Below are 144,179 nucleotides of genomic sequence, written 5' to 3'. Positions count from 1 at the left end.
ACTATACATTTACTTTACATTCGATGGATAAACGCATTTAAATCGAAGAATTTATGTTGCGTAAAAAAACTTCAAACTATTGATAGTTTTCACAAACTTTTATTTCGAGGAAATCGCGGTTTTATGTTTCCCTGTGCCATATGTGTGTGTGTAATATTCAGATTTGAATTGCATATTTAGTAGACTTATAATTTGAAATTCTGAATAAAAATAATTTCATATCAAAGATAATCAAAAATATGATGATAATCCGTCAAAATATCAAAATGCGTGATTTTCGACAGTCTTTCAGATTTTACGCTAAAAATGACACTTTCACGCAAAGTTGCGCTTGGCATCCGCCCGTACGCTATTCCTGGGTATTTTTGCAAGACTATTAGCTGGGATGCCAAGCATTAACAAATTTTGCCGTCGAATCCTTATCTAGAGCACTTTTTGAGGTTTGGCCGGTCTACTATTTATGGTATCCGCAATCAATGCAGAAAACAATATTTTGCACGCAATCACATGGGGATCTCAGTCAAATTGTGCTATGCCCGTCGTTAAGGGGCGGGTCAGAGTGCAACGGGTAGAAATCTTGTTAACTATGCCCGTTGCGCTTGGTTACCACCTTAGATTGTTGTTTTGCAGGCATGGAGGATTACGTGACCCCACATTTGACCAATCAGAGGAACGAATTATTTGACATTAAAGAGAGGTTTATAAACGTTTTTTTCGATGCCCCCCCCCCTCGATTCCCGAGCTGTGCGACGCGACGCACAAGCCGAACTAGTCATGGCCATCATAACCGGTACGGTACACGCTGCATGCATGCATGCTATGCCACGTACGGCAAAGATTCGGCAAGCTCCGCTGGGATGGTATCTGGACGGTATACACCAATCAAATGTGCTTGCATTTACAGAAAATGCCATCTTTTGATCATCGATTTATTAAAAGATGGATCGATTATTCTGCAACTTCATAACGGTTCAGGACAATTAAATTGTGAAAAAGCATAACAAGGTGAGTCAATTAAGATCCGATAAAACTAACGCTAACCAGCCAGCACGTTGCAATTTGACTCGAGTGAAAAAGCAGCAGGAGTGCAGCGGACCTCTCATTAACCGGAGTCTGGTAGAAGCCGCACGCAGCATATCCTTTTCGGGTATTCATGAAGGTTTTAGATTTTTAATTGAATCTTGCAAATGTGGGCAGACCGCCGACCGCATTTCATGTCCTTCCAATCAACCACTGCGCTCATCCTTGGACTCCTTAAGATTGTCATGAGTACACAGGAAATACCTCCAGTATTCCACTTATCATGCTTATCTGGGTGGTTTTTAGCCCAAGCGGTGAAATTGACTGACGTCCCATCGGACCAAATAAATGGTCCATCTTTATCGGTTCTGAACAGACCGATCCAGGGCTCGCAGATCATCCGACCAATTAACTGTTTAATAAAACAAAATAATATCGCCGGATTACTGAAAATTTCAATAGCCGTAAGATTCACGAGATGGCAAGGAATTTTGTTTTACCATTAGTCGTCTAAACAGCTGTAGACTTATTAAAACTGTAAATAGATATGAGACTTATGTTGCCATGTTGACTTCTAAAAAAACATTCATATGGCATGATGATAACTTAAGGACCCTTCCCAAGTCAGATTCTAAATGAATGTTTAGTTACCATGGCAACATTAATTATTTTCCCAAGTTGATTTTCCATGACATTATTTCGATTTGTCGGACTTGGTGTGATTTAACATTAGAAAGTCGCCGCGCAAGAAACCTTATGTCTCCGTGCTCCGTAACGACATAGTCATTGAACTTACCAGGTCTGCAGACGACAGTACTGTTTTTTCACAAAGATTCAATCATGACGTACAATCGCACTTAAATGCCTAGAATTACAAAATACATGGCCGTATTGGTGAGATCATGCCAATTGTATCGCGTATTGTTCAATAAGATTACACATTTCATATCGTGTACGCGTCAACATTTCAGTGTGACTCTAAGGGGGTGTTGCAAGGAAATATTTGCAATTAATCGCAAATATTCTGTTGCAATTTTACTGTTGATTGATAACTTTTAACCATAGCAAATCAGAATTAAATTGTTTCAAAAAGCAGACCAGCAATCAATCACAAATTTACAATTAATTGCAAGATAAATGAATGATCTAGGGACTAAACATAGACTTGCCATTGACCGCAAGTTTCTTGCGACACCCCATAAGTCTCCCCCCCCCCAGAAGCCAGCGGTGTTTGCCTAGCTAAAGGCCCCCTCACACCTAACCGAATTACCTAAATTATGCCTTGCGATGGCTAGCGAAAGGCATTATTTTTAAAAATCGTTTTCAATGGTAACAGAAAGTAAATCATATTTACCCTTCGTGTTTGGGTTCGTACACCTTCTGAACGAACTGCTGCGATTATTCAAATTTGCGCGGAATTTTGAACATGTTTGAAATTTCCTGACGAATTGAAAATCGTTGTTCATCTATTCGAATTCGTATCTCTTATTTAATCGTTCGTTTACCGTTCGGGTGTTATTTTGGCGTGTACTCCCTCATCGCACTTTTGCCAAAGTGGACCGATCTCGAAAGAACCCTTAACAAAGCAACATGATGACACAAACGTGCATAAACGCCCGATCTATTCCCTCGTCTTCGTTTCTAATCGCACGCCATATCAAACCATTGCTCACTGTTCGTTCGTCTTATTTGGTTATATCAACCCTTCGCTCGCCTTCGGCTGCAATTTACTCAAAGAGGTGAATCGAAAAATCGATATATTGCGCATGTCATATTTATCCTTCGCTTACTGTTCGTTGATAAAATTTGACAATAATTACTGATCGCATGATTTGACGGAAATTTTATTGGAATTCGCGTACATTTCGTGCAGTTTTCCCATTGATCACCCTTCGTCCACCTACGTTCGGTCAGATGTGAGGGGGCATTAACAGGTTATTAATTTCATCTTCATTGCAATGTAGTATGGATACCCCGTAGTAAGGAAATGCACGTCTGGCTGGTCGTAAGTGGTGGATGTGGTCAGGGGGCCTTGAAAAGGACCCCATTATTAGAATGGCCTTGCTGCAAAAGAAACATCATGAACTCGCTGGGATATCGCTGTTGTCTTGCTTAATATCAGGGTCATTAAAATATGAGGCTAGGCATTTTGGTGGTGGGGAGTACCCTCCACATGCAACCAAAAAAAAAATTCTCAATATTAAGGGGTCTGAACTTTATTTTTAGCGGAATGCATTAGTCAAATAGCAATGTATTGGGTCAGATGCATGAAAAGTAGCAATTGCTTTATTTCATATGCATAACCCCTTGCTAGTGCTTGAACCTTTTTCTTGCCTTCAGAAAGCAATTGCTAGCGAATAATGACATCCCGCTGGCGCGAACACGGCTCACAGAAAAGGCAGGACTCGGACACAAAGGTGTGGCAGTGCAAATTACTGTTTCTTTCCTTTAACATCTTTTCCTCAGACGTGGTGCCAAACTAACTCGTTTCTTTTTGATAAATTTATTCATGTGCATGGCATTTGGTTTGACCTTATTAAGAAGAAAACAAGGACATATACGATACGGTACACCTTCGGGTTCTCTCTCAAGCGTATAAACATGATTCTTTTTAAAAATGAAAATACCCTGATCAAGTAAACGCTCAAGCTGCTCCGACAGAGCTTTAAAAACAGTGAGTGCTTAAACGCACAAGCGAAATGCTGGCTTTGTGCATGCGCTTTTTAGCAATTGCTTAACGTCAGGAAAATTGATAGCAGTCAGTCAGTGATTGGGTTGAACTTACTCTAGCAAAATCGTTTGTCGCTCAATTTTATACAGAATCAAGCAAAAGCCAAGCAAGAGCTTAGCAAAAGCAATTTCTACTTTCTATGCATCTGACAAGTTATCTCCAACATAGGCGGCGGAAGCGGGGGGGGGGGACGGGTCCCCCCCACCTAAATTTGAGGAGGGAGGGACGGTCCCCCCTAAATTTGTTGTTGATGCCTTCTTTTTTTTTTTTGCTTTTAAAAATTTTTTGGGTTGTCCCCTCCTAAAATTTTGGGCTTCCGCCGCCAATGATCTTTAAGTGTTTAGTGTCAAGACCCTTCATATTCTGTTTGTGCCGAAACCCTGAAGCACACAAACGTCGTGCAGTTGCAGAAATGGGCTAATGGTTGGTGGTTGGGTGGAGTTAGTGCGGAGGTGTTGGAGGGGGTGATTGAGGGAGAAGGGTCGGGGAGGAAAAACACAGGGGAAATGGTGTATCTAGCTTGGGGTTCCTTAAAAATGATCAAAGGAATGCCCTATATACCCACTTCCTCCCAAAAAGGGAGAAAAGCCTGAAAGACCGTCACATCTAGTAAAAAATAAATCCCCTAAAAGGTGCATAGCCTTAAGCGTGGTTCTAGACTAGAATTTGTAGGTGGGTGGGGGGATTCTGCCGGGGCTTCAGATTTCGGATTGGGGTTAGGGTTAATCTACACTGGTCATATCAATACAATGAAAATGGCCTATATCTTGGGCAGCAGGAGGGTACTATACTGACCATGCAGCTGATCTGTTTTGTCATCCCGTTTCCACTGTCCCCTGCAAAATATTTTCAATATTATGCGAATGATCGTTGCGACCGTAGCAAAAAACAAAAAATGTGCAAATTAATAGTAGGGGAGATCGGGGTAAGTTGTAAATTGTAATTTTCTTTAACTCCTGTAAAATGAATTTATGCAATACTGCCTTCAATTTAATGCTATTGATAGTACATTAATGTTGTATTATCAATATCATTAATAGGCTAGCCTAATTTTTTTTTTTTGGGGGGGGGTCTTTTCCTGACCACACCCACCAATAACGACCAGCCAGACGTGCATTTCCTTAATAAGGCTATGCATACTTTATTACTATATGAAGATGAAAATTTGCTCCCGGACTAATGGTGTTTCTAATAGCAATGAAAATTATAATGGTTGTGATACTAATGATAAATTCATATCATGTAAAGAATATCGGGGGGGGGGTTCCCCACCTTGAAACATGGGAGATGATTGCACACCGCATCCCCTCTCAGAAAATTGGGGATGCACTCCCACCCCCGCTGTCTTCGATATGGGTCATGTTTAAAAACTATCCTTAATCCTGTTAATTGTCCCCTTTTCAGGTCAGTATAAATGATTTCAGCTTGCTTTTAGCACTTGCATCAATCGAAGTACCGTGGCAGAGGTCTTAGGCGCCTGACTACATCATGAAAATCCCGGGTTCGATTCCATGTATTGCCCTTCACTGAGGCATTGTCTCCCCAATCACTCTTTTATCTTGCATCAAATAAGGTAAAATGCTTTATGCGTTATTGATACCAAGATTTTTCAGGTCACTTTACATAAAAATTTCGGCTGACGTTGATGGATAAGCACCATGCTCGAGATTACAAAAAAAGGAATGTTCCCCCTTTTCAGGTCTAATAGTGCTTTGCACTTGTACCATCTTTTAGTCCTTATGAAATACATAGTTTTGTATGCATAAGCTAACAGCTCTTCTTCGAACAGCCGATCGCGGAGAGTGTTGAGGAAATGCTTCTCTTTCCCTCCACCTAATGGACCATGCTTGCAAGATCTGCACCCGAGTTATGAAACTTTCTAGTAGACGACTCGGCATAATATCGTATGCCACCATGACGACAAAGTCATTGTACTTCTAAGAAGTGGACATAAACATGGGTTTTTGGATCATATTCCGGGGGGGGACTTGCATTGACGAGTGGATACCATGCGCTACAAAAAAAAACGTAAAAAGGGATTTCCTTTTCAGGACAGGGCACGTTACGTACGTAACGTGGTGTCAAAAACATTAAATAATGAAAAGGGGCGTCTATGTACACTGTTAAAAAAAACGTGATTTTACAGAAAATAAACAGAAGATTTTGCAGAAAGCAATAACAGAATCATTCTGTAAATTCATAAAACAGGAATTTTTCTGTAATTTAACAGAACAGGTCTGTTTAAAAAGGGGAAAATGATGTTTTATTCAAGGAAATTTGTAAGATTCCATACTCCAAATACCAATTTCTTGTAAGATTACGCAAATCGGTAAGATTACAGGTGTTCTCGAGACTCTGCTGCAGGAACTTCTTTTATTTTGAGGATAAATTTTCTAACAGTGTAGCTCGGAAAGCTACTAGTCTTGTTTATGGTCAAATTTTGCGAGGGTATGAAAAGTACTAGAACGTTTTAGTAAAGGTCAAGTCCACCACTGCAAAATGTTGATTTGAATCAATAGAGAAAAATCAGACAAGCTCAATGCTAAAAATTTCATCAAAATCGGATGTAAAATAAGAAAGTTATGACATTTCAAAGTTTCGCTTATTTTTAACAAAATAGTTATATGAACGAGCCAGTTACATCCAAATGAGAGAGTCGATGATGTCACTCACTATTTCTTTTGTTTTTATTGTTTGAATTATACAATATTTCAATTTTTACGAATTTGACGATTAGGACCTCCTTGCCTGAAGCACAAAATGTTAAAATAACGGAATTCCACGTGTTCAGGGAGGAATGAAACTTCATTTCACATGACAATGACAAGAAAATGAAAAATATTTCATATAATAAAATACAAAAGAAATATTGAGTGAGTGATGTCATCAGTTCCTCATTTGCATACCGACCGAGATGTGCATATAACTGTTTTGTGAAATGAAGCGAAACTTTAAAATGCCATTACTTTCTTATTTTACCTCCGATTTTGATGAAATTTTCAGTGTTATGCTTGTTGAATTTTTCTCTTTTTATTCAAATAGAGTTTTTGTTGGTGTGGACTTGTATTTTTGCCAAATCAGTCAACACTAATTGTACGAAGTCCGATTTGCACGAGGTATGGGAGGTGGAGCCGTACTAAACCTAATGATGTAGCTAAAGGTAAAACCAACGACCTAAGTCCGTGACATGTAACAATTGAAATATTGATGTACTTGTTTAGGGATTCAATTCAGAGAATACTTGCCAAGGGTATCGTTTTGCCTCTAAAACTTGTTAAGGGTAGGGTTTCATACGCCAATACTTGTTAAGGGGTGCATTTTCAGTAATTCCAGAATATGGAAAATACTTGTTTAGGGTGCTTTTCTAGACACCATGGTCGCGCATGGTTCCACTCGTCAATGGAACCCCCCCCCCCCCTCCCCGGGATCATGTAAAGTTACCTTTGTACAGAGACTGGCAACGAACTTCATTTCCTCGTCGCTATGGATAGATACGAGATCAGGTTGGCCTTTGAACTTGTCAGTGTTCCTGCAATTCGTCATGGCTTGAGTAAAGTTGACCAACTCCCCATAATAACGATAACAATTACCCTGGAAAAACACCCAAGGCCTAGGACATAGGAAGGTTATCTTGCAAGCGTAAGGCATAGTAGCGCGACAGTTGTTATCGTTCCACTTTCCTGGTCCTATATATTGCTTCGTGAAGTTTGCAGCGGAGTCGTTCAAGGATTTGGGCTCACTAGAAGAAGTTAGATACATCTTCTTCCAAATATGAGCACAGTCTTCTGAAGAATTTGGGCGATGAGGGATGTTATTATCCGGTTGCAATGGAAACCATGCAGTGTAGTTCACATGCGTTCCATCCGACCATTCAAAGGCACCTTCTGGGGTTGGTTGATATAATCCTATCCATTGATTCTGCTTTCGACAAGCCTATATATATATATATATATATATATATATATATGTTCTCTTCATCCATTTCTTTACAATATATATATATATATATATATATATATATTGTAAAGAAATGGATGAAGAGAACAATGGTAGACGTAGCTTAAATCAAGGTTCCCCAGAGCTATCTATCTACCCTTTGGAAAAATTGGTGATGCCGAAAAAATGTCTCTGCCGGGAATCGAACCCGGGCCCCCAGCTTTGAACGCCGGTGCCTTAACCACTAGACCACAGAGACGGTTAGTAGCTAGGGCGAGCCCGATCCGATTGACCGTCAGATAGACAGATTTTCGACACTATACCAATTCCTTTGTCGGGTGAAGGTGAGTTTTGAACAATGACAAGCCGCCATGCCTCAGCTGGATCAAAGCTATTGCTTCGATACAGTACACATATGGGAGAAGAAATACAAATGTGTAAAGGCAACGGCGTTCAAAGCTGGGGGCCCGGGTTCGATTCCCGGCAGAGACATTTTTTCGGCATCACCAATTTTTCCAAAGGGTAGATAGCTCTGGGGAACCTTGATTTAAGCTACGCCTACCATTGTTCTCTTCATCCGTTTCTTTACAATATTTAAATAAAAAAGAGTTGCCAAAAACTTTACACATTTATATATATATATATATATATATATATATATATATATATATATATATATATGTATATATATATGTATATATATAAATGAAATTTGCATTGATGTAGGCCTACATAATGTCGTATTCGAGACTGCTTAGAAAAGGCGGCCAACAGACTGACAAACTTATTCTTCAAACAGGACTCCCATTACACCTAACCTTTCTTCAAACAAATTCAGATGAGCGAAAAAAAGATTAACGCAACTCTTTTCTTGTGCTATTTTGATTTTTGATCCCTTTTCTGAGCAGAGAAATGCCTCATAACAGAACATCTATAATTTTACATTAGAACAAACGCAATGGGATATCATTCCGATTTTGCATACTCTGTATACCCTAGACATCTGTTTTGTGTTTCATAAAGGTGATCGTAAGTAATTACTAGCGAATTTACGACGACTGGGTGTCCTTTCTTGTGGTAAGTGATACGACACAAGATTTTCCTTTATCACTCGTTGTTAGTAAAGTCGCTCGAAACTTAAAGGTAAAGTCCACCTCAGAAAGATGTTGATTTGAATCCATAGAGACAAATCAGACAAGCACAATGCTAAAAATTTCATCAAAATCGGATGTAAAATAAGAAATTTATGACATTTCAAAGTTTTGCTTATTTTTAACAAAATAGTTATATGAACGAGCCAGTTACATCCAAATGAGAGAGTCTATGATGTCACTCACTCACTATTTCTTTGGTTTTATTGTTTGAATTATACAATATTTTAATTTTTACGAATTTGACGATTAGGACCTCCTTGCCTGAATCACAAAATGTTGAAATAATGGAATTCCACGTGTTCAGGGAGGAATGAAACTTCATTTCACATGACAATGACTAGAAAATAAAAACATTTCATATTTTATGTAATAAAATACGAAAGAAATAGTGAGTGAGTGAGTGATGTCATTAGTTCCTCATTTGCATACCGACCGAGATGTGCACATAACTGTTTTGTAAAATGAAGCGAAACTTTAGAATGCCATAACTTTCTTATTTTACATCCGATTTTGATGAAATATTCAGTGTCATGCTTGTTGATTTTTGTATCGCCCACCAGAGGTGAAGGCGAGACTTAGGGATCCAAATGTCGTCCGTCCGCCCGTCGCAATGTGGGCCGGGGCGAAACAAAAGTGCGCCAAAAGTCATTTTGCGCAATTTCAGATTTTTAATTTTTGTCATGCCCAGCTGAAAGACAATACTTTGAAGAATATTTCAGCAAAATATTTCATTCCGGAATTTGCATAAAGGTTGTTAATTTCCTACCTCAAATCGTAAAATGTGACATTTTGCGAAATGTCGCGTACTCTTAGTTTGACATCCTAGTTGAAAAACAGGCCATGGGGGTACATTGCCGTTCGCTTTTGCACGGCGAGGACGATTCCCCTTCCATTCCATGAAAGTGACATGAATTCCGGGCTTAATTTAAACAAAATAAATGTTGCTAAAGCAAATAAGGCCTATACCCACAACTCTTCCAGGGAAAAAACTTACTTGTATAATAATTTCATCCCAAAACTATCGTAATAGTGATACATTCGTGGTGTTATATACTCTCCGTTTTACACAAGTCAACACAGCTTGATAAAGCACGGTTGATATTTTTCAGATTTTAAAGTTTTTTTGTTTATAAATGTAATTAATAATCATTTTGATGCAGTAAAAATTATTTTCGGCATCTCTTAAAACACTTTTTAGGCATAAACTAACATTCACTCTGGCCAACTTTAAAGTAACACATAACACAAAGTTTATATACTGCACTATGTAATTTGTGTTTTTACAGATATTTCAAGTAGCCAATAAATTTTTTTATCAAGGCGACGTCATATTGGCTTTAAATTATGTTCAGTCGATTCTACGCCCAAAATTACTCATAATCAACATGTTGAAGTAAAAATCTAACACGGAATATAATTTTGGCGCACTTTCAACCCATTCTGGCCCACTGTGCGTCGTCTGTCGTCCGTCCGTCACAAACCTAATGACACATAACTCCACAACCGTCAGTCGCTTTTCAACCAAACTTGGATGGTAGATGTACTTGGGGGACCTGCATCTTATGCTGCAGTTGGAGGTCACATGGTAAGGTCAAAGGTCATTTTCAGGTCAATGTTAAAGTTTACATGAAAGACTCTATATTATGACACCTAATTCTGCAACTGTAAGTCGCTTTTCAACCAAACTTCGATGGTAGATGGACTTGGGGGACCTGCATGTTATGCTGCAGTCGGAGGTCACATGGTAAGGTCAAAGGTCATTTTCAGGTTAACATTAAAGTTTATGTGCCAGGCTCTTATGACAAGTGTTATCATCCTAGTCATTTCATAATGAAGTTTTGATACAATTCTGTTGCATGCCCTCGCAAATTACGATATTTCTGGTCATTTTGACAATTGGCGAGACACAAAATCGCTCTTGCCTTGTTTTATTTTTATTCAAATCAAGTTTTTGTTGGGGTGGACTTGTCCTTTAAATCTTTTGCGTCCGAATGGTGCTACGGGATTGGTTGATGGTCCATGCTAATCATGCACATTTGTAACTTTGTTTTGGGGTGTGTCAAACGCAATTGCTTCCAAATAGTCCAGGATAGAATATTTTTTGATGGTTTCTTGTCAATTCGAGGGTGCTGATTACGAATCTGAATGATGCCACTCGTGTAACCTTGAGCATTTTCCGCAAATTGGCAAAATCCAATATGGCCGCCAAAATATGCAAATTACCCATATAAATCCTAAAATTGTCCGCATATTAGCTACGAAATGCATGAAATTGTGTGGCAGGAGTGAGATACTCTCTGAAAAATAATTTTTGACAAAATATTTATTTTCCTCATATTCAAAATGGCCGCCATAGTCCATTATATACTCTAGTATGTACAATATGAATAGGAAAAACTAGCTTTCACAAAAGTGAGCACTAAACTGCAAAAAAATCGCGATGTATTATGAACGAAGTGATATATGCAAATCATTATTACTAACGAGATATATCATTTATTATGTCATAAATGGGAAGATTTCTGTATTTTGATATCAAATGGCCGCCACTGGCCCAAACAGTATTGCGTACAATGGCAATGGGGGCCAAAAAATTCACAAGAGTGATCACTGAAATGCATATCATTAAGATGAAACGAGTGGAATACTGACTAAAACATAATTGTTAACGAAATATATTATTAATATGCCATGTATGTGATGAATGTTGTATTTTGATATTCAAAATGGCTGCCAAAGACCCTAAAGTATTATCCACAAACGGTGGGGCAAAGTAATCACAAGAGTGATCACTAAAATGCATATATTAATGGGATACTGTTTAAAAACATATTTTCTAACGAAATATATCATTCAGGTTAAAGTTTGTGTTAAATACTGTATTTTTACTTTCAAAATTTGCCGCCAGAGACATTAACAGTATAATGCACAATGCAAAGTGGGAAACCAATATTCACAGGAGTGAGCACCATAAATGCAGGTATTAGTGATCTATGGGTAAAATATTGTCTGAAAGCATAATTTCTATTAAAAGATATCATTTATTCTGCCAGTTAGGTGATAAATACTGTTATTTTGCTTGGCCAAATGGTGATTTATGAGTGAAATATCGTCTGAAAACATGATTTATAGCAAAATATATCATATCCAATGTAATTTAGGTGATAAAAATTGTATTTCAACATTCAAAATGGCCACCAGTGGCATATATTACTTCGTTCATACATCTCGATTTTTTGCGGTTTAGTGCTCATTTTTGTGAAACTTAGTTTTCGCTATTCATATTGTTCATAATAGAGTATACAATAGACTATGGCGGCCATTTTGAATATGAGGAAAATAAATATTTTGTCAAAAATTATTTTTTCAGAGTGTATTTTACTCCTGCCACACGCTTTCATGCATTCCATAGCCAATGTGCTGACAATTTTAGGATTTTCATGGGTAATTTGCATATTTTGGCGGCCATATTGGATTTTGCCAATTTGCGGAAAATGCTCAAGGTTACACGAGTGGCATCATCCAGATTCGTAATCAGCACCCTCGAATTGACAAGAAACCATCAAAAATATTGTATATATAAAAAACAAGGTTAGGTCAAGTTTCTATGGGGCCTATCCTGGACTAAAAGGGTGATAAGGGATAGGTTGATGGTCAATGCACACCACACGCATTCTTTATTTGCGTTTGTTTGTTGTTGTTTTGGGGTGCGTCAAACGCACTTGCTTCCAAAGGACGATAATGGATTGGTTGATGGTCAATGCACACCATGCTCATTTGTAAATTGCGTTTGTTTGCTTGTTGTTTTAGGGGTGCGTCAGGCGCAACTGCTTCCGATGGGTGCTACGTGATTGATTGGTTGGATTGATAGATAGATTGATTGATTGATTAATTGATTGATTGATTGATTGATTGATTGATTGATTGATGGTCAATGCACACCATGCACACTTGTAACTTGCGTTTGTTCGTTGTTGTTTTAGGGATGCGTCAAACGCAATTGCTTCCGAAGGGTGTTACGGGATTGGTTGATGGTCAATGCACACCACAAATTTTGAACTTTGTATAAAAATACAAATGGAAATCTAATGAATTTATTTCTAATTTTGCTATCAATATGATTAGACGTCACGACTCCCGGATACAGATGACATCGACAGTAAATACATACAAATATGATAATAACAATAATAATAATGATAATAGGCATTTGTATAGCGCCATCTATCTAGAAACAATCTATTCTTACTATCATTGTTACTACTATTGTTACTATTAGTATTATACCGGCTTTAGTTCGAACCGCCTTAATTAATTGAATGCTCATGCATTCAATTAATTAATCCTGCCGGAGACCCATTCACCTCGCAAGGGTCGATTGGAGCATAGTGTCTTGCTGAAGGAAAACACGCCATGGCTATAGAATTCGAACCCACGACCCTCTGTTTAAAAGGCTAGAGTCAGAACCACTCGACCACGGCGAGCCCACAAGTCAAATCATCTTGAAAATGAGCCTAGCAATTAAAGGGATTTCAGGGGCGTGCTGTACTTACTTTACACAAGTCCAAAATAATGTCCGTCTCTCCATCACTGTGAATGGACACTAGATCGGAAAAACCAGGAGAATCACCTTCTTCATGATTTTTCCAGTTGATGTTCCGACACTTCGTCAGTGCTCGAGAAAAGTTTACTTTCTCATCAAAGTAACAATAAAGATTGCCTTCAAACCATCCGAAACTATCTTGACAGCTCGAATTATCTGTTGTACCTGCATGGGAAAAGAAATCGAAGGAAACCCTCACATAAATTCTTGTCCATGGGTGTCGATCACGGGGGGATGGGGGGGATATATCCCCCCAATATTTCAAGTGGGGGGATGGCCTGTATTATCATCCCCCCAATAATTTAGGGTAGAAAAATTATAATAATGATGATGAAAAAATGAAAAGTTTGATCATGATGATTATAGTATGCCATCAATCAGTTTGTTTCCCTCGCAATTTGTGTATATTGTTATTAAATAAAAACATTCTTTTTCAGGACTATTAAACAGATGGGTGGAGGTTCAAGATGAAAAAGAATGAAATGTTTATGTATCTGATATTTTTCAACACATGACATAAAAGGACCCCAACGAAAATCAACTTTTGTTGATAGGGTGTTCCATCCCACCAGTGGTGAATAAATTAATTTGAATAAATCATTAACTCAAAAGGGTGGAAAAATAAACGGGAGTAAAAGGGTGCATGGCAAGATAAATAAAGGAATGACGGTAAGCCCGATGGCGCACGAGAAGCCACACAGGTTGTAATTTGTGCTAGTCTTAATTGGTCCGAATCTGCATTTTATCATCATGCATTAAGAGAAGAATAAAGATATTGCCAGTCAGGTTAGATTTAAGAGAGAAGTTGTTTACACAGAGGCGTCGATCCTGGGTTGGGGGGGCAGGGGGCGATCGCCCATCGATTAAAATATTGGGGGGCAAACATATCGTTTTGCCCCCCCCCCCAATAATTCCGCATGTGCAACTAAAAAATGAAATAAGATTGTAATGCTACACTGAAATCAGGAAGCGAGATTGAGATACCAACTCGATTTTGATTTAAAATCGTGCTCTAAATGTCTGCTTTTCAGATTGGAATATAAAAATTTTCAGCTCGCGCTTCGCGCTCGCATCATGTACCAAAAACCCATACTTTTCATGATTATATAGGTGAATATAATGTCCCGTTTTCAATTCTAAACCTCAAAATAACTTTGATTTTGCAATAATCTTTTGTTGGATATATATCTTCCATTAAAGTGTCCTTTTTTCCAGATCAAAATATCAAAATTTTCAGCTCGCGCTCGCATCTATTGTTCTAGATACCCATCTTAATCATTGGTACCAAAAAATGCTTAGAATATCAAGGTTTCAGGTCAGAATATAAAGAAATTTCAGCTCGCTCTCTAGTGAGATACATGTATCGACCCTCCTCATGAGTTACTACAAACAAACCTAAACAGGTACATTTTTCCTGTTTTCATGACATACTAAAAAAATTTAGCTCGCGCTTCGCGCTCGCATTGTTGGTGAAGGTAAGATATGTGTCTCCTTCTCATGAGTTTATATATATATATATATATTTATTGTGATCGAGCGCCTTTGGAACGTTGATTCATAATTTTGCCCCCCCCCCCATCTGAAAAAAGGATCGACGCCCCTGTGTATACATCATGCTCAATAACCAAATCACTATGTACATGGTCCAGTCAATTTTTGTCATTTTTTTTCTCGGTATGAGTTTAGAATAGGCTTACTTGTAACACAAATTGAATTTTCAAAAAAAATTATAGAAGTATAGAAGGAATTTCCAAGGACACCATGCATATCAACCACTCCCAAATGTCCTAACTTGTGATTTCAGTGGGGGTAATGTTGTAATATCCCATCCACAAGAACATTTGTGTCAATCATCCCCCCCAACCAAGAATACCGATCGACACCCATGTTCATGTCACCAAATGTTTCGGTCACTAACGGATCCAGTGGGGCGCATCCGCCTCGTGCCCCCCCCCCCCATTGAAAGTCACAGCATATATTTTTAAATGCAATATGTCTTTCATACACAAGTGGGACCTGGTTCGGAAAATCCTGGACTCCGCCCCTGGTTCCTTGGTTATGGTTACCAGCCATCTTGATAGATCAGTAATCATGGTAATAGGCCTACATTACATAAACTCTTATATTGGCCACACCCACTCTCATGTCCACTGGCTCACGCTTAAAATTGCAAGAATGTTTGTACTGCATGTGTAAGTGCGTTTGTCTGTGAGGGTGTGTTGGTGGGTGAGAATGGGAGTGTGTGTTTTGCCTACGCGTTTGTTGGGTCGATCATGTGGCTGTGTGTGTGTCTTGATGATTCGTTTTCATGAGAACCCCAGGAATCATGCAAAATTAGAAGACATTGATTTTTTTTAACACATGCTGAACTAGTAATGCATTAATTTGATATAGGTCTTTCAATTTCAATTAACGTAAATGTCTCTAAAACACTGAAACCCTGGTAAAAAGTTCAACCAATCAGAGAATCTTTGCTTATCTAAATTTTGAGGAATTGTGGGAATGGATCATATTGACATTGTTGTCAGCTTAAATGTTTTAAACCTATTCAAATACGGGTACGGATATTTAATTTTCCTGATTTTTTGTGATTAGCAATGCAACTTGGAGTTATTACTAGGGGTGTTTCATATACTGAAGAAAATACCGTGAAGTTTTCTTGCTTGCATTGTTATTGTTTTGCGAGCCAACGTAATACGGCAAGCATTAATCTCTGGTGCGGAGTGATTCGTACTTTGTAGATTCGTGTTGCTACTTTGTCATAAATACCTGTTGTACTATTTGATCATGCATATTCATCATGTATCATGATGTAATGATGATGTAATAAATGTCCATTATTATTATTATTCTTCTACTTCTTAATGTTCGCCTCTATAGCTCTTTTCTTCTCCTCTCTTCTAAGCTTACCTTCTATGTATTAGCCCTTTCTTTTGGTATTTGTTGTTTAGTTGTATAATCCTACAGTCTTAGGCCTATCCCGGCACATGTACATAGAAACTAGATTGCGTAGACTTCGTAATGTCAATCGGAAAAAAAGAAATGTTTAATTTAGACTGTGGGATGGTCGCTAAAATTGTGACTTTCCTTGGGGAAGCAAATACAACCACGGTACTTGGACAAGATAATATGTAAAATATTGTGAGTGAATACATGCAACATGTTGCCATCGGTAAATTTTGCTCCTAACCTCAAAATTAAAATAATAACATGCAAAACCGTACAATTGATTCGACTGGAAATTCCGCCGTTCACCCCGTGTGTTAAGGACTTCCGTGAACGCGCACGAGCGTGTACAATGTATGTAACCTCGTTCGCGTTTATATTTTTTATTCGTTGTACATGATATACGTTATAATACAGAATGTACGATGGCGGATAAGATGTCGTCGTCTTCGTCGTGTTTTGACAGCGAAAATGACGATTTATCACTAGCAAATATATGCTACATACACGTCTTACCCAAGGAAAGAGGGCCAGTAAATTCCTTTCAAGTAAAGAGCTAGAACAAATTTAAGCCTTTGCTGCATTCGTTGATGTAGACTACCTGGGACTTCAGAATAAAAATAGTTATTCGTGCAGCAGAGAAGTTTGCGATTGACTTGCATGCAGCCCGGCCCCGGGAGACCAGCCCGACGTCCGACCAGCATTTCAGCAAGATCCGCATGGATCAAAATAAATATAGATGTACCGCGTTTACATCTTGCCCAGAGCCAGGTCAAAAATCGTTCGTATCACCAGCATTGAGCAATCAAGCGATCGAAGGTCATTTGTTTTCACTTTGTGCTCTTGCATTTCACTCTCTGCAAAAGTGAAGCGGTGCAAACTTTGATGATTTTTGTGTAGTTCTACATCTAGATTTCCTAATTGAGTCGATGAATAATGTGACTCATGGCTTACTTCGTCTTCTATTCATAGGCTTGTAAATGTTGTTGTTTGTTGAAAATTAATGGCGACCAGTCATATTTGACTATTACCGCCAACTCGTTAGGCCAACTATTATTTTCTCTTTTTTTCGACGTGTCTTTAAAAAATCGTTCCTCTCCTTTTTTTCTTTTTTTAAAATTATTATTGTTATCATAAAGACCATCGTATCTTACAGTTGACCGCATGATCCCGTCCTTTCTAACGACACCGTCCAGACATCGTCCTGTCTCTCCGGTGTAGACAGGGGGCTCCCTTTGGGATACTCTATAGTCTTTAAACTCGAAAAAGAAATAGAAAAATAAACTGTTATATAGAGTCTTTTCCCGTGAAATGTGGCGGTGAAGTAAGTCATGACATGAGTCACATTATGTATCGATTCAATTAAGAAATCTAGACCTATACAAAATCATCAAAGCTTGTACTGCTTCACTTTTGCAGAGAATGAAATGTAAAAGCACAAAGTGAAACAATTTTGGCATGGACAAAGATCGCTATAACAAGGATCACCATCTAAAAATCATCCTCTGTATCTTTTTCACCTTCGATAGCTTGATTGCTGGAATGCTGGTGATACGAACGATGTTTGACCAGGCTCTGAGCAAGATTTAATGCGTTACATCTATAACGTTAGTTTGATCCATTCGGATCTTGCTGCAATGCTGGTCGGGCTGGGCAGGAGCGTAACGGGTCGGTGGCCAGGAGGGGCAAGAGGAAAAAAATCTCTGGTCTTATCAGGGGCAGATCCAGGATTTTCCAAAAGGGGGCAAATTTTTCAGAGGAAAGTTTCGACCAGCCCCCCCCCCTCCCCCAAAGAAAAAAAAGTTTTTCAACCAATTGACAAGCAAAAAAAAATAAAGGTTTTCACCTACAAATGAAGTATATTTCGTACACGAAAACAGGTCTTCAATACCAAAAGAGGGGGCACACCTTTGTTTTAATGGCATATTTACATTACAAATTTTAGTATTTCGCTTCTCAAAAGGGGGGGCAGGCAATGGCGTCATGAGGCAACATTTTGAGGGGCGATATGGTGTATCGGGTAAAAAAAGCAATGCGAGTGAGCAAAAAATTATACATTTTTATTACAAAAATCCAGTTTTAGATTTTGACATAATGTTAAAGAAGATAACATATTTTTCACACTTCTCTCTTTCCTTTTCTTTTTTTTTCTTGGTCTGTACGCCACGGTAAACAAGATTTTGTTTATGATTTTGCATGCTTCTTTCTTTCCTTTTCCAGTTCCTCTTTTTCCCCTTTCCCTTTCATTCTCCCACTTTTCTTTTTGCCCCTTTAAGTTCCCGGTGAACTCCGCCAGGGGGGGATAGCTTGCCCCCCCCCTGCACTGTTAAGCCACTGCTTCCTGGGCCGGGCTGCATGCAAGTCAATCACAAACTTCTCTGCTGCACGAATAGCTATTTTTATTCTAAAGTCCCAGGTAGTCTACATCAACGATGGCAGCAAAGGCTTAAATTTGTTCTAGCTCTTTACTTGAAAGGAATTTACTGGCCCTCTTTACTTGGGTAAGACGTGCATGTAGCATATATTTGCTAGTGATAAATCGTCATTTTCGCTGTCAAAACACGACGAAGACGACGACATTTTATCCGCCATCGTATATTCTGTATATAACGTATATCATGTACAGCGAATAAAAAAAAAATAAAACGCGAACGAGGTTACATCATAGAGATGTATATTGACACTAGAGTAATCGCTCGCATTGACGCGCGCGTAATGCGGCTGTGATTCCATGTATTGCGCAGCCGCCATCTTAAAGAGGGCAAGAGCGCGGATTTATAACACACGGCTCTATGGGAGAATATCACATATTTCACTTTTTTACATTAAATTTTCAATTTAATGCTGTATGCAACGTTAAAATCACAAGGCAAAATATTTTTATGTTAAAATGTATGATAACCATGCATATTTTATAAAGGAGATGGACTGAACATCCAGAAAACGGGGGAAAAACGACGAGGTCGACTGAGTAGTAGTTATTCAATATATAAGCCATCATATAGCATATACCGTGACAAGGGTGTAAGATAAGGTCAACTTAACACTAGAGTGTTCATATGTTCTCTTGATTTGGTGCTCATTTGACACTCAGTATTTTACACCTAGAGTGTAAAATAAACGCCAAATACTCAGAAGTGTTGAAACAACTTGGTGCTCATTTGACACTCCGGCAGTGTTCAAGCAATATACTGTGTTCAAACAACACTTAGAGTGTAAAATAAACACCAAATACTCAGAAGTGTTGAAACAACACCGTGACAGGTGTTGGATAGAAATATTTTAACAAAAATTATAGTTGAAGTTACACATCACTGGAGTAACTCAACACTGTCTGTTGTTGGGGTATTTAAAAAAAATACCCTAGTGTTAAGTTACACCGTCAAGCTGCAGGTGTTGAAGAACTTGAAATCGGACACCAAATGGTGTGAATCCGAACCGTGAAACAACACCAAAGCTGGTGTTGGTATTTTTTTCTACACCAATGTGTGATTTAAACTTTCGTTTAAATGTTCGTTTCTGCAGGTGTTCGAGGGTGTCAAATGAACACCAAATGGTGTCAACTTCATAACATTCTCCGACTCGTGTTCAAATCGAACACAAAGACTGGTGTTGATATATTTTAACATCCTAAATGTTGGTAATCTTAACACCAGTGGCAGTGTAACTCCAACACCAGATGGTGTGGTCCTTAATTTATTGATTGGGCTGCTAGATTTAACACCCGTGGTGTTAAATATAGCTATAACGTCGCATAGTCTCCAATATTATATTTAATGGGATTATCAATGATTCACCATATGATTTCTACTTTGATTTCGTCAAAATTAACTGAAAGGAGGGGAACTTCAGACCAAGCCCTGATCTACATCATAGGTAATGCACGTACAGCAACCTATTTTTCTCCCGTTTTCTGGATGTTCAGTCCATCTCCTTTATAAAATATGCATGGTTATCATATATTTTAACATAAAAATGTTTGCCTTGTGATTTTAACGTTGCATACAGCATTAAATTGAAAATATAATGTAAAAAAGTGAAATATGTGATATTCTCCCATAGAGCCGTGTGTTATAAATCCGCGCTCTTGCCCTCTTAGATGGCGGCCGCCCCGAACATGGATTCACAGCAATTTGATGAAGTCCGCCCTCTAGTGTCAATAATATACATCTCTATGGGTTACATGCATTGTGCACGCTTGCGCGCGTTCGCGGAAGTCCTAAACACACGGGGTGAATGGCGGAATTTCCAGTCGAGTCAATGGTACGATTTTGCATATTATTATTTTAATTTTGAGGTCAGGAGCAGAATTTACCGATGGCAACATTGTGCATGTATTCACTCATAATATTTTACACATTATCATGTCCAAGAACCGTGGTTGTATTTGCCGCCCCACGGAAATGAAAAACTAGAGACATTTTCCTTGTCCATCCCACAGTCTAATTGAATTGAAATTTTCCTTACGTTCAGTGCAATGGGTCCCGTGGAATCCAGCAAAACAGTAACATTTGTAGCTCTCCATAGTCTTCAAACACCAGCCGTTCTCACAGAAATATTCTTCACAACCTAAGGTATGCCAAAAGAAAGTCAAAATAATTTTTGAAATGGCAAAATGTTGTCCTTACATAGGTATTTACATCGGCCTAGATCGACATTATTAAAAATATAATTCTTGAAATGGAGAATGGCACATCCCACTTTCTCGGTTGGAGTTTAAGTTTTATCTATCACAACTCTCTATATAACGGGAACCGGATCTAATTTGAAGGCCTCGATCTTCTAAAACTAAGGCGTTTTCATCTCACCGGCTGGACTTTCAAGAGATTCCGCTGGCTGTGTTGTCCTCAAGATGGTAAGTTCTCCCGTAGATAGTGGCATCGGGTCCATTGTTGACTGATTCATCCGCTTCGTGAACGCTGTCGTTGAGGGCGTATCACTGGTCATCAGGTCTACTGTGCTCGTTTCTCCTGTCTTTGTCATCATCATTTCTTCAGTTGATAGTGATTCTGCAGCTGAAAATATGAAAAAGAAATCACAATCACGACAAATTATTATTTGTCTTGATATGACTTTTTTTATAATTTTGACAAAGAATTTAGCCCATAAAACTAAGCACTTTAAGTTTACAGATCATTGATTTTAAATCAATTAAGCTAAACATCACTTCATGTAAAAAAAAAATATATGTGAAATAATCATATAGAATTCGTTGAATCAGTTTATATTTTCTCACGTTCATTGCAGAGGGGTCCTTGGAATCCAGCAAAGCAGATACATTTGTAACTTTTCATAGTCTCCAAACACCAGCCGTTTTCACAGAGATCTTCATCACAATCTAAATCAAAACCAAAATAAGAATGACGTGATTGATATTCTTTTTCAATACAAACGATTCAGATAGCTATAAAAAATATCATCTCTCTCCATTATGTGATGTACTTACACAAGATATGGAATATGTCGAGGACAGACCATCTTGACTGGTTTCGATAGGAATATTGTGGAGGCTATCGTTTGATCTAAACAGTCTACAGCGGGTGTAGTGCGGTATTCTATGGCTATATTGAGACAGAAATACGGTCCACAACAGTCACTTAGATCGCCATCCTAGTGAGATGGGGGCTTTAACGTACGACCTGATTACGACTGCCTGTAACAGTTTTTCTTAGTTTTTTCTGTTGTCTGTTTAACGTGATATAAAATCCTGTTGTACTAAAACCTCCCGTTTACAGGTCAATATACACCAAATATATTTCCTCGCACTTCGAGTTATTATTGTTTTATGTAGTGACATACCTTTCCTTTTCATGACTACTTAAAGGTAAATGCTAGTTTTGGTAACGATATCAAAATGAGTTCGTACAGAATCCAATGAAATGACCACTAAAGTGTCTGTTTGTATAAATAAAACGCATGTGCCAAAGGATTCTGGAAGAAATTGTGTAATTGCTGAGAAATCAGCAAATAAGCACAGGATTCGGGTAGGGCGTCGGGCCCGACGCCCTGAGCAATAATTAAACATTGCCCCACGTGCGCTTATCTGTGTTGGGGATTTTCGGTGTGAACATTTTTCAGCGTAGATTTCAAGATTTCACAAAGTCCAGTTAATGCAACTGTACCAGATCTAGATCCTCGATGATATACTTGCAATTAAGCCTTGTTTTACAGACTTTCTCATGAAATCAGTGTTAACTGCAACTACTGGAATTTCTCTTTAAAGTGATTGCCCCATTTCAAGGGCTCAATATGAAACATTTCCTTTCAGTGCTTTCGCATTAGTGGATTGGTGCGATATGTCTGCTCTCCGTCAATTCCTAAAATCAGTCCTTGAAATGTCACTTTTCCTGATCTAAATATCAAAAATTTTCATTTGGTTAGTGAAATACGTATGATCTTAGTGAATTCCTACAAACAGGCCTTAAAATGCCCTTTCATGTCTGAATTACAAAAATTTTCAGCTCGCGCCTCGCGCTCGCAATATTTGATTAGTGACATGCGTACGTTAGTCATGATTACAATGACTACAAGTGTTTCATGTGTTCAGATGTAATTCTAACAAATCTAGCAAGCGCTTGGCACTATCATTAGATGACTGTTGAGATATATATATACTCTTAATGGATTCCTAAAATATAGTCCTTAAAATCTCAGTTGGGGTCAATATATACAACAATTTCAGCTCGCGCTTCGTGCTCACAATGTTTAGCGAGACATGTAGGTATCATGATTTTTAAAAATGGTTATAATGTCCCTTTCATTTCTGAATAAAATATATCTTCATCTCGTGCTTCGCGCTTGCATTATTTGATCAGTAAGATACATATCCGTTTAATGGCACTGTCCTTAGAATGTCTTTATTAGTGTATTCCTCGCAACTGAGCGCTTCGTGCGCTCACTAAGTGACTCAATTTTTTGCAGGTGCCCCCCCCCCATGCCGTGACCCACGGCACGCCACTTAACGGGAGTTTGCCGATTTGGCTTATGATTGTCATTGATTTGCTGTGATGTTGACTTATTTGTTAAACTGCAGGGCGCCTTTGGAAATCAGTTTTGCATAACTGAACAGGCCTACCCTGCAGTATAAAAAAAGGAAAACCAATATTAATAGTAATGATAATTGTCGATTTTCAAAAGATTTTGCTTTGAGGGTTTTGTTTTTAAGACGTTCATCGTGTTGCTTCATTGGTTTGAACTACTAATGTAAATTAAATAACTGTTTGTGCTTATTACCATGACCACTAGGCAAATCGATCAATTATTTGATTCTAAAGTACTTTACCCCTTTTCCATAATGGGGTTTTGGTAAACGGAATCCATATTTGATACGAAATACGTGACATTTTGTGGCAAATAGGTCCATCCATTGCGTGTAGGCCTATTCACATCGCAGATAGGTATACAATGATAATGGATTCAATATAATGAAATTAAGCACGGCAAACACCATACAGCCTATACCTGTATACAGCGACATAATACCGTCAATGATCTTAATGGGAAAAAAGTCTAATTCCGATGAATGTGACTGGTGAATTTCATTCCACACATTCTATAAAATTGCTAATTCTCATGAAATAAATACACCGGAAATGATTTGTAAAAATACAAATTATGATTACATCTTCATAGATCATTGTGATCCCTCTCATGTACCCAGTGGATGCTTCATAAAGCTGTTCGTAAGTTAAGAACGACTGGTGATCCTTTCTTGTGGTAAATGGTATGTTCATCTGCGATGATTTGGCACGTAAGAAAGGTTCACCAGTCGTTCTTAAAGTCGTTCTTAACTTAAAAACAGCTTCACGAAACGGCCTAGTAGTCCTCTAAGAGGTAAGTCCCGATAACCAAGGAAAGAAGATGTAAATAAAGACTTACAACTAAAACAACTTACAACTACTTTATTGCTTTATATTCCACTTTAGAAACGATTTCATTTATACTATGTAAATCCAATGAGAGAGAGAGCAATAATTACATCTCAACGAACTTCTGAAATTATTTCATTTTCGGTATAACAATCCTTCCGATGAACGAACATTTTGATGTAATATTAGAAAAAAACATAAGACAAATTTAAAAAACAGATTTTACAGAAAAAATAACAAAATCTTTTTGTAAAATGTTTTAACAGTTATACCAGGAAAGAATTTCTTTGAATTTTCTACAATTTTACAAAACAAGTCTGTTTTAAAAAATGGGGGAAACAGTTTTCAATATAGCTTTGTAAATCTAGATACACCAAATGCGAATTTTCAGAATTTTACACAAATACAAGATTACCCGGCGCAGTAAGTTTTCATGTGTTCTCGTGACTCTGCTGCAGGATTTTTTTTTAGTATGAATTTTCTATGTATGTATCTTATTAATATCAAATACTTGGCTTTCTTGATCCAATTTCTTGTCTCCTAACGTTAAAAAAACCGACTGATATTTCTATGTTACAGTCTCAGCACTATTCCTACCACGAAGAATATTGTAACAAAGGAGATAGACAATAACTTTCCCTCTTAAAGGACAAGTCCACCCCAACAAAAACTTGATTTGAATAAAAGATAAAAAATCAACAAGCATAACACTGAAAATTTCATCAAAATCGGATGTAAAATAAGAAAGTTATAGCATTTTAAAGTTTCGCTTATTTTCAGCAAAACAGTCAAATGAACGAGCCAGTTACATCCAAATGAGAGAGTTGATGACATCACTCACTCACTATTTATTTTGTATTTTATTATATGAAATATTAAATATTTTGATTTTCTCGTCATTGTCATGTGAAATGAAGTTTCATTCCTCCCTGAACACGTGGAATTCCAATATTTTAACATTTTGTGCTTCAGGCAAGGAGGTCCTAATCGTCAAATTCGTAAAAATTGAAATATTGTATAATTCAAACAATAAAAGACAAAAGAAATAGTGAGTGAGTGACATCATCGACTCTCTCATTTTGATGTAACTGGCTCGTTCGTATAACTATTTTGTTGAAAATAAGCGAAACTTTGAAATGTCGTAACTTTCTTATTTTACATCCGATTTTGATGAAATTTTCAGCATTGTGCTTGTCTGATTTTTCTCTATTGATTCAAATCAACATGTTTCTGAGGTGGACTTGACCTTTAACATATTTTACTTTCTCTATCCATGGAGGTAGAAAGAAAATAGAGGCTGGCTTATACCTTGTAGTTCCATTCCCTGAAGTCTTCTACCAGGAAGGGTTATATTTCAAAAGCTAGCCCAAAGATATGTTTTAAAGGGCACACGAACCAACATCCCTGATCTAGCCCTCTCCTCAAGTCCTCAATGACTCCGATCTGGCAAGGTTCATTACCCACAATCCATCACTCTGAGCAATGTGGTCTCAAAATATAGCACTACTTGGATGTTTTGGACGACAACACACCGATTTACTTTTCAGTACATTCATATATCGCACAAGATATGTTCACAACTAGCTTAAAAAGTAATTTTCCTCTCTTAAATCTTCGGGGTTTCTCTCCAAATAAAAATATAGGACAATTTATTCTCTTAATTTTTCAAAGTTATCTCAAATTGTATTTTTACGCATATTGCTGTTTTTTGTGAAACCTCGTCCTGTTGTATTTCGTTCAACATAGTACATACTACACATGCTACAGGTACTATACCTGAACATGGCGTCATACATTGTAAAGGCCACGGACATACGTCTGTTTCGTGTTCTCAGAAAATTGAGTGACATAAATGCTATTATAATAATTTTGCAAGATACATGAACGGTGAAGCTGAGGTATCAAACGAGAATACTGGTCTCTGTTCAGACATAGTGCTAAAAAAGAACGGCTCCAGCCTCCAAATAGTAAATTGCCAATTCGTCCACTGCCAACTCGTCCACTCACTACATGGTATACCTTCATTTAGTCTATAAATGCCATTTCGTCTAACAACCATTTGGTCCAATCATCACGCCGTCTAATCACCATTTCACCTATGACCATTTCGTCTACTAACCAGTTCTAATCCCCATTTTGTTTTCATTCATTTCGCCCAATTAACACCTTTCCAATAAGACCGAATGGTTTATTGACAAAATGGATATTCGACCAACTGGTTACTAGACGAAATGGTAAGTGGACGAAATGGCAATGGATAGTGGCCGAAATGATGATATAAGATAAAAACCACCCTGTGCTTTTTACTTTAAGTCTAAAGTCACTACCAATAATATGCTTCAAGACTTGTAGTAAAAAAGGTTGAATTACATTTTGGTGCTCAGTAAATAAACGAATTCCTTTGCGCAACGGGTACATCTCCGTTAAAATCATAGACCCGTATACTGAAATCAGGTTAAACTTAGACTGTGGTCTATGTGCTAAATTTATGGGAAGCAAAAAAAATACATTGTAAATTTCCAATGTTTGCTGTGCTCATATGTTTCACGTGAATGCTGAAGGAAACAATTTTGGTTACTACTACTAGATAGTTCTGAATTATTTTAGTTTCAATTGAGTTGATAAATCAAAGCTGTATACAGTTAGACCAGGGGCACGTCTTAGAAATAGTTACGTTTGATCCGATTAACCCCAAATGTATAGATATAATTGTTAACCGATGGCATATTTTTGTACAAATTCTGTGCACAATATCTTTTGTAAACAAATATAAGACCGTGCACTGAATTTTTAAGAAATCAATGAATGTATATGAATTTACAGGATATCTAGAAAACTATTTCGGACAATCATGCAATAGGTGTTGATGTTGCTGGCTCTCCATAGTTACGGCTGATCAGATAAACATGGTCCAGAGTATAACTTAAACCTGAGCTCAGATTATGAGCCATGGGGTCGAAAGGGAGGAGCCGTGGTGAAGTGGTTCTGATTCTCGCCTTGTAAACAGAGGGTCGTGTGTTCGAATCCCACCGCGGTCTGGCGTCCTTTGGCAAGGCGTTAATCCACACTTTGCCACTCTCGACCCAGGTGCTAAATACCCGGTAGGATGTGAAAGTCATTGTAGCTTGTCCAGTACTGTGTGCGCCTCACAGGCGACTGACTGGAATACTCCCCCAGGGAGTGGAGGATGTGCACACATTGTGTGCGGGAATGACTGATTGAATCCGATGACCGGGGTAATGATTATGTAAAGCGCTTAGACACGTCGTTCCGATGGATTAAGCGCTATATAAAAGCGGATTATTATTATTATTAAGGGGACCAACTTACCTGGAAATCTACAAACTCGGTGACCAAAGGTTTGTGAGTTATCATTCCTGGTGGGACACGAGTCCTCAGCAGATGAAACGCGAAGGATCTTTGGAATAGTCTGCACCATACTTCCATTGGGATGAAGTTTCTTCCGGCATTCAAGAAACATTGGTAAGGTGTAATTCAGACCTAAGCCATCTGGACACGCATTTGTTCCATTCGATGAACCAAGTAGAACTGAAATAATTAGTTGCAAATAAATTCTAAGTATCGCCGATATCGTCGGATCCTAATGTAATGCCCACTAGTACATTGTATTCAAACTGAATTTCATTTTTTTATAACTTTGTTAATTAGCTGCGATTAGCTCTGATTCGAGTTAAAGTACCTCACTCAGAATATGTTGCATTCGGGCTGATGATTGAGCGAATTCGGTTCCAGTTACTTAACACGGTAAGATGAAAGTCAGGTTTAAAGTTGTGGTTTAAATATGGATGGCCAATTGTTACATAAATCACTAACAGTAGAGGTATCATATTTCAGCTCATTTGGCTCTTAAATCATTCATAATTATCTAAGAAGTGTAAATAGATGATTGTTTTCACCATCGATGAATCAGGAAAGAGCACAGTAAACATAAGATACGTACAACTTAATTTAAAAAATGATACCTTTGGCTTCCCATATATAAACCACAACTTTAAACCTAAGTTTAAGTTAAACCCGACTTCAGAATACGGGCCAGAGTCTAAATTGGTAATTCGATCAGTGTTTGGGATTTTAAGTGGAGTAATTGTCGCCGGAGTAAATTTGCGTAGTACAGTCCTCATCACGAGTTCAATGCTTAGATGATTATAACTTGGGAGGAATCAAACTCGGACACACAATACTGCTGCATAACGGATATTTCAATTTATCTATCTTTCTATTTGTATGTCTTCCCGAGCAAAAAGGGTATAATATCATAATAAAGCGTTCATCAAGTTCCATCGCTGGGTTACGAGGCAGATATTCATGTTCCACAGTCTTGCATTTTCATCACATATTTATAAAACGAAGCAGGCCTATTTATCATGAAATTAATTCAAGTGGTAATAATTAGCTCAAGAAAAATTCTTTTACACTTGGTCCGGGCTGAAAATATATTTAGCTTAATGAATAGAGTAGAATTCACTGAGCAAAATGCCGAAAATTTCATCAAAATCGGATAACGAATAAAAAAGGTATTGAATTTAAAGTTTAGCATTCGTCATGAATATTCATTAGTTGGGCTGATGATGTCACATCTCCACTTGTTCTTTTGTATTTTATTGTATGAATTTAGGTTTATTAAAAAATTTCCTCCAAGAACTAGAAAAATTGGATTGACAACTGATTAAGTGCATTAGATATTTCTTGCTGCAACTTATTTCATTATAAGGGAGACATATCATTTACACAAGTATGCAATCATGAAAAAATTATGATTTTATATAATAACATAAGAAAGCGGTAAGTGGAGATGTGACATCACTAGCCCACCTAATGAATATTCATGACGTCTGTTTTCACAAAATATTGCTAAACTTTAAATTTCAAAAACTTTATTAGTTGTTATCCGATTTTGATAAGATTATCAGCATTTTTGCTCAGTGAATTCTACTCTATGTATTAAAATATAAATAGTTTCAGCCCGGACCATCCCTTTAATTCCTTCATGAAGATCATACAGAATTTTAATAATATGTTTGAAAAGCCTACCTAGTAACACACATGCCGCGAGTCCGTACTTCAATAGCGAGCACATAATCTGTTCAAATTCGATATAAAACGACGAGAGTAAAAGCAAAATATTGTGACTTGCCAATCTCACCATCATCATAGTCAATATCAACATAAGAATCTCCCGTTTTAAACACCATCCATGATTTATCACATCATCACGACCAAGTGGGGCATAACTACCGGTATTACCACCTCAAATATCATCATTCAATTTGTTGATCTTCATCAAGATCATCTCAATTACCTCATCATCATTAACATCACCACCAGCATCACTATCATCACCACCAGCATCACTATCATCAACAACATCATTATCATCATCAACATCATTATCATCATCAACATCACCATCATCATCATCCCCATTATCAACGTCATCATCATCATTATCATCATCACCATCATCATCAACATCACCACCAGCATCACTATCATCATCATCACCATCATCATCACCAACATCACTATCATCATCATCATCATCACCATCATCAACATCACCATCATCATCATCACCATCATCAACATCACCACCAGCATCACTATCATCATCACCATCATCACAATCTTCAACATCACCACCAGCATCATCACCATCATCATCATAACCATCATCACCATCATCATCATCATCATAACCCGCGTTATCACCATGAATACCACCATCACCGTCATCATACATAACCCTCTTTTTATTTGATGTTCTTATTTTTTTCTGAGGCAAAGTATAATTGTCAATAATTTGGTATACACAATGGCAATTTGACTTTATAGCTAAGTTGTATTTAATCACAGAGGTTAATTATTACAAGCTCTGCATCATTTTGGATATTATCTACATCATATGTAAACAAGCTATAGAATTTGTATAATTATCAAACGTTAATTGCCAATTTAGCTCGATCCTTGTGTAATTTATATAAATATTGTGTATAGTTACATTGTAACGTTTAACTGTCCTTTTATACGCATGAAAAGTATACGCTTGAAATTGAAACGTCTTTCAAAGTTACCATCAAAAGTCAATATAGATAGTGATGTCCAATTATCATAGTCATTTGATCTCAGAATGGTAACAATTCTTGCAGAAATATATTAAATATACGATCGTGACATAAAAGCTTTATGCAAAAATGGGTGTCGCTATATAATCAAAAAGTCATGCTTGGGTAGGAGAATCTTAACCATAATAATCAACTGGCATTGTGTTTACATTGTTGGAGTAGGTCTAAGAATATACTTGCCATTTTTTGTAGATCTAGCGGCAACTGAACGTTAAGAAAAATATGCGAGATTGACAATCTTTTGCTTTAGGTGACAAAAGGTTCATCGCGGCCTGAGCAAAACTATCTGATGATTTAAGGGGAGGTATTTTGTAATAACGTAGTGCCCAGAACGTCGACTTAATCCATCCCGAAGTTACCAAGCCCGCTCGCTGATATAGTTATAAAGCATGAAGATTGAAATGAAATGCACCACTTTTGACAACGGATTCTGATTTGCCTCTTTGTCTTTTGACAAACTTTATAGAATGTGGCGCCTAGCTGTATGCGTGATTGTGAGAAATATGGGATCGAAATGGCTAATACCTCGGTCACATGTGCTCTATGGCGGCCGTACGGCGAGTCAATAACAGCCGTTTTAACATTTTTTGTACCAGCTACATGTTGATGGTTTGAATTAGAATTAGGCGGCTTGTCAAAGGTGTGCGTGCGTTTTTACCTTTATATTCTGCGGCGAACCCGCTCAGCGTGCCATTGTCCATTTTTCTTTCCTACGGGTCAGTGCTCTTGCCATTTAAGACGACAGCGTTCCCTTTTGCAGCGAAAACGGAAGCGTGCGCTTTTATCTTTTCTTTTGACACCCCCGGTTGGCTCTCCGATTAGATGTTTTTGCATGAGCGCCCTCTATGTCCACAATATCGACGTCTTAGGCAAACTATTAAACGAGCGATCTCTGGTCACTGATCTGGATATTGTTGTGTCCTTGTATCGGTGTGCGTAGTTCAGTGGGGTGTATATTTTCAAAAGTTACGCTTTCACATTTTTTTGATAATTTTTCGTTTCGGGTTTCAGTATATGACAAAATTCAATAAGATTTAGATTTCATTTCTTTAATAGAACAATTAAGCCTAGACCTTTAGCACGAGCATGTTGTTTTATTTTGAAGAACATACCGTTAAGAAATTGAATTTCTGAAAGTAAGTGTTCAGGCGAGGGTAAGATTTTTTTTCATCGCACTGAGCCCGCACAGTCAGCATTCAGTTGTCGGGTGAAAAGGAAAGATATGGAATTGACCTTAACATCTTTGTAAACGAAATGCAAAACCCCACGCAAAAGATGCAATATAAATCATACCTTGGTCCAAAAATGATGGCGTTTAAAGCAATACACTGAAACGCTACTGTGAAAAAAAAACACTAAAAACATAAAATGCAAACTTTTTTGGTGGAAAAAAGGCTGAAAACTAAGGGCAGCGTTGAAATTCAAATTTGAGCTTAACATAGGTCTATGTTTAATTTAGCCCTCTTGTCAATTTGTTTTTGCTGTGAATGTCATTTTTTGAGGACTCTTTTTTTTGGCGATTTTGCCCCCCCCCCCCTTGTGGAAAATCCTAGATACGCCACTGCATTTGTTTAAACATTTGAATTCTAGAAACTTATATATTCACTCATAATACAGATGCCGTGCAAAACAAACGAATAAAATATCATTTATTTGAACTTTAAAAAATAAATTGGATGCTCAAGCTGTCATATCGGTCATTGTAGCTTAAATGCACAATTCTTGAGTTTCATTGCCCGAAATTCAGAACAAAAAGTACTTTCGTTACTTTTTAAGACCATTACAAACATCATTACCTTCGAACGAAATCAAAAGCACTTAAAAATGAATATTGAAATTATCAAAGTTGAGGTAGTCTTGACCATGAATAGAGTCGAGTGTTTATAAAGGAATTATAGCGTCTTCTATTAATCCCATTCTACACTTTAATGACCGATGGAAAATATCGCGTGAATCAAAATGCAAATTAACACATTTAAGTGACTCCGACATGATATTGGACAGGAAAATCTATACTTTTTTACCTTGGATCCGTCTTTATTCTCTTATATAAATTTCCCCTGTGATCTAGAGTGCTCCGTGACCTAGTGTTCTTGATTACCATCCTGGAGCCACATAACCGAAAGGGGTCTGGGGCTGAGGCCTCCACAAGTACCATGATTTTATGCATGGTGACCCCACCCCTTCAAACCAGTCCGCTGGGGGGAGGGGACTTAATTATTTCTTTCAATTTTCCTGTTCTACTTATAATATTCAATTTTGTCAACTTAATTCTGATGGCTTCTTTTTTCATCCAACTTAATTTCTTCCTTTGAATTTTTCTAAAACTTTTCTATACCTATTCTTTTTTTAACCTTCACGTTTTGACTTGAACAATGCGTGTATATTGCCGTTGATTTCTTCTTCCTATCAAATATTTAAATTAATCTGCAATGTGTGTATGTCAAATTATTGCAAAATAGATTCCCAGTGTCTAAGGTAAACATAATTTACCGACGTAAAGTTAGTAATACGAAAGCCTCTTTGGCCTACTTTCCCTTCCAACTTTGTACTTCACCTGTTAATCGTATAGCTGCATTCTGCATAGCTTGCATATTTAAATATGCACCAAAAAATAAATTAACGTACAGAAAATGGTAATACCTCGGTAACATTTGCTCTACGGCGGCCATACAGCGAGTCGAAAACAGCCGTTTTATTCATTTTATTAAAACCTATATTTAGCAGGTCCAAAAACTGTTAAAATGACTGTTTTCGACTAGCCGTAAAACAAATGTGACCGAGGTATTTAGCATACGAGATCAACAAGAATGGAGTGCATGCTGGTGCGGATCCTGCCGGAGTAACACAATACAATCCAATAAGCGCCGTATTTATTTTGAACAATAGTTGGGCTCTCAAAAGTATTGCGGTCTATTTTGTGACCTCTACTAAAAGAAGTAGTGGGTCTATATTCTGCACATGGAGGGTACAGTTATGTAGTGAATCCCGGGGGGGGGGAGATCATCCGGCCCGTGTGCCCCCCCCCCCCTTTGAGAGCCATTATCAATTTTGCTAATGTAATAAGCTATTTTTACACAAGTGTGCCCCCTTTATTTGAAACTCACAACATGTATTTTAATGAGAACATGTCGTTCATACACAAATGAGGACCTTCACTTTAGCCTGGTAAACAGAGAGATGGTAGGCAAGAAATATAACTCAAATGTTCACATTAAGAGTAGACCTATAAAGAGGGAAGTTACATGGTTAATCAAAAATGTGTTGATAAAATATCAGTCGAACGTTATCTGCTTCGCCAAATAAGTTTTATGTAATATTGCTCTTTATGAAGGCAAGCATTAAACTACATTAAATGTCGAAATGTTAAGAAATATAATGGAAACCATATCAAAATGCACATTACGAAAAGAAACAAAATCAAGGTTCTAGTATGGGGACAAAACGAGAACAAGAAAACTACCCATTTGATGCTCATTTTAATTCCCCGAAAGCCGGACATTGAAAATGACATGGGCCAGCGCATTGCAAGCTGTATTTAACGGCTTACCCCATTGACAAGGTAGATTTAAATTACCCCATTCTTGATTGGGGAGATTAACGTATATTCTTGAACATAGAGGTGGTCTGACGGGTTGCGGATTTCAATAGAAAGATTGGTAGGGGTATGTCAAGGGGAGATTATCACTTTGTCAGCGCGGGTGACTGTCTTGATACTTTGATGTTCCCCGATGTGCCTTCTATTCGAAAACCGTGTTTGCAACTAATCCCAATTATGAGACTATTTGGAATCAAAATGAAAGCCTAACTGCACCATTTTCATAGATTTCGTTTGAAAATAAAATACTTACGTTTTAGGTAAAATTGGAATATGAGAAGGCGCTTCATAATATGTAAACCAAATAGTGTCACTTTTAAGCTTTATTCTTTTAAATCAAATTTAAAAATATATGTAAAATAATCTCACAAGCCTAATCTAAATAGTGCGAGCATGAAGCGCGCTAATTTTTAAATTTTTATTTCATGTATTTTGTCCTAAAATAGCATTCTGTCAATGCTTGTGATCCTAAACGAGATGAATGAATTTAGTACGCATTGATCGTTCTGATAAAAAAAGAATCTGTTAACGGCTGCTTTTCATTATTTGTAAATGAAAACGTTACATATTTCAACAATTAAATAATGCGAGCGCGAAGCGTGAGCTGAAAATATTTACTTTTCTTCCTGAAGAATAGAAGTTCTAAGCAATCTTTGTAATCATGAAAAAGGTAAATACATAACTAAGCAAGCGAAGCGAGCGCGAGGAAAATTTGAGATTTGTAGAATTGTGAGTGGATATGGATCACATTTAAAAAGGAACATATATGATTCATTATTATTCCTTTGAGTTTTGACATAGGGCCGGGAAATTCTAAGAACAATATTCCATCATGTGAAAATTATGACTGTCTTCCTATTTCTCTTCTTATCTAATCGCGAGATGAAACTTTTTGATATTCCATTCTGAAAAAGGGACAATTTATCAATAAATTAATTCATTAATCTAATAAACCTAATCAGAGTGCGAAATCTGTCAATATTATATATTTAAAGCACTTTTGTAATTATGAATAAGATGCCTGAGTTGATATATTTTCAACAATCAATGTGCGCGCAAATCGCCAGCCGAAAATTGTTGATAAACTGTCATAAAATGGAGATTTTAATTAGTTTGTAATATAATTAATATTGAAATTTTCATAACTCACCAATCAATATGCGAGCGTGCAGCACTAGGTAATATTTTTTTACAATCTGACATGAATAGGGATATTCTGATAACTAAAATGGAATACAGGAAAATAATAGGTACCTGACAAATCAAATTTTGTGAGCGCGCAGCGGAAGCAGAAAATGTTGATATTCAGACAATAAAAAATAAAGTTTTACAGAACACTTTTTAAAAAATGAAGTTCGACTTCCGATTTGAAATATGTTATGTATATTGACTTCAAAAGTTGATATTTTGAGTTCCATATGTGTAAATCACCTAAAAGGCAATGCAAGCGTGAAGTAGGAGCGAAAATTTTATATAATGACATGACATAATTTTTTTTTAATTGTTTTCCCCTCATCTTATTTATTCAATCGTTTTCCTCTTCCTATGTTTTTTTCTCCACTCTTTTCCTCTTTTTGTCTTTCTTTCCCCGTTTTGTTTTTGCTCCGCCAATAGAGGGAGGAGGGAGGGGCGGGCCCCTTGCCCCCCCCCTAGATCCAACTCAGGAACAATCTAACAGAAAGTATTAAACAAGCAGATTCAAGAGAGAAATTCAAATCCATGTTAAAACTCTTTTTTTTGGGGGGGGGGTAAATAGCCTTTCCCGCCGCATTGGAAGCCCCCTATCGTTTACAGCCTAATGTGAACTGTGCAACTACTTTAATTTTTGGTGAATTTCATTCTTTCTTTCTATTTGTTCCGTAGCGTTTAGATACATATTTTGTGCTTCACTTGTAAGTGGTATACAAATAATGTAAATTCCTATTAATGGCTTGCGGTTCCCGATCTCCTTATCGAAATCAATATTAATGAAAGGGCACAATATTGTTCTCGCTCTAATGGAGGGGAGGGGGTGTCAGTGTTCTATCAAGCAAAAGACGTAGGCCTATATGTGCATAAGTTCATATCATTGGTGTAATGATAAAGAACCTGATGAATTCTGTTTTTGTATATCAACGTTATCATAAAGTTAATATATACAAATGACAATCAATATGATTCAGGCGTACACCGCTTTAACTGATATAACATGCATCCAGAAATCGAAATATCCGATTAATTTAAAACGTACGCAGCAGGAATGCCACGCAGTTTGGATGTTACAGCACTCTAAAAGTAGAATAATCTCGTATTACAAATGTCAATTTTGCTAAAAATGCACATAAACTCATAACTTGATAGACTCTGGGGATGATATCGTTGATATTAAAAAAATCGCATCGACCTCGATATGCAATCATTTTTTATACTGCATCGGACATGACATCCCGCTAAATCTTTTCCATAATTAGATTGCTATCCATTCTCTTTCTTTTTAATCTACATATAATCTATGTCTTGCAGGATCATGATATGGAAACCCTTTTATAACAAACATGATAAAGGAAAAACGCTTCTCAAGTTATACATGGTTCATTGCCGCAAATATACCAATCATCTTCGCTTGTTAATGTTTAATCATCAACATTATCACTGATATTATTATTCTTATTATCATGTCCATTAATATCACTTCAAAGTTCTAATTATCACCATCATCATCACTGTTATCATCATCATTCATTCATTAGCTATTTCCAATCGTTCTCCAGTATCAATTTTATAGTTTATATCATTAAAAAAATATGAAAGATAATAGTAATGATTGTGGTGATGTTGGTAATCATGAACATTATATCCGTTATGTGAGATAATTTATGCGATTTTACACGCTAATCGCTCATCGATGATGGTGAAAGAAATCTTTTAAATAGCACAACAGAAGTCGGGATGGTAGTTACTGCATACACGTACTTTAAAACACTACATTATTACAAAAGATTCCCCATCGGGCGGGCCAACGGTCTTTTGAAGTAGATTTATCTATTGAAATTACTACAATAATCACGACAGCGGATATGAGGAATTAAAGACTGTGAGCGTCTAGCTCTCCCATTGTTTTCTTTGGCGAACCAGCTGAGCATGCTATTGTCAATGATTCTCTACTATACGGGCGAGTGATCTTGCTCTTTCATGATCATAGGCCTGGGCAATGACTAAGAACAGTTCGATGAGTATCAATGGCAAGCAATCCTGAAAGGTCAATAATGTTCAATTCTCTTGATGGAGAAGCTTATATCATGGCCCTATTTGCTTTTGCTTTAGTTTAGGTCAGTAAGTGTACTAACTAATATTAGTTATAAATAAATAATCATATTCCATCTATTTTAGAGTAATGATCTAATGCTAATATATCACTCTACATATCTCCCTGCAGCTTACGGCCCCATATCTTCACCCGTGAAGTACAGAATTTGCCAAGCTTAAATTATTGAACATAATGGCATCCTAGTATTGTAATGATGTAATCACTGCAATATAGATAAAAACATTAATTTAATTCTACTCACATTGATTTTACTTTAGAACAAACTCACCCCCTCTTCTATTTCTTCTGTTTCTCCGTCGTTATTCTTCTTTTCCACCTTATTATTCTTCTTGTGCTCATCCTTCGCCCCCTTCTTCATCTACTCTTCTTACTCCTCCTTTTCTCTATCTTTTTTTTCTTCTTCATATCCTTAGTCGTCTTTCATTATTCTGTTTTCTCCACCTTATTCTTTTCTGCTGCTTCTTTCCTTTCATTCCTCCCATTTTTCTACGTCTCTCTTCTTGTTCTTCTGCCCACCTGCCCTTCTTATAAGTCTCCTGCTGCTTTTCCTTCGTTCTTATTCTTTTTTCTCTTGCATCTCCTTTTTTTTCTCTATCTTTGTTTTTCCTCTCCATATTCTTCCTCATCTCTCATTATTATTCTCATCCCTTTTTACTGCTCCCCCATTCTACATGTACGTCTGCTTCTCCTTGGTAATTCTCAGTCTTCTCCTCCTCCCACCCCATCGATTCATGAAGATAAAATTATAATGAAATAATAGAAATGTTAACGAAGATAATACTTATAATAGACAAATGAAGATGATTGCGATAGTAACAGCGGTGATGACGATATCGATAACTATGGGAGGTTACAGACCATGTACAGCACAAGGTAACAGGAGCAATTTTAAATATGATTACATGACGATTTCGATACGAAATATTCATCATAAATCTAGATCTAGTACATTAAAATACACTTATCTTTGTAGAATAATGAAATCGCCGCTCAATATCGATAATTCTGATGATCACTAAAACATAAAAGCATACGTGGTACAGTGTATCATAATATTGCCTAAAAATATCTGACATTTGATGGAATTCTGTGCTTATATCGCTCATTTCTCAGCACTTTAACGATTTTCTTTCACAGGGCTATTTGGCAAATATTTTTCATTTATACAAACAAACACTTCGTTGGTAAAATTCATTGGATTCTGATCGAACTGATTTTGTGATCGTTACCACAGTTGGTATTTATCTTTAATCCCGAACATTACGTTTAATACGTTAAACCAATTAAATGAAGTTATACTTTAGTCTGTTATATGTTGTTATTATATTGTACTCTCATGCCCCGAGAGGGGATCGATAGTGTAAATAAAATGTAAATCTAAATCAGGGGTGGATCCAGCCTCCGCCAATAGGGGGAGGGTGATTTTTTTCACCCATATTTTCCCCGATCGGCCGCCCAAGGTTGATATTTGTTTATTTCTTTGAATTGGTTGTCCCATTAGCGTAATGATTATTAAAGTTATTTTCTAAGTCTTCGCCTCATCTTATTCACTCGCCTTCCTCTTATGTTTCCCCTTCTTTTTTCTTCTCTCTTTTTCTTTCTTTCCCTTTTTTTTGCTCCGCCAATAGGTTGGGGGGGACCCTATGTAAATGTAAATCCAACCAACAATTGGGTCTATACAACATAATGTCTAAAGGTGGGGGCGGATCCATGACAGGGGGAAAAAATAGGTTCGCTTTCAAGGGGGGGGGGCACTTTTCTGTTTTGGCTGCATTTTGCATTACAAATTTTAATTGTGCCTCTCATAATGGGGGGGGGGGCAAGGGGCAGACCCCCTCCCTCCCCTGAATCCCCCAGTGATAGAAGGGTACCGGAAATTTGAGGATGCTGATTCATTCATGGCATACAGTTTTCAAAATAGACGACAATTTCGTAAATATCCAGTCCACACGCATGCGTACTCTCATTCCGAAAACGCAAGTCATGAATTTTGGGGAAAAATGTTTTTAACCCCCCCCCCCCACCTGATCACGAATTCTGCGAGAACACAAATCTGCTTTCTCATGAATATTGATTTCGATGCAGAGGCAGAAATCGGGATGCGCACGCATTTGGTCAAACAACAACCAAAAAAAAGATTAATATTAATCGATGACAGTCGTTTTTAACACAATCGGACATTGACGTCGAGGGACATGGAATCGCTTCCCTTTTGATCCCGCTTCTTTAAAACATGGAGATAAAGAAAACTAAGAGACAATATGTTATCCTGGGGAAATGGTTGCCCGTCAAAAATTTTAAGAGACTATTTAAAACAGTTTCTAATAAATCTTTGTAAATCTTTGATCTATCTATGCCTAATAGTGTCAAGCTGTTCCGGTCATATTTATTTTATCATTCTATTTCCTTCTGTTTTTTTTTTTTTTGGGGGGGGGGCTCTCGACACTTGTTTGAGATGCGAGTAATAATTAATATTCTAAGTAGACGTGAATTCTACGAATGGCTTTGGCCTACGGAACGAAAATATGTGGAATCTTATTTTCCCACCTAAAACATCATGAATTGACTCTCTTTCAATTGCAAAAAAGAGGTTTTCATGGATATTGCAGCAAATTCGTAAGATCAGTAACGATTTATGACATTTGCGTGATTTTTATTAAGCTACCGTGGCTTTATGAATGCACCCGAACTTCCATTATAGATGCGAACCACAGTAGTTCAGAACAGTGACCCGAACTCTCGATCCGACAGTCAATATGAACATGATGAAGGCACACATTTGTTTTGGTCGTAGAGGGAGCTATTTAGAATAGATTCTTCGGCCTTTCGACAGAAATTAAGACTTGCAGGAAAGACGAACAAAAGAACGGTGGCATCAAAGGGCTTTTGATGGCGGCCGTTCCTTTGAAGGCAAGGGAACGTTGGGCGGGAAAGCCGAAGCAAAAACCCGGATGCGGGAAGAACGATGAAGAACGGTGCATGGACTTTTGACAAGCTACCTTAATAAAACGGCTGTTTTCGACTCGCCGTACGGTCGCCGTAGAACAAATATGACCGAGGTATACATAAAGGTGGAAGTCTCCTGTCTTTGATCACTGCTGATTGGCTGGCGAACACCAAGGCGGTGTCGACACAACCAATGAAAATGGTGGAAGTTAGGGCTAAGGTATCTTGGATGTCGAGAGGCAAAAGAAGCCCATTAACCCAATGCATATCCTCCATAAGTGTGGTGGAGAAAATGATAATGTATGAGTTCACTTTTTCACACATGGAATCATTCTAATCAATGTTTTTATTGTGTTTTTTTTAATGAAATATCATAATGTGTGTTTGTGAGGATGGGAGGGCACGCTCGTGTGTATGATGGTTCACACTGTTGAAGTGATTAATGCTTCCATTTTTCGGTGGCAATCTTTTGTGAAGAGGGACAGAAAAGGGGAAATGGAAAGGAAAGTTAGACACAATCATGACTGGTAGAGAAGGCGTAAAATGAGAAAAGGGAGGAAAGGAATTACATCACAAAGAAGAAGGGGAAAACGGAGGGAAGAGACGAAAATGAAGAAACGGACAAGTGATAAAGATTACTAATAAGAAATACGAATAAATGAGCGAGATAGATGAAATAGATTAAGAGATGGCAAAATAGAACTCGATTTTATGGGAAATAAGAAAGAACGAAATAGGCTAAAAAGATATGGGGAAAAAGCTGAATTATAAAGAGAAAAAAAGGAAAAAGAGAATAATTCAAGAATACATTCGGGCTGCCAGAGATTGAAAATAAAGAAAGGGATGGCGTATAAAGTCAATAAAAGCTTGCTTAATTTAATCAGGAAATTATTGAACTTTGAGAGATTCCTGACGTACTGCCCAAGAATTGCACAAGGCTACAAATGCCCTTCCATTATATTATTAGAATTTCAAATATTTTCTCGCTCGTGACGCTACCCCCCCCCCCCTCATTTCCCATGTTGTGCCCCTTCTGAAAAATAATGTGTTTTGTAATCCCATGTACCCGCGATTTCATTGAATATAACGGCAGGTTTTCAAAATGGCTGAATGAATCTCGAGCGGTAACGAGAGAGGCTACGCAACGGACTCCACCCACGTGGCACTGGAGTACAAATGGAATGGTTTGGGGGCCCTGGCCCCCAAAAGTTCTACGACCAAGTACCGAAAAGAAGTGAAAGGGACCGGGAAAGTGTAAGGTGCAAGGTTATTTTCTGAATATCATTTCAATTCATGCTCTGAATAGAGGATAGCTCATTCTTGCTACTCATCTCTTCCAAAACTTTACAATTTGAAGTCGAATTTGGACGTATTTTTCTACTTTCTAGTTTCACAGAATGACATAATTCTCAACAGAAAAGTTTCTCTCTCTTTCTCATTTGAACAAGATTTAACAGTCTCATATATTGGCGATAATTCCAAGTTTAGGCCTACTTGGTCTGTAAATTGCTCACTGTGTGTTTTCAAAATGCTTTTTACATAATCATAGTAATCATCCTCTCCTACTCTTCATCATCTTCTTTCTCTTCTTAGCTTCTATCCAGGAGTAAAACGCCATGATTTCCCAGAAATTGTCATTTTCAGCATTTCAATGCCCTCCTTTTCTTGTTGAGATATCATTTCAGAGTACAATTATGATAACTGTCTTTAGCCAAGCCATCAATACGGGATTGCTTTAGCATGATTTTGTTCGAAATCCTGATATCAATATCCCTGCTTCTGTTCTACTCCACTTCCTGACATTGTAATGTATTGTTTTTATTTTCCGTCAATTAAAATCAATAACAATAATACATGTATATTTACAATTACAAAGAAATGATCAGTAAAAAGACGAAGGGATTGCCCTTCTCAGCATTGATAAACATACCAACGCTGTTTTCCAGAGGGTCCCTTTATATAAAGATGCACGTGTATAAAGCATGGGAAGAAAAACTTAGTTGTCTTGCGTTAACAAAAAAAAACCGAAGAAAAACATTTACAAAAATATTCACAAGATGAAAAAAAAGGAATTAGGGATCTGAACTAAAAGTTCCATCAAATGTGTCAGTCCATCTGGGTATCAACGTTGGTATTACAGTGCATCCTATAAAACACAAGGATGGCAAAGTTGAAAGTACTTGCGATAGATCCGGGTACGTATACCGGCAGAAATCCAAAGAACTGCCTTCCCCTTCCCAATAATCAAACCCCCCTTTTGTCTATATACCCAAGCCCTTGGATTATAATTATGTAGAAGCTTGAATATATATTGAGTGTACACCCAAGGGTTGAGGATAGATAAGGCCGAGATCATCACAGAGTTAAGATCTAATACGTTATGATATGCTTTACAACTATTGATACCGCTGGAAGTTAGATATTAATAAAGTTCTTGATTGAATCATACATCGAACGGTCCTGTTCCTGTGTGGTCATTGATATGCTCCCTACTAGATATGAACGATCCCAACACAACAATAAGCAACTTGATAACAGTGGTTCGTATAAGAAATTTTCTTTCATTTCTGATTATTCAAACTGCACTTTTGTTTATTTTATTTTACTTTACATTTTGATGTTACTTGTTTTATTTCACCTTTCTTATTTTACTCTTGGACTACAATTAAGTTCACTCCAATTAATCTTACTCCACTTAATCTTACTCCACTTTACTTTTCTTGACTTCACTTAGGCCCGTATTCTGAAGTCGGATTTAAACTTAAACAACTTAAACTCTGGTTTAAAGTTGTGGTTTAAGTATGGGAAGCCATAAGTATCAAAATTTTTATTAAGTTGTATGTTTCTTATGTTTACTGTACTCTTACCTGATTCGTTGATGGTGAAGACAATCATCTATCTATACTTCCTAGGCAATTATGAATGATTTGAGAGCCAAATGAGCTGAAATATGATATCTCTACTGTTAGTGATTTATGTAACAATTGGCTGTCCATATTTAAACCACAACTTTAAACCTGAGTTAAACCTGACTTCAAAATACGGGCCTTACTTTTTAGCTTCACTTCACTTCGCTTCAGTTAGATTCACTTTACTCGCTATACTTCACTTTACTTTACTTCAGGGCTCACAGGCCTAATTCGTTTCCCATAGACTCGTGTGTCAAAGTGGCATTTATAAAGAATTCATAAAAAAATGAGGACGAAATTCGAGGGTTGAATGTTTACCAGTGGATAGGATAAATGTCTTACATTCCATATCTGACCAGAAAAGGGTACCTCGACCGGCTCATTTTAAAAATAAATCAGCATTTATTAAGACTACACCTGACGGGACCAAATTCATCACTTGAGAGAGTAAAATGACCCTAATTCTTCTGCCAGTAAAAATATAGTTCAATGGTGGTGATATATCTTTCCAATTTGGAAAAAGTAAGCTCAGTATAGGTACCTCCCTAGAATCAGTGTTATATTATCAGTCATATTCATTAATTTTTGTCAATCAGCAATATCAAATTTAAAAAATTGAGCAATGGGTTGGCTCGAATGAATATCTATGGCCTGCCAGTTGTGATTAGGCCCGTGCAACCTTCATTTCACTTCACCTAGCTTCATATAACTTCACTTCACAACTTCACTCAACTTTTCTGTACTTTACCTAATTTTATATAACTCTTCTTTGCTTTACTTCAGTCATGTCGGTGATGGACAATCCATGATTATTATTCAACCCCAAAAACATCACCTGGCTGGATTCCATTTTCAAATCACTTCTCTTCCTCTCACTTAACTTTAATGCACTTTTTTTTACTTTACTTACGTTGCTATACTTTCATGAAACACTATCCATGCCATTTGAGACAATTTCCACTTGGCTGCATCCTTATCTCACTTTGTGTTTTGCTTTGTATTCCTTTATTTTAAATAAATTCAAATTAATTTAATCTAAGTAAGTCTAATTTAATTTGGTTTGATTTGATTAAATCTAATTTAGTTTACGTTCGTGGTACACTATCCACGAAGTTTAAAATGTTTTAAAATGTTCAGGGTAATAATAATAATAACAACGCGCCTCGGAATAGAATAATTCTAGATAGATGGCGCTATATTAATGCCTATTATTATTATTATTATTATTATTATTATTATTATTATTATTGCTATTATTATCGTTATTATTATTATCATTATTAGCAGTAGCAGTAGTAGTAGTAGTAGTATATCAAATGATGTAATTAAGATACAAATGGAGACACGTGTATTCTGAGAATAATGTGAAAATCCTCAAACACCATGAACGCCAACTCTTGATAAATACAAAAAATACAATAAAATATGTTACTTACACTACCAGTCACAATTCCTCGGCCCGCTGTCACCCGTCGAGAATAGGCCAACCAACAGCGGACCATAAAAACCGCGACTGGTAGTGTATTCACTCAAAGTAAAAACGTATCTTCCGCAACTCAGTTTCATTAAATCTTTTCTGATTATACTTTAAACTTAGGTGAAATCTTATTTCTGCTTTTAGATCTTTCAATAAATAGTTTCCATGTAACACATGTTTCTTTTTATCATTACATTCTTTTGTATTTCTTGTAAAATATTGTCGTGTGATATGTGAATTTTGTTAATGTAAAAACCTGTATCTTTTGATATTTTATAAATAATAAAAGTACCTCAATTGAGGATAAATAGAAAAAAAACTCTTGATAAATTTGCATTTGAATGGGGATTTGTTCATAATTAGCAGTTGGAGGGTTTGTATTATCGAAGGTCACATCAACATAAACAACAAAGTAATCATCTGAACAAACAGCTGAACAGATAATTTAATCGCAATTACAGGTTACAATAATAATAAGGGCATAATTTCCATTAAACATATTGATAAAAATGAATAATTCGTACATCATATAAAAAAACATTTATTTCACAATCATGATAATGTGCGATTGACCAATTTACATTATCGCCTGTATTTTGCATATCTAACTGTTTTATCAAACTAAACAAAATTGCAAGTTATTCTCATAAAGAACTATTTTAATATATACGGTATAAGAGTGCTTCTTTTTATCAATGGAATATTTCATTTTACACTAACTATAAACACAGCCCTCATCTTCTACAAGAATTTATGTCCGAATAAAATTTAATTCATTATGTTTATGAAATTTGCTGGTCGTGGGCAGTGGTATAAATTTGATGTTTTTCGTAAACTTCAGGGTAAAGTTCAGGACAGCTATAGTGATTTACGTATATCAAAATCATATCTAATGACTATTTGCCCATATATTTTCCACGCGCTGATCTACAAAACTGAACATACCGCCAAAACGATAACATATATTATTGTTTCGGTGTGGCGGATCAAGTGTTACCGCTCTCAAAGGGCGGGGGATGGGGAGCACGTTCCGGATGTGCACCCACCGGCCCCTCCGCCTCTGGATCCGCGACCGGCCGATACGGAGTTTTCTCGGCCACACTAATCTTTAAAGTGCCACAGTAAAGAAAAAAATGATTACGCCCTTTTCTGCCCCCTATTTTTTGTACCTCACTCACTGCACCATTGGTAAGAACTATATATTGCAAGGTAATTTTACAACTTATACAAATTGTATTATTTGTTTTTTTGTTTCCTGAAGTAGGGAAACAGAATCGTTAATGATAAATACCATGTATTAGGTGGATTTTAGTGATACATTCATTGCTACGTTCATCTCAGTAGACGTTATCTACCCATAATATTTTTTAAGGAAATAGATGAAGGTACGTCCAACGGTCGACTAGACATAAGGGATTAATGGGCATGTCAATTTTTAATCAATTAACAGGGTTAATTGTGACATGGATACCTTACCCTCGCCTCGTCCTCTTTTATGTCAATTCAAATTTACGATCGGGTGTTTATCTTTCCGCTGGTATATCCTCTGTTTTTATGTCATCGGGGATTCGAGCGTGGCCATTTGACATAAAAACAGACTGCACGGCCGAAAGATTGCCATATTTTCGCAAGATTTCATTTTTTTTTCAAACAAAAGTTGAAACGCCGGCAACACGAATTGCGAATGCCTCCTCTGAAAAATGAATTTGCATGCCACAGAAGTTCAACTCGAGAGATTGTTTGAAGAAGAAGAAGAAGAAGACAAAAATCTATTTCGACGACACTCAAACTTTTCCGGGAATGGTAGGAGAAAATACAAGCAGGGGTGTGCCCTCGGTGACACTTTCGGGGTTGATTATTTCGTTAAATAATCTTCAGTTATGGGGCTAAACATCTCGTCTGGTCGGACATTGCAAGAGGAAGGACCATTGGATGCCAGAAATGATGATAAGATTGTTAAATACATGAAGGATGTGATAAACGGGGACAATGTTGATGTATCGAGAGAGGTAAGCCTATTTTTAAGTGCGAGTTTTTTTGTTTGTTTTTTTTTCAATGATAAATACGCTTTATTTTATATACCACTGATGCCATTTTCGACATCAAGCAAGCCTCTCATAATGACTGTTCCATTCGTTCGGATAGTGCAATGTTAAAAGGACAAGTCTATATCCCAGTGAACAGTAGTTGACCGTGACCAGGATGAGACCACTGAACTAGAAATACGTATTTCTAGTTCAGTGGATGAGACAAAGCATTGGAGGGGCACTGTATTGTTCGTAAAAACAATCCTGTGCCCCTCCATTGATTTGTCTCCTCCGGGTCACGGTCCGCCACTGCCAATGAAAAAAATGATTTGAATTAAAAAAATCCAACAAGCATATAACACTAAATATTTCATCAAATTCGAATTTAAAATAAGTAAATTGTGACATTTAAAAGTTTTGCTTAATTTCACAAAGCAGTTTATGCACATCCTGATCGGTATGCAAATGGGGAGACTGATGACCACTGGCAATTCTGTGCACATCCAGTAACAATATAGTAATCCTCCATGACCAAGTCCCTTGACATGAGTGATTTGAACCCGATCCGGATTCCCTGGCAGTATATTCGAGTGAGCCACTGCAGCCTTTCGCGCCCTTTTTTAGCCGTTTTGTTTGTTATAACCTATGGGAAATTCAAAGTTGCAGTTTTTCGCCGTTTTGAAAACGGCTAGAAAAGGGAAAAGAAAGGGGGAACTTTTGGAGAAATAACGGCTACATTAGGTTTCCTACGTAAACCTTGAATTATTATGGAGTGCCATCATTGTCCAATATAAGCGGAGCTATATTTCCCCATGAAAACGGCGAATGTTAAGGCCGAGGATACTGAATGAAAACGGCTAAAAAATGGAAAGAAAAAGGCGAGAAAACGGAGACAAAAGGACAATTGGGTAGTAAGGCGCGCAGTGCATAAAACGGAGAGAAAATTGTGAATGGGTCGCAAGAAGTGCATAGCATGAAATGGAGAGAAAATGGCGGGAAAACGGAGAGAAAATGGCGAAAAAACAGAGAGAAAGGGCGGTTGAGTAGTAAGAGGTGGGAGCATGAAACAGAAAAGGTTAGAAAAAAAGAGAAAAGGGCGAATGGGTAGTACGAGGTGCATTGCATAAATCGGAGAAAAGGGCCGAGAAAACTGAGACGAAATAGCGAATGAGTAAGAAGTGCATTGCATAAAATGGCTAAAAAAAATGTGAAAATGTGTGATATGCATTCCTTAAAATGGGGAAAGGCGACTAGAACACGTGAAATATATATTTGCAATATTTCTTTAAGATTTTCTTAAACATTATATACTTTTGGAAAAAAGCTCTAGTTTTCATGGGCAGTATTTAATAATTCTCATTTCATATAATTATGTAAAAAGAATTGTTGCGCCTTTTTTCATAAATCTAATTTACATATTGTATAGGCCTACATTCATTGTTTTGTTTCATTTGTTTGTTTTTTCTTTTTGTCCCCTTCTTTCTCTCGTTTTTTAGGAAACATTTTTTTCTCTCTCTTTCTCTTTCTTTTTTTGTAACATATGGATATTAAAACAAGTTGACAATTACAATTTTATTAATAGGGAAACTATGAATTACAAGCTCTGCTTTTTTAAATAGTTTGCCCTTCATATCCTCATCTTATTGATATATTATGTCACCAATCCGAACGTTCTTATTGTATAACATTTGTCTTTTTTATTAGGAATTATGGTGATGCATTGTATTGTTTTATTATTAATGATTTACTGTCTCTCGATGGACGTTACATTGTATTTTATATTTTATAAGATATGAAAATAAACCGAATTGAGCTGATTGTTTTATTTCAATATTTTTTATATTTCATATGGAATTTGATAAAATTTCAATCAGATGAAAATAAAATTTAATTTAATTGGATTGAAACTTCATTGAATACTTTATTTTCACTCTTATTTTCCCTTCTTCATTGGCGGGAACCCGAAGGGGACGCGTCCCTCACTTTTGGGAAAGGGGGGCATAATATAAAACCTCCCTCTACTATTTATGATGGAGAACAATAAATCATTGAATGTAGTCAAAGAGCTTAAATTTGCCCTATTTACTAAAAATGCAAAATTTCCGCGTGGTCGCTCTGCTCCCGCGCTCCATCTAATCTTAGATCTAGGCCAGGGTATTTTGGGAGTTTATATGACCGGGGGGTCCTATATAATATATAAACCACTTCGATATACTTTAATTACTTGGGGGAGGCATACGTCAGCCTCCATGATGACATGAGCTGGTTCTCGTTGGTATGTTGGTCAAAACTGTGTTTCATATTGTTAAAGACCCCAATGCTTTTCGTTTTATTTAGGAAAGATAAATCTTCAAAATTAATGTATAACTATAGCGACTTGAATAGGGTCAATTAATTACACCGTTGCCAGACGAACATGTGGGACAGTCACTTCCCCAAATAATAGAACAAACATGATGAAAAGCGATTGGAAAAGAAAATCAGTGTGGAAAAGGGAAGGCATTTTATCCATCTTCTCTATGATAAAAGAATAAAGACCAAAGCGAGGTGCCCTTTTCTTTTCTTGCGCTTCACGCAGGAAATCATGATAATAATAATGTCTTTTTTTATTGTTCCAGCGTTCTTTCCCTGTCCCGGTTCTTCTTCCTTCAAAATAATAATAGTGTTCTTACCAGGAATATACATTCGCGAATAGAATGGAAAGTTGTTTTTGTTTTTTTACTGATTTTTGACATCATACTTTTGTGCTTTCGGTCGGAGTAGGGATAAATCTGCCCTCATTGAATGGCTTTTCTCCCCCCCCCCCGGCTTTTCAAATTACCACTCACCACTTGATAAGCCTTAGTTAGTCGCTTCTTTGTGAACAAAGACCACACATTCATTGACACTTTTAGCTCCACCCCCTCCCCTCTCCTCTCTCCATCTGGTCTCACAGGCCTAATTCATTCCCCATAGACTCATGTGTTAAATTGGCACTTTAAAAAATTCATAAAAAATAAGGATGAAATTCGGGGGTCGAATGTTTACTACCAGTGGATAGGATTTATATCTGGCAATCCATATCTGACCAGAAAAGGGTCCCTCGACCGGCTCATTTTAAAAATAAATTGGCGTGTTTGAAGACACCGCCGGGGGGAGCAGATTCATCAACTCAAACAGCAAAATAGCCGTAATCCTTCCGCCAGTCAAAATATAGTCCAAAATTGGTGATATTTCTTCCCAATTAGGGAAAAGGAAGTTCAGTAATTACCAAAAATAGAATCATTGTTAGATGGAAAATCATATGCATACACTTTGTCAATCAGCCATATCAAAATTAAAAAAAAATAGCAATGGGTTGGCTCGAATGAATATCTAGGGCCTGCCACTATAGTCCAGTCATTTTAATTTTCCACTTGGAACAAATTGCAACAGAATTTATTCCAATGCAGAACGTTTCTTTGAGGTCCATAGAAGACCATACTAAAAGTCCCAGAAAATCCGAATAGGGGAAAGTGTTCTAATTTGCATAAACAAAATGGTTAATTTTGGTCATATTCGCTCATTAAGTTTACGTAGCAGACGACGCCAGTGTATACTATGTACTCAGACCCGATTACAAATTATATCAATTCCGGCCTCGATATACTATAAACATTGACTTCCTCAAACTATCGCTGTATCATAAATATCAGTAAGCAAAGATTTATACCACAAGAACATTGCTTCTATTAACATTAAATACATAAATTCGATTCTGTTTGGACTGTATTAATTGTTTAACATGAAAGGGTCTAGGCACGGAAACTATCATATGCTAGTCACGTGACATTGTACACCAAAATAATGACATTTTCTGCTTGCTCGATCTCAAAGTTCAAGAGAAAAATAAGATGTATAGCTATTAGACCTGCCACATCCTATTATACTACTATTTAACTGTATACCAAAGTAGCACTTTTTCCGTATTTTGCCAATTTATGGGAAAAATCTGTCAATTTGGAGCCCCTGAAGAGGGACGGGGTCGATGCGCCGTATTTTGCCAATTTATGGGAAAATCTGTCAATTTGGAGTCCCTGAAGAGGGAAGGGTCGATGCGCTGATAGACTAAACCTACTCATCTTTAAGTTTCAAATAATAAAAGTGACTTAACCATATAGCAGAAATGCCTTTTGCCCGAATGGGGGGGGGGGTTAAAAACTGCAATTTTGAGACTACGGGAACCCCTAAGGGAGGTAGGCTTTGCTGAGCTAGCATTTCTTTATTGTAGTTGATAGAGGAAAAATACTTTTTTATCTCCAAGTGGTTACGAAACAATGAAAAAAGTTTGCTATAGAGCAGAAACAACGTTTTGCCTTAATAGGGGCTCCAAATTGGCAGATTTTCCCCATAAATTATAAAAAATAAGGAGGGGAAAATAGGCAAAAAGGGTGGGGAGACTTAAGGAACCCCTGAGGGGGTAGGCTTTGCTGAGCCAGAACTTCTTTATATGTAGCAGATATAAAGGATTTTTTTAATCTCCAAGTAGTTACGAAACAATGAAAGTGGTTTGCTATATATATTATATATATAAAACATTTTTGCATCAATAAGGGCTCCGAATTGATAGATTTTTCCATAAATAAGCAAAATATGGAAAAGGGATGGTTGACTTCGGCAAACCCCTGAGAGGTAAGGTTTGCTGTGCCAGCACTTCTCTGTATGTAGCTGATGGAGGAAAAATCTAATTTTGTTATCTCCAAGTGGTTCCAAAGAATAAAAGTGGTCTACTGCAAAGGGGGAAACGCCTTTTACCTCATTGGGGCTCCAAAATTTTACAATAAATGGGTAAAATACGCTTAAGGGGTGGGGTGATTTCAGCATGCAGCTCCCTAAAGGATGTAGGCTGTGATGTGCCAGCACTTCTTTATACGTAGCACATAGACAAAAGGCTACTCTTTTGTTTCCAAGTGGTTTTACAACAATAAAAGTGGCTTACACTGTAGCAGAAACATCTTTTTGCCTCAATGAGGGCTCCGGATTTATAGATTTTTCCATAAATTGGCAAAATATGGAAAAGGGGTGATTGACTTTAGCGAACCCCTTACGGGATAGACTTTAATGTGCCAGCACTTCTTTAAATTTAGCTGATAGAAGAAAATCTATTTTTTCATCCCCAAGTGCTTACAAAACAATTAAATCGGTTTACTGCAAAGGGGAAACGCCTATTGCCTCAATGGAGCTAAAAATTGTGCGAATTTTCCAAGAAATGAGCAAAATACAAAAAGGGGTTTGTGACTTCAGAAGACCCCTGAAAGGGTAGGCTTTGATGTGCCATCACTTCTTTAAATGTAACTCAAAGAGAAAAGCCTGCTCTTTTGCCTCCAAGTGATTTCTAGACAACACCGCGTTGTCACATTGGGGGCTCCAAAAAGCACGATATTTTTAATAGTTGAGCTATTTTAATAGTTGAGCTACGGATAAGGGGGTAACTTTGACAAGCTATTGCGGGACTATGCTGTGATGTTCTTGAACGTAATTGCATACAGCATGCAGATCAATTATGCATCCTCTAACTTTTTCTAAGAAATTTCATTAACATAAAAGTTACTTTCAAATGAAGAAAAAGCCCTTTGCCCACATATCAATTTAAGTAATATACACCTTTGTATCGCTAGACGTCATTGTATTTACGCGTGTTAGTCACACCAACAAAGGCGAGGCAAGACCGATATAGTATATTGTACTATCTTCAAAGGCATCCAAGCGATCGCGTTGTAGTCGATATAAAAGAGTGACTGGACACGGAGGTTGGTTTTTGGCGTCACTTTATCGCAATATCGCATTATACATTCGGATGTATTTGCCCTTAATCTAAGCAAGTTAAGACATTAATACTGTTATGAAGCATATCAATTTTTTCGTTGATATACCCCCTTTCTTGTCGAATGCTGATATTTTACATTAGTTGTTGATGCTAATGTTAAAACAGACAGATTTCAATGCACATGCAAATTTTTGACCGAAAACACGAAAATTTTGGCATAATTTCTCACATTTTTCGAAAAATATGAACCGGACAGTCCCGGAAACGATTGCAACCGATTTATGATATCTTAATCATAGTGAATTGCGTATTCATTTCAAGATTTTTCCATTATCTGTACAAAAAATATTAAGGATAAGGCATATCAATGTCTTTTGGCAGCCATCTTGGATTTATGCAAATTAGATGCCTTTCCCCTATTCGGAAAGTTTGGGACTTTTAGTATGTTGTACTAGGGACCTTACAGAAATGCATTGTGATAAAAAAAATTCTGTTGCAATTTGTTCCAAGTTTGGTCAAAATTTGGGCTAAAATGACTGGGCTACTAGTGATTAGGCCCGTGAGACCATCTCTCTCTCTCTCTCTCTCTCTCTCTCTCTCTCTCTCTCTCTCTCTCTAAATCCCCCTTTCTCTCTATATTTCCCTTCGTAGACATCTGCAATGTTCCATAAATGATCTTTCTGTTTGATCTCAGGATGACGAAGACCCTTTCTTTGTGTTAGATCTGAAGGATGTGGAGGAGAAGCACCACCTATGGAAGCAGGAGTTTCCAAATGTGCAACCATTCTATGGTAAGTCTGAAAATTACTGCCTCAAGACCAAGTTATTAGTGATTTTCAGTGACATAAAAGGTCGATTGGATCGGATTTCTCTAGCATAACTTGGAAATAATTACATCTCATTAAATACAGTAACAGTCACATTTGGAATCTCTGCGGCGACCCTGTGATTGACGTAGATATTTCAGAATCCACAGCAAGTATGACTGAGGCATCAATCACCCAAAGATGTATGATGAAAAATTCGGAAAATTTTACCGGAAGAAACGTGAGAGATATGCTTACATTTAGAAAGCAGGCCAATAATATATTGATTTCAATGGGAATAATTATGTATTCATGAGGTCATATCTAAGGCTCCCATTCCCACCAAATTTGAAATATGTTATCAAAAATGCTAAAATGCAAACAAAAAACACTGTGACGTCATCACTTCTGTACATTACTTACTGTGTTCGTTAAAACGTTTCTTTCAGCCGTTAAATGCAACTCCAACAGAAGAGTATTAGAAACGTTGGCTAAACTTGGAGCTGGTTTTGATTGTGCGAGCAAGGTAGGCGTGAAGAGTAATGAAGATATTATGTGTTAATTCTCTATCCATTTGGGATTGTTGTATTGCTACACATCTCAATCAATCAATCAATATATATATATATATATATATATATATATATATATATATATATATATATATATATATATATATATATATATATATATATATATATATTGTAAAGAAATGGATGAAGAGAACAATGGTAGGCGTAGCTTAAATCAAGGTTCCCCAGAGCTATCTACCCTTTGGAAAAATTGGTGATGCCGAAAAAATGTCTCTGCCGGAATCGAACCCGGGCCCCCAGCTTTGAACGCCGGTGCCAATGACAAGCCGCCATGCCAGCTGAGGCATGGCGGCTTGTCATTGTTCAAAACTCACCTTCACCCGACAAAGGAAAATATAATTGGTATAGTGTCGAAAATCTGTCTATCTGACGGTCAATCGGATCTGGCTCGCCCTAACCATTAACCCGTCTCTGTGGTCTAGTGGTTAAGGCACCGGCGTTCAAAGCTGGGGGCCCGGGTTCGATTCCCGGCAGAGACATTTTTTCGGCATCACCAATTTTTCCAAAGGGTAGATAGCTCTGGGGAACCTTGATTTAAGCTACGCCTACCATTGTTCTCTTCATCCATTTCTTTACAATATTTAAATAAAAAAGAGTTGCCAAAAGCTGTTGTACATGTAAAGCTTTACACATTTGTATTTCCTCTCCCATACGTGTACTGTATCAAAGCAATAGCTTCGATCCAGCTGAGGCATGGCGGCTTGTCATTGTTCAAAACTCACCTTCACCCGACAAAGGAAAATATAATTGGTATAGTGTCGAAAATCTGTCTATCTGACGGTCAATCGGATCTGGCTCGCCCTAACCATTAACCCGTCTCTGTGGTCTAGTGGTTAAGGCACCGGCGTTCAAAGCTGGGGGCCCGGGTTCGATTCCCGGCAGAGACATTTTTTCGGCATCACCAATTTTTCCAAAGGGTAGATAGCTCTGGGGAACCTTGATTTAAGCTACGCCTACCATTGTTCTCTTCATCCATTTCTTTACAATATTTAAATAAAAAAGAGTTGCCAGAAGCTGTTGTACATGTAAAGCTTTACACACATATATATATATATACATATATATATATATATATATATACATATATATCATTGTGAATTTTTCAGCTACAGTGTACATGTATAACATTCGGTGGATCATACCTATTCTTCTGGCAGTTGTCAAATATTCATATACATGTATAGCTCGAATATTCATAATCTTGATAGATATTTCATTTCTATTCTTATGAACTGTATATCCTTGTCATGCAGGTATATTGTTGTTTTTTTGGAAATGGTTACAACTTTGAAACTTACGTATTCTTCGTTTAATTTTCCTATCTGTTTTTTTTTTTCAAACATGTTAATATAATACTCTCCTCAATGCGTAAATAACACGACAGCTGTTTATTGCTATGATATAGGACTAATACAAAAATTAATCATTTCCTAGGAAAGCGGGAAATAATGTCACTAATACCACGATAAAGCAATCAAAGCGTTAACCGATACTTACCTCGATCTCAAAGTCACACTTGACATCATAACGATTTATGATTTTCGCAATAAACCTGACGAAAATATGCGTCATCCCTCGCCCAAAGTCTCGGATGATAACTAATGGAGATGGACCATTGGTTGTTCGGTCTCAGCTATATTAAAAAACATGAGGTTTTCATGCCACTGTTCTGTTAATTAACCAAACACGATCTATTGAATATTATTGATTTTAACCTTCAATCTTCAGGGCTCTGTAACACAAAAATAAGCGATCAATCGCTAAATGAATTGACCAACCAAGATCAATGTTACACGAGCATCTGTCTCAAAATACTGACTAAGAACCAATCAGGAGTATTTTTTTCATATTTGCGATTCAACACAAACCTTTGTGTTACGGAGCACAGGTTACACATTATAAATACTGTATGAAATTTCATACACCGCAGTTTATTATATGAATCTTACAGTACTTTGAATTATTGAGAATGCAAAATTTAAATTCAAACTTTGTTGTTCAAGATTTTAAACACTTGTCTCAACTGTTTAAGAATTACTCTAAGGTTTATATAGTGAGTAGCATTGCAAAAAAAAATAAGCGGCGTTAAATATTAGTTGCATGTAAAATTGAGTAATTCTCTCAGAAAATTAATTCATTTTCTTTAGAAATAGAAAAAAATTGTTTAAAGTTCTCCCCTGTTCAAATTCAATTTCTATTCTCTCATACTGAATAAGTCCCGTGGAATGATTATTATTTCTTTTCATTTCATTTGACCTATTTTTATGTTTCTGGTTTGACATTTTGTTTCACGTTATAATACAAATTATAAAATTACAGACAATGAAAATATGCATATTATAGGCAACATGATTAATCAGTTAAGTAATAAAATAACAGCTTGATTTACGTGTAAGTCAAAAACATGACGGGTCGTACGGAAAAGCATGCTTGTAACTGACGGCCCAGTGAATAAGTTGTATGCCAGACAGATGAAATTTAATGACATCAAAACGGATAGAAATTATTGTAATGACCTCAAAGGGGAAGGGCACCCTGACAAAAAAAATATTGTAAAATAGTTTTTTAAAAATTATAAAAATGCTGGTGGAGGTTTGAGGAAAATCCATCAAATATCTTTTTAAAGAAATATTAAATTTCCTATTTTTTATTTGTGACGTCATTTGCGAGCAACTTCCCCTGTATCGTGAATTAAAGATATCAATGAAATATAATTTTCCCAAAAATTGAAAATTGGGTTTATTGTATCTTTAGTATACCAGCAGACAAATCAATTCATATCTGCTCCTGAAAAAAATAGTCATCACGAACCATAAATTGAAAGATCTGAATTTATGCATTTTATATTACACAACATAGGGCGCAGCTACTTGTACATGTAAATGACATCACAAATCAAAGTAAAAAAAACTCAGATAGCTTTCTCAATCTTAAATGGATTTTCCTCAAACGTTCACCAATGTTGTTTATTACATTTTCTGGCATTTTCAAAACAAACTTTTCGTCAGAGTGAACTTCCCCTTTTATTTATCTATTTATCTATTTATTTCAGTTTTATTAGCGCAGGGTAGCCCTTTCAGTTATAGAACTGGTGGATGTTTCATAAAGCTGTTCGTAAGATACGAATGACTTCACGCACGACTGGTGATCCTTTCTTGTGCTATGTGATATCCCTATGTAATTGAGATATGACCTGAGAACATGTTCCAGTCGTGCGTAAAGTCGTTCGTAACTTTACGAACAGCTTTATGAAACACCCACCTGATTTACAAAGAGGCCCTGCAACGATAAAAAGAACATATACAATGAACATATAGATAAGATAAAATCATACAATAAAAATAAACATTTGGAAACGTATACATGTAAAGACAAAAATAGCATTAGGAAACGTATACATGTAAAGAAAATAAATACAGAATTTTTGGAATAGGAGGAGGTTCAACATGCCTAAAATCACAGTCTGGTTGCAATTTTTACGATTTGGGACACAATTACTACGCATGAGAGAGGAGGTATATTAAATTAGGGTTAGATCACTTTTAATCCGGTTCCACGGCCCCTGCGGAAAGGGAACATTATTATACATGCATATTGTTGAAAATGATCTCTGCAATATTATTGTAGCTGTGTTTTACTATTTATCACCATGCGGGTACCTTACTTATTATTTTCCATGAAGATTGTACACCTATTTGCTTGTCTGTCTTTATTTGTTTTTAGGTTTTTATTGTTTTATTGTGTTATAATTATTGATATTATGCTGACATGGCGAGGAAGGTCTTTTATTTTATCCAGTACATACATGACATGTGGAATGAATATAATAATAATAAAAAAAGAATTAAGATACCATCCCTTTAGGGTAAAATGTTTACCACCACGATGGTAAATATGTGTCCAATCGTTTTGGGGCTGTATTTTACCCAAATGCGTGAAGCATATTGCCCAGTAGGGTTAAAAAAAAATGAGCAACAATTAATTTAGAATGGGCAAAAATTTTCTCACACTGGATAAATAAAAGGCCCAATGTGGGTTGGACACATAATTACCCAAATTGAGCACTTTTACCCAATATGTTTCGAGAGCACTTCTATTATCAATATAACTAATGTAATACATATCATTATTTTGTTATTATCGATATTATCTCTACTGCTATTGTCATGTTTGTTAAAATGATCTTCATCTTGATCATAATTATCATTCATTATCCATTATCACAATTGTTATTATTATTACACTCTTAAAATAGTTGGGCAAAAAATGTCAAACTTTTAACCAACCTTGGGCAGCATACTATCCACACAACTATTAAAATCTGCCCAAATTGGGTAATAAAAACTGATTATTGGGTAATGAATTTGCTCAATTGGATAATAATTGCTCAGAATATATATGAATATATTTATCATATAGTGTTATTATAATAATTATTATTATTATGTATTTTGTCAGTTATCATTACTATTACTTCCATTATCATTATCAGTAGGGTAGAAGTAATAGTAGTAGTCGTAGTAGAAGTAGTAGTAGTAGTAGTAGTAGTAGTAGTAGTAGTAGTAGTAGTAGTAGTCATAGTAGTAGTAGAAGTCGTAGTAGTAGTAGTAGTAGTAGTAGTAGTCGTAGTAGTAGTAGTAGTAGTAGTCGTAGTAGTAGTAGTAGTAGTAGAAGTCGTAGTGGTAGTAGTAGTAGTAGTAGTCGTAGTCGTAGTAGTAGTCGTAGTAGTAGTAGTAGTCGTAGTAGTAGTAGTAGTAGTAGTAGTAGTAGTAGTAGTAGTAGCAGCAGTAGTAGTAGTAGTAGTAGTAGTCATAGTAGTAGTAGAAGTCATAGTAGTAGTAGTAGTCGTAGTAGTAGTAGTAGTAGTAGAAGTCGTAGTGGTAGTAGTAGTAGTAGTAGTCGTAGTCGTAGTCGTAGTAGTCGTAGTAGTAGTAGTAGTCGTAGTAGTAGTAGTAGTAGTAGTAGTAGTAGTAGTAGTAGTAGTAGTAGTAGTAGTAGTAGTAGTAGTAGTCGTAGTGGTAGTAGTAGTAGTAGTCGTAGTCGTAGTCGTAGTAGTCGTAGTAGTAGTAGTAGTCGTAGTAGTAGTAGTAGTAGTAGTAGTAGTAGTAGTAGTAGTAGTAGAAGTAGTAGTAGTAGTAGTAGTAGTCGTAGTAGTAGTAGAAGAAGAAGTCGTAGTAGTAGTAGTAGTAGTAGTCGTAGTAGTAGTAGTAGTAGTAGTAGTAGTAGTAGTAGTAGTAGTAGTAGTAGTAGTAGTCGTAGTAGTAGTAGTAGAAGTCGTAGTAGTAGTAGTAGTAGAAGTCGTAGTAGTAGTAGTAGTAGTAGTAGTAGTCATAGTAGTAGTAGAAGTCGTAGTAGTAGTAGTAGTAGTAGTAGTAGTAGTAGTAGTCGTAGTAGTAGTAGTAGTAGTAGTCGTAGTAGTAGTAGTAGTAGTAGAAGTCGTAGTGGTAGTAGTAGTAGTAGTAGTAGTAGTCGTAGTAGTCGTAGTAGTAGTAGTAGTCGTAGTAGTAGTAGTAGTAGTAGTAGTAGTAGTAGTAGTAGTAGTAGTAGTAGTAGTAGTAGTAGTAGTAGTCGTAGTAGTAGTAGAAGAAGAAGTCGTAGTAGTAGTAGTAGTAGTAGTCGTAGTAGTAGTAGTAGTAGTAGTAGTAGTAGTAGTAGTAGTAGTAGTAGTAGTAGTCGTAGTAATAGTAGTAGAAGTCGTAGTAGTAGTAGTAGTAGAAGTCGTAGTAGTAGTAGTAGTAGTAGTAGTCGTAGTAGTAGTAGTAGTAGTAGTAGTAGTAGTAGTAGTAGTAGTAGTAGTAGTAGTAGTAGTAGTAGTAGTCGTCGTAGTAGTAGTCGTAGTAGTAGTAGTAGTAGTAGTAGTAGTAGTAGTAGTAGTAGTAGTAGTAGTAGTAGTAGTAGTAGTCGTCGTAGTAGTAGTCGTAGTAGTAGTAGTAGTAGTAGTAGTAGTAGTAGTAGTCGTAGTAGTAGTAGTAGTAGTAAAAATTGTTGTAATTATTATTATTGTTATGATCATTATTATCAACATCCAATAATTGATTTTAAGGCCTCTTAGAGTGTCAGTGAGAGACATGCCGGTCCTGCAATCACTGACTTTTTACCCTTTCTGCCCCCCCCCCCCTCTTTCTCTCACTCTCTTTCCAAAATGTTACCTTCATTTTTCACCCCCCCCCCCCCCCCCCTCTTCCAGGCGGAGTTACAGCAGGTGCTTGATCTCGGTGTTCAACCTAACAGGATCATATATGCACACCCATGCAAAGCCAAATCACACCTCATGTTCGCCAAGGAGAACGATGTCCGACTCATGACATTCGACAACGAGGACGAGCTCGTCAAGATTAAAGAAGTCTTTCCAAATGCAAGGTTAGATTGACAAGAGATGTTATGTTATCACATTTAGGTGCACTTCTTTCAGGTTTTTTTTTATTTGCTTCTTAGTTTTCATTTTGAAAAGGAAAATTCCTTTTTTGTTTGTTTCAAACTACCACCATTAAATATGCTGTTATACTAACTACCATTATACCATGATTACGGCCATGACAAGGCAGATTTATAAAATAAGGAGGACAATAAGCTGATAAACATTTTATTGACATATCTTTTCTTCGTCTTACTGGTGGTTTAAGAAATATGCTGGCAAGATGACATCATTTTAACCTGAACAGGTTAAAGGAATGTCTTACATATAAGTATCATTTGTACTTGTTAATTGATAAGAGTTCAAATCAAGCAAGAAATTAATGTAAATTTCAACAAAACTGAATGAATATTGACGAGGAATGGTGGTTTTGAAATAATTATAATCATTTTCAAGGGACTCATGGGAGATGACGACATTCGTTTTCTCAATGCTTATTCATGCAATGTCGTATTTTACCAAGGGTACCCGTTCTCGATTTTTTTTTCTAAAAAAATGTATTTTTTTATCTGACTGTATATGTCAATGGGGGATTTTCCAATTACAATGTACGATAATTCTTCGGAATGTTTTTTTACGTTTTTTGTGTAAGATCTTTTTTATGGTTTACCAAGTGTACTTTAAACAAGTTGATTTAGTACCGTACAGATGCTGATAATAAATAATGGTGATAAATGTGTTTCGATGTTTATAAAGCTATCTTTAGCAATTCATTCATAATAACTGTTCGTATTCATACTCAATTTAACTTTTTAAAATTTACAAGTAGGCCTTTCCCACTCACATGACCTGTATATATATAGATTAGCTGTTTGAATCATAATGCCGGGATCATATGACAATGAAATTCAGTATCATTCAGTATATCAATAAACACAGAAATTACTTCCGCGTATTCATTTTTTTTCGAACCCCCCCCCCAAAAAAAAAAACGCGAATATGATACATTTTGTTTGTTATGTTATTGACTACTAATTGCGCAGTAACGACATATTTCAATACTTAAAAATGCAATTTATTCTCCATCGCCATGCATTTTGTAGATAGGAATGTATTTTCAGCAGCAAAGTTATTCAAAGTCTTTCAATATGCTCAATAAAATTGTATGCATTATTGTATACAATGTTCATGATGTTACAGATATATCTACTAATTTTTCATCTAAAGCATACTTAAAATAAAAACTACGCTCCTTTCCAGGCAAATGATCATCGAGGTTCGCGGAATCACAATAAATTCTATAGTTCATGTGTATCATTTTTATGATTTTAAGTGTTCTGCTTTGTTTCATTGTTCCTTTTGAATGAGTATTTATCACTATAGAAGACAGGAATGGTACATATTTGTGTGTTTGTTCTAACATCAATTTATACTCGTATTAAGTGAACAAGTGAGAGTGTTTATATCCGAAAGAATATAATTTCAACATTTCTAAATATCTTACGCTCTTTGGGAGTAAGCCCACCTCCCCCTCCCCCTCATATATAGACCATTCCCCCCACCCACCTTTATATTCCAGCTACATTGCCGAGTTGACCGTCATACCATGTATCAGTGCCAACTCGTCCACTAACCACATGTTGATGGTCCACCATCACTTCGTCTAATCACCATTTCGTCTTTGACAATTTCGTCTCATAATTTGTTGGTCTAATATCCATTTCATTTTCATTCATTCTTCACAATTAACACTGAGTTTCAATTAGACCAAATGGTATATGGACTAAATGGCTACTGGGGCTAACTGGTTATTAGACGAAATGGTGAGTGGACGAATTTGCAAAGAGTGGATAGTGGACGAACTGATGGTAGACCAAATGATAGTAGACGAGTTGGCAGAATTGGCATTAGACAAATTGGATATAATTCAGCGATGGCAACTAAAAAAAATAGGGTCGAAAATATTTTCAACACACATCGACCACCGACCCAAAAGCATTAGAGGCAGTCGTAAATTGTGAGAATTAAGAATGGTAGCATAAAAAAAAACATAAGCGCACGTTGAATATTGCTCAAATAATTTATACGCTATCATGTTTATTTGAAATCATGGGTCCTCCTCATTCGAGCGTGAAGCAATATTACACAAAATGGGCACCCGCTTATTTGGATAAACTACTCGTATACAATAATTTACCGCTTATTGTCAAAAGATGATCGACGCTTCTTCCGGTGGCGTGATAACCCCCATATCTGAGAGGGCAAACATTGTTATAGAAATCAAAATTTCTTTGAAATTGCGAGGAGCAAAGCGAGCGAGCAAAAATGTTGACCCTTTAAATACGGAAGGCTAATTCCACGAAAGATTTTTTGAATAAATTATATGTTTAACCCTTTTGCCTTTCTTTTTTCTTTGTGGTGGAATATTTCAGAGGGCATTACCTCTAAGCCTCTTTCTTTACGTCATTCACCTAATAATTAATAATTCATATCCCTTTTTCTCTCTTTTTTTTTGCGGACTTGGTAGATTGGTGTTGCGGATATGGGCCGAGGACACCACAGCAGTGTTCCCTCTATCGGTGAAGTTTGGTTGCCAACTTCATGAAGTTCACCATCTTTTGAAGACAGCGAAAAAACTCGATCTTACCGTTGAAGGAATCAGGTAAGCTTGCTATTTCCACATGCAAGACATGAAAATTATAATTTAAGGAAAGTGTTAACAGGAGTTCAGTCAAGCCAAATTCTGGCACTTAGTAATACACTTGGGAATCATGGTAATATTGAGAAAATTAATGGCATCATTGATTCTTGTATTTGTTTCATTCTCCACGTATTTTATTTTTTTTTAAACTTTGCAACCCCAGTAAAAATTAAAAAAAACCCAGGGCCTTGTCATCATCGCCATCGGTATGGAAATATTTCAAGAGCCGATAAATTATTATGCCAGTGTAGCGCTATTGGGAACGTTTTTTTTTTTACTGGGGGTGCTATCTTATAGTTTCCTGAAGCATTGATAATTCCATCACAGAAAGAACGCTTTTCTGGAATTCTAAACATCCCTCTTGCACTTTACAGTACTTGTTTTAGAGTTCATACCACCATGCTTGATTTATTCAGAATTAAATATTATGAATTATAGTTCGTTGTTAATGATTTCAAACGCCTGTTTAAAATGTTTAAAAAATAATTAAATGTTTAACTACTGTTAATTCTATAGCCTGTAGTAAAGAGGGTTGTATATCTTTTTTTTTTAAACAGCGTTTTTTGTGAAATTGCTCGCTCATATTATATTTTCGGACATCGTGCGTGCACAATACCTTTAACCATTAGCGTAGCTACGGGTGGGGGGCAGAGCCCCCCTCCCCTCCCCCCTGACGAATTACAACTGATCCCTGACGAGCCACAAGTGAACTTGAAGACCTTTTTTTTTTTTGCTTGTCAATTTTTTTTCTGGCACGAAATCATTATTTATTTGTGGTTGAAGACCCTTTTTTGTTCGCTTGTCAAATTTGTTGGCAGACGAATTTGCACCCCTTTGGAAAATCCTAGGTACGCCAGAAGGAGAGGTACGCCACTGCCTGTAATTCCATTCCTCAAAATCATTGTTTTCCTCATAACAATAACGCTTTCCAATATCTCTCATCCCACTCGTTAGTTTTCACGTTGGTTCTGGAAGTGGCGATCCCGACTCTTACTACACCGCCATACAAGACGCCCGGACGGCTTACGATATAGGCAACGGCATCGGACACGACTTGCGTATTATTGATATAGGGGGAGGGTTCCCGGGAAAAGAGTCATCATCCGTCCCCTTCCACAAGGTATTCTGATCTAGATTTTGGTCAGTTAGTGGTTAATGAGTGGGTTACCCGAGTTGATGACCCATTTTCTGAGAAAATATCGGATTACTTCCTACTTTGTCAGATGTAAAAGCCCCCTCCCCCCTTCCCAATCAACTTAATCTCAGTTATTGTTGTATTATCTTTAATATTTTTGTGAAATATTTCTTAATTGATAGGTAGAACTATAAACTCCAGTTAAGGAAGAAGGGGTGACAATAATGAGGAAGAAAGGAAGAAGAAGAAGAAAAAAAGAAGAAGAGGAGCTTCTAATTTCTGTTAAGGATCGTATTCACCCCATCCACGTTGATTAATTTGATAATAAACCACATGATTCCATTTTTAATGTTAAGTATATTTAACTTTCTTTCCTTTTCTTTTCAATGCATCAATTGCTAGTTTTCTTCTGCTGCACGGAGAGCGATTACCAAATATTTTCCAGAATCGGATATACAGAATCCGCGGATAATTGGTGAACCTGGGACGTTTTATGTCCAGTCGGCATTTTCCCTCGCGGTTTGTGTAATTGGGAAACGAGATCTCCTTAAGAATCCCTTTTTAGATCCTAAAGGTAACTAACCATCATTATTCAATTTGAGGATATTATTATCTGTCAATTGTCAGAGATAACACCAAAGTGTTTGATTTGATTGATTGATTGATCGATCGATCGATCGATCGATCGATCGATTGATTGATTGACTGATTGATTGATTGATTGATTGATTGATTGATTGATTGATTGATTGATTGATTGATTGATTGATTGATGATTCGTTGGTTGGTTGGTTGATTAGTTGGTTGGTTGGTTCACAGTAAAAATGCTGTTTAAGATTTTATACAACGCTGTTTACTATATGAACCTTACAGTATTTGTTTAACCGTTTAAACAATCATGTTTGATTTATTGACAATTATATATTGAAACTTAAACTATGTTGCTTAAGATTAAAAACAATTGTTTAAACTGTTTAAACAATTACTGTAAGGTTCATTTAATACACAGCGTTGTACAATTTTTTTTTTTACTGTGTTGGTTGGTTGATCGATTTCTTCTTAAACATCTTAAGGAGGGGGGAATGATAGTTGTTTTTTCCATGGAACTGCTGTGGTGGAATGGTGACGATCTGGTGACAAAATTTGAAACAAATACAATCTATTTAAAATTATTGGCTAACATTGATTTGACTTTTTCTAAATCTGAGCTAGAAGTTCACACTTGTCACCTATGTCTGTGATATGCTTCAAAAATGAAGCCCAGAAAAAAATCGCATCCGGAAATCATTATTTAGTGCTTCAAAAAGTGAAATATAACGTGAACGGAAACACCATCTTCATTTCATCCCATACACTTGTATGTTCTATTTAAGCGTCTTTAAGATGTCTATTTACGAAATCGGGGATTGCCTTGTATTTTTAGCTTTTCATTCCCAATAATGGTTGTTTTCAGGGGGGTTAGTTCTAATATGTGCACTTGTACACATGTTTCATCTTGGTTTGAGAATTTTTTAAATCGTCTGCTCACAAAGTTAAGTAATACCTTAAATGTTGAGTACTATGCTTATCAAAAGTAAATGTAAAATCTGTTTGATTCGACGTTTCTGGATCTATTCGTATTTCACTCTCCCTATTGCCGATTCAACCTTTCTTTTAACAGATGAGAACTGGAACAGTATAGATCTGAGCGAAACCCCTGAAGTGGCTTATTATATCAACAGCAATGTATATTCATCTTTTAAAGACGCTGAACTCATGGATACTCTATTTGATGTGGAGGTTTTGAAGGTAAGAATATTTGCTTCTGCTCTTCCTCTTTTTTTTCTTCTTCTCTTTCCTTCTTCTTCTTCTTCTTTTTCTTTTCTTTTTTCTTTTCTCTTTCTTCTTCTTGTTCTTCCTGTTCTCCTTTTCTTCACCATTAATCGTCTTTTTTTCTCTCTTCTAGCTTCTTAGTGTTCATAAAAAATGAAATAAAAATTAGTTTTACTAAGATGAGGTATTGATTGATAACAGAGATTCCAGAAGCTTTGCTCTTTTGCAAATCAGCCATTACTCAAAGACCTCGATACAATACAAGTAATAATAATATGGGCAAAACGCTCTTTTGATTTAGAATAATTCCACTTTTACAAAATTCGGGAAATAAATATTTTTTATTTATTGCGCCTTTTCAAATTAAACTTTCATATGATATAACTATTATATATATAATAACTATCGCATTTAATGATATTATATTATGTATTCCATCATTTACTGATTTATAGTTTTCTGGGTGACCAAACTTAACAAGCACATTTCATAGGTATCCACATTTCCTGATTATGTATATGTAAATAGTACTATTGGGCATTTCTTTAAATATGATACATCATCTATATAATGTGTTAGTTTTAAGCGTTGTGATGTTTGTATGCATGTTCTTGATTTTGTATATTTTTGATGGAATACAAATTAATTAAATTCAATGATCATGCAGAGTTCAAACATCAACGGCAGGAAAAGAGCATCTATTTTATGGGGTAATACAACTAGCGGGTTCGACTGCGTGAGGAGACATTGTCAGCTACCGGAGCTTGAGGAGGGTGATTGGCTACTATTTAGAGGTAAGTTTGATTGATTGATTGATTGATTGATTCATTCATTCATTCATTCATTCATGCATTCATTCATTCATTCATGCATTCATTCATTCATTCATGCATTTATTCATTCATGCATTTATGCATTCATGCATTCATTCATGCATTCATTCATTCATTCATTCATGCATGCATTCATGCATTCATTCATTCATTATTGCATTCATGCATTCATTCATTCATGCAATCATTCAATCATTCATGCATTCATTCAATCATTCATTCATTCATGCATTCATTCATTCATTGGTTGATTTTTTTTAAAGTGCACACCTAATTGCTAATAATGCGCATAGCATTTCCATTTATTTGAATGCAGAATAAGAGCATTGTCGATCAAATGCCTTGCTCACGGGCATAGGTGCCGCGGCTGGGGATCGAACTCTTGACTTTCCATGTATAGCCATGCGCCATGATTGCTTGTTGATTGATTGATTTGAAAGTTGGTTGATTCACTGGTCGATTCATTCATTCATTTATTCATTCATTTATTGAATGAACGAAAGAACGAATGATTGATTTATCTATTTCTCCATTGATTTGATATGGTTTGATTGATTTGTCGTTTCTTTATTTATATATGTGTTATAGTTTAACCTGTTCTAAAATGGTAATAACATCTTCAATTTTCAATTTCATATTCATTTCATTTTTGGTCTTCTGCATACAGATATGGGTGCTTATGCGATGGCAATCTCATCTGAATACAGCGGCTTCAAATTACCTATATGTTACACTCTGCAAAAAGACGAGTGAATTTTCACTCGCTATTTACTCCCAGTTGTCGTGGCGCGTCAAGGATCACTCAATTTGGAGTGAATTTGCCAGACATGATTGCAAAAGGAACCGTTCCATTCAAATTTCACGTGTTGAAAGGGTGAAATTCTCTGAACGAGGGAAAGTTACTCTTAATCTAGTGCATTTCATTCATTCCTTCCGATGTGTGAATTATTTGATTGATTCTTATTTTGTGTATGTAGACAGTACTGTTTCTAAGTATGATTATCATGAATGTGTTTCCTTGCAGAGGGGAGAATTGCAGATAATATATCTATGCAAGGATATAAAGGACATGCGGTATCATTGAAGTACCATGCAGCCTGGATATTTCATTTATATATTTTTATTTCATGTTTGTGTTTTGTAATAATTGAAGATCATAGTAATGATTGTAATATGTTATTAATAGTGCTAATAAAAACAATAATCATGATAATTGTAATGTTAAGAATAATGAACATAAAAATAATGATAATGATGTTTGTGAAATTATAATGATAGATAAAATATTCATAATGACCACAAATATGAGTGTACATATTCCCATTTTTGTCTCGGCTGCCTGGAGCAGAATAAAGACGAATGCGCCTCTTTTTCTGAATCAGCACAATTTCTCAAGCGTAGGGGCCTAACATAAGAAACTTGCATGGGCATAACTGCATAAGGGTGATAAAGTTTCGCTAATTAGATTCACGTCAGGTCACTGAGGTCAAAGGTCAACAGAGTCAATGAACTCTGACCATATTTTGGTCTAAATGTGGAAAACTACATCAGGATAAAAAAAAATAATAATAAAGTTCCTATGCTGATAAGAGTGTAATTGTCACGTCATGGCATTGAATAATTGCATTGTATATTCAAAGGGTAAATAACAAAGGGAAATGTTTAATTAAGTTTACATGTCACCAAGTCAACACTTCTGCTATATCATGTATATTGAGTTGCGTAATACAGGCGAGACTGCCAGGAGAGTTCTAATACATGTAAATGCATGATTTTTTTTAATTCAATCAATCTAGTTTATTTCATTTCTTTTAATTATTCGTCCATTCATCAATCCATTGACTCAGTCTTTCATCCGCCATCCCTCCAGTATTTTTTTTTCGTTTATTGTGTCTATTTACTTAATTTTTAAACTTACGTTTGCGAATTTTTTGTTATCAAATATCTGATATAAAGGTTGTCCATTTTATTTGTTTTGTGGGGGTTAGTTTTATGTAGACTATTTTTGTATTAAGATTTTTTTAGGTTTTTAAGATGGCTGTATATACGTGGACAGGCGATTGGGAAATCATTTTTATTTACAATATCATCACTGTTTATAAATCAAATAAAGAATAAATGATAAATCAATAAATAGATAAAGTGATATATCAATAAACAAATACACGAAAGAATAAACAAATAAAAATGAAATGATTGATAACTTGGATAATCTAATGTATAAAATAATGAACTTGCTGTTAGCAATTAAGTTGTTCTATAAATGGGTAAATCTGCCAATAGTTTGATTGTTTTCGCAAACTAAATTTAACTTTATTTCATGATGCATGCGATTTTTCACACTGCCACGCTTAACAAGTTCAAAAATACAGTAAATGTATTAAAAATGCAATTCGATATACAAGAAAGAGCTGAGAGACCTTTGTCGACAAAATTTTCAACCCGAACAACAGTTCGTCCTAAGTTTTGAAGCTGACCCAAAAAAACATGTAGTTTGTTTTGATTCACCAATTTTCGACAAAGACTTCTTGGTTGTTCTTTGTCATGAAGGACTTTAAACAATCCATGTCTATGTTCATGAAAGCGTTCTGCGTAGCGGCACGAAAAAGCCCCTATTCATACTGATTGGGGAAAATGTTCTGCTTTCGAACACTGTATTTTCTTAAACAGAAGAGGGAGCCTCGAGCTTTGCGATCAACTGTCCTCTTATATTATTCAAAACAAACAAAATCCTCTTTTTCTTTTCTTTTGTTAACATCTCAATTTCGTCTCACCTTGTCATTCTCGTGCAATATCTTTGTATGGTTCGTTCACTATTTAACGACGTAGTTTATTTTTGCTTGATTTACATGGACAGTATTGAACTGAATGACCTAGTTAATTATTTGATGAGAATGTTGGTATAAATTATAGTTGATGTACATGTACATGAACGTAATTATTTAATTATTTTAGAAATGTGTTTCAAACCATACATCTTTCATTTGAATTTTACTCATATATATTGTTAATTATGAATCTATTAAAATCTGAATTATCATTGGATTCCAACAACATTCAACTCCATTGTCTTATGAAATTCCTTTAGTGAAATAGAAATGAATTGAATATGGAATACGAGATAAGTTTGAAAAGATGTGTGACGCACTTAAAAATGTTCCGATATTTATTATTCTAAACCTCTTTGGTCTCTAACGTTATAAATCCAAACTCTTTCTAGAATTTGATTGATTGATTGATTAATTGCAATCCTACGCCCTAGCTCATTGTTGAAAGATAATATATGCATGACTTGACGAAAGTTGCAATAACGTTGATGATGATGATGATGATGATGATGATGATGATGATGACGACGATGATGGCTAATAAGAAGGGGAGGAATGATGATGATGATAACGATGATGATGATGATGTTGATTTCAATTCATTTCAATGATAATGATGATGATGATGATGGCGAGTAAGAAGGGGAGGATTGATGATGATGATAACGATGATGATGATGACGATGATGGCGAGTAAGAAGGGGAGGATTGATGACGATGATGATGATGATGATTGGATCATCGACGCGGGCGCGTCGTGGTATAGTGGTTCTGACTCTCGCCTTTCAAACAGAGGGTCGTAGGTTCGAATCCTAACCATGGCGTGTTTTCCTTCAGCAAGAAATTTATCCGCACTGTGCTGCACTCGACTGAGGTGAATGGGTACCCGGCAGGATTAATTCCTTGCATGCACTGAGCGCCGGTGATGGTAGCTCGAGCTAAAGCCGGGGTAATAATAACAGAGCTTTGTATCCTCAGACAAAAGGCACTTTATAAATACAGATATTATTATGATGATGATGATGATGATTATGGTAATGTAAGTTATGATGATGATGATAATGCTGTTGATGGTGATGATAAGGAGGAGAAGAATGACGACAGTGACGAATATGATGATGATGATGATGATGATGATAACGATGGTAACGATGGTAATGAGGATGATGAGAACGATGATTATAATAACGATTATTCTAAGAAAGAAAGATTTTCTTGATCTATCAACAGCCGCAGAGACAATGAGAATAGAATGACAGAAAATGCGTTTGGTTTGCTAACATGGCTGATGATGATAATTCGAGAGAAGGAAAAGAATATTTCAAATTAAATCAAAATTGAATAATGCATTTGTCGTTATTTTCAAATAAATATATCATTTATAGATCTGTTTTATCAATGTTGTTATCCAATTTTGTATCAATTATGTGTATTTGAGTTTGGTAATTTGCCCTTATAGCTTACGAATATCTTTCTAGAACCACTCTCACTAAAAATTCCCTTTAAGTACAATATCATCATCATGCTTTACCTCCGAACTCTCAAAAGGTCGGAAGACGTTCTTCGCTTTTTCGGAAGGAGGATTGATTAATAATAATCCCTGTTTTAATCTTCACTTAATCTCTCTGTATTAAATGGATAATCTAATCAGGTGTCCCAAGAAAGGTTGTAATAGTTAATGAATGAGAAGAATTATGGAGAAGACTGAAAATTGGAACGTAGGGCAATGCTGAGAAAGTTAGATAGAGATAAAATGGGACGACATTTAGAAGATAAAGCGTTGTCTAGACGGAATGAAAAAGGACGAGATACAATAAAGAAAGCAGTTTCAATATAAGATAATCTATTAACAAGAAGCAAAAACAACGATAGGGAGTGGGTAGATCAGGAAAGAGAGGGGGAGAGAGAGATGGGGGGTCATTGGGTTGAGGAGGGAGAGCGATAGACAAGCAGACGGACAGTAATAGAAAAGGAAATTGAGATAAAGTGTAAGGACGAGAAAGAAAGGGTGAAATAGACAGGAATAATTTAGAGGACATTCTTAGATGATTATAAAGCAAGAAATAAAGTCAGAGATAAAGGTAGGGAGAGATATGGGCGAAGAGAGGAGAGGAGAAGAGAGATGGATAGAAATATATAAGGGGTAGAAGATTAAGAAAGAAAAGACAGACAAGGGGATATTCAGAAGACGATGAAGGTGACGTCAGGAAAAAGAAAGGTGCCTATCTACATGATGTACATGTAGAAATCGAAAATGTTACAAGCCACTGGCGTACAGGCGAGGGGCGGGGCTTTGAGGCCCCAAGTTTCATGACCAAGCAAAATGAGAAAGGGACGAAAAGAAATCTCTCGCAAAATTATCATTTTAAAAGGTCAGTTTTTGCTCGCTCACAGCTTTTGAAAAAATCTTGCCCCATACGTTATGCTTGGCCCCCTCAGAATGTATGGCTCAATACGCCACTGGTCGTGCTGATTTTCGTAACAAAACTTATCAGATTCAAAACGAAAAGGGCAACTCGGCCTATACTATTCATAGATAAACGCAGGAAGCTAATCGAAAGAACAGACAATAATAGCAAACCGTAAGAAATAGGCCATCGTACTGAACAGCTGAACCTCTAAGATCTGGAAATATGTGGTCCACTTCCAACAAAAATTATCCATGCAGAATACCAATCTTCCCAATCATCAAGTTGATTTGATTAAAGGGATGGTCCAGGCTGGAGATATTTATATCTAAATAAATAGTGTAAAATTCACAAAGAAAATTTCTGAAAATTTGATCAAAATCGGATAACAAATAACGAAGTTATTGAATTTTAAATATTTGCATTACTCTAGGCATGTTTTTATGAATATTCATTAGGTGGGCTGATGATGACATATCCCCACTTGTTCTTTTGTATTTTGTTATATGAAATTAGGTTAATTCAAATTTTTTATACCAGGAACTAAAAGAATTGGATTGACAAATGATTAAGTGAAATAGTTATTTATTGCCGCAACTTATTTTATCATAATGGAGACACATCATTTACACATGTATGAATAAATGAAACATTTATCATTCCTGTTTAGAAAAAGGAAAGTGGGGATGTGACATCATCAGCCAAACTAATGAATATTCATGACGATGTGCATTTAATTAACTGTTTCCACAAAATATTTATAAACTTTAAAATTCAATAACTTCGTTATTTGTTACCCAAATTTGATGACATGTTCAGCATTTTGTTTTGTGAATTTTCTTCTATTTATTTTGATATAAATATTTTCAACCTGGACTGAAGTATTCATTTATCATATTGGTACGTGAGGTATAAAGGCAACTGCTTAATACACAAATACGTGCGGCATCTTAAACGGGAGATCCTGATTGTGTCTCATACAATAATCCCTCGTATTATTTACGAAATGTCAAACTTTTAGATGATGATCTGATTCCAAACGATTATTGAGACGGATTTGTGATTCATTGTCAAATCTATACAAAAAAGCACAGTCCAGAATAATGCTTAGAATTTCTTGATCAAACCTGAATAGTAAATGTACGGCATGGGGCGATCAGCACAAGTAGAAAGAAGACAGACCCCCCCCCCCCCCCCCCTTCATCCCTCTATTTGCCCCTCATTCACGCTCATGTTACACTTTAAAACAAAACAGTACTGGGTCAAATTTTAACCAGCACGAGGGTTAATTACGTGTCCGACCAATTGGGGGCAGTACTTTACCCAACGCGGGACGCATGTTGTCCAGTAAGGTTAAAACATGACAATAATGAAATTTGAATGGGCAAAATGTTCATCACACTGGATAAATAAGAATGCCCAAAAGAACTACCCAATGTTCGTTGGACACATAATTACCCTCATGGATCATTTTTACCCAATATTTTTAGAGTGCATGCTGGCTGATTCATATGGAAAGCATGCTCATAGATACAGTGACCAGGGCCTATAATATATTATTCTGATAGCCCAGGATATTAATGTTGAAATAATGGAGGAGACTACTTGAAATTTACCAATTTACTAGTAAACTGAAAGATCCAGAGACCCAGCCCAGCCTACAGTACTGCTTTGAATTGCAATACATGTTGTGGAAACCAATAGTCTATTGAAGAAGTAACAAAAACAGTAGCTATTGTACTATTTACTTCCTCGTTCTTGTTTTGCATTGTCCGATTGCGTAACGGGAGGTACAAAATAGTTAAAATAATGATAATGCGATGAGGATGGGTGCATTACACGGGTCATGGTACTAATCCAGATAGCAAAGCAAGATAATGACCCCATCTTATAAAGAGTTACGATTAATCCAATAAATCGTAACTCTATGGATATCCATCAGTTTAGAAAATTTGCACAATATCCTTTGTAATCAAAGAGAAGCATAGTGAATTTTCATGAAAACAATGAATGCATGAATATTCATCATAGCTAGAAAGTATTTTGAACAAGCATGCATAATAGATGTTGACCTTGCTGGCCGTTCATAGTTGTGATTGATTGGATCAATCGTAACTCTTTGTGGAACAGGGCCAATGTGTTTTCCTGCCACTTTATTCCACAGCGCGATGTCTTCTCATGTGAATGTTCCAATAAAAGTAACTTGGGTACTTTGATCATCCATGCTTTGATTGGAAGTAATTGTGAACTTTGGTACAGGGTAAAGGGGAAGGGGGAGGACAGTAGCGTACCTAGGATTTTCCACAGGGGGGGGGGTAAAACCGTCCGTCGAAAAATTTGACAAGCAAAAAAAGGGGGAAAGGTCTTCAATCATAAATAAATGATTTAAGCAACAACAAAAAAAGGTTTTCAAGCTCGTCAGGGGGGGCAGGGATGCGTCCTTTGCTTGGGTTGTTACTCGTCAGGGGGCAGACTGCCCCCCCTCCTGTAGGTAAGTTAGTGGGGGTGAAGGGATGGAGATGGAAGAAGAGTGGGATCGAGAAGCCGTGGGGGAGGGGGGAGTATAAGCACCAGATGACCGCCATTAGTCCCATATTAAAGGATGTGAAATTTATGGAATAGGTTAATCTCGAGGGCCTTATTCCTCTTTACAGTGTAATGAACAGACAAAAAGGGAAAGGGAAAACAAGATCAGAAAAAAGTAAGAAAAAAAAATAATAAAAGTTTTTCTTAATTAAGGAGGAATAAATGCCTTATCATCCCTCATTTTATTAGTGAAAGAGATGTACAAATAATAAGGAAAAAGCTTAACATGAATGGTTAAGATCGTAGGGAACTCGGAAGAGGGGGGGGGGGCTTGCAAAACGTCAAAAAATCAGGCATGCGTAGAACCGTGTTTTTATACGTCGTGTCATATCTTTCCGCTGTTTGAGCCGATGAACTGTCATTGCGAGCAAGCAACAATTACAGCGAGTTATTTTCTACTGCTCGGAGACATTTCGCTTCGAAAAGCGTTAGGCCTAATTAGCCAACATGGTGCGAGTGTGTATTCAACAGATAGAGTGGAGAAATTATATCATTTGGAATATACTTCTGATTTTATTTTCCAAAGATGTGCATGGATTTGTCAGTGAGTATAATATTTTTATATTTCTTTATCAGTTGTTCATTTTTCAGGTGCATGACCGAAAATATCGAAAGTTAGTATAGTAGTTATAGTAAAGTAGTATAGTATATAGTAGTAGTAGTAGTAGTAGTAGTAGTAGTAGTAGTAGTAGTAGTAACAGTAGTAGTAATAGTAGTAGTAGTAGTAGTATTAGTAGTAGTAGTAGTAGTAGTATTAGTAGTAGTAGTAGTAGTAGTAGTAGTAGTAGTAGTAGTAGTAGTAGTAGTAGTAGTAGTAGTAGTAGTAGTAGTAGTAGTAGTAGTAGTAGAAGTAGTAGTAATATTCACATTATAGAACCCTTCATAGATTGGTTCCTAGCGCTTTACATTGTAATTATTATTACCCAGCCGTTACCCAGGTCATAGGATCCATCACTGGTCCACACATAAAGTACACTATCTCCTTTCCCTGAGGAGTATTTTGGCCAGGCAACCGTTTATCGGTGCACACGTAGTAGTAGTAGTAGTAGTAGTAGTAGTAGTAGTAGTAGTAGTAGTAGTAGTAGTAGTAGTAGTAGTAGTAGTAGTAGTACTACTACTACTACTACTACTACTGCTACATACTACTTGTTCATGTTGTTATTACTTCCGAAATTTATGGTCGAGACACATTCTATTTTTGAATTATATATGATATATATCTGCATTATGTATGCGTGTTATTAGGAGTCATCCCTCACTCAATTTGTTCTATTATTTTTCTATTTACTTTTGTAATTGAAAACAACACTTGGCATTCAGCTTTTTGGAATCATATGGTTCTAAAGATTGTTTACGACTTCATCCAGGAATGCAATGAACAAGAAAATAACAAAGATAAAATTTAACAAGTTTGCAGGGTCAACAATTCTATATCTACCTGAGTGCATTTTATGCCATTTTAAGTGTGGGTTGTGTCTGTGTGTTTTTTAAGTGTATCAATTTTTTTATTAACAGAGAGTAGTGCTAATTTCAAACTTCAATTGAATTTTCTAATAAAAAGATTATTGTTATTGGTGATTATCTTTTTCCACGAGAGAAAAACAATGTGAAATTATGATATTTTTTTATGTCCTTAGAAAACAATAATTATGCGTTCAGAATTGAAAATTAAAAAAAAGAAATCATTGAAGAAATGGGAAATTGTCTATTTTGGAATAAACATTATTTCATTTTATTGCTGGACTATTTAGGGTTAGACAAGCTACCGGAAATGAGACAAGATTTTTTTGCGGCGATAAATAATTCTGATTAATAACCAAAAGATCCTTTGTTCATCGCCATATTTATATCGTTGTTTTTCTTGGTGAATCATAAGTTACAATTTTGTTTTTTATGCATGCGTCATTGTCCGTCTGGTAACATTATCTAAACCGAAATATGAATAAAAGAAAAGGCAAGATATGACAGATTGCCTAGTGACTTAATTCCAAAGGAATTTTGAACGGATGTGTGGCCTTCTGACTCGATTCTCCAAGTTCAATCCCGAAAATAATTGCTTTTTCTACAGTGCTGCATGCAGGCCAACGCTTGAGCCGCTATAAGCTCCCCGTTAATCATGGGTTTATTTCAAAATATAGTGGAAATTAAGATTGCCAGCGATATTTTCAAGTCCGTTGCTAGAATGAGCCTCAAAGCATGAGAATTAAAAATTATAGATTGTAATTATGAAGTCATTAAAAGGAAGATACCGGGGTGTTTGACATGGATTTACGTTGTTGTTTTTTTCGTTGGAGGGACAAAAGTTGCGTTTGATGAATGAGATCATGCGCCTATTGATGAGAGGGAGCAAAGCGAAAGAGATAGAAAGGATTAGCCGCGCTCTTCTTTTCTGTATAATATATCCAGTATTTTTTTTTATCAGTTACACATTATCTAGTCCTTGCCTCATCTGATTATCTCTGTCTCTCTCAATCTCTTTCTAAATCTCTCTTACCCCCCCCCCTCCCCCTCTCTCTCTCTCTCTCCCTCTTGTTCTTTCTCTCTCCTTGTCAATTTGTGTTTCCCCTTCCTCTCATCCATTTCTCCCTTTGCTATTCCTCTCACTCAGTTTTCCCTCACACACTTCGACATTTTCACACTTCATATTTCCAAAGATAGCCTGCGATCATGGCAATACAAGTCATTGTTGATCCCCAATGTTAATATGATATCAAAATATATACATCCGGGACTGTAGACAACAAAATAGAAAAGATCCCCAGCTGTCTTGGCCGGTGGCTTTGTGCCAGTATTAAGTTAATTCAATTGCATTACATATCGACAATGATCGAGGGGCTAAAACATGCACGACTGTATAAATAACTATTTTCAATTTCATTGTTTTCGTCTAAAGTTAATTGTCGGACAGTTTTAAGTAAATAAATGAATTGAATCTGAGTAATTTGTATATGGGCGGTGCGGAGATCGATATACCTCCGAGCAAACGAAGGGAAATGGGGGGGGTAATAGGGGAAAAGAATGCAGAGGTCTACAAAATATAGATATTGTGCACCACGGTCGTAAATCCCAGGGGGATGTGGGAAATATACCCCCCCCCCCTTCATAGAGTGGGGAGGCATATACAATCACCCCCCCCCCCCCGTTTTTCATTATATTTTACGATATTTTATTCTTATTCATCGAATGACCACTGTTAATGCGCGGAATTCGTATTTGAAATTAATGCAGTCAAAGTGCTTAAATTGGCCAAACATCCCTACGCTATATCTGCTGCATCGTTAGAGTATGCTAAGTAATTACATCCATTTATGAACTCTAGTTTCATTTCACTTCATTTATTTCCACAAAATTAAAATATATACAAAGCAATAAACAAATACATTTCAAAATAATGGTGGACCAAATGAAAGCTCATCGGGCTTGTTTGGATGGCCCAAAATATGATACTAATGGCTTTTATATATGGAACACTTAGATCATAAACCAATCTAAATATCTTTTGAATACACTGGCGTGAAACGGGGGCACATCCTTGCATATTGTGGAAGCGAGGGGGGTCATTATTTTGTTTGAAAATGCAGGTACTTAAAGTTAAGTGTACGATGAACATTGATGAAATAGACAAGTCAATGCCGTTAATGAAACCCAGATGCAAGTAAGGACAGCAATATTTCCAATACACTTTACAATTTCATCCGTTTATAGGATATTTCAAATTATAATAAATTCCATGACAATCCAATAAATATTTCGAACATGAGTTTGTTCATTTTTTTATTTTATGTTGCATCACCTCCCAATATAATCTTAAAGATTATTTATAATCTTTCCTTTCTACAATATTTTCCTTTTAGTATGCATCATTGTGCTATTTTCACGTTAGAAGTTATATCGTATTGTGGCATGTGATAATCTTAATTTTACATGACACCAGTCAGAAAATGAGTTTTCATTGAACATACAGTAATCTGGACTGTTTAATCCTTATTTTCTCTTTATATCTCTTTTCCTTATCATTTAAAGTTTAAGTTAGTCGTAATATAGGTATATTATCTTAAAGGACTGAAGCAACATTTTCGAGGCTCCCTCACTTCACTCAATCGCTGCAATTCTGCATTTATTACACGCACCTTGAAAGGGGATTCTGTCCTGAAACTTTCGAAAATCTGCTAGCTCGCTTTGTTCTCTCGCATTTTAAGTTGACTGTAATTCATTAGACCTATTTCATATTCTATCACAGTCATCGAAAAATTGTGATGGGCCGTTAACTGAAGGAGTTTAACACATATTTATAGAATATACCATTGTATACCTAGTCGCATACATTGCCCTTGATGTGATAATTACACACAACTTGATAGATCTTTTTTCACACATTTCTGTCTTCCAACTGCCGAAATATTAACTCGCTCGCATGTTTATATTAACTGTAATTCATTACTTTATGAATTATCACAACAAATTACAATACGACGATCGAAAGACTCATTAGAGACCTTTATCCAAAATATAGTAGTATTATGTATACGACTATACTCCGTACAACTAGCCCTTGGTGTGGGGATGTCCACCAAATTTGGGAATTTCAGGTCATTATATTGCTATCATCCCCCCCCCCCCCGTGCTCAGCCCGATTTCCGCCAGTGAACTTACTGAGGTCTCAGGGCCTTGCCTTTCATACAACATGTATAAGCATAACTTTTCTCGGCAAGCCCCTCCGTTCTTTGTCTTTATACTTTTGGCAAAGTCGGTTTTATTTCTGTAGCTACTTAAGTAAATGCGAATTCATCTTTCCTTCTCTTTTTTGATGAAATTATGATTGACATAATTTTTGATATATTTGACTTTGTAATGTTATGTTACTTTTTCAAGTCTCGATCGATGTAAAAATATCTTAAGAAATATCAGTAAATAACTAAAGAAATAATGTCAGTCAAATAACAGATAAGGCTATGCAAGTTACAATAGCCGAAAATCAATTTCATTTTCCCTCTTTCTCGCTTCCCCTTTTCAAAACTTGAAATTCGTAGGGAGTGATCATTATAAAAGTCGTCTGCTTCCAAAAATCTGGCTGATCCAAATCTGTAGCATGTTTACAGACGATACAGGACATCAGCTAACAAAAAACCAGGAAAACCGTTTATTTGCAAATGTTCAGATACGCCTTGGTAGTTGCTGATGTATGTTGTCACTAATATAGTAGGTGCACATAATTATGTCGTTAAATCACGGTGAGAAAAATCACGTTGAGCGCGGGATTGAGCGTCCATCTCTCACAGTGTAAACGTAACCATGGTAACGAGTTCATTCATTGTTTTCACCTCTTATCCATAATACATTCCGTTTTTTTTTCCTGGTACATACTTCATTTATTTATCAATTTATCCATAAAAACATCCGGTGTCGTCCATGGACTGCCGTGTTGGCAAAGCAATCCTAGTTGGTCAATGTATAGCTGCCATAATTGGTTCATGTAGCTGACGTATTGGACCGTACGTGTAGCCATAGGCGGCGGAAGCGGGGGGGGACGTGTCCCCCCCCCCTAAATTTTAGGTGGGGACACAAATTTTTTTTGACAACCTTTTTTTTTTTTTTTTTTTTTTTTTGCTTGTCAATTTTCACGTGGACCCCCCTGAAACGTGTGTTGTCCCCCTCCCCTAAAATTTAGGTAGCTGACCTTTTTTGGGGGGCGCTTGTCCAATTTTTTACATGTGTCCATCTAAAAATTTCAGGTGGACACCCCCTAAATTTTTTGGCTTCCGCCGCCAATGCGTGTAGCTGACGTATTGGACCTTGTAGCTGCCTTGCTGGTTCGTTTGGCAGTCGTGTAGGTCTGTGTAGACACCCTGCTCTGCCGACATGGTCCGTGTAGATCCTTGTGTTCAATCAACAACGCTTGTCGATGCTCGAACAATCCGGGGCGAAGCTATTATAGCGAACCTACTCGGATCATGCTGGCATGATCTGGCGATTGCCGTGGGGGATCCTGGAGGATTCGTGATTAAATCTGGGACTTACGTCACATCATAAAAGTCAGATATAAACACGATCCATCAAGGATCTACACGGCAGTCCTCCATTGATCATGCGGACGTGATCCGAGAGGTTCTGGGATAGTTTTATCCCCGCTTGATCTCGACGAGCACTGATGACTGTGTTAGATGTTATCTACGCGATGTCTACAGGGCATCCACACGGTGCATGTACACGGACCTAGAGGGTCTATTCGGGCAGAGCAAGGCGTCAACACTGACCATCATGACGTCAGCACTGACCAACACGGCAGCTATCTACAAGGACAGCAGGGCATCTTCAAAGACATTCCCGGTAGCTACAAGGACCAGCAGGGCCGCTACACGCTCAGACCAGCATGGCAGCTACACGGACCGTATATCCTCGATTGCTCTGCAAACAGAGCAGTCCACAGGATGACGCCGCATATGTTTGACTTCTCAAATCTGCTGTGTCTGCCTCCCGGACGTACACGGACCTCCATGGTCTCCACGGATGCCATCTACATGGATCTTTTCCTGGACCACCCCGAATCACATCCGGTTTGGTCCGATGTCAATAAAAACTGGGGCCAAAGTTTATGAAGAGCAGCTTCATGCAAACATTATCATCAAGCAAGATGCTCCAAGAAAAAAATGTCATGAATTTGATTCATCATTTTTGTTCCTTAACACACGATTGTTCATGTCACTTGGCTAAAAAGACAGTATTTCAAGATAACATGTAATAATCTAGTTACGCAATTAAGCTTGGGGCAATACTTTTCCCACACGGAGCCAAATTAGGCTACTGGGCTAGTTTGGGGCAATACGTTTCCCAAGCGGAGGCAAATTCTGTACTCGACAGGGTGCTATCTGCACTAATACCTATATTTGATTGGAGTTGTTACGGCTTAGGAATCGAGTTAACCAATTTTCGGTGATGACTTGTCGACACTCCTCCCTAAAGTCTTTATGGAACGCGAACGCGATCACGAAGTGACAGATTCTGTTGAGTGCACATGCACGGCCCATTAACCTGATGAACCATGGGATAGAACGGTAGCTGAAGCCCTGTTTTAAGCTCATGATCAGGGCATAGATGTTGGCAAGCCACATTACTAGATAGGTTCCAATCACGGCGAGGTGAATCCGGGTGGCCTTGTTATTGACCCGATGACCGATACGGGCACGGGGTTTCTCTTGTCGTCGACCCCTGGCCGATAACGGATCTTGCGAGGATGACGTTTTAAATGTGGCAGACGGTTCGCTGTTCCTCCGTATTACGGTCGAGGGCTTCATAATGGAGCCCGGTGGTATGATTGCAGATGATGCCTGTGATGTACTTGGTAGGCTTAGGCCTATATCTGGCGAAGGGTCTGCAACCGATGCCGATATAGAAATCAGTTCCACGCATTGGCGCTTGGTGTTGCTTCCTGGACGCATATTTGGCAGTTTCCTGGTGACGTCTTTTCTTGTCACCGGCATTCTCCCACCAACTTTTCCAAGTCGTCTTATTCGTTTTATGACAAAAGCACATGCCACCAACGTGAATACGGCAGCCAGGGCATTGATGGAGAATAGAAAATAAAAAAAAGCTCTCATTGTATGCCTAAGTTGCAAGGGGACGGCACAGTAAGATCCGCGGCCCGGATTGTCAAACGGTTTCACCGTCCAAATTGCCGGTGCGCTCATCGCAAGCGAGAATCCAAATGCACCGGCAGCTGATACAGCCGAAGTCCGTTTGGAGATCCGCTGGTGTGGTTTACACACGGACACGTAACGGTTAAATGAGAGCAGAGCCGATAGGAAACTCGACGAATTCGTCTCAAGGAAGAATGTTAAACCATGGAAGGCGCAAAAGGCACCACCCACCCTCCGCCCAAATGTGAAGTAATGATAAATCCGCACGGGGCTGATGGTAATGCAAAGAAACGCATCGATGATCGCTAACCCGATGACAAAAATCGAATATGGTGTTCGTTTTCTTCGCGAATATACGGTTATCATTAATAGATTTCCAGGAATGCCGACAATGATGACGATTGAGTGCATGAGTGTTGAAACAATATAGTAAAGATCCATATTGAAAGGGAATCTTGATTAAAGAGTGATCAGTATCGATGAATTTAAAAGCGATCCGGTTGCTCCCTTGTAAAAAAGTACTGCGAGTACTGCAGTAGTATTGCGGTACTACTGCAGTAGTACTGCAGTACTTACAGTACTTTTGAGGTATGTGCAGTACTCCTGGTACTTTTGCAGTACTTTTGCGGTAGTACTGCAGTGTTACTGCAGTAGTACTGCAGTATTTGCAAAACTTTTGAGGTATGTGCAGTACTTATGGTACTTTTGCAGTACTTTTGCGGTACTACTGCAGTGATACTGCAGTAGTATTGCAGTACTTGCAAAACTTTTGAGGTATGTGCAGTACTCCTTGTACTTTTGCAGTACTTTCGCGGTAGTACTGCAGTGTTACTGCAGTAGTACTGCAGTATTTGCAAAACTTTTGAGGTATGTGCAGTACTTATGGTACTTTTGTGGTAGTACTGCAGTACAACTGTGACAGTACAGCAGTACTTGCAGTATTCCAGATACTGGTGCAGTACTTTTGCGATAGTACTGCCGAGATACTGCAGTATTCCTGCAGTACTACCGCACTACTCTTAATACATTAGAGGTACCTGCAGTACTTACAGCACTCCTGCAGTACTTTAGCTGCTACTGCATGTAATACTGCATAAGTAACTCATATTCACAGAACTTTTGAAATAATTGTGGTGCTTATGATCTTCTTTGCTACATTTCCATAGTTGCTACAGTGATACTGTGGTACAATAATGTCATGCTCATAATTTGGAGTTATGTCAAAAATTACAAAAGTTATGACAACAAACGTGTAGAAAAAAATGTTAAAACGTCTATAACAAAAGGGTTGAAAAGAAAGATATGAACACATGTTTTCCTTTTTTATTTTTTATTTTACAGCTGTTCCTGATTTATACATGCAGTAATGACAAATGGTTGATATGTTACCAGTATGCAAAGTAACAATTTTAACAAAGTATCAGGTACACTTCCACACTTGGACAATTCAGATTTATTTGATGTGTAACATAATAATATTTTCATGAAAGGAATTGCTAAAATTGTAATCACAACAAATAGCAGTTTAACCCTAAAAAGACTGGGGGGGGGGCTGATTCAGCCCCCCCTCGACATTTTTCGCGATAAATCCGCTTCGCGAAATTTTTTGACCGTGTCGTTCACTGACTTTTTACTTTCAAGTCTCGCGCAACTTTTGAGACCAAAATTGTGACCCCCGGGTACGCGGTTCCAAAATTACGCAACATTTCGTAAGTGCATGCAGGCCCAGAATTACTCAAAAACATGAATTTGTGTACAAATCCAATGCAAATAGTGTTCTTAGCCAAAATTCATAAATGTTTCATTATTTTTCCTTTTACTGCTTAAAATCAATTGATTTTATCTTGTTTATGGTCAAAATAAAGTCCCTGACAATTTCCATTGAAAAAACAATAAAAAAACAAAAAGTCGAAAAACAAAGAAATACATAAGAAATTTAGAAAACAATAGAATACATAAGAAAAAAAATTTGATTTTGAAATTTTTTTAAAATCAATTTGATCAGATGCCTATCTAGAGTATGTGAAACAAAAATTAGCATTTCAGGGGCATTATTTTATTAATTAGAGCAAGCTTATGATTTTACGCATAAATTAGCATAATTAATGAGACATGAGATTTTTTGCCGAATTTGATGTTATAGTTTTGTAGATAATGCCATGGGTAAAGCATGTGCCAATTTTCGTCGCGATCGCGCGATCAACGTCCAAGATCATAAGGGGGGGGGACTGAATCAGCCCCCCCCCCCAGTCTTTTTAGGCGTCGAAATAGCCCAGTCTATTTAGGGTTAAGAATAGTTATATAAATTGAGCCAATTCCATGTTTTCACATAGAAAAAAAGTTATAATTCAAAATTATTGTACTTTGCAAAAGTCTATTACAAAATCTCAGGATGAAAATTATTGTAGCCAAATGACCATAAGGCAAATTACAAAGTGGAGTCCCGAGTGATTGGTTAATCAGTGGAATATAGTTATATAAGTGATGTATTGGGCCTAAAGATTTGATAGAAGACGGTTTCACTCTAGTAGTAGCAATACTAGGCAACAAAATAATTACATCAATAATTACAACAAACAATTTGTTTTGTGATTGATGCCGGATAGCTAAATCAGAATGTGCTCTTTGAAAAGATAGTTCTTAATGAATTTAAATCTATTAATCTAATTAATTTGTTCAAAAAATTTTGATGACAAAGGGATATGTTGTCAAAATTTACTTACTGCTCAGCTTAATGTTACCCCACCCCCTTCCCTCTCCAAAAAAAATGAATTTGTCTAATAGTGAACCAATACAGAAATGTGATATATTACATGCAATTTATTTGTAATTTGTCCAATAGTTACGGTAGATTTTTTTTTCTTTCGCAATCTTTTTTTTTGTAAAGTACTGTAAAAATCAATAATTATTCCAGGTAATGGATTGTTTTTACATGCTAGGAAGAACACTGTAAACACACCTTTATTTCATTCAACAGTTATATAATACCTAAAACTGATAACATTTTTGTGTTCTGATTATCTGTTAACCAAGCATTTCTACACCTGCATGCTACAACTGCATTGATGGGGTGCAGGGACTCCAGGGAGGAATCACATATGATACGGTGCTATACTGCCATGATAAGAATTAAAGTATAAAATGTATCATTTCCTTCTGATCAAATATCATTTTCAGGACACAGATTTCAATCAATAAACCTATGTTATAATTTTCATATGCTTCACTTTTCCTATGCCTTAGAACCTGAAAATACATTTTTTTGAGGTAGTCCTCACCTGCATAACTTACTTGAAAATGTTTGAACATTTGTTGATGCAAGGAGATTGAAAGCAGCAGACCCCTTTACACCACACCCCGGATAAATCTTGCAGTGAACTACCACCACACCCCATGATAAAGATGACTTTGGGACCAGGGTACAATGAATGTTATATCCCTGGTCTGCCGTAAGTTACTGACTATTTCTGTTTGAGAGTGTCATTTAATCTCCCGAGACCATATTTGGAAGAGTGGCAACATATTCAACATCATTAATTGAAAGGAGTATACCTTTTGTGATAATATTATCACAGTTCATTGCAAAAACACTGCCTCTTGAAACTTCATTGATGAAATCAATTGTACTGCCCAGTTCTTGACCATTCACACATCTGAAAGGTCTATTTACATCCAACCTATCTACCAACAATAATACATGTTTGTAACAAATACAATCGTCAAGATCAACACAATTGTGATTTTGGAATGAGATAAGATGAATTATTTCCCCAAGGAAATCTCTTGTTTTTATGGTAGAATCATTGCGTTTGAATTTATGTGAGTACTGCTTAGTTGAGAAAAGAACGTTGTTAACTACAAATCGTTCAAAGCATTCTACACGAACAACAAGGAGTTCTTCTCCAAGAAATTGTTGAACAGCATTTTGACAGGCTTGACTCAAATCTAGTAGTCTCGACCTTCCAAGACATACTACCTCAGCAGTGCCACTTCTAAATCTTGAAATATTTTTAAGGATTCGTTCACTGCCAATCATTTTGGAGACGTATGCATCAGCACCCAGTGAGGTTATGAAAGACATATTCCTGACTAGGGTTTGTAGTCTACATACTGACTGAAATATTTGCTGTGGTACATAACTTGTTCCAGAGAACAATTTTTTGATATAACCATTGTAAGATTCAAACGGAAAGGCAGAAGTAGCCCACAAAGGGCCCCACTGTTTAACACTGTCAGTCAAATGTAATAATAAGTGTACATTAAATGTTGCTTCTCTTATACCATACAAGGGTTCAATAAACATGACAAATTTCCTCAGCATGAATTCACTACACTTCAGCATATTGGGTGTTATTCTTGTTGAATTCAAATTGTAAATTGCACCTATTAGCATTGTCCAGTGGGCCAAATATCTATTAGGAAGTATATCTTTTAAAATCACTGGAGATATGTACATAAATGTTCTCCATTCAGATGCCTTCCAGAAGTGTACATCACTCAGAGACCTGGGCACTCGTGAAATGGCTTTACACACCTTCACAGAGAGTATCCTCTTGTTAATTTCCTCTCTCCTGTTTCCCACATAGAAGGGTAATTGCCTGTTGGCAGGGTCTAACCACATGTTGAGAAATCTCCTTATGGTACCTAAACACACTGCATGCATATAATCCGGCACAAGGCTAGAGATAATATTGAAATAAACTAGGAATGAGAGCACACTTACTCCTTTCACGCCCTCAATACTTCGTCCTGATTCTGCAGCAAGTATGCTCTGCCTCATTGTCTCACCAGGTGTTCTTTTCTCTGCAGGAGGGTCCACATAAGGGTATTTCATGGCCCCTTCTGCATATGTACCCTTCTGCTTACAAAACGAACACCCATAAAAACCATTGAATTGGACAAAATTCTGTAGAGCTGGCCTTGCTACAGAATCAACACTGCATACAAGAGGGAAAACTCTTGACGTCTTTTCTTCACCAATGTGTGTCCACTTTAGGCCTGTAGAAGAGAGGATATTACTCTCGTCTACAAAAGGTTTAAGGAAAACCGACATATCTGGCTTTTTGTCTCCGAACCATAGTGCTGTGAGAATAATGTTCTCACTTCTCATTTTTTGTGGCAACTCATTTATCAAGCACAAAATGGGCCACATGGATGACCTCGATGATTTGAAAACAGGCACACCATCCGTGTTCCATGTCAGGGATAAGTTGTTGGGATTGGAAAGCAGTCCACTTGTAACCAACTCTTGGTACAACTCCCCATCAGTGATGTCAGATATGGAATCACCAGTTTCAATAACTCTGTTCAGAACTGTAGTACCAACAGCTGTACTCTCCAAAAGATACTTTAGCTGTTGGGCTAAAGGCATTGTCAAAAAGAATTTTCCTTCTTTTATCTTAATCTCATGATCAACATGCTCTCCACAATAATCACACCTTTCTGGAAGCTGCCCTATCTTTCCTAAGTAATTAAAACAGTCACAGTAGAAGTGGAACTCACATGTATCCTTGTAATTATTTAATACTTTATTAAATAGATACTTTGATTGTGGTAGGGACTGAGGGCAGTGCAAATTGATTAGATGTATCAGGTCCTGAAGGGCCTCTCCTGTTAGGTGATGCTTCAGTGAATAGGCAAGAACTGCCAGGAGACTATCCATTTTAGTCAGGTCACTTCCTTCGCTCGAGATAGCATCATTCCCATTCGGAACCTGCATATGATTCCTCTGAAAAAAGAGTATGTAAAAAAAAGAACTGAATCAGAGATACCAGACCACATATCACGTGAATATATATGAGACATGTTCCAATTGAGGAAGTATTCGCAGTGTCTTAAATTGAAAACAGCAGTGGTAAGTGTTCTTCTGTTCATATTTTGATCCCCCCGAGAATATATAAATGAAAGAAAATAAAGAAGATAAAATGTATTTAATCAGTTTGCGTAATCAATCTTAGACAGTTTTACTTAGAAATTCATATTCATGTCACCACACATTTAGTTGCACATCAAATGTAGGAAAGTGTAAAAAATAATAATAAAAAAAATTCCAAGTACAACATTAAAATCTTGTCTGGCATTTACTTCTTCATATCAAGATGGAAAATAAAATGAAGTTAGTATTTCACAAAAACAGGAAAAACAAATTCTGTTAAGGGTTCAAATATTAACAAGACACTCGGCAAATAGGAATTGCTATTCTCTGCAGCCTAACTTGCTAACTCCAATTTAGACTTCTTTGATTTCCATGATTTCTAAGGACAATACTCCATGAAATAAATTACAGAAATTAATATTCAAATTGGTATTAAAAATACATTGTTGCCTTTTCTATGAAAAGAGGATTCTGTAAATAGATGTACCAACCTCCTCCTCAAATTCTGGAATCCTTTGTCCATCTTCTGATCCCTCATCAGAGTCATGGTTGAGATCAATGTCATCCTGAAAAAGTTATGATGGAAAAAGTGTCACACACTGTCTGTTTTAATTCATTTATCTATTTTTTAATGAATTTTTTTTTTTATTTAAATTGTCAGTCAACTAGGCTTGAAAATATGTCTGAGCTAGAGAGATGTATGATTGGCTAATTTAGGAAGGCAAGAATTAAGGGATGGAGTCAGCCACAGCTGCATGGAGTCTAGGATCAGGTTATGCACTTATCTCCTCACTGTAGCTTCCAGCTTAAGTCCTGAAATTTGCTAGTGTTGCAAAAAAAAATAATAATAAAAAAAAATAAATAAAAAATAAATCAATTAAATCTGGGCGAGCAGGCATATATTTTTAAATTGTGAAAGCATGAAGATCAAGATTTCAAAACTAGAGGAGGGGTTGAAGCAAAAATTGAGGAAGTGACTTCAAGTTCACACACACACACAAGCACATTAGCGGTGGTAGGTGACAGATTACTTCGCGCATGCGCAGTGCTCCCAAAATTCCTTAATCTCGTACGTCCACATGGCACGTCACAGAAAACTAAAGCCCCGTATTGCCTATGGTGCTCCTGAGATTTTAATTTCCACTCAAAGCATTTTCTGACTATGTGTGTGTTGGGGGGGGGGGAGCATTTGAACACCACTGCTAGGATTATCAAAATTGCATTATGTATAGTATGTTCCATCTTTTAAGACATCATGCAACATTGAATATTCATGTTGGATAAATTTAACATCTGATCCAGACATATATCGTTTCAAACCATATAATATAGGTAAGATTTTGGTTTCAAACATACCTCTTCCCACATGCCGTGCCTCCTTTCTTCATCATTTGATCCTTCTGACCAGTCTTCATGAAGATTAATATCCTCCTGCAAGCAATGAAATGAAAAGATTCTGAAATAATAAATGCATCACAGTTCAAGACCTTAGTCTGCTTTTTTTTGGGATGATTGAAAATTGAAAATATTTTGTTTCACTCCTTATCTCTCCGACGTCAATGCTTAGTGACACTAAGTACATTCTGAAATGCTGACAGAAGTAAGTTTTATACAAAAAAATAAGTTGAAAATATGTGAAAGCTTTTCCCCTCTATTTAAAATAATATCAATCAAGTGGGAAAAGAAACATAAAATACAGTTACTTTACAGTGTTATTTACTGAATAATTTTCTTATCATTTGGGAGATTTTGGCAGGCTAAGAATGAAGAGAACTTCCAAGATTTTGTCTTTTTGATGACAAATACCCAGGTATTGTCTTACATTTGTACACAATCTGTTTGGTAGTACTTACACTTGCTTGACTACTGTTGGAATGGCCATCATGATGATCATCACTCAGACTGCTGATGCTGTGTATGTGTGGTGATGGCAAATCTGGCACTGGAAGGTCTAATCGCCCTTGTCCCTCAGGTAGATCTAAGGCTGTGTCAAGCCCATCATCGACCGATTCTGGATCAGAATCTGTAAAGTATGCAAAAAAGGAGAAAAATACTTAAGAGTCTACTCCTCAATTGCATGATTTGCATAACCCATTAACACAGCCCCATGGAGTCCAGGGGTGGTCACAGACCATTAGACATTGAACTAATTAGAGAGGTGTACAAAAAAATAATAACTTTATCATAATTTATGCTAATTCCGGATATAAAGTTACTATGTCTATGCCTTTGATTTTGCTGAACTTAACAATAAATAATACTTGCTGAAAGTTTTGCAGCAGCTTGTCCATGAAATGATTTCTGAATGTGATCGCAGTGATTAATACAGGGATTGCATTGTGAATTTTTTTTGCCCCCCTCCCCCCCAAAAAAGTCGGCAAATTAAACCAAGAAGGCAAGAACAAAATGAAGTGCCTGGGCCTGGCACAGTGCACTCTTTCAATGAACAAGTTTATGATATAACCTTGTTCTCAGTTTCATCTCCATGTGTGGCAAAATAAGGGTGGCAATGTTTGGCTTATTTTCTCTTTTTCTATGGGACAAATGCTTGATTTTCTTACACTGACAGTTTTCATTACAGCTATCTATCATATAACTTGGATCTTATGTAAATTTAATTCTTTAAATTATTTTTTTCTGAATTAAAAATAGAGATTGAAAAATGAAAATTTTCTTGCCATATTACTTTCCACCAATAGAGGGCGTACACAAAAATATGCCCCCAAATTCAAGTTTTTGAGCGCTCTAGTGAATACAAAAATTATTCCCAAGTTACTAATGAAATATTTATTGCAACTGTATGGAAATAAGTAATTTTGGTCACAAAAGTGATATTTCAATGATTTTTTTAAAGTTCGTGCTATGTACAGCATTGGCATACCATAGTCCTACCTGTAGATTCCCCACAGGCAGGATGGTTGCAGTGAACAAGTGCACAGTGCATTACAATTCGCTTTCTTAAATTCTAGTAGGCTACGTAGCTAGATCCTTAACCTTACCATGACTGACAGTTAGATCGACCAGTAGGACCTAATGAAATTTTTGTGATTCAGAAAATTTCCTGCAACAGTGCATGTGAGGCTGGGCCAAAAATAGAAGCATTGATAGAAATTAGAAAACATAAAAAATAAAAGAATAAACAAATTTTTTTTTCAGAAAACTAAAAAAGTTGGATAAACACAATGAATGATGAAGTTGGATAATTACCAGCACGTCTATGAGCATGAGCATCAGAATCCTGATCACTGAAAACATCTTGATTTTGAACAAAATCTAACAACTGCTCAGCCACAGGAGCGTCATCTTGATGATCATGATCTGATTCTGAATCGGTTTCCAGCTCCACTTCATGTTGCCGTCGTCGTCGTAGAGCAGTAGTTCTGGGCATTAAATTTTCCCCATCCTCCAGCAAATAGCGTTTGTAACGTCTTCTTTCGTTGTCCATGGTAGTAACTAAAAATGACTTAGTCTACTTGGCCGACTAGTTAACAAATGCACGTCTTACTCATCTCTTGGCTTTCACAGCACATGGATCTGCGTGCAAGTACCGTATATCACCTCAATTTCAATTATGTGATTCCATGCGCCCGGCCCGGGCGCGGCCAGGGCTCCCCGCCGCCCTCGCCCGCGTCGCCTGCCTCGCCTCGCGGACTGCAGGTCATCAGAGCTAGCGAGGGCCGTCGTTTTATTGTGCCGTGCGCACGCCTATCATATTAGGAAATAAATCATGATAAAATAAAGCTGATGGGGGGGGGGCAAGGGACTCTGACATTTGTTCGCCCAACCCCCCCCCCCTCCTCCCAAAAAAGAAATATTAATAATAATAATAGATGAAATAAATTCATAGAAATAGAATGAAAGAAAATTGCAAGTTAAAAAAAAGATGAGATTTAAAAAATGGTCCCCCGATTTTCTTTGGGGGCCCCCTCTAGATCCGCTTCTGCACAGTAATTCTCGAAGAGCAGAATCAAGCTTATTATTTTTCTGTTCACCTAACAGGATTTATGTCCAGCCTAAGCTATAGCCGCATATTTTAGGGAATTACACCGCTGAGATTTAATTTGGCGGCACTGTATTATGTCCGCACGGCACGTCGCCTCGCTCGCTTGGCTTCGGCCCGGCCACATCATTGGGCAGCGTACGGTACTGACAACAGAGACCACGGGCCGTGGCCGGTCGGTGTATAATTGGGCGCCTGGCAGGCGGGGCGCCGCCGTACCGTTCACCCCGGCCCGCTCTAGTCCAGACTAGGCCGGCCGGCCCGCTCGCGATCGATCGCATGCATGGCCTATGCGCGCGCAATTAATTTGGAATCAGATTCCGCCATTTTCAACTGTAACTTGTGCATGTGTATTGGGCTCGCTCGACGTTCGTCAGTGCAAAGTAAGTTTTAACATAGAGCACGAACGTTCTTCACATTGCTAGGACTCGTATCAATTTGTCTACATATTGCAGTGACAATCCCAGTGAAAGTGAAAAAAGTATTCGATAATCAAATTCAAACGACAGAGTCAAACTCAAAGACAAAGTCAGACTCGGACGTCGACTCGTCTGTGACTGTGAGTGTGACAATGGCATTGGCCGTGCAGGGAAAGAAGTTCTACTGCCTGTATGAATTTGACGATGACAGCGTGGAAATCGGCCCTGTGGACTGGATTAAGGATGTGGGCACAGACGTAAATCTTGACTGGATGAAAGAACCCCATGAATTGGTGAACGAGGAGGTGATGGTTATTTGGGGCAGTGGAAAAGGTACTTCCACCCATCATGCAAAGGTACTTGCGGTGAGCGGTAAGTTACATTTAGTGATTTACAATGAAAAAATATGTATTATGTAGGCCTAATTCTTGTCTGTTGACCCTGTCCTTGATTCGACCTTAGTTTCATAAGTAGAATTCATATTTTGATGATGTATGTCAAAGCGAGTAGTAAACATGGTAAAAGTCAAAACTACAGTACCGTAAGGGCACTAGTATTCAACCCGTTTGGAGAGTTTCCTCAAATATATAGAAACATAGAATCTACCTGAATTTCAGACCCGTCTTATTTCTAAGAGCAAATGCTTGTTATTCTTTTTCCGTTATTTTTTTCTTCAACCAGTCGACTGTGTGCGCGGGCGATCGAATTATAGGGCGGCGGTTTTTTGCACTAGTATTCAACCCCCGGGGGGGGGGGCACTCGACCAAAAAAGTGGTGGGGGTGTGCCGCAGGCGAGACAAAAAACGGGGGCCTTGGAGCGGGCTAATTGTCAAAAGGAGGGTCCTCGGAACGGGCTTCGGAACTACAATTTTTTGTGAAAATGGGGGTCCTTGGAACGGGTCGCCTGCATGTGAGTGCGTATATGCATCCCTATGGCTATGGAACGGGCATACGTGCATGCAGCTAGCCTGGCAGCACGGGCGCCGGGTGCGCTAGCACATCGGCAATGGTCGGACATCGCTCAGCGGCCGCTTTTCACCAAAATTGCGGCTCATTGTAGCAGATCAATGCGACCGGAACGGCGTAATGGAAAATATGAGAAGCTTTGGAGCGGATTTCTTTCTTCCCTTTTCACGATAAGAAGAAAATGCTATGCCATGGAGCGGCTTTCTCTGTTCTTTTTCTCAATAAGACAAAAATGCTATGCCTTGAAACGGAAATTTGAGTGTGAAAATGGGGGTCCCCTCCGCGGCACATACCCACTATGCATCATAGGCGGATCCAGGGGGGGGCCCGAGGGGCCCGGGCCCCCCCTATTGGCGGAGCAAAAAAAAAGAAAAAAGGGGAAAAGAAAGGAAAAAAGAAAAAGGGAAAAGAGAGGAGAAAAGAAGGAAGGCAAGCATAAGAGGAGGAAGATGAATGAATAAAATAAGATAAGGGGAAGACTTGGAAATTATTTTTTTTTTAAGCTTTCATGTCGGGATATAAAATTTTCGCTCGCGCTTTGCGCTCGCATTGCCTTTTAGGTGATATCTTGCTCAATATGGACCTTAAAATATCAAATTCTGAAGTCAATGTACAAAACATATTTCAGCTGGGAAATTGAACTTTCATTATTTTGTTTTATTTGCAAATTGATTTTTTAAAAGTGAAAAAATTTCTGTTTTATGGTCTGAATATTACCAATTTCTGCTTGCGCTGCGCGCTCACAAAATTTGATTTGTCAGTTACCTATTATTTTCCTGTATTCCATGAAGTTCTCAAAATATCCCTATTTAGGTAAGATTGTCAAAACGTATCAGCTAGCGCTGCACGCTTGCATTTTGATTAGTGAGTTATGTATATCTCAATATTAATTCTAAAACAAACTTCTTAAAATCACCATTTGATGACAATTAATCATAAATTTCTGCTCGCGATTTGCGCTCGCATTGATAGATTTTAAACTCATGCATCTTATGCATAATTACAAAAGTGCTTTAAATGTCCAGTTTTCAGGCCATAATATTAATAGATTTTGCGCTCTCATGCTTAGGAAGAGAAATAGGAAGATAGTCATCATTTTCTTATGATGACATAATGTCCTTATAGAATATCCCGGTCCTATGTCAAAACTCAAAGTAACAATAATTGAAAATATCAGCTCTGTTTTAACTGTTATCCTTTTTCACCTCACAATTTTTCCACAAAGTGCTTGCAATACAGAGCTTAAAGTGACCCCTTTTCAGATCTGAATATCATATATTTTTAGCTCGCGCTTTGCGCTCGCTTTATTGATTTTCATGGCAAAAAAAGGTATTGAGAGTACCCAAATTCTAGGTCGATATCTCAAACACACGATCATTCAGATACGCAGCTTGTTCTCCATTTAAATAATTATCCAGTTTCAGATAACAATATAAAAAAATTGTCTGCTCGCGCTTTGTGCTCGCATTATTAATATGTGAAAATTTCCAATAGCTTAACCTTTCATGATTTACAAAACATGAATAGAGTGTCCAGAATTTTTCCGCTCGCGCTTCGCGCTCGCATCAATAATGTTCAGTTTTTGTCTTATCCTTTCCACGATTACAAAAAGTGCTTAAAATTTCCATTATTCAGGTAGAAATGTCAAAAATTTTCAGCTCGCGCTTCGCGCTCGCAATATTTGAATGTTGAAATATGTAACGTCTTCATGGCTAAGTTCAAGCAGTCCATAACAAATACGTTTTCGATCAGCTCAAAACGTATATAAAAATTTTCCGCTCGCGCTCTGCGCTCGCATTATTAATGTAACTAGGAATATCCCTACTTCCTCATCCTTTTCATGATTTACAAAACTTGAATAGAGTGTCTCGTTCAGTAGGTCTAAATCACGAAATTTTTTGCTCTCGCTTCGCGCTCGCATCAATCGTTAAGTTTTGTTAAGTTACAAAAGTGCTTAGAATTTCCATTCCTTAGGTAAACATGTCAAGAAATTTCAGCTCGCGCTTCGCGCTCGCATTATTTGATTTTTAAAAATATGTAACATCTTCATGGCTAACTGCAAGTAAGTCCTTAACAGTACCTTTTCCATCAGTTCATTTCTGCTCGCGCTTCACGTTCGTAATAATTATTAACTTGCATACACATCTTTTTTCAGGATTGCCCAGAATGTTCAAAACTTTTAGAAAAAAGTACATAAGATTCCCCCCAAAAAATAGCTCGCGCTTCGCGCTCGCATTATATAAATAATGATTATGGTATTATATATTTATGTTTATTCATAAGAATAAAGCTAAGAAGTGACTAATAGGACTACCCCTTTAAAGAAACCAAAAATCCCGGCAGATATCATATTCGAGTGGCCGATCGGGGAAAATATGGCTGAAAAAAAAAATCCGGGCCCCCCCTATTGGCGAAGGCTGGATCCGCCCCTGAAATATACTGAGTGCCCCCCCCCCCCCCCCCCGGGATTCAACCCGTCTGCACTAGTATTCAACCTAGCGATGAAAGATGGTCCTGTCTCTCAATCTGCCCTTGTCCCATCCGACTATGGACTAGACCATTTGAGATGAGACCAAACGGAATTAATCAAAGCCAGAGACTTACATAGATCTAGATCTAATTTACCAATATAAACCCTTTTGAGATTTGCTATCTATCCTCACTAGGTTGAATACTAGTGCAATTCAGTGCAAAAGGCCATCGGCGCATAATTCGATCCTACACGCATACAGTCGACAGATTGATAAAGAAAATATCGACAACAGATTACCCTGGAAATAACAAAGGTATGAAATTCAGATAGTTTCCATATTTCTAAATATTTTTGGAAATATGTCAAAATCTTTGAATTATGCCGGGTTGAATACTAGTGCCCTTACGGTAGTATGATTTTACAGTACTTCAAACATGAAGTAAATCTTAATTAATTTATGTTAACTATTACTAGGCCCTACACTGATTTGTAAAAGACTCACGTAAACTTGACGGGTAATATAGAACCCAATTAAAATGAATGTGCCATTAACAGATGAATTCACTATTCAATGGACAGTCGCTTATTATTAGCCCATGGCCAAGACCAGGTCATAAAAGTTTTAGTTTTGAGTTTGACGTGTGGAGAAGTGCGCACCCCATCTCGATCTATCCCGAAAAAATATGGCAGCATGTCGGACCCTGCAGGTGTGGCCATGTCACACACAAGTGCAACTTCCCAGAATCAAAACCTAGTTGCCAGTGTATAAGGATTTACTTAGTCCTTCCCTTTATTTACAGATTCCAAAGAGAAGCTCATTACAAAGAGAAATAAACTATGTAATGATCAACCCATGGATACCGACATTGAGACTGGCAGAGGGAAGAGGAAAAAGAAGCCAGTAAAATTCAACTATGACGAGAGCGAGGAAGAGGAGGAGGAACCTTCATGTCCGGCTCCAACTAAGGTGTGTTTTGGGGGATTTATTGCAAATATCTATTACAACACCAAGTAGTCAGATATTTTCCTTTTTATCCCCAAAGGACCTACTGTCGTCTATGGATGTTGAAAATGAAATGTTAAATTTTAGCAACCTTATCTATTTTATACACTTTATGCAGTAATTCACTGCATCTGGTCAGGTTTTCAGTGTACTGTATGTATATGAATTGTGGCAAAGGCATACAATTCACAAAATAGTTTTTTATCCCTACATACATTCTACATTTTCAAAAAGGTATTTTAAATTTATTTGTATTATGATCTTGTGACTGCATCCACTCCCTATGTAAACCTGTATCTTTAGTTTATTTATTTTTTTTTTTTGGGGGGGGGTTGGACCTCCAGGAAGTCGGTTTATCCTCAAATGTTGATTGCCGATGATAGTGGCCCTCAACAGAAATCTCACATTTCATGAGTCCCAGGAAACTCGGTGCAACAATGTTGCTGACAGACTTTCCATCGTTCATGGTGACAATTGTTGTTATTCCTCATTATGGGTATTATACCAGGAGGCTGTTATTTTGTTTTTGTAAATGTTTTAAATGTTAGTACAGTGGTTTTACGTTTGATGTTATTTCAATGTCGTCTCTTGCTCAAAATTTCTTTCCCTTCCATGTAATCATAAATTTTCAATATGTTTTTTCCAACAGAAAGTGAAATCTAGCAGCAAGCTGGGTCACTGTAATGAACTGGCAAAACAGCTGAAGAGGCAGATGTTTGGAACAAATGAAGCAGTACATGTGCATGTATGCCATTCTCATTTTTATTTACACAGGGAGAGGGTTTTTGTTGGTAGACTTATTTTATTTATGATTAAGTTGCACAGTGAGTTCTTGAATTTTAATTACAATTAATTTAATAAATGTAATTTTTTTTTATTTAGCCATACTTAATTTTCTCTTGCATTGTTGAAACATGACAATTACTTAGATTTAGATCTTTCACAATTCTTAATATTTCCTGTTCATATCATTTCAGTTTATTCTCCAATCCTTGGGAAATTACTTTTTTTGCTCTGCTCAAAAACTTATAAGCAGGTTTTTAAAATATCAAGTGCCAAAATGCAGTACAGTATTGTAGCTAGTATTTAAGCATGGTGAAATATTAAAGCTCACCCATTAATAGCACAAAAAATTGTGAGAAGAAATGTACAGAGATGTTTTCCATGTTTATGAATGGAAATTGAAATTGGTCTTTCTCACATTTTCCAACAAATGTAGCAGTATTTGCAACCAAAGCCAGTTTTGGGGGAAAATTAATTGTAATGGTTTTTCATAGGTGTCCCACTTTGGGGAGGGTAAGAAGTTTGCCCAACCACTTTATCTTTAACAGGGTATTTGATAATGTACATGTAGTACACCCAACACAAACAATACAGATGGAGGAGAACATTTCTTTTTGGTTTTATGTTCGAGAATTAGCAAAATCAGACTCCATGTTATAAACCAACAAGTTGGATGTGGTTATCAAATATGAATTGACTTAATTCTTGATTTTCAATTATGTGTAATTGTTGTTTCATGTTTTTCAATCATAATTTCTAATTATTGTAGCAGACAAAATCAAGTGCTAGCACTACAGTCTCTCGGGAGTTGGATCAAATGAAAGAAGAAGTGGAAAAACTGAAGAAGGAAAAGGAGGTGCTGCAAGGAAAGCTCATAAAAGAGAAGGCGTCAAGAGAAAACCTGCAGCAGCAGTTGTTATTCTTAAAAGGTATTCATTACGTGATGCAATATCTACTTGATACTGTGGCTTACCTCACCTGGGCTCATGAAGGACAACGTTCTATTAAACATTCGTTTAATGTGATATGAATCTTGAATCTACATTGCAGTTTTATACAACTTAAATTTTATACTTCTTTTGTAATTGTATGTATTTTTATCTTCCCTTTTTACCCCTACACACAATTGGATTTCATAAAGCTTGTTATCTTAAAACTAACTGGATTTAGCATAGCTAATTTGCCACTATCCAATCAGATTCAAACATTCTATCTGTTGCCATGATTGTGGCAATTGATTGTAAGTTACAATTAAATGCAAAGATTTGTGCGACAGGGTCTAGGTCATTTTTTTATTCTTTTCTAGAAGCGATAGTGGGAGTAACTTTTTTTTATTCATTGTTCTGAATACTGTGCAATCATTAACAGAATTTAAATTTTCTTATTGATTTCTAGGTGTGCCAAAATTTATTGACACTTTCAATGGTTTCATGAGCAAAATGGAGGATTTCTCAAGAACAGTCAAGGTATGTCAAAAATCACTTTCAGTAATCCCATGATGGAACATATTCTTTATCAGTGTAATAAACAGTTCTGTTAAAATGTTAAGATACTTTGTCCCTTCTGTAAATTTGTTTGAGGCAATAAACAAAATTTTACAGAATTGAGGCGGTGATTTTTTCCCCCTTCTGCAATATCAAGGGTTATAATATATATTGATTATATGATTTTCATGTGTTTTTTTTTCTTTTTTCTCCTTCCCAAAACAGCACAACAACATTCGAGGTTACAATGGCAGCAATGACCAAGTCAAGATGGCCAGCCCATTGGATGAAGAATCTTCTACAGTGGCATCACCATCACCATCATCTTCACCATCCACCTCATCTAGCAAGAAGCCCAGTAATTCACAGGTAATAAATGTACAGTCAACTTTGGAGTTGTTATTTGGTATGATATTGGGCTCATTATACGTGAGGTTGTAAACTTTATAAAAGCCCCAATAGTTGTGTAAAATAATAAGTTACAGTGTAATTTCAAATACTATGATTAGAATGCTGTTCTTTGTAGCTCCCATTGCTGAATATCAATTTGTTTTTTCATTTGAACCAACAGTGTATTTTTTATGTATATGATTATTTACGATAAATTTGGTGTATGGCATGCATTTTGCGTTTGAAGTGTCAGGTGTGCACTGTCAGTGTATATACCCTCTGAGGCAGGATAACATAATTTTATCTTTATTGAAAACATTTTTTTTCAAGCAATAAAAAGAATATTTTCCATCAATCATAACAATATAAACTTTTTTTTTTGGAGATTTAGCTACATGTATTCTGAACAATGTTTTTGACAGGGGGCTCAACCATTTCTTACTTGTCTGTTTAGGCAAGTGAACCATGAATTTGGTTGATCTTTCACCAAAATCAAATGTCTTACTAAGTTGTATTAACCCTAAAAAGACGGGGGGGGGGGCTGATTCAGCCCCCCCTCGACATTTTTCGTGATAAATCTGCCGCGCAAAATTTTTTGACCGCGTCGCTCTCTGACTTTTTACATTCAAGTCTCGCCCAACTTTTGAGACCAAATTTGCGACCCCTGGGTACGCGGTTCCGAAATTACGCAACATTTTGTAAGTGCATGTAGACCCAAAATTGCACAATAACGTGAATTTGTGTACAAATCCAATGCAAATGGAGTTTTTAGCCAAAATTCATAAATGTATCATTATTTTTCCTTTTACTGATTGAAATCAATTAATTCCATTTTATTTATGGTCCAAATAAAGTCCCTGACAATTTCCATTAAAAAAACAATAATAAACAAGTCGAAAAACAAAGAAATACATAAGAAATTTAGAAAACAATAAAGTACATAAGAAAGTTAATGCGATTTTGAATTTTTTAAAAAGTACATTTGATCAGATTCATATAAAGTGCCTGTGTACCAAAAATTAGCATCTTAGGGGCATTATTTAATTAATTTTAATTAAAGCAAAATTTTGATTTTACGCATAAATTAGCATAATTAATTAGCAATGAGATATTTCGCAGAATTTGATCTTGTAATTTTGGAGATTATGCCATCGCGATCACATGATCGACGGCCGAGATCATAAGGGGGAGCTGAATCAGCCCCCCCCTCCAGTCTTTTTAGGCATCAAAATAGCCCAGTCTATTTAGGGTTAACAAAGAGTCAACATTTTTTGCTGAAATTTTCACTTGCCCTTTTAGACAATTGTAATGAATGTAAACTTTCCTGCCACTGATTTTGCTTGCCCCAAAGAGCAGGCTAGTGGATTTGCAAAACCCTGAAAGTTTGTTGTGTAGTAAGTGGATTTCTATTTTTCTTTTTTTTTCCTTTTGTGTAACAGAAAAGAGATAATCATTCTTGTTATCTTTTCATGTTTATCTTTACAGACCCATATATATCTGACCCCCACAGTAACCATAAGCAAATCACTGTTGCAGAATTGCAACAGCAGCGATTATCGCAAATACACATGTGATTTGATGCTTGGAATGTTTGGGAGGAAGGCACTTGTGAACTCCTCTCTCACCGGAGGCAAGAACTCGGCTGGACAGGCGAAACCTCCTTTGGACAGTGAGAAGGTCCAAGCCATAACAAGTAAGAAGTTTTGGACATTTTCTTTGCTGAAACTGTACGTAGCTGTTGGGATAATATGTTTGGGGTATTATCTTATTTTCAAGGGGAATTTTGCATAGACATCAACCAAACAAAATAGTCATGAAATACATTTGACGTTCAGTCTAAATAGCAAATCTGCTGGAATATAGGATTCACAAAAGATTATATCTCCATTGACTATGCTTAAAAAAAAAATTAATAAAAAAAAATAATAATAAAAAATACACAAAAAAAATCAGTATTTCAGGACAGACTGAGCAGTTCAGCTATCTAAAGGAGAATCCACTAATTTTCAGTTATATATCACACATTTTAATTGTTGTTATCAGGTAGAGAGAGCAGGATAAGGATTTCATCAATATTTTGAAAAGTAATGTCTTAAAAAAAATTTTTTTTGGGGGGTTCTAAAAGATCTGAATATCCAAACATGATCAGCCAAACGTAAATGTGATGTACACTTAACATTTGTAAAAAATCTGGGCCATAGGCTTTCCTGTTTAATGAACTTTGCATTGCTTTTTTGATAAAACTTATTTTCAAGCCAGCGCTAACTTGCATTTTGATATATTTTCTTTCACACCTGCACAAGTGGGGAAACTTAAAGTAATAGTGATATATTGCTTATAGTAATGAGCACTGGGAAAGCAACAAACTGCTTTCGCTCAGCCACGCACGGGGAATCAATGACGTGGGGTGATGGGTGAAAGGGGGTGGGCTGAGGTCTGCGTTCCTCGATAAATTTTTTGTTTCACTAATTGACCGAGAACGTAGCACATACAGAGCATAGAACCATGTGTATGCAATGCCATGCGATGGTACAGTACAGCGAACACACTTCACACGCAGGTGGACGAGCGAAATGTATATCTCACAAGTGCGCTGGTTGGCTGTTGCTTCTACGGATCACTAATCACAGCCAAGGACCCAACTTTCGCTTTGTTATCAACACGGATGTATAGATCTCGGCAATTAATGTTGAGTATTTTGGCTCAACAACGCAGACTGTGGAGAAACTGAAGGAATTTGTGGATTTTTGCACAAGAACCGCTAATCCTACGCCCTGCGTTCTCTTGCAAAAGCCCACTGATAGGTTGTCTTGGACTGTGTCCGACTTTAAAAATCCTTCAAGACCTTACAATGTCTTCCTGATGCCCTTTTCTATTATTGTTTGCACATACTATTAACTTATTTATTTTATATCATTGAATTTGTAGCTTTATCACAATTACTATTAATTTTTAATTTTATTTTTTTTTTTCTTTTACAGGCCATGTGATGTCCAAGTTTGGGAGGTCTGTGGTAGACGTCCGCACAGTGATGCGAAACAAAGTGAGCAATGAGGTGAAGCTCGCTAAAAAGAGGGCTGCACTAGAGGCCAAAAAAACGGACCCTGGCAAGGAATCGGAATCGAACCCAAAGGAATCGGATAACGTACTAGACACCGATGAATCGGACCTCGACGATTAAGAGCTCAAATTTTGCCTAAGTCGAAGAAGGCTGCAAAGTGAATCATTCACTCTTTTAAAGGAAACCAAAACCCAAGAAGAGAAGTAATCTTATTGGAAAGAGTAAAATGAGAGAAACAATTTAAAAAAAGTTTCATCAAAATCAGCTATGAAATAAGCAAGTTATGGGAGTTTGAAAACTCTTGTTGTACTTTCTATGGGCATCCTCAAATTGGCAAACGTGCTTCAAAATGGCTGATTTTGTGGACAACTCTCCATTTGTTTTGTACACAAATTTTCAGATTTTCCTCATCTTTCAAATTGCATCTTGCCTCCCTCTGAGCACAACATATGTCAGGGGAAAATATAATCCACACCATATATGTCAAGGTCAGGAGGAGATAATGTGAAATATGTAAAATAAAGGGGAAAATCTGAAAATATGTGTACAAAACAAATGGAGAGTTGTCCACAAAATCAGCCATTTTGAAGCATGTTTGCCAATTTGAGGATCCACATAGTAAGTACAAGACTTTTTAATCGTCCATAACTTGCTTATTTCACAACCGATTTTGATGAAACTTTTTTTAAATTGTTCCTCTCATTTTACTCTTTCCAATATGATTACTTCTCTTCTTGGGTTTTGGTTTCCTTTAATAGTCATTTGTATATTGTCCCTTCATCCCCTTCTCTCCTCCTCTCCCTTTCTTTTTATCCCCTTGTTGGAACCGACTGACTGCCACTGCCCAGCAGCCGGCACGGCCTGCTACATGTACATGTGTTGCTACTGCCGAGCAGTACGTAATCTGAGCTGAGCTGATATGTTGGCCTGGGATGGGTACTCGTATAGGGATAATGTACACATAATATAAGTTAAATTTTCCTTTACTTTTGCCGAATATCAAAGTCGAATATCACCGAAGTAGATATGTTTCACACGGTTCCATCAAGATCGACTTACGTGAAGTTTACATGTGTACTAGTATCTGCCTCGTTCTTACCTAAATATTTCTTGCCTTGTGCCAAAGCAAAGGTAGGCTGCATCATTGTTGGGAATATTGTGTATTCAGGGTATGCATGGATAACGGGTGAAAAATAAAAAAATAATGCGTAAGAGATATTGTGTGCAGGGATCGAAGAAATTAAATCATGTAAAATGGCCAACTCATATAACCCTATAATGAAAACTAATAAAAACTCAGGAATATGAGAGTAAACTCAGGATTTTTGTTTAGTTGTTTGGCCAAAAGAATGTTATATTATACAGTGGGATTGCAATTTACATGTTACTTGTGTACTAGTATCTGCCTCGTTTCTAACTAAATATTTCTTGCCTTGTGCCAAAGCAAAGCCTACCATGTGTATTCTATGCAACTAATTCAACTTATATGTTCAGGTGAAAAGTGGAAAACTTATATATCTAATGGTACCAGTGTGAGATAGCAGCTGAAATTATAAAGAGGATAAGAAGTGTGCTACTTGTGACCTTCTACAGTATACCAGGTATCATTTGAAAGGAAATTTTGTGTACCATATTAACTATTTTGAAAATTGTGTTTATCAGTTTTATAACATAAACTCTTTTAAATACATGCCATATATTTGTAGCCTAAATATTTGTTCTTGCCTTGTAAATAGGGTTCATATCTTGGGAATATTGTGTATTCAGGGTATGCATGGATAACGGGTGAAAAATAAAAAAAATAATGCGTAAGAGATATTGTGTGCAGGGATCGAAGAAATTAAATCCTGTAAAATGGCCAACTCATATAACCCTATAATGAAAACTAATAAAAACTCAGGAATATGAGAGTAAACTCAGGATTTTTGTTTAGTTGTTGGGCCAAAAGAATGTTATATTATACAGTGGGATTGCAATTTACATGTTGCTTGTGTACTAGTATCTGCCTCGTTTCTAACTAAATATTTCTTGCCTTGTGCCAAAGCAAAGCCTGCCATGTGTATTCTATGCAACTAATTCAACTTATATGTTCAGGTGAAAAGTGGAAAACTTATATATCTAATGGTACCAGTGTGAGATAGCAGCTGAAATTATAAAGAGGATAAGAAGTGTGCTACTTGTGACCTTCTACAGTTACCAGGTATCATTTGAAAGGAAATTTTGTGTACCATATTAACTATTTTGAAAATTGTGTTTATCAGTTTTATAACGTAAACTCTTTTAAATACATGCCATATATTTGTAGCCTAAATATTTGTTCTTGCCTTGTAAATAGGGTTCATATCTTGGGAATATTGTGTATTCAGGGTATGCATGGATAACGGGTGAAAAATAAAAAAAATAATGCGTAAGAGATATTGTGTGCAGGGATCAAAGAAATTAAATCATGCAAAATGGCCAACTCATATAACCCTATAATGAAAACTAATAAAAACTCAGGAATATGAGAGTAAACTCAGGATTTTTGTTTAGTTGTTGGGCCAAAAGAATGTTATATTATACAGTGGGATTGCAATTTACATGTTACTTGTGTACTAGTATCTGCCTCGTTTCTAACTAAATATTTCTTGCCTTGTGCCAAAGCAAAGCCTGCCATGTGTATTCTATGCAACTAATTCAACTTATATGTTCAGGTGAAAAGTGGAAAACTTATATATCTAATGTTACCAGTGTCAGATAGCAGCTGAAATTATAAAGAGGATAAGAAGTGTGCTACTTGTGACCTTCTACAGTATACCAGGTATCATTTGAAAGGAAATTTTGTGTACCATATTAACTATTTTGAAAATTGTGTTTATCAGTTTTATAACATAAACTCTTTTAAATACGTGCCATATATATTTGTAGCCTAAATATTTGTTCTTGCCTTGTAAATAGGGTTCATATCTTGGGAGTTTACATATTTTGTAGATGAACAAGCTATAATATACACAACTTTTATCTGGATAAAAAATGTTCACATGGAATTTAGCAGATCCAGAGTCTCAGACAGTTGACTGATCACATTAATTCACCCATCTTTTTTCAAATGGAGACATTTTTCACCGATTACCTTTACATCAAACTACTCAATATATCGACAGATTTTTTTTCTTCTGTTTCCTTTTTCCATTTTCCAAGTACTAATTTTACAATGTTAAACAGTGTTCTTGGACATGGTTGATAGTTTCCCTCTTAAACTTCATGATCTATATCACCATCAACAGGCACTGTGTAACAACAGTATCAAATAACAGAATGTGAACATTTTTATATCAAGTTCTGGAACAAAGAGCATTAGTGTGCTGCTATATTGCTGGTAATGTGTGTGTTGTAGAGCTGGGGAGTTGTATATGATATGACCTTCTAATAAATGCGGTCATTGTGGGGGTCTCTCCAACAAGTGTAGTTCTGGGGCATTTTCTAAAATTCACTTGCCATTATTTTTTTTGTTTTGTTTATGACAAGATGAAAATTACTGCTTCTTTTGAAATCCCATATTTTCATCTACATTTTCCAAAGATTTTTATATGCATTCTTTCCAATAACTTAACTGACATGTGTAAAGTGTGTGCAGAGCTGAACCAAATTAGTATTTATCTCATGTTTTATTTATTTTATTCTTTTACATATGCACATGTATTTAGAAGTGTTTTTTTTTTAGAGAGAATGTATTGTAGATTAGAAACAGTTTTTCACTAGATTTATTTTAACATTTCTAATAAACTTTGTTCAGACTGGAAAACTTAGATCATTTTGAAAATTATTTTATTTATTGATTTTTTGTTTGCTGTGAATGAGGGTACAGATAAATGCCAGATATTCATCAAGAAACCTGTAAAATGAAATGAACAATTTTACCAGAATCACATATTAATGCAATGCAGCCAACCAAGTGCTTTTGTATTTATGTATTAATTCACCCTATGCATTTATTTATTACTCTGCAGATTATTTTCATTATAACTGCTAGGACCCACTTCTTCCTGAATGTCTGGCCATAGCGTGCAGCACCGGGAGTAATTAACAATTCTTTGAATACTGTAGTATTCTCGGCCATGCTATACTGCAGTCCAATTGCGACAGTGCTAATGTACTACTGCATTAATGGTACTGTGAAAGTACCGCAGTACTAGTACTGCGAATGTACCGCAGTACTAGTACTGCGAATGTACCGCAGTACTAGAACTGCGAAAGTGCCGCAGTACTAGTACTGCGAATGTACCGCAGTACTAGTACTGCGAAAGTACCGCAGTACTACTACTGTGAAAGTACCGCAGTACTAGTACTGCGAAAGTACCGCAGTACTAGTACTGCGAACGTACCGCAGTACTAGTACTGCGAATGTACCGCAGTACTAGTACTGCGAAAGTACCGCAGTACTAGTACTGCGAATGTACCGCAGTACTAGTACTGCGAATGTACCGCAGTACTAGTACTGCGAAAGTACCGCAGTACTAGTACTGCGAATGTACCACAGTACTAGTACTGCGAAAGTACCGCAGTACTCGTACTGCGAAAGTACCGCATAGTACTGGGAAAGTACCGCAGTACTAGTACTGGGAAAGTACCGCATTACTAGTACTGCGAAAGTACCGCAGTAATACTGCAGTACTTCGTCCAATTTACTACGGTAATACTGCAGTACAAGTACTGCAGTAGTACTGCAGTACAAGTACTGCAGTAATACTGCAGTAGTACTGCAGTACTTTTTCACAAGGGCTGATCGTGAGGATTAACGAATATCAAGGATTGCAATGAATTAGAACGATGAAGGGGAATCTTATGACGGGGAGGGCAACGACGAAGGCGATGATGATGATGATGATGATGATGATGGATCAATGACGTTGCTCATTTTATATTCATGATTTGCGCTCAAATCTTGAGAGGCTATAGATGTACGAAATTATGCCAGCCGTAGCGAGGATAATGAAAATAACGCCGCGGAGTGGTTGAGATGACGATGCTGGGTGAGGTGATGGCTCGGACGATGAAGATGTTATTGTTGGTAATTGTGGCCGTAGTGTCTAATGACGATCGCCCGACCAAGGTAGCCGTGCTAAAGCCGGGGTAATAACAGCAGGGCCCGCTGGGAGAACAGTTTTCGGAACTGAAGTGGCTACCCTGGGTAAATATGCCGCTATTATTATCAACAAGCATGCATTTAGGTCAACGTCTTACTTTCTTGTTCATTACAGTCTGATCTATCATTGATCACCAATGCAAATTAGAAGCTTATCATTTTGATGACTTCACATCCGGTTGCGAAGACTGCAAAGAAAATACGAATTGTGAAATTAGAGATGTCTGCAAAACTAGGCTTATAAAAACAGCTTGGATGTACCGAACAACTTGTATCAAGAACAAATTCTTTGCAGAATCTTACATGATATTTCATACATGAAATGGGACTCGGTCAAACCGTTGATATTTTTTGTCAATATTCTTAACTTAAGAAATTAATACTAGAGATAATAATAAAAAATAATAATAGTCAGTTCTTGTATAGCGCATAACACATGAATAACGTCTTTATGCGCTTCCAAAACGACTTGGATTACCCTGGCTGTATATAGCTCAAGCAGCTTTTACGCGCTCGGCATTTCAAGGAATAAATTCCTGCCAGGTACCCATTCAATTCACCTGGGTTGAGTGCAGCAACCCAAGTAATATAAACTACGCCATGGCTGGGATTTGAACACACTACCCTCTGTTTCAAAGTCCGGAGACTAATCCACTGGGTCACAACGCTCCACACGTGAGATATGTGAACCTTTTCAATATTAATAACAGGTAAAGCCCGTTGCAAATGATGTTAAAATTAAAACTGTAAACGCAGTAGTCATTATTACGGGCAGACTGGACTCACAAACTGGTATGAAATTTTAAATTACGACGGGCTGTTAAAGTACACACAGAAAATTGGAAAACTGTAAAAAAAAAAAACGATATTCGTATAACATTAAAATAGCTGTTAACTAACAAAAAACGATAGGTGCACTGCAATCAACGTAAAAACACGGTAGTTCGTTGGTATGTTTAAAAACATCATATTTTACTTTTTTGCATTCAACTTGTAATTCTACGTTGTATATCACTGCATAAATACGTTTGGTTTGTTAAAGCATTGTGTCGTCTGTTTTTAAAAGGTAAACATCTTGCAAATATACGATTTTTCTTAGTGAAATTACTAGTATTTTTAACAGTTTACAGAATCCTGGTCGTCCATACATTGTAAAAACTGCGGTGAATTGGTGTTAATAGAGGACCACACCCTGAGGTGTTCAAATTACACCCTAGATATTAAACATAACACCAAAGAGTGTAAATGTAACAACAAAAGGTGTTGTAATAACACCTATAGGTGTAAAGCTAACACCACCAATTTAACACCGGTGCAAAATAACTGGTGTGGTCATCTATGTACACCGGTTAACACCACAGTGTTTGCTGTGTATACAAAGCCAAAGTGAATAGTACAATCCAGTAGTCTAAGGTTTAATAGAAATGATTACCTCTTATAATGCAAGTAGATGATGTTGTCTAAGCTTCGGTTTCTCCTTCAGAACCTGCAAAACATTATGAAGAGTGTCACGACGAGCAATACCCTTATAAAAGCGAAAGGAGTCAAAGCTGTTGACATGGTTGACGTACAAACGAAAATATTCGTCGTATTATAGCCTAATGAGCTAAGATGTAGATATGAGAAGAAAATCAATTTTACTAATTGAAAACAGCTCCGATTTCTTAAGTTTATTGTTCGACTGCATCCTAAGCCTCTTCAGGGTGTTGAAGAGATGGAGAAGCACTTTCCTGTAGGTTTTCAAAGGGCCCTTCTGCTAATGGATTCGATGATTACATTATCATAAAGAATTTTAGAGATGTGTACTCTTCATTCCGTTCTTTATTCTATTTTCATGTAATCGTATAGTACAAAGTGGTACAAAATTAATGAGATTGATTAAGCAGTATGAAATTATGAAAGGAAGACATTTGCAAGTCAATTATTTTTATTAGTTTCCATGTAAACATAATACAAAGTAATGTAAATCAGATTAAATGATTGAAATTTGAAAGAAAGGCAAAAGAGAATTATGAGTGAAAATCATTTTCAATTCATTTGTTTGTTTCGTTTTCATGTAAACATGGCATAACGTCATATACATAAGACAAAAAAAATAACGGATTGACATTTTAAAGAAAAAACAGTAATTGCGAATGGAAATATTTATCAATTTAGTTCTTTTTTACATGTTCAGATGATACAAATCAGATGCAAGTTAATGGATTTACATTTTAAAGAAAAGGTATTAATCAAAGAGAGCTATGGACTATGGAAATGGCAATGACGGGGGAGGGGTCCACTAAAAGCAATTATTGTAAAATGCGGATCTCCCCTGGAAATCTAAAAATAAATAAATCGGTAACAGACTTGTACTTGAGTATGTAGCAGAAAGAAAAAGAGGGAACGACAAAGGTTTAGATGAGACTAAGGCCAGCAACGTCAATATCTAACATGCAAATTGTTTGTTCAAATTGTGTTCTAGATATGATGTATATTCATACATTCATCGTTCTCTTGATCAGATTCAGTGAGATTATCTTTGTTTAATTAGGAGATTGTACAACTTTCCGGTATAATAAAATATGGAATGGATGGGTTTCCATATAGTTAAGATTGATTTGATCAATCGGAGCTTTTTGTAAGACGAGGCCCTGGTCGGGCCTGATGCAGGGTCGGTCACACTGTGAGGCCTCAGCCATGAAATATATATATATATGAAATATTGCACATGAGACGGAAAAGCGCCAGAAAGAACGAGGAAGAGGTAAGGACAAGAATATGAAGACGAGACAAGACAGGACAAGACAAGATAAAAAGATCACGATAAACATGATTATGAAAAGGAAGGAAATATCAATTCAGGGAAAATCTGAACACAGACTATAATTCAACCTAATGAAATAACAAGAGTCAAAAATAAAATGTAATAAATACATAACCCTTGGTGTAGGGAGTCCCCATCATTTTGAATTTTTGGTCAGTATATTGCTATGCCCCCCCCCCCCCCCCACGAGCTTGGACCGGATTTACGCCAGTGATGTACACAATAGTGCTTTTACACAGTGAAAAGGTGATAAAAATAATCGACACTGTCAAAATGAACCAAATCCACATAAATTATACTCGTCATGCAGTGTTCTAGGTTTTCCCATTGCTACACACTGTGGTTGACACTGGATAACAAGAAAAAAGAGAAAAGAAGAAGAAGAAAAGAATAAATGAGGAAGACGAAGAAGAAGAAAGAATATCTCATTGAGAGCAATGATGACTGATGAAAGGGTTATTTCTCTAAAAAATCAACCACGTTGACTATTCGATTTAATTTCGTTTATCATTAATTTGTCCTATTCACTGAGCATCAAACAACGTCGCTGGCTGCTTGGTTTATTACTCATTTCCAAACTTCATTGATTATTTGGCCAGTTACTGTTATCTTTTTATACTTCCGCGCCGTCCTGTGTTAAGATTTTTTTATTACAGATAACAGGCCGAGTAGCTGATTTTTCTTTAAAAAAATAAATAAATGAAATATTCAATCTTACTCGCAATTAACATCGATATTTTGTTCCCCTCTCCAGACAATAGTTTCAAATATAGATCTTTGTTCAGTTTGTCGTATCTGTGCTAGTCTTGTGTGAAGACCCTCTTGTTGATTGAAATTTCAAGCAGGGTCTGTGCATGCAGACATGGGAGACTAAGTTTCAAACAACGCTTGTTCGATCCAGACGAGATGACAGTTGAAATTTGGCCATACGGATTTCTAAGAATACAAATGTTAGCACCCTTTTTCAAACATCTAACAAAATTCCTTCTCGGATGTCTTGATATGAATCTGTTCTGTTTCTGCCTTATACGAAAGTGTAATTTTACATGAAATGAACAAAAATTGTGACTTTCAAGTTTCTGTTAAATCACCGAGCAAGATCCATTAATTTGTCTTCACCTTTTCGATTGAGTTTGAAAACAGTATAAAATTGTGTTAAAAGTCAAGTCCTCCCAAGAAAAATGTTGATTTCGATCAACTAACAGGAAATCAAACAAGCATAACGCTGAATCGTATGTAGAAATAAGAGAGTTATGACATTTCAAAATTTCGCTTATTTTTCACGAAACATTTAGATGCAGAACTCAGTGATAGGAACATGTGAGAGTCGATGATATCACTCACTATTTATTTTTGTTGATAAATTTGATAATAAGGACGCGCTTGACTGAACTACATAATGGTAAAACAATGGTAATTCAACAAGTTCAGGGAGGAATAGAACTTTGTTTTACATGACTTGGAGAAAATTATGATATGAAATATTTCATATTTCATATAATAAGAGACAAAAGAGATAGTGAGTGGGTGAAATCATCAGTTCCCTTAATTGCATACCGTTCTGCAATAACTGTATTGTGAAATTAAGAGAATTTGTTAAATGTCATAACTTTCTTATTTCATATCCGATTTCAATGAAATTTTCATTGTTATGCTTTTTGACCTTTTCTTTTTTTTAGTCAAATTAACTCTTTGTTGAGGTTACCTTGTTCTTTAAAATGAATTCACTATTGATACAATCACATTTTCATAATCATCATAAACATAATCTTCTCGTGCTTCCATCATTCTCCATTACTTCTTTACATTATTTCTGGGGCTTTAAGGTTTGGATTGGTTTTTGGTTCTCTGTACGTTCTTGGAAGGCATATTAGGTCGAGCTTTTCTAAATTCTTGACGAGTATCAAACATTTCTAATGTGTAACGTTAAAATGCCACCATGTGTTGGTTAAAAGGAAATCCAATCTGAATGGAAATTTGCTTTAAGAGGAAAAGGAAAAGTCAGACAAACCGATAGTCGAAGTTTTAACGATATCATTTCATTTCATTCATTGGTTTTTGTAACACTTTTTCATAAACACATTAACAAAGAAAATACAATAATAATATAAACATAATTGACAAGCAAATCATAGAAAAAATTGCATTTTCTTTTAAAACATATCGATTATTAGAAGGTTGCAGGGATTGCCACTATAAGCTTAGTTTGACTGTGTGGCAACCAAAGAAAACGATGATAACTAATTCTATCTTAACGTAAGGGTGCAGGTGCATAAATATCATATCGGACAAACAGTAAGAAAGTTACTTAAAGGGGAAGATCACCTCTGATAAAATCTTTGTTGTAAAAATAGCAGAAAAAATAGTAAAAATTATTGGTGAAGGTTTGAGGAAAATCCGTTAAAGAATAAGAAAGTTATTAGAGTTAAAAGTTTTGGATTTGTGATAAACGAGCAGCTGCCCCATGTGTTATGTAATATAAAATGCATGAATTTCAATTTTTTTATGGTTCCTGATGACTTAATTATGTTTTCTATTCATGATCGGGTGTGAAATGATTTGTCTATTGATATACAAAAGGTACAGAGAAAAACATTTTGAATTTTTTGAGAAAATGACAATTCATTGATTTTATTACCATTCGCTATGTAGGAATGCTGCTCGCATATGACGTCACAAATCAAATAATTGAAATTCTAATAACTTTTTAATTATTTGATGAATATTTCTCAAACCTTCGTCAATATTTTTTATTATTTTTTCTGCTATTTTTACAATAAACTTTTTGTCAGGGTGAACTTCCCCTTTAATATCGTAATTCAAACTTACAATAAAAGTGTTTGAAGTTGTAGAAACTTGTAATCTCTACGTATACGGTCTATTGCCATTGGCCTACGGTGTTTCCAAATTGGCAACATTGTTATGCAGTAACTAACTTTCCATCAATCATGTTAATAGACTCGATTGACAAAATGTCATTTTCAAAGGTTTTAAGAAAGGAATTCTCACCCATATTTCAATGGTTTTACTTCGAAAGATAGCTTTCGTTAATTAGGATGTTTATGCACCCAGTGGATGAGCTTAGTTACAAATCCCTGTAAAGTTGAGCGCAAAGCTAATTGGGGGGAAGTTGTCATGATTTACTTAACCGTATTGAGAATAGTTATTCTCAATGTTATTTTAATGTCACTTTGCTTTTATTATTCACTCATGTATAAATTTGTTTTTGTTATTTTTATATTATTGTACGTATGTTCTACGGACTTGCTGAAAAACATCCTGACGGCTGATAGCAGGTTTTTTACCGTATGTAAATAAATAAAACAAACAAACAAGTCTCAGTCCGGCTTTAAATCTTACATTAAACTCTTATTTCTTGTCCAATTTCTGTTAAAATTTTACCATTCTGTTTTTCTTATTACATCCTCTCTCACATACCATTTCGTGACCAAGGTTTGATTTCCCCTTTAAACCTGGAAACCACTCGACTATAACAAAGTCATGATAATGATGTGATATAAAATCTATCCAAGTTGTCATCGGATCAATTATTGTTGCATTAGTAATTGCAGTTTCCAGACAAAACGCACGAATACAGAATACCGGATACATTTGACAATCATCGGATGTTGATATATTTCCCCAGGAATATGGTAAGATAAACGTAAACCATTTATAAATGATTGGTAACACACATTCCTCTAAAATGATCAAGGAATGTGTGGAGCAGACAAAAATTGTGAACCTGAAAAAAGTATAAAAAGACCCCCCCCCCCTCCCTCTGTGTGTCCGAACGAATCCGATTCTATTGTTTGGTTCTTTGTTGTTGTTGTTGTTGTTGTTGTTGTATTGGGGCATTGAAAAGCAAATTTAAAACATGTATACAAAAATTAGATCCATCAAGACACTTTTATCCACGCATTCTTGATAGGTAACAGAATGACTTTGCCGGTCTATATGCACCCTATCTTCCAAGATTGCCCTCAAAATCCACTTCGAGTTCTTAAACTTGAGAACATCACTCGACGACCCGAGCCAGGTGTGATGTCATCATGATGTCATCATGACGCAGGGTATGAGTAACGTAGCAGCATGATCCCAACTAAGGCGTCATAATACCTAATAGCTCGGTCACGCTTACGCTCAATTCGAATTCTTTGTTGTTGGTGAACTTGCAAGCGGCATGTCGAAATCTTTCCGTAAGCGCGCGGGGCTTACGCGGACCTCATACGGCCTTGACTGCCTCGCTTGTATATCATGCTTTTGTTAATCCAAATTTTTTGTTGATGGGTTTGGGTGATCAATGTTCGGGATACAGATATGAATGTGTCAGAGGAAGACGAAAGGGTTACAGATTACAAAGGTTTTCTTGACAGGAAGTGATAGGGTGATATCAGAAACCCGCTAGGAAGAATCTCGCGATCCGCCTTCCCCGATGACAAGGCCATGTTCACACGGGTCGTTTTTCGCGATTATTATTGAAAGGGCCTGAAACCAAGGCTTAGGGACGATGATGCGTAAATCGAAAAAGAGTGCAAAATATTGGCACTGACGAATTAAATAGTTCGTTATCCGATAAAGAAAAGCAGTAGTCCTATACAACTGTTATTATTTCGAACATTAGATTCATTCAACCGTGCAATTACAATCCGTACTCTAAACCAATACCCTTTGAGATATTCGCTCTTCCTTTTCAAAATGGAAAAAAAATCCAAACACATTAATTTTTTTGTGAATCCATGAGTGTTAAAAAACAACGAAAACAAGTCTTGGGTGTTATAGGGACGAATGCAATGGTATTCAAATTTGACGGATTTGCCAAAAACACTATCAACCGATGAAAATGAAATAAAAATCCTCAGTGTGAACACGAAAGGAAATATGACACGTACAGCGTGGAAACACAGACAGGTACTAAAAGCAATTCATAGTGTCATGATTACTTCACAATATCGTCGCTTATCACTCTATACATCATACCGCATCATACTCATACCGTCCATCGCTAAACTACAACATCAAATAGGGGACGAGTGATTGGAATTGTTGAACGCGTCACGTACAAATCGAAATTATGACAAGAAAACAAATCTAGGTTCATGTTTCTAAAGTTATAACAACCATGTAGGACATTCAAACACACATTTAGGTGTTTTTCTAGTCCAATTTCAATTCATTTGATTAAGTGTGCTTGATTCTGATTTTGTGAGGTGATCGATATGTACATTTTTTTTCTCTCTCTCCCTCTCTCTCACTTTTTAGATGTTCGTCTTGAGAATGGGAATGGAAATGGAGCGCATGAAGGGAGCGTTGAGATCACTACTGATCTATACAACTGGCAAATAATATGCGGAAGCAGCGAATTCGATATTCTGGATGTCATCGTGATTTGCCGGCAACTCGGTTATCCTGGTGCTAACAGGGCTTTGACGAGCAGTCCGTACCCGGCAGGCAATTACCCGATGTCTACGACCGCGTTCCATTGCTCTGGGAATGGTAAAGCAATCCCCCTTAACACATTTTTTCCTGTCTGAATAAAAACAGCAGGGGAAATATTAACCTTTTAAAATGTGTGTATTTTTGCATAAGATGATAAAGACTATATACTACTGTGACAAAAAAGTGAACTGGATCAAGATTGTTGATAAATGTTGTGTTGCCGTTTAACTGTTTTTGTATATAAGATGATATAAGAGACTATATTTTACTGTTACAATACACTTAAAATGTGCATGATCAAGAATGTTGATAAACTTGTGTTGCCGTATAAATTACTCAATGTTATATGAAAACTTGCCTATGAAGCATGCCTTTCGCCAAATATTTACCCAACAAACAAGCACCCCCCCCCACACACACACACACATTGGATGAATTACTACGCAGCCATTTTCTGAGTGTATATACACGATACAGTCACACCAACGAAACCGACTCCAAAACGACCGTTGGTATGTCAATTGCAAAATACCATATGCCGGTCTAGGATTGTTTCGCAAATGTGACTGAATCATAAGGCGTGTTTTTCGCATGTTTCATATGTAATCCTATAGAATGAAGATCATGCATAAGTAATTACCGACGCATGGCCAGCCATGCTCCGGTAAATTTGCCTTGCGTCCGGTAATTACCTATGCATGGCAAATTTACGGGATGCATGACTAGCCATTCGTCGGTAAAGTTAGGCATGGTTGTATAAAAAAATGATTTTTCACCAAAATAAATCCACCATTTTATAAAACAAATGATGCACAGGTTTTTTTTTTGTTGTTGTTGTTCATCGGTAGGACTAGTGAGCATGCTGTAACTATAGAAACTAGTCTAAACCCACTCGGCTGCGTTTAAACATTTCCATAGTTACCTTATGCTCACAGAACCTACCGACATGACCGATGCACTCACATATGTGCATTATTTGTATACTTATCCTCTCTTTGTCTTTTTGGATAACATATCTGAATTGCTACTGCTTGCTACTTTTTTTTATTCAATTTCAGAATATCATCTAAATAACTGTTCCTACACCGAAACCGTATGTGCATCTCGACAGGTAGCCGGTGCTGTATGCTACAGACGGGGTAAATTTAAAACTTACTGTATCCTCCCTCCCCTCTTGCCTGCTTTGCTCTGTCTTTGTCGCTGTCTCCCTGTTTCTCACTCCCCCCCCCTCCCCCTCTCTCTCTCTCTCTTTCTCTCTCCCTTCCCCTGCCTATCCATCTCTATCCCTTCTCCATTCTTCTCGTAAAGGTAGAAAGCATAGTTTAGATTATGGTCATAATTATGAGTCCCAAAATTTCCCCTGGATATGGTTCTCAGGTCAGATTCAGATTTCAATTTCTACTTCAAATGTGTTCGGCCTTCTTGTTTTATGGGGGGGGGTCGGACATGTTAGATCAACCAAAACAATATTTTTTTGACTGTCTACTGTCTATTTTACATTTACCCCAATACCATCGTCCTCGCTAGTTACAGGTATCATCCAGGATACTCTACTCATTCAGTGCTACGTGCAAATAAGATAAAATAGAATTGAAAATGTAAATTGATACCCATACCATGTCCTCTTCTATGTTTTTTATGATTGCTTTATGTATAATTTATAATTATTATTATTTGTTTGGCGTCACCTGTGCCTGGGAGGCGAAAAGGGAACTGAACCACTATGACCTGCAGGTCTCTCCTCCCGATATAACTGATTGGGGGGGATGCAGGTGGACCACTACACCGGGGGTTTTCCCCTACTCCTATACGAATAGTATAGTGGGTTCTTAACGTGCAAAGGTGGTGACTCTCCTCTACATGGGGCCTCCATTCAACGTCCTATCCGAGGGACGGAGTGTTTTCCATTGTAACATAGCCTGCATCTATGAAACATGGGAGAGACGTTTTCACACAACGCACTGGCTTCAGTCATTCGCCCGGGGTGGACTCGAACCCACGATCTTTGGTTCGATGGGGAGACGCGTTACTGACTGAGCCAACACCACTCTCATAATAGAATATTAAATGAGCAATGTCCTTTCACCTTACGAACACCAGATAGCGGATACATGGGCTGTTTTACCGACCGGTTCACCGATCCGGTTTTGACGGGAGTAGTCGTAGCCGACCTGGTTATGACGCGTTCTCGATGTGTGGATTTCTGTATCAGAAATGGATTCGTGTACGCGGGGTTGAAGTTCGGGACAAAGTGTACTTGCGGGACTGAGGGTGCCGATTACTCGAGGTACGGGAGAATAAGTGATTCGCAATGTCATTATCCGTGTGGGGGAGCTCCTTCAGAAAGCTGTGGAGGATACGAGGCACTCGCTGTTTTCAAAGGTAAGCGTTGTACTTGGCTTGTAAAAATATTATCTGATCATATTGCTTTCTACAATATCAAACCCTGAATAAATACATATTAAACGTTTTGTGAATATTCGATACGAAAAATCAACGAAAAAATAGTTTCATAATCATAATCTTGAAATCAATTTCAGGTGTGTATAATCACCTACAATAAGTGCAATACATTTCTCATCCAAAGTACAAATATTTTCACAACCAAAACGAATAATATTATTGATGTCACATCTAAGATAGTTCATGATTTTGCTCGGTTATTGTTTTAATAGTTTGTAATATAATACATGTTCAAAAATATCATCGAAGGTAATTCATATCTATGAATATATGTGTTGATTTCATTATCATGATTGTGCAGTTGCGAGTGATAGACCAAGGCCTACAAGTCGTCCAATAACAACTCTGACGTCATTTTATCAAAACAAACGGACCACGACGAAAGGTGAATATTCTAGGCTTATAAAAAAAAACTATTGTTTCAAGTAAATTCTATGTATAAATGTTGTGATTCTTCATGATTTATTCAATAAATTTCTCGCCCAAGCGCCGTGGAAGCGCTGTGGAAGCGCCGTGGTGTAGCGGTTCTGACTCTCGCCTTGTAATCAGAGGGTCGTGTGTTCGAATCCCACCATGGCCTAGCGTCCTTTGGCAAGGCGTTAATCCACACTTTGACACGCTCGACCCAGGTGTTAAATGGGTACCCGGCAGGATGTGAAAGCCTATATGTAGTATGCCTAGCAATTGAGTCTTGGAACTCTTGTTGGAATGCTCCCCAGGGAGTGGAGAAGGTGCATACATTGTATGCGGGCATGCAAGGATCCGATGACCGGGGTAATAATAAGTCTGTAAAGCGCTTATAGATGCGTCGTTCCGATGTATTAAACGCTATGTAAATGCGGAATATTATTGTTATTTTCATTAAAAACTTAAATATATATAAATATACGAATGATATGTTTAATGTTGAACCATTCCATTATATCTGTTGAATAGTTTTGAAAGATTTAAATTTAAATTTCAGGATTGGTAGTTGTGGGACTAATAAAAACCAGTGGTAAGTCTAAGATGGGAAAGGAGCTCACTTCGTAAAGAAGCCCCTGACAACCAAAATTAAATCAAATCCCGTTCGACCCCCCCCCCAAAAAAAAAAAATAAATAAATAAAAACTCACACATACACACGGACCTTTTGATAGTGCAGGGAGGGACACAAAATGATACACTTTCTTTTGTTTAAACCCATGGTGTTTTATTTTCTCCAGGTGGCATTGAGAAATTCCTTTAAAATGGCTTTAGGGTCCATAGTCCCCCCCCCCCCCCCACCTCTTACACCCATAGGCCTTCTGTTCATGATTACTTTGAGAGAAGTTTTCTGTATTATTCATAAGAGTGCTGCTTTATTTTTACGTTGTTTGTCTCTGTCCAATCTCCAAAATTGCCCGATGACCGTGCCTCCACGGACCTACTGAAGACACTGGATACAACCGTACACAACCGGAAGTCACATATGGTTACCCAAGCACCCCCGCGGTGACGGTCAGGATGGTGGCAAAGGAAGGAAGTACGTATGAACGCACGCACGCTCCCCTCTCTTTTAATGTGTCCGCAATCATCATTCACCTTTTTAGTTTGCTCTCAGCAAGGAGATTTAAACAGATCACTCTCAGGCAGTGGCGTAATGAGCCAGCAACTTTGAGGGGGCGACATAATGGGGTATGGGGCTAAAATTTATGACGAGGTGCGAGCAAGCAAAGCAAGCTAGAAAAAAGGTCGACATTCATTTTTATTACAAAAATCAAATTCTGACATAATATTCATAGAATGATATATCTCTATTAATTTTTCTTCATTTTTGTCTCACCTGCATAGCAGAGTGAAGAGTGAGACTATAGGCGCCGCTTTTCCGACGGCGGCGGCGGCGGCGTCAACATCAAATCTTAACCTGAGGTTAAGTTTTTGAAATGACATAACTTAGAAAGTATATGGACCTAGTTCATGAAACTTGGCCATAAGATTAATCAAGTATTACTGAACATCCTATTAGATTTCATGTTATATGACCAAGGTCAAAGGTCATTAAGGGTCAATGAACTTAAACCATGTTGGGGGAATCAACATCAAAATCTTAATCTGAGGTTAAGTTTTTGAAATGTCATCATAACTTAGAAAATATATGAACCTAGTTCATTAAACTTGGACATAAGCTCAATCATGTATCACCAAACATCCTGCATGAGTTTCATGTCACATGACCAAGGTCAAATGTCATTTAGGGTCAATGAACTTTGGCCGATTTAGAGGTTTCTGTCTTGGGCGTGATTTTTTTTTTTGGGGGGCGGTGTATAATTTCGATAGATATGCCTATAAGACCATGTCCCCAGGAAAAACAGCTAGTCCAGTAGAGCAGTAATAAGATAACATACCTGCCAAAATTACTTGGTAGTGAACTTCTCAAAAATCATAGCTACGGTTATAGTAGTTTTCAAAGTCAGCAATGCTGCTATGTTGAATCGTATGATGCAGGTGAGACGGCCAGAGGCATTCCACTTGTTCTCATTTTTTTTTCTCTTGGGCGTGATTTTTTTTTTTTTTTTGGGGGGGGCGGTGTATAATTTCGATAGATAGGCCTATAAGACCATGTCCCCAGGAAAACAGCTAGTCCAGTAGAGCAGTAATAAGATAACATACCTGCCAAAATTACGTGGTAGTGAACTTCTCAAAAATCATAACTACGGTCTATATAGTGAAACTTGCAAACTCTGAAAAGGGTGATAGTATAATCTTAGTTTATACATGAAGCTATACCGGCTGTTGATTTTTTTATTAACTCGGTTTAATTTTTACTTTGAAGTATGTTTGAGGATTGAACTATTTAGTAATCTATTTCATTGTCTGGGTGTTGTCCATGCATGGCCGGTCCCCCGAATTAGATTATGCAATAAGTCACACTCGCCGAATGTGTTATCTGTGGGGGTGTGGTTTAGTTCAGTTCAGCTAAGTCTAGTTCAATTCATTTATAAATAGAACAGGGAATGACAAATGATATAAGAGAAAAATGGAAATTACAGAAAAGTTTATAAAAACCTGTGAGTAGTAGTTCCCAGTAAATGAAATTAAGTACCATTAGGCCTACATAATAACAACATTGAATGAATAAATGTACACGCAGCATCAACAAATACCACCAAAATACAGGGAGTCTGGGAAGGTAAATGTATGAGATTTTGGCAAGGAGAAAGAAAACAAATAATTTTGCATATTCATTTATATATTTTTTACTTGGATTTACATGACGTAATTGTTGTTTAGTACTTAATTTCATCGGAAAGATTATTCCAAATGCGTGGGCCATAGTGCCTTAAGGAACTTAGGATAATTTGTGTTTTAACCTTGGGATAATGAACTTTATTACTTGAACGGAATTATTTATTTAAAACATATAGGATATATTTGAAAGAATTATTGTAAAAAGTACGAAACATCACTTGCTACATATCCCCTTCCCTTTCGAAAAAAAACATCAATCCATTGTCAACTGACTATTCTTCTTTTTTCTTGATTATGATTTCTATATAATTTTTTTTTCTTTTCGTCCAGATTTCATCAACCAGCCCTCCGGTATAGCTGTTGTCATTTCATTATCAGTTATTACAGTTATCCTAGTATTGGCAGTCGTCTTCCTCGTGCGAAGAAGGTATAGGATTATTAAACATTCTTTTAAAGTTAGCTTATGACTCGTTTGCATGTGCAACGATCATCGTACGATCGATAAATCTATCATATTTAGTGTCGTCGTATCGGTGAACCATCGAATTGCGATTGCCATCTTACGATTTCATGGCTTTGGGAATAGTATTAGGCAAAAAAAAGTCATCCAGAAACCGTACGGATATCGTTTTGGTTTCCAGAGAAAAAAAAACATAGCCACAAATCGAATGTCTGAATTCACAGCTGTATATTTCCTTAGGTCTTATAGGAACGAGGCGTTCCATGCCTAAACGAACTCTCATTTGTCCATGTGATACAGTCTTTATTGTGTAGTGTTGCTAGGCCAGGCAAGTTCAATGAAAGCACATTATCCCTATGTGTTGTATCATGGGAATAATGATTATTCCCAAGATACAACCCATAGGGAAAATGTGTTTTCATCGAACTTGCCTGGCATAGCAACACTACAAGCCATGTCAAGCCATGAACGTTCTGTTTGTTAATAGGCTATATGGTTTACAGAATATGCGTATTTATTGTTGGGATTTAGGACTGTTATGAATTTAACTTCTTTTTAATGATTTATCTCCATCCCCCCCCCCCCCCTCTCTCTCTCTCTCTTTCATAATGATACAGGTCATCACCACCTGATTCTAAACGAAAGCCCAGTAATCGTCCTTACGAAGAAATAACCCTCGACATTCAAGAAATAGAAACCCCGGAAACGACGCCAAACAGTTACTGTGAAAACGGGGATGTTCCTCTGAGTACACCGTTAGTTATCACACCTAGGAGCCATACATACGAGCAGGCCGACCTGTTTTCATACGGCGAAAGGAATTCCGAAATGTACAGCACCGTCCCAGACGTGGTTTCCGCAAGTTCGTCATCGGCTCCGGAAAGCCGAAGCAAGCCGATGACTCCTCCGGCAATTCGCGATCTCTACGCGAAGCCGCATAAGGAGAGGGCGCGGCGCGTGCCGAGGAAAGACACGGGTTATGAGACGATTGAAGACGAGGACTTACGAGTCGACCCAAACAGCTACCTCGGAGGTGGTCGGGGGATTCCCGATGGGGATGGTGGAACCGAGACCAGCCACACCGGGTATTCGACCATAGAAAATGGCGGGGATCTCGAGGAGAGCTTGAACCTTGATGAAATGTATGCGAAACCTCTGAAGAAAGAACATCGAAAGGTTGTTCGAGAGGACAGCTTTGACGAGACTTGCATGGTTGAAAATGAACTTTATACATCAACTGACTCATAACCCCGTTAAGAATATTTGAACATTGTAATAAGTAATTATTTATTGAGTACCTATGGACTTCATGCATAATTTCGATATATAAATGTGACGTTTCCCAGTATTGCAAAAATTAGATTTGCCTACTCTCACAATTATAGATGAGGAAGGGTCTTTATCCTGGAGACATCAAAATCTTGATGAGAACTTGTTCATGACATCATTTCATTTTTTGAAGGCACTCGGATTGTTTGCGAATGTGGAGAATCTTCGGAAAGTCGACAGTCTTTCAAGAATAAGCCCTACGCCTCTTGATTGAAAGTCTTAGTCTTAGGTTGTTCCTATATAACATTTTTTTTCTCGTTCAATCTAATAAAAAGAGGCTTGGACATTTTAAAACTTTTTACAATGAGCATGCCAAACGGAAAAGTTGAATCTTCAAGAAAGAACGAGTTAAGTAAAGAAACGACAAGTCACTTGAACTGCCAAGACCCATTTTCTCTGCCATAAGCATGGGCAAGAATATCGTCTAAATAATTTCTACATTGTACTCAGATTAAAGTCTGTGATATTTATAGAGTGTGTTTCTGGGCCTCGTCTTCCAAAGAGTTACGACTGATCAGATCAACCTCAGCTATATGGAAATCCATCAATGTCTTATTTTTTTCTACAGGCATCTTGCACAATGTTCTTTGCAAACAAAGAGAAGCACACTTCTTTCAAGAAAAATGATGAATGTATGATTATGCATCATCGAAAATATTTTGAACAAACTCATTTTCATCAATCGTAGCTATTATGTGAGACGGGGCCCAGATGGAAGCAAATACAACTCGAATGTAAACGTGACATTTTTCTTCTGGAAGTTTGCATTTACACCGTGCCCGATAGCCCAACGATTGCCGATACTGGTTGAACATTGAAATACGCATCATGCACTGCAGCAAGAGATCCTCAATCTGTGACTGGTCCGCCATACTTTGCAATGCCCATTCTTTAAGATTTAATTAATAGCTCCTTCTTCCAATATTTGAAGTTGAGTTTTTTTACCCATCACTCGTTCACTATACTCCATAGATGACGACATTTTTTTATGAATTTGAAAGAAAAGACAGGGAAATGCAGAGATGCCAAGTTCAAAGACCAGCTATGCGTGAGATTTTCTTTGAATCTGGGTGAGATCACAGACATTGTGTACAATGTATATGCATAGGCTGTGATCGTTGCGTGAGACAGAGATTTGAGGTGATGAACAAGAGTCCAAAATGGTTGAGTCTCACGCATAATGCGTAAAACTTGGTAGCTCTGGAAATGACTAAACCAGATATGTTCACGAATTGTCCCAAGAGGCCCAAATCGATTGAAAACATATTTCTATCGACAATTGCGAGCCGTTCATGGTTTCAAACTATTCCTTCGGTATACTGTTGTGGCATTACAAATTCAACTTTTGCGCACTTTTCATATAAAAAGGATAACGTTTTGACGCGTTTATCTCAAAATTAGTTTCTTTCCACTGAAACCCTCTTGGTTTTTAAAAAAGGTGAAGATATGCAAGCTTCATCAATCTCAAGGACGTGTCGTCAGATGAACATACACTTACTTTACCTAGCTACACTTCATCACCTCCGTCGTCAAGATCATCATCATCATAAACACGAAAATCACAATGATCACCACTAACTTTTTGATTATCTTTTTTTTATTAACAACTTAAAAATAAACATTACCGTTGCGATCGTCTCTGCCTTTCCCTCCCCCTCCCACTCATTCTCTCTCTTTCTCTCCCTCTCTCTTTCTAACACCCACCCCCTCTATTTTTCTCTCTCCTATCTCTCCACATCATTTTACCAAGGCTTGGCAGTTTGAAAAATATATATCGGAGCAGCTGTAGAGAGTTGAGACAATTGCATATCATATTATTTTCATTAAATGACAAACATTATATGAATTTTTTATTCAATGATTTATTTCTAGATTTTTGTGTAGTGCCTATCTATATATGAAGTATCGTTGTGTATATAAGACTAAATAAAATTCTTAAAACTACTATTTGCATAAAAACACTTATACTTGTCCTTTGTCTCCTCTGTAATCGTGGTATAACAATGTCAATGATTATACATTTTTTTATTTCGGTCTTTGTATGTAAATGAATTTAAACGAATCGTTCTACCAAAATTACAATTTTTTAAAAATAGAAACGTGAATCGTTTCGTTCGTTAGTAATAGCTGACAGTATAGAGACATCGATTTGCACATTCACCCATGTGCTACTACATAACACTGGTCTATTCTATTTTAGTTTATAATACTAATACATGTAGCTTTGCTACTAGCAGATGATATGTCAGGCATGCTCATTGTCAGATTCGATGTGCTATATGACTGAAAAAACCTTCGGTTCTGTGATCAGGACGTGTGTCCTTTGGATTATACACTGAAAAGTCGTGATATAACAAACAAAATCTTTACATAAATTTAGATGTGGTGTAAAATGATTGGTGGGATCCTCACGCAACGCCGCGCGCCGTCCGGTGTAATTTTGACACTCTAATTTTCGCATTTACTACGGTGAAACTCTCTACAGCGCATCGATTTCCTTTGTAAATGCAATTCAAATCACAATCGAGAGCTGAAAGGCTTTTGTCGAAAGTTGGTGAACTGGGGCAGCAGATCATATGATGATTTGCACCGGACAAACAATTATGTCGTTGTCCAGAGTCGAGAGATTCCAATGATGTCACCAACTTCCGACAAAAGCCTCTGAACTCTCCACTGTGATTTAATCGACTTGCAATTTCAAAGAAATTTGCGCGTTCTAGATAGAGAGTTTCCCCGCCCTAGTACACAGGTAAATGCGAAAAGGCATGGTCGCAGTGGCGATGTCCGTTTCTGCATACGGAACTTGGACAAGCAGTGGATAACATTAGGAGTCTTATTCGTCCTTACACATCAAAATCTATGGTGTTAATTGATGCATATACTTGCTTGAACCATCATGTTTACTTATCAAAAACCTTACTAAAAAATATAGGGAACCAAACCAGTATTTTGACTCCAGTGTGACATTCCTGATGTTATTACAACACATTTGGTTGGTGTTTTTACCTCTTTGATGTTATGTCCAATCTCTGAGGGTGAGTTTAACACCTCAGTATGTGGTCCTAGAGACATCAACTGGTGTCGGCTTTGCAATGCACTGCAAACGAACAGGATTTTACCGCCAATACCAACGTTGATAGCTTATCCAAAGAACATAACCATGATAACAGACCTATGTGTTTCTTGATCCGGAAAAGGTAGGTATATGATGTCAAAGGTGACAGATTTTCATATTTGGGTTTATAATCCGATCATTCATTATTTTGTTTCGTCTTAGACTTGAGGACCCCATGATGATGTGTGTTTTTTTTAATCTGACATAATACAATGATGAAGAAGCATACATGTCAGATTGAAAAAAAGACATCATCACGGAATCCTCAAGATTAGTTTCGTCTACAATTTTTCATTACTGGAAATTGCGACGTTACCTTTAATCTATTTTAAATGACATTTCACAGTCTACTTTTTAATAAATACGTATATTCAAACTATACATTTAGATGTTTCAACTAAACAAAAAAAGTGTTGAATATGAGCCTACCATCTGATGGTAAAAACGAAAGTTCGTGCCTTGCTTTAATAAACAGTTGGTTAGTTCATATTTGAAACAACTTATTGGTTTGTTAAAACAGTTATTAGAGTTTAATATTAAATAATCAACTATATTGTATATCATATTGCCCACTGTCCTTGAAAAAAATCAAGTAATATGTTAGCGACTATCTACAGCTCTTGGTCCAGTCGTTGCTCCGTAATTGTTATTGCTCGTTCTCTCGTTCGCTTCACCTACATCACCCCTCATGAATATTTTTGTCATTTCAATGATGTTCGACGTCCCTCCTAAAGCGCTTGGGGCCCCTGCCTCGAGCCTCTTTTTCTGGATCTTTCTCTTGAGATGAATGATAGGGATGAGCGTAAAGACGAGCATGGCGAGGACAAAAACGAACGTATTGACGTAGAAGTCAGAGTAGTATGACTGCGTTGCATCGTAGATGGCGCCTGTCGAAAACGGGAAAAGGAAATATTGGGTCATTTTTCATTCTCGAGTGAAACGAAAGATATACCAACAATGAACCGAACGTCAATATCTGAAAAAAGGGTACAATCGGTCGAGATATTTGAAGATGATATTCTAAAACGATTAAATCGAATTTTAGTTGGATCCAACCAACCGAATCTTGCTAGTTTTGTTTACGTTTGAACATACTACATTCAGGTCTCAAGCTGAATGGATCTATTCATTAAGGTGAAACCGCTTCATAAATAGTGGAACAGATTATACTACAGATACCCAAGACCCCATTCATTATTTTAGATTTTAAAAATGGAGAAATTCTAACAACAGTTGAAAGTGATACTTTCATAAACATGACGGGGCCCGTTCAATCTCGGTAGAAAACAGTTAATATTTCGATTTTAACAAAAAAAGTTTATTAGCTTGTATTATGTTATGTCTAATATTATTTTAATATGCATAATGGTAGTAAATTTGTAAAATTAAATTGCAGAGTCGTAGAAATGATGAATAAATTCCGAGTTATTTTTGGTTAACTCGTGAAAATTCTACCATATTGCTATTTTAAGTTTAAACAGAATTGTATTAACCCATTCATATTTTGAGACATGTTAGATGTAAGACAAATCAATTGTTTACCTGCCATCATGGGTCCGACTATAATGGCAACGCCGGGCGGAACCTGACAATACGCCCAGGTCTGCTGGCGGAGATCCTTCCGAAACAAGCTAGTGTTTATCGGGAATAACAGGGCGTTGAAAGTTCCATTACAGAAACCAATACCTACATTTAAAAAGTAAATATTATGTGACATAAAAAATATATAGTGCATACATCGACAATTATTGAGGTATACTGAACTGAACTGAATATAAATGTATTGTGCTTGTTCAAGATTGTTTTTAACGACATAAAAGAAACTTACGTAATCGGATTAAGATTAAATCACATAAAATGCATGAAAATGATTAATCCAAGCGATTCCCATTTTCCGGGGAATATGATATCCTCAAGTTCCTCCATGAGAGAAAAAAATTTCTTTGTGTGAATGATTATTTCTAAGACAACAAATGATGAGAGTTTGTTGTTCAAGAGATAATCATACACACAATAAAAGGTGTGTAAAATTATGCCGTGTAAAGTCAGTTACCGTGAAAATACCCATAAGTAATACTTACATATAGCATAAAAGAACATGAGTGAGGCGTGGTGTGCAAACACGGCTATATAGGTGACCACGCCCATGATACCACACGCAATAACGTAGACATGGATGAGTGGAAAAGGAAGATGATCTCCAAGCATCCCGACAATAAAACGCCCTGCCATATCCGAGGCCCCTTTAGCCGTCATCACGAAGGATGCCTTCGCGGCTTCGATGCCGAGCCAAGTCATATAATTTACCTGAAAAGAGGAAGACCCTTTGTAATGTGTGTTTATTATTTTCAGTTTGTATGATCACTTTTTTTTGCCTTTATATCCCTTTGTTGAAGAATATGTGTGTGGGTATGTGTGCGTGTGTGTGTGTGTGAGGGAGGGGGGTATGTTTGCAGTATTGGTAGTTTTGCAGGTTGTAGTTATATTTTATTTCCATTATAACTTATTTTTATCAAATTCAAAACTTTCGGCATTCCGTTTATTTCTCATTACATTTTTCAATAATAAAGTGATAAGAAAAGGGTAAGAAGAATTTGGAAATACTTTAGCATTTCATAATTGTGTTTTATAATCACAACTTGCCTTTTAGCATCCTCTTTTTAAGTTTTTTATGAATCATCTTTGATTGATGAAAAAGGGAAACAGTTATAAGCCCAGGTTACCTTTTCTACACGAACTTGATAATGTTTACTTGAATAATGCTAATAATTGCGATCAATCAGAGTGATAGGTAAAGTTAGAGAGACCAAGAGGAGAGTGTGGAAAAGAAGGTAGGCAGGTAGGCATTACTTTATTATAGAAAATCAAGTAATGTTATGTTATTATGCTATTGGTATTGACTGACTGATTGATTGATTGATTGATTGATTGATTGATTGATTGATTGATTGATTGATTGATTGATTGATTGATTGATGGATGGATGGATGGATGGATGGATGGATTGATTGATTGATTGATTGATTGATAAAAAAAATCATTTCAAAATTTCAAAAAAAATTACAAAGTAAAGCGGACTATGATATAATGAAATGAAATGAAAACCTTCTGAAAAGCACTGCTTGTTTGTAAAGATATCCTTCGATAAATAAGACATTATTAATACAAGATACAAAGTTTAGAATATATACAAGATACAAATCATCATATCTTTCTTGTAAGAATTAAATATAAATCCTTGTAAATATAAGTTTCCAAATGAATGCGAAATTGTTTCTAACCCTAGTTTTTGTATTCTTTCATTTAAGTAAGGATTGGAAAGAAAGGGGGGTATAATTAGTCGGTGTACATAGAGGACCACACCAATTATCTTACACCGTTGTTAAATTGACAGCGTTAGTTTAACACCTATAGGTGTTATTACAACACCTTTGGTTGTTGCGTTTACACTCTTTGGTGTCAAGTTCAATCTCTATGATGTGATTTTAACACCTCAGGGTGAGGTCCTCTATCAACACCACATTTTTACATTGCGGGATATGAAGAACAAGAGATTATGGAGAATATCAGGACTTACCAAATGAATAAACGGAAATACATATCCCACTCCCTTGGCGAGTAGACCAAACATATAGATATAAAATATAGGGTCCAACCACAGGTCACCATCGAGGCAAGCACACACTTTCCTGGAGGGATTTTTCTCTCTCCTTATCATATCCGCCAACCAACTACTCTCTGATCCCGCGTCATCGATTTCACGCACGACATCGTCATCGTTCCGATGTACGAGAACGGTCTCGTCATCACAGTCTTCCATTATTAAATCATCGACATCGTCGTCGTCTTCGTTGCCGCATGCGTTGAGGTCAGGTTGCTTGAATATCGCGCAGCAGGGTAGGCCGATGACGATTGGTAACACTGCCATGACGCGGAAGGCGTTCCGGAGGCCAATGGAATCGACCAGCGATTCGACCACGGGATTCATCGTCAATGAACCTGAGAAAGATGGAAAGCATGTTGAATGGCAAATCTATGAATTCCATCGTTTTCATATTTTTGTTTTGTTGTGTATAGACTACTAGTAGCATGATCGAGTAGGCCCAAATCAATTTTATATATTTTTTCATTCAATAATCAATTCATCAATTTTTATCACTTTTGGACGGTTCAGGCCACCGCACACCTTACGACTGCTAGCGATCCGATTTCGGAACAAATCGCATTTTGCTCATTTTCTGACAATGTGAATGGAACATATCATTTTATTTGAGGTTAAAATTAATTGAGGAGTACTAATGTAACCATTCTGAAAGATTGCAAGCCTTTATTTTGGAGTAAAGGCCAAATTATTTTCAAATCGTAGCCAATCGTACGGCTCATATATGACGTCGATGTTATTACGATATATTACGACTAGATATTAAATTTACTTTTATTCTAAGAAGGATAATAGCATAGTCACAGATTTGAGCATAGGTATTCGTACGATGATTTAGAACATTACACAGTAAGATATTCCAAGTCTCAATATCAGCATCGACTTCTACTACGTTTTATTCCAAAATTGAGTCGCAGACCATTCGTAAGGTGTGCGGTCGCCTTTACGCTTCCATAATTATGAAAGTAATACGTGCCTTCAGCTCCACCCCCCCCCCCAAAAAAAGGAAAGCAAATCATTAAATATGGATGTCTCAATTTTTAATTCGACCCTGAAATAAACATGCACATCGCGAAACCAAATTCAGTTCACTTTTCTTCTTTAAATCTGCGTTGACCAATATAAAATCACAACAAATTATTCACATTGACATAAGTCTATCATCATTTAGGAGAAAAGGGTCAAACTTTAAACTTTAGTTAGCAGCAGCCAATATACTTCACGCTACCTGTGCGGTCACACCTACGAAACTAATTTCAAACCGACCGATGATATACTACTCACAATGCTGTAATAGCTTTGATCGGTCGTGAGTAGGTATCATTGGTGTGACTCTGACCGACTATACATCTTACCAAAAGGGATGCCCGCGGTGACGAAACATGTCGCCAAGACGTGATGTCGGTCGGGAAACCATTCCCCAGTCAGGACCAGAGGGGTGTTATAAGTCAGGTTGGTCGCGAAGCCGAACATGATGCTATAGGTTATCATCATCCACCACATGTCATGGACGAACGACGAGACGAAGAGGGCGAAGGACCCAAGAGCTACCCCGGTGATGGCACAGGGGCGGCACCCAAAGTGCCAGTAGAGACGAGAAGATATTGGACTGCACACGTAAGCCAGGCCGAAGGCGAGCGAGCCAACCCAACCTGCGATGAATGGGAGGGGGGATATATAAGGATAATTATGTAGCGATATCAATGATAATAATATTGAAAATAATGATGGTATAATAAGTAACAACAATAAAACACACAATGACAATAGTGATGGCAGTAAGGTTACAGGACAATAAAGATAGTGACGATGATGATGATGATGAGGAGGAGGATGATGATGATGATGATGTTAGTGATGACGATGATGATGATGATGATGATGATGATAATGATGATGATAACGATGATGATGATGATGATGATGATAATAATGATGATAATGATGATGATGATAATGATGATGATGATAATGATGACGATGATGATGATGATAATCATAATATAGCAGTAATAATAATAACAATAAAAATAATGATAATAATAATAAATTATACTAATAATGATTATAATGTTTTTAAACAATAACAACAACAGGTAAAAAAAACATGATATTAGGAGAAGGTGGTAAGAGAGTAATAAGGGTGGCGAGGGAAAGAGAACGAAACGACATCTTATTAAGACTCTATTATCTCTGGTGTTAGTAACAGGTGTCGATATACCCCTCGCCAATTAGGTTTGATTGAGCTTTCTCATTACTGTCAGTTCTTTGTGCGCTTTGGTACAATCGGGATGTCCTAATTATGTATACAGATTTTTCAAGTTTCTGAGGATGAAATAGGCAAAGCAACGGGTTCTTTTCCCTTCTTTTCTCTCTTTTATTATCTTTAACAACACTTTTCCGAAACACTATCTATATATGTTGCTGAATGATCATGATGATCGAAGTTTATATTATAGTCCCTTTGATTTCAGATTTTGTGACGTGTTTAATGAGTTGCAAGGATTAACTTAATTTATGTTTATAACTTAATCGTACACAAAATACAATGTTAATATTGAAGATAAATAAGTGTTCTGGTCATTGAAATCGACCCAAACTTTGATGTATATTCCTTTAAGTATTACTATGAAAATTGTCTAGAGGTATTGATTTTTTTTAATCTGATAACATACTTATCGCAGCCGTTTGGTCTGTATTATATAGTTCCAGGAATGACGGTAAGAGCTCTCCAAAACTCATGATGATGCCGAAAAATGGAACATTGATGACGTAGGCAGCAAAGCACACCATCCACCCTCGAACATTCTCGATCTGCTTTAGACGTGTAAGCAATGACGGTTTCCGCGGCGATGAGGGCGGGGCGAAATTGTCTTTGGCGGTGGTCGGTGATGTCGGTGTAGGCGAGGTCGGCGGCGAGAATGATTCAGCGATGCGGATGGACATGAGGTACGTCGAATCGGTTGGCGAAGAGTCCCTGGAGAGGAGGGGTGATCTCGTATCGTCCGCCTGAAGAGGATGAGTGAGAGAAGGAAGGAATGAAGAAAAGAAGGAAGGAATGTAAGAAAGAGATGAAAGGAGGAAGGAAGGAATAAAAGAAAGGAAGAAAAGAAAATGAAGAAAGAAAGAGGGGGTGAGGGGGAGTGAGAGAGAGGGAAGAGAGAGCGACGAGGAAACAATCAGAACAAGAAGAAGGAAAAGAAGAAGTGGCAAGTGAAAGATACAGGAAAATATAAATATCAGACAAGTGATAGATTTTGAAATAATATATATTTTAAAAGTATTATATTTCACCCTTCTCTTTTTTTTTCTTGGTTGTGATTTTTGGGGGGTCCATCTCTACGATGACTTAGGCATGTATTATTCTTACAAATTTTTCCTTCCTAAGTAGTAACATATAGAAATGAGAATATTGTTTTCTTACTTCAAAGGGGCACAATAAACATCCAGATAAAAGGGATGTAGGAACATCATACATAATTATAGAGACCTACCGTATGTATACTCAATATTTCTTATTAAAAAGAATGCATTGTATAGAGCTCAAAATATAAAGCTATTGATGAATATTTCCTAACATGGACATGACGGTTGATATTTTCATTTCAACTTCAAAGTATGCAAAGATGATGCCTAACCCAGGATTTTGTACGTTTTCCACACTGTAAAAACTGTGGTGTTAAAACTGACACCAATTGGTGTTAATAGAGGACCACACCCTGAGGTGTTAAAATAACAACCATAGGTGTTGTAATAACACCTATAGGTGTAAAACCAACACCACCAATTTAACACCGGTGTAAAATAACTGGTGTGGTCCTCTATGTACACCGGTTAACACCAAAGCTTTTGCTGTGCAGAGACTTTTGCCAAGTTTGATCAATAATTTTGAGATACCCATAGAAAATATCTCCACTCATTTCACGGAGTTGTTTTCAGCTCATTACAGGGGCCGCGGAAAGCCCCCCCCCCAAAAAAAAAAAAACATGACCATCTGATTTTTGCATGGTAACCCCCCCCCCCCCACACACACACACACACACACACACACACACACACACCCAAACACACACACACACACTTTAAAAACTGTTCCGCGGCTCCTGCATCACTCATATATACTAGAAGCTTACTTTGGTCATGTTGGTTATGAAAAAATGCATTTTAAGTATACAGTGCGTATCAAAAAAACGGGACAGGTTTGAAGTCTTTTAAAAAATTGTTTCAAATAAAGATATATATATGTTGATGTTAATAGATGCTCTGAAATCTTATCTTTGAAATGCAATTAAAAACTGATTTTGTTCATGCTTGACGTTTTTGTCGGGGGTTCAAAAAGAGGCTTGCGCCAGAATGGCAGAATATAAGTAATATGATGATCAGACTTCTTGCTAATCAGCAGACTTCCTCTCAACCTTTTCATTAGCTGTGCCATAATTTTCGAATTATGTTGTCTACTTTTATTTACAAATTTATTTATGTACTTGAATTATTTTGTTCTTTTATTTAAACTCTTTTTACCTTTGAAATTTCCTTCATAAGTAAAGAAAGAAGACTTTTTGTCAACCCAAGCAAGAAGATTTGCGTTATCAATTGAGAAGACTTATAATTGCTCAAATCCTTTTGTTATGTGAAACAAATTATGTTATGGTACCTTTAAAAGTCATGAATCGATTGTTCAAGGGGTTATTGATTCCTTGACCAAGTTTAATTATATGCTTGACAGGACAAACAGGAAGGGATTCATGTCTTTCAATGGCAATGGTGTATTGAGTCAATTTTGAAGGAGCTACATATGGCAGATCGGGTAAAATGTATTAAACAGTTGTGAGCGAGCGAATACTCCCACTATTTCATTACATTATCACATTTTGTGATAGATTTTGACATGATATTAAGAAAATAATACATTTCACTTTTTATCTTTCCTTTTCCTTTTTTTCTTGGTCATTATTTTTTTTTAATTGAGGGAGGCCTCGAGCCCCCACCCATCTGTATGGCATTGTTTAAAAGGCACCATAACCTTTGTAGCACACAATGAAAGGATTTTAAAAAAAAAATACACGTTCTCCCATACTTCGGTTGAAAAAAAAAAGTTTTTGCTTGAAGAAGTAATATTCAAAGCTAAAGAAAACATGTTAAAAGAAACAACAGAACAATTCAAGCAAATAGATAGCTTTGAAAATGAATTTTGACCGCATAATTCGAAAATTATGGCAAAGATAAAGTGCGGAGGAAGTCTGCTGATTAGCAAGAAGTCCGATCATCATATTTATCATATTATGCCATTTTGGCGCAAGCCTCCTTTTTAACCACATTCCGTGTTCGCTCAAGCTTGATCGAAACTAAATTTGTTTAATGGCATTTGAAAGATAAGACTTTGGAGCACCTATTAATACCAAAATATAAACATCATGATTTGAAACAAAAATTTATAGACTTTTCAAATCTGTCCCTTTTTTATACGCACTGTATAAGCACAATAATTGTCTTTCAATAATTTCAGCATAATGACTCCACATACGATCAAAACGTGGGAATACAAAATAATTAGCAAAAATAATTGGCAATGAAAATAACCTTTCACGTCGGTGACGTCATAATAATTGTCTTTCAATAATTTCAGCATAATAATGACACCACATACGATCAAAACGTGTAGAATACAAAATAATTAGCAATGAAAAGGAAGTAACGTAGGTTTACTTACCTCGCGACAGTCATCATGCTTTCCCATGTCGATAAAGATGGAATTTCTGACTACAAATTGAGGACAGATTTCCCACCGGTTTTACCACCAAACGACTATATAATTAAAATCAAAATCATTTACTGCGATCCTTTTCCATCATTAATATTTTGCGTCATTATATCATTTTGCTAATCCGTAAACAAGACAGACCGGCGATTTAGTCTTGTTCGGTCCGGAAAACAAGACAGTGCACATTATGACAGAGCTCCTCCGTTTCCAATCTGATAATTCCAATTTTGTCCGAAATTAGATGTCAGATTTGACAGAGCAGCTTTCTTCCAACCGATTAAGGGTAAAAGTAGAACAGCGATCCATGTTTAAAAGCGGTGAAAGTCTGCATGGGGAAGTAGATGTGTAGTTGTTTTTCAAAACCAACTTCAGAAACAAACATATCTTATTCTGGAACGCATCAGTAAAAACACCTCGGTATGCCGATAGCATGAATAATTGATAGATATTGAGAAGTTTTACAATCGAAACGATTGATTAGTCCTATTTCAGAACAAGGGCTGGTTCGCTGATGCTGTGTGCTTGTTGGGGCGGGAGTTAGGGCTGTATTGTGGTCTTGAAAGGCGTCGTATATCGATCGCAGATAACTTAAATCGTCAGGGGTTGGAGATGTGCTCTCCTTAAGAAAAATACTCCACGTCGGTGACGTCATGGCTTTATTTGAAATAAAATAACACTGTACAAACGCTGTTTGAAATATCTAGCACGTTGTTTATAAGCCCGTCACACAAACGACTACTGTTTAACACTTTTAAACAACTGTTTAAACTTTCTAAACAAATGTTTAGGCGTTTTAAACACGTTTTACCCAATATTTTTCTAGAATGTAGATATGTAATAACAAAAGTTATTTTTCAAAAATGATGTCAAAGATTATTTCAGTTTAAAAAAAGCACCAACATTGGGTCCTGGATTTTCCGCTCATCTTTTTATTCGCTTAAGTATAGTTTTCTGATTCTGATTTGGTCGGTCATCGAAAAGTTGGAATGAAAAAAAAATATTACTTAGTGATGGCGCCAAGTCTGATTGATAGTGTTCACAAGGAATCCATTGGTGAAAAATGAGCTAAAGGTCGCTATAGTGTTTTTAATCTATTGATGATTGGTTCACAATGTAAGTACTTCATAATATTCTAAGGACGGGCCGCTCGGCTGTGGAATTCACTTCCCGCCAATACGTTCCCTTTCGCTCCCAACATTAACAGATTTACGAATAGTGTCATATTTGACTATATAGCTTGATGTAAAACTTCCTACTGACATGTATATAACTATTGCTTATTATCACGAAGTTACTACCACTTTTCATAATTTTTATGATGGCAACATAATTTTAAAAGTTTTACACAGACTTTGACATAGTATGTGCTCTCCAAATTTTGCATACTGCGTTGTCAAATGAACACCTGCTACAGATATTTATTGTTTGGTGTATAAAGATGCACTCATAAAACAAATCAGTAAAAATGACTAATTAATAGGTTCAGCTGGTGCAAATGTTATTCTGGTCATATCTGATTACTTTCTAGTCGTATACAATTTTTTTCTGACTAGAATATGTTTACGTCAAAAATGTGACCAGATATCAGTTGCACCCAACTGACTACGTACTGCATGCTCTAGTGAAGCGTGGCAGGGGCGGCGGAGTTGAAAGTGTGGGGGGGGCAATCAGCTAATGAGCAAATATAGGTCAGATTCATCCAAACCCTCTCGTGGCTGAATCCGCCTCCCTGCAAAATCTCGTGAATAATGGAACTTAATTACGTAATTTATCTTCAAGTCAAATTAAATACCTTTGCACGATTGTACAGAGTACCAATTTCTCTTTTATATTGGTCATTCATTTCATGTGAAATATTTTCATAAATAAGCGAATTTTAGGAAATGTGCATCAAAAGTAAATTTTCTTCCTCTGTTCAGTTTATTTTGCAAATTGTGCAAAACTTTTTATTTTGAGCTTCGAAGATATCTGTATCACCACATAGCTGAATTTCTATACCTTTCACAATGTCACTCTTAATATGCGGCACCTTATAATCGGTTCAAGATCACACTTTTCCCACCAAGGTACAAGACGAGATTTCTAAAAATTTTAGAGCAACATGAAATCTAGAGTTCTGATTGGCTGGAAAAGGCTTCAAAATAACAAGCGCGGGTAATTATGGACCTTGTGGGCGTTTCATCAACATTTTCGTCCGACAAGTTGTCAGATCTAAAAACTTTCCTGGATTCTGATTGGTTGAGAAGCACTGTTACTATAGTAACTGTCGGATAAAACAGGACTTGTCGGATAAAACGTCTGACAAATTCTTTCATGAAACGCTTCCCTTGCCGCACCCAGCACTTGAACCGTTTTAATGAGTGCGTGGCCACTTTTATCAATCACTGAGTGCAGTATTCTTGTTTTCAAGCTTGCTGCTTAATGAACTTGGCCCATGAAAAGCGTGATTTTGACCCGATTTTTAAACAAGTATTTGTTATGAAACCTATACCAATTTAAAGCATCATGATCATGATCTACAAAGAGTTTGGAATCAAACAAAACTAAAGTGTAAAAATAACAACTTTGTGAAAATATTTTTTTGTAGCATCTTTTATATCAAAAGTTTATTCCAACATTACAAAATCTTTTTAAAAAATTTAAACATAGGACCCGAAAGTATGATTTATAAAAAGGGCGCTTATTTAGTGCTTCATAAAGTGGGGGCAATGTGCCCCCCCCCCAGATCGACGCCCTAGCTGGAGTGTGGGTCACGCTACAAACATGAGTTTAACAAGTGATGGGAAAGTTTATAGCCTAATGCATTATTGTGAGTTTTGTGAAGAAAAACACAAGGCGTATCAAAGATAATTGAGTTTATATGAGATAAAGTGAGTCAATTTTATGAGCAACACATCTTTTCCAGTTTATATCCTAGCTATTTTAGAAAATAGAGTTTTCTTCGCGAAATGCCCAGTAATTCAGATAAACATTTTTTCTTATAATCTCTGACTTCTCTGTTTATCAGTTAGTACAATCGGTTTATCAATGCATGAACACATTTTGATCAATTGATGATTTTTTTGTTGCCGAAAAACCTATTTACTAAATTTGAAATAAACTATTGTGTCGTATCTAGCGTAGAAAATATAAAATTATATTTTTCAGTGATAAAGGGTTTTTCCGATGCACTTCTTACAAGAGAAAGGTTTACATCTTATCTCTCTGTTGAAATACTTAGTTTTAAAAAAGTTTATTAGCTTCAGGGGCGGATCCAGGGGGAGGGGCACATTTTCCCAAGCAAAAAAAAGGTTTTTGACCAAAAATTATATACAAAAGAAGGTCCTCACTTTCAAATGGGGGGGCACACTTCTGTTTTAATGACATTTTAACATTAAAAATTTCAATTGCGTCTCTCAAGGGGGGCACAAGCCAGCTGTGCCCCCCCCCCCGTGGATCCACCAGTGATAGCTGGTAAGCAGAGTTTTATGGGATACTGAGTTTTCCATAGAAAAGGGGGTTCCTCTTAGAAAAGAAAGATAATATCAACAAACGGCTTGCCATAATAACAATCCTCCGAAAAAAGGGGCGTGGCGTGGCGATCCATATCATTCGGCAAACTGGAATATCAACTAAAATCTGTGGCCTAAATTCTAATGAAATCAGCTTAGAATTGCATATTACGTCCTTCATCCAGAGAGGTAGACCTTGTATCTTGAGCCACTTTTTCAGGTAACTGTTATCCAGAATGAAGGCAATTTGCACTGACTAGATGTCTAATTCAAGTTTCGTTCTGTATGGACCTTGGTCCCACATGCTGTATTCTGTGCTGCTCGAAGTCGAATCACATTTTTTTGTTATGTTTGTCCCTCAATCTTTGAATCTCATTCAGTCTGCAAGTACAATCACCCCCGTAAATTTGTTAATATTTGTGTTGAGTCTATGCAACCTATATTACACATATTAAAAAGTAGGCTATTTAAAATATGCCTCAATAAATTGTAACAATGTTTGTATTATTTGTAAGTAACTAAAAAATTGAAACACAAAGTAGAATAGGTTTACACTTGTAACATTACACTGTTCTGTTTTTTTTATAGATATATATTATTGGGATTTTTTTTATTCACCAGAGCACTCTAGTCTCAAACCAATTTAATGTACATATATTTGTGAGTCCCTCAGCTCTGTTCGTGGAACTTTTAAAAATGTAGCCTATTTGTAAATTGTAATTGGACAAAATGAGCATATGAAACAAAACATGAAGAAATAAAAATAATAATTGAAAGGAAAGTGCATGTGAACACATTAGGAGTCATACTTTCAAGCATTAATGAAGAAATTAAATGGAATTTGCTTAAAACATTTACTTTCAAAGTTGTTAACATTTTTTTAATTACCAAACCTGAATTCTACTTTCTATCTTGTTTTACAGGACGTCAGGTGGAAAGATGGCTGTTGAGCGCGTTCAAGACAAGATCCCACTCATTTCTCCCGAGGGCCAGAAAATGCTGGGTGAGGCATCCGCCAAACAGACCTTACTCCTACGCCTCTTCAAAGAACAAGAGAACAATACATTCTGCGGCATCCATTCATCTGCGCTTGTCATGAGCGCGAAGCACCTCGGACAACAGTTCGCAGACCCCTCGGAGCACCTGAAGTGCCCCGTTGACGACGTCCCTTACACCGAGAGTAACCTGTTCACCTTCAAGGAGACGAAGGCTGCCCTCGACTATGCATCTTGCGATACAAATGGCGCTACGATGGATGAGATTTACAACCTTCTATGCGCACATGGGTTAACGATTAAGAAGGTCCATGTCGATGAAAGCAGCGTCAAAGAATTCCGGACTCTTGCGTCAGAGGCTCTGTCACAGGTAGGTTCGGAGAAGGGTGTCATTGTCAACTACGATGAGTATGATCTGGGTCAAGATGAGCATGTCCATGGGCACTTCAGTGTGTTAGCTGCGTACCATGAGACAACGGATCGTTTTTTGTTACTAGACACTTGGTTCAACACGGTCGACTGCTGGGTCAATGCGGGGGATCTCTTCCGTTGTATGAATACCTTTGATAAAGATGCCAATAAATATCGAGGTTTTATGATTGTGGGTTGATCTTCGCAACATTTCCAACAAACAATTGGTGATCATGAAGTCTAGGCCTGCTGCTAATGTTGAGTTTGGGGGTTACCCAGTAAAATATCTTACCACTAACGTGGCTAAGAGAAATTTGACACCAGCCTTGACTTCCTTATCACATATATCCATAACATTTACTTTCCACCATTTTCCAGTGTGACAATGAATTTTATCCATATGTTATATATATATTAATGAGAGAAAATACTATTTGAAAATTTAACAATCAATTATTGATATTCAAAACAAAGCAATTCATTTAATCGCACAAAATGAAAAACTAAAGTTTGCCCTGGTAATAACTGGATATTAGAGGCAGAAATATACAGTCATAAATGTTTAGGAAAGAAACAAAAAAGTATATGCCACATAAATAAGAGTAAGAAATGTTTAGGAAAAAGAAAAAAATTAAATGAAGTATGAATTTTATTTGCTTCATTAACTTTGTAAAATGCCAGATTGCCATTGATACTGTTATGTCGGGGCTTCCTACTTAGTCTAATTATTTATATAGCCATTATTCCTGATAAGGAATGATGATTGCTAGTTGTAGTGGGAGAAGATTTGCTTTTGTTCATAAACAAGTAATGGTCACTAACCATAACAAGCACAGATGGCTAGTCCTCAAGGTGTGAGAAAAAAGCTGCTAGTCAGACAAGTTATTATTTTATCGTGCATAAACCCTGTAGTAAGAATTTTATTTGATTATTACTAGCAACCCTCTTTGACTCAAAGTGACTCTTTTTATCCAAATGAATAGCAGCCCTATATTAGTTGATTATGATAGCGAGTCGCGACCTTATAAATAATGACACTTTTCCCAAGTTTTGAATCCACAAAGACCCTGTGATTAGCAAAATCCCTATTCCTTGTTATGCCCAGTGACCTGTTACTGACAAAAAAGCAACCGTTGTGAATATGCCTTCTGCTACTATGGCAGAGGCCCTATAAACTTAGGCATTTATTACTAGCAGTCCTTATGACTAACACGTTACCGGACATGGTGGCTCAGTGATAGAGCGCCCGCTTCATGACTGGAAGGTCATGGGTTCGATCCCTGGCCGAGTCATGCATTCAATTTCAAAATGGGACTTTCTGCCTTGTCAGGTGCTCAACGTATGAAAGTGCAGAAGGGAAAAATAACATGTTATGTAATGCAGGGCCTGCTGGAAGAACAGCTTACAGCTGAGAGTGGCTACCCTGGGTAAATAAGAATTATTAATAGGCCTATTATTATTATTTTATTGATATCATTGTGTGTTGTGAGTTTGTATCAAGATTAGTTTTTTGCAAATTTATCTGATCATTTCATCACTGTCTAATCAAAGTATTTTAAAACCACTTGTTTGAGTGCAATTATAGTATACCTTCCAAAAGCTGAAATACTGAGTCGTACAAAATTAATTCATGTGGGAGAAGCACTCGTTTCAACAAAAATAGAGACATTTCTTTTCATTCCATTCACTCATTCATTATAATTCTATACATCTTTGTAATGTAGATTTTCAAAAGGACCAAATATTTTGAAGCCAAAACATTATGCTCATCATATTCCAGAATATTTGCACCACTAAATGAATGTGCTTCTTGACCACATTGTGATTGGGATGGATGCGCTAAGGGTCAGAGTATTTAAACCAGTCCAGAACAAAATGACTATATTGTGGGTTTGCCCAGTGACATTTGATATGAAAACCTGAAAATCATACAAGATTCATCAGAATATTTGAAAAAAAATCACATTCCTGGAAAATAACACTCTACTTGTATTGTGTGTTACTAATCATTTTAATACTTGGACAGGTTTAGAGATTTTAAAATATGAAAGCTGTTGTAACTGAGAAAATTCTAGTGAATATGTGAGTTACATCCATGTTGATCCATCTGAAATTGGCATTATCATACTGAGTTGTAAAAGCAATTTTTGATTTATTTTCTATGTGAACTTAATACAATTGTCTATATATTTTCCTTTCAGGTATTTTTCTCTTGTACGTGTTCAATGTACACACTTTGAAAGTTAATGAACTTTCTTTCTGAATGAGAATGCCATGTATGTATATATCAGGTTATAAAGCAATTAAACAGCTGTGTGACACCAGATTTCTTCATATTAAACAAAAAGAGAAAATGAAAGAAAAACAAAAGAAGCAACACAGTTGTTAATTTCTCCCTTTCATCTTTATCGCAACAATGTGTCCAAAGAATTGATGTGTAGCAAACATAACATAACAGACATAACATACATAACAGAGAATGGAGCTCATAAAAGATGCCAATTTGTGTTTGTTGGTCTTTGTAATTATATAGATATATATTGAAAAGTTATTGGAAATATTAACTTGTGACTCATATTGATACCTAGTATTATCTAATTTTCATAGTACACACTTTATTATATTATTATGTAAAACAACTTGATTCGATACTATCTTTATGTATATATATCAAAAGATGGCTTGAAATTGTCTTGTTTTGGAGAATGCACTGTTATGTTTTGCAGATTTTATTAGTGGTTTGACAAAGTGGAATGTGATTGATTGGAATATAACCATCCAAAATGTTATCAAAGTGGGAATAAAACAAAATTATGTGTTTTGTGCTTTTACGTCAAAATGGGTTGAATGCTTGTCAAGTACTCCTTCATTAAATTTTGACAGTATTCAGTTCTGATTTAACTTCCCAGCCATGTCATTGCCCAAACTTGAAGTGAATTCAATGTAAAAGGAAAGTAAAGTTCCTATCCTTTCAGTAAGACTCATGCTGGCATGGCAGAACTATATTAACTGTACATAAGATATGATTGAATATCAGTTATGTAATTGATCTTTTATTCATTTCATGTGATGTTGATCCTTTGAAACAACATTTTTTTCTGGTTAATACATGTATATATGCTAATTGTAATGTAATCATGCACTGGTAAACTATGCCCGTTAAGATCTCATTTTATGCCACACTGATCATTCCTACATATGAAGATAAAGATACATATGTAGAGCATAATCACTAGCGGACCCCCCCCCCTTTTTTTAGAGGCACAATTGAAATTTGTAATGTTAAAATGCAGTTAAAACAGAAGTTTGCGTCCCCCTC

The 144,179-nt window shown here is 36.8% G+C and overlaps 5 protein-coding genes and 1 pseudogene across 9 annotated transcripts; 4 read left to right on the top strand and 2 right to left on the bottom strand.

The window, feature by feature from the left end:
* The first annotated feature begins 42,583 nt into the window (after window positions 1-42,583).
* Window positions 42,584-69,740, top strand: LOC121430933 (ornithine decarboxylase-like). 5 transcript variants are annotated; one of them, XM_041628366.1, is made up of 10 exons: window positions 42,585-42,792; window positions 53,145-53,241; window positions 53,706-53,782; window positions 60,037-60,209; window positions 62,732-62,866; window positions 63,860-64,025; window positions 64,443-64,614; window positions 65,701-65,828; window positions 66,520-66,646; window positions 67,353-69,740. In XM_041628366.1, exons 1-10 carry the CDS (start codon window positions 42,751-42,753, stop codon window positions 67,436-67,438), a joined length of 1,203 nt encoding a protein of 400 aa, XP_041484300.1. In that variant the 5' UTR covers window positions 42,585-42,750; the 3' UTR covers window positions 67,439-69,740. The 5 variants fall into 5 exon arrangements, with proteins under 5 accessions (XP_041484303.1, XP_041484300.1, XP_041484299.1 ...); XM_041628365.1 differs by lacking the exon at window positions 42,585-42,792 and adding an exon at window positions 46,162-46,647; XM_041628369.1 differs by lacking the exon at window positions 53,706-53,782 and having other exon boundaries at window positions 42,584-42,792.
* A 15,393-nt stretch (window positions 69,741-85,133) lies between these two features.
* Window positions 85,134-91,753, bottom strand: LOC121430981. Its single transcript, XM_041628425.1, has 5 exons — window positions 91,224-91,753; window positions 89,870-90,039; window positions 89,373-89,447; window positions 88,508-88,582; window positions 85,134-87,869 (listed from the first exon to the last, which is right to left on the bottom strand). The coding sequence occupies exons 1-5, from the start codon at window positions 91,459-91,461 to the stop codon at window positions 85,626-85,628; spliced, it is 2,802 nt and encodes a 933-aa protein (XP_041484359.1). The 5' UTR covers window positions 91,462-91,753; the 3' UTR covers window positions 85,134-85,625.
* A 118-nt stretch (window positions 91,754-91,871) lies between these two features.
* On the top strand, window positions 91,872-102,821 carry LOC121431403. The gene is made up of 8 exons (XM_041628968.1): window positions 91,872-92,807; window positions 96,675-96,841; window positions 97,527-97,622; window positions 98,430-98,589; window positions 99,056-99,126; window positions 99,370-99,513; window positions 101,020-101,227; window positions 102,516-102,821. Exons 1-8 carry the CDS (start codon window positions 92,588-92,590, stop codon window positions 102,713-102,715), a joined length of 1,266 nt encoding a protein of 421 aa, XP_041484902.1. The 5' UTR covers window positions 91,872-92,587; the 3' UTR covers window positions 102,716-102,821.
* A 12,924-nt stretch (window positions 102,822-115,745) lies between these two features.
* Window positions 115,746-123,434, top strand: LOC121431268. The gene is made up of 7 exons (XM_041628778.1): window positions 115,746-116,022; window positions 117,024-117,104; window positions 118,066-118,347; window positions 118,730-118,813; window positions 119,842-119,931; window positions 121,968-122,064; window positions 122,715-123,434. The coding sequence occupies exons 1-7, from the start codon at window positions 115,746-115,748 to the stop codon at window positions 123,343-123,345; spliced, it is 1,542 nt and encodes a 513-aa protein (XP_041484712.1). The 3' UTR covers window positions 123,346-123,434.
* A 3,735-nt stretch (window positions 123,435-127,169) lies between these two features.
* LOC121431124 lies at window positions 127,170-136,078 on the bottom strand (annotated as a pseudogene).
* A 3,500-nt stretch (window positions 136,079-139,578) lies between these two features.
* On the top strand, window positions 139,579-142,803 carry LOC121431348 (glutathione gamma-glutamylcysteinyltransferase 3-like). The gene is made up of 2 exons (XM_041628888.1): window positions 139,579-139,674; window positions 140,378-142,803. The coding sequence occupies exon 2, from the start codon at window positions 140,394-140,396 to the stop codon at window positions 141,057-141,059; it is 666 nt and encodes a 221-aa protein (XP_041484822.1). The 5' UTR covers window positions 139,579-139,674; window positions 140,378-140,393; the 3' UTR covers window positions 141,060-142,803.
* Window positions 142,804-144,179: the final 1,376 nt, after the last annotated feature.

The sequence above is a fragment of the Lytechinus variegatus genome, chromosome 17, assembly GCF_018143015.1.
Source record: "Lytechinus variegatus isolate NC3 chromosome 17, Lvar_3.0, whole genome shotgun sequence".
NCBI lineage: Eukaryota > Metazoa > Echinodermata > Echinoidea > Temnopleuroida > Toxopneustidae > Lytechinus > Lytechinus variegatus.
The sequence above is the reverse complement of the archived record's forward strand: the minus strand, read 5'-3'. Positions and strand labels throughout refer to the sequence as shown.

What these genes read in the sequence shown, in the direction of transcription:
- LOC121431403 (XM_041628968.1), top strand. Translation starts at nt 92,588, where the DNA reads ATGGCATTGGCCGTGCAGGGAAAGAAGTTCTACTGCCTGTATGAATTT. An exon ending in ATGAAGCAGTACATGTGCAT is followed by an intron (nt 97,623 to 98,429) that starts GTATGCCATTCT and finishes TAATTATTGTAG; the next exon opens with CAGACAAAATCAAGTGCTAG. An exon ending in GCAGTTGTTATTCTTAAAAG is followed by an intron (nt 98,590 to 99,055) that starts GTATTCATTACG and finishes ATTGATTTCTAG; the next exon opens with GTGTGCCAAAATTTATTGAC.
- LOC121431268 (XM_041628778.1), top strand. Translation starts at nt 115,746, where the DNA reads ATGTACATTTTTTTTCTCTCTCTCCCTCTCTCTCACTTTTTAGATGTT. An exon ending in GATGGTGGCAAAGGAAGGAA is followed by an intron (nt 119,932 to 121,967) that starts GTACGTATGAAC and finishes CTTTTCGTCCAG; the next exon opens with ATTTCATCAACCAGCCCTCC. An exon ending in GTCTTCCTCGTGCGAAGAAG is followed by an intron (nt 122,065 to 122,714) that starts GTATAGGATTAT and finishes ATAATGATACAG; the next exon opens with GTCATCACCACCTGATTCTA.
- LOC121430933 (XM_041628365.1), top strand. Translation starts at nt 46,519, where the DNA reads ATGGGGCTAAACATCTCGTCTGGTCGGACATTGCAAGAGGAAGGACCA. An exon ending in GTTTTGATTGTGCGAGCAAG is followed by an intron (nt 53,783 to 60,036) that starts GTAGGCGTGAAG and finishes CCCCTCTTCCAG; the next exon opens with GCGGAGTTACAGCAGGTGCT. An exon ending in TTGATGTGGAGGTTTTGAAG is followed by an intron (nt 65,829 to 66,519) that starts GTAAGAATATTT and finishes ATGATCATGCAG; the next exon opens with AGTTCAAACATCAACGGCAG.
- LOC121430981 (XM_041628425.1), bottom strand. Translation starts at nt 91,461, where the DNA reads ATGGACAACGAAAGAAGACGTTACAAACGCTATTTGCTGGAGGATGGG. An exon ending in CCAACAGTAGTCAAGCAAGT is followed by an intron (nt 89,448 to 89,869) that starts GTAAGTACTACC and finishes CATTGCTTGCAG; the next exon opens with GAGGATATTAATCTTCATGA. An exon ending in TTCCAGAATTTGAGGAGGAG is followed by an intron (nt 87,870 to 88,507) that starts GTTGGTACATCT and finishes CTCTTTTTTCAG; the next exon opens with AGGAATCATATGCAGGTTCC.
- LOC121431348 (XM_041628888.1), top strand. Translation starts at nt 140,394, where the DNA reads ATGGCTGTTGAGCGCGTTCAAGACAAGATCCCACTCATTTCTCCCGAG.